Raw genomic sequence first — 144,179 nt, 5'->3', positions numbered from 1 at the left:
CAATTAAGTAATTATACAAAAAATGCTTTTATATATGCGGCGGCACTTACAATACATAGCCAACGAATACAGGCAGACAGAACCAAGTCATACGAATCTTGTCGTGATAGAAGAAGTGCAGAGCCCTTTCTGTTTTAAAAGAAGAAAAAAATAGACATATGCAAACGGCATCTTAGAACACGGAAAGTACGCTCTCAGTTACAATTCCTCCACATATTTTAATGATTATTTAATAAACCAAACGGTTGTGTTATAGGGTAAACCAATTAAATACGTAATAAAAAAAATTGTGTATGAAATCTTATGGGACTTAACTGCTAAGGTGCAGTCCATGACTGCAGCGCCTTAGACTGCTCGGCACGTAATAAAATAATAAATGTTGGTCTATTATATAAATTTTTTAAGAATATTGTTATTTCTTGATAATTGATTGAGTTATCAATATTTATAGTTCAGGTATTTTCAAAGAAGTGTAGAAATATTGTTATGTCTAAAATAATTAGTGTTGATATGATAAAGACTCGTATTGTTAAAGTGATAATTATATTTACTGACTTAGGTTGAAATATTTCGCTTGAAGTAATTCTTGTAATATAAATAAATAGAACTAATATACCAGCAAGAAACTTCGACAATTGGAAGAGAGGAGAGAAGACAGCTAGAGGCCCTGATGAAGATCAGCTGGAGAGACAAAGTAACAAATGAAGAGGTGCTCAGACGAGTAAAGGAAACCAGATCTCTGTGGAGGCACATCCAGACACTAAGAGACAAACTTGTAGGGCACATCCTACGACACAACAACATCATTGGAACAACAGCAGAAGGAACTATTGAGGGAAGGAATCGGCGGGGGCGACCAAGGATATCATACATGCAACAAATCATTAGTGACGTGGGATGTAACACATACGTGGAAATAAAGAGGAAGACAGACAGAAGAGAGGAATGGCGCTCTGTTGCCAATCAACCTGAGTGTTGAACACTAAAAGAAGAATTAAATACGCCTCTTTAAAGGATTCACTATACTGACTGTTGGGATGTAAATATTGTAATATAAAAGAGGCTGAGTGCAGTCGGGGCATAAACGGCCTCGTAACGGTGTCCTTATGCAATCATCCACGGGTTACATTTCCAGGCGAAACTTCAAACTGAGATACGCAGTAGTTTTTTGCAAAGACTTCAGTACTCTATACACGAAGCATCTGATTTTGAAATAACGATTAAGTTTACCTGCTAGCCGAAAACCTTCCTGGAAGTTTGCTAAGGAATAGCGAAGACCCATGTGGTAACTGAGGCAACAGTAAGCTGAAGTTTGGTTACAGCACCCTATTATCTACTTTGCAGCTTGTAGTGTATCGGAGGTTTGAGTAAAAGATCATCCTGTCTCCACACTTCCTCACGAGATTAGCCCCTTCCCCGCCCTTCTGCCTAATCCACAATGGACCAGCAGTGTCCGTAACAGCATCACGTTAATGGTGTTCAATGTAATCCTGTTTACTTCTGTGACATGTCCCACAGCATCAAACTAATCTAAAGAAAGTCTTTTTCTTAGTCCGTATCCAGTAACCGACAATAACTGAATGTCTCACCAGTATTGTATTCTTAAATGTTTACTGTGAATAGGGAAAGTTTGTCCAAACACCTGTACGTGAATGCTCAACCTTCCCAAAATCTCCGCAAGGACATAGCTACTGAGTAAGCAGCGAAACTACGATTGTGATAAACAGCAGAATTATATTCAATGTATGCCTTTTGTTAAAACGTCCTTTTAGGGATGACTGTTAAAAAATTGAATTTTTTTTTTAGTAGAGCTGCTGACAGGAATTGTCTTTAATTAAATACGTATACTACCAAGAAAGTTTCTGAACTGTGACAACAAGCAGGAATAATGAGAAAAATGCAAGCTACACTGTAAACGACGCAGACAACTTCGTGATAACAGACGATAGCTTTCCGTTCGTGCGGCATGGCCCGTTGCAATTGTGTTTCTAGCTGACCTGCAGATATTGCCAGTTGCCTCCATATCTGAAGAACAATTTCGGAGAATTCCAGGTCAGCGTAATTACCTCTTCGAAGTTATGAGTCGTGAACAGATATTCCTGAACTTGAACGAAATCATAAATACGGAAACAACGGAGTAGAGAGAAACGGTCATAACAGGAAATAGCAGTCTTATGTCCTAGTAAAGTCGTAGGTTATTTTTCTTGTGATTCATCATCCTGAATTTATTACATGTTTATTTCAGACTCTGTCTCTTCTGTGCTTTATTTCTCTTTTACTTCATTCATTTACAGTAAACTTGCTACTTAGAAATCAAAATGTGTCACACGTACTGCTCATTAAATATTGTTATTCATAGTGACTACTACAGTATCATAGCGGTTTATAGATGTTTCAGTAATCACAGTCAGTACCGTAAAATGGCGTGGATAGACAGATTTCTACTAAAAAGCTGATAACTTTAAAAATATATATGAAAATCGAAGTTATGTGGCACTATGGATCTTACGAAGAACCGTAGTTTCTAATTACTTTTTGGATCTAGCTCATGATTTTATGAGAAAAAACATATAAACCTTGTGTTTCTATTCACCCAGCAGAGAGAAGTGAATAGAAATAGCAGTGTTAAATTTTTATTGCTTTTATTTATTTGTATTTTCGGTGAACTTCTTTGGTTTTATCAGCACAAGAATCCAACATTTTCTAGTTCAAAAAACCATGGGTAACAGAAGAAATACTTCAATTGAACGATGAAAGGAGAAAGTAAAAAAAAATGTTCCAGGAGACTCAGGAATACAGAAACACAAGTCGCTGAGCAACGAAATAAATAGGAAGTGGAGGGAATCTAAGCCGAAATGGCTGCATGAAAAATGTGGAGAAATCGAAAAAGAAATGACTGTCAGCTGGACCGACTCAGCATACATGAAAGTCAAAATAACCTTCGGTGACATTAAAAGCAAGGGTGATAACATGAAGAGTACAAGGGGATTTCCACTGTTAAATGCAGATGAGAGAGCGGATTGGTGGATAGAATACATAGAAAGCCTCTATGAGGGGGAAGACTTGTGTGATGTGACAGAAGAAGAAACAGGAGTCGATTCAGAAGAGATAGGGGATCCATCATTAGACTCTGAATTTAAAAGAGCTTTCGAGGGGTTAAGATCAGATAAGGCCGAAGGGACGGATAACATTCCATCTGAGTTCCTAAAATCGGCAGGGGAAGTGGCAACAAAACGACTATTCAAGTTGGTGTGTAGAATGTATGAGTCTGGCGACGTACCATCTGACGTTCGGAAAAACATCGTCCACACAATTTCGAAGACGGAAAGAGCTGACACGTGCATTAATTATCACTCAATCAGCTTAACATCTCATTCACCCAAGTTGCTGACAAGAGTAATATACAGAAGAATAGAAAAGAAAACATAGGATGCGCTAGATGACGAGCAGTTTGGCTTTACGAAAGGTAAAGGGACGAGAGAGGCAAATCTGACGTTGCGATTAATGACGGAAGCAAGACTAAAGAAATTTCAAACCATAGGATTTGTTGACCTGGCAAAAGCGTTCGACAATGTAAAATGGTGCAAAATTTTCTAAAGTCTGAGAAAAGTAAGGGTAAGCTATAGGAAGAGACTGATCATATACAATATGTACAAGAGCCAAGACGGAATAACAAGAGTGGACGACCAAGAACGAAATGCCCAGTTTAAAAAGGGTGTAAGACAAGGACGTAGTCTCTTGCCCTTACGATTCATGGAGGAAGAGATGATGGAAATAAAGGAAAGGTGCAGGAGTGGAATTAAAATTCAAGGTGAAAGAATATCAATGATAGGATTCGCTGGTGACGTTGCTATACTGAGAGAAAGTTAAGAGGAATTATGTGCTCTGCTGAATGCAATGAACATTCTAATGAGTACAGAGTATGGACTGAGAGTAAATCATAGAAAGACGAAGGAAATGAGAAGTAGTAGAAATGAGGACAGCGAGAAACTTAACATCGGTATTGATGGTCACGAAGTCCATGAATTTGATGATTTCTGCTATCTAGGCAGTAAAATAACGAATGACGGGCGGAGCAAGGAGGACATCAAAAGCAGACTAGCTATAGCAAAAAGGGCGTTCCTGGCCAAGGGAAGTCTACTAATATCTAATATCGTCCTAAATTTGAGGAAAAATGTCTGAGAATGTACGTCTGGAGTACAGCATTGTATGGTAGTAGCACGGACTGTGGGAAAACCAGAATCGAAGAATTTCAGATGTGGTGCTACAGACAAATGTTGAAAATTAGGCGGACTGATAAGGTAAGGAATGAGAAGGTTCTATGCAGAATCGGAGAGGAAAGGAATATGTGGAAAACACTGATAAGAAGAAGGGACAGGACGATAGGACTGAGGGAATGACTTCCATGGTACTACAGGGAGCTGTAGAAGGCAGAAACTTTAGAGGAAGACGGAGATTAGAATACATCCAGCAAATAATAGAGGACTCAGTTTGCAAGTGTTACTCTTAGATGAAGAGGTTTTGCTCAGGAGAGGAATTCGTGGCGGGCCTCATCAATCCAGTCAGAAGACTGAGACCCAAAAACAAGAAACGGCCTGCAACAAACAGATCATAGGTTTTCAAATGATAGAGCACAGCAATCACTCCCCCAATCCCTCATCCCAGACTGCCCTCCGCAAAAGATCTCCCATGTCACATTTGGCAGCCATGCCACCTTTACACCCTTCATTACCCCATCCTCTCCCCTCCAAGAGCATCCCCCTCGCCATCTTCCAACCCTCAGCACAGTGATCTGCAGGTCAGCCCATGGTAATGGAGATGGAGGTGTTAGCAGAACTGAACGCCCACCCTGCCTAGAAACACGTTCCGCCCGCCACATCCACAATGACTCGTTCCTTATACGTGTCTTCCTCGAATCCGCTCTTCTGTTGACCACCTACTCACCGAGGGAGCCCTTATTTATAACCGCTGCCACCTTGTTGATCCTTCCCGTTCTGCTCCCCTGTCCTACCAGAGCTAAAAGTGCCTGGCCTATAACAACCACCTTACCTCTGCCTGTAAACATCCTGTCACCTGCTCCCACCACAAAGCCTCTCAATTCTTCAGTCTCCCACTCTTACCTCCCATCCTCTCTGCAATACAAGTAATGAAGACCACTGCACATATTCCTCTAAGTTTAAGGCAACCCCCCCCCCCAACGAAACCAAAGCACACCATCCCCATTCGTCCCATTGATCAACCCCTCCACTCCAACAAAGCCCCAAGCCCACCCCCAACAGCTGCCCATCCCTCACTGCCCATTCCATTTTCTGTCTGAATACATACGCCACCTACTCCCATAACAAAGCCCACTTTGTCTTTACCCGCACTAATAACACTATCTAAGCCTTGGTCGACCGCCGGCCGCGGTGGTCTAGCGGTTCTAGGCGCTCAGTCCGGAACCGCACGACTGCTACAGTCGCAGGTTCGAATCCTGCCTCGGGCATGGATGTGTGTGATGTCCTTAGGTTAGTTAGGTTTAAGTAGTTCTAAGTTCTAGGGGACTGATGACCACAGATGTTAAGTCCCATAGTGCTCAGAGTCATTTGAACCATTTTGAACCTTGGTCGACCCACCTCCTTCCCCTTCCTCTCTCAGCCCCCTGCCACAATGACAGTATCACCTCCTGTATCCAAACATTGTCTCCTTCCCAGCCAAAAAGCCCTATTCAATCATACCCTATTCCAGCACCATGTTGACACATGTATCCTCAATAAAACCTTCATCCAACCTTACCACATGGTCCTCAAATCTCCCTATGACCTTCACTGTACTGGTAATCCCCTGCCTTTAGCACCTTAAGTATATCCCCATTTGGCCACAATGCCTGCTCAGTGACCTTACTTAACATCTGATCCTCAGCGTCTTTCTCCTCACCCTCAACTTCACCTGTCCCACCATATATGTTGTCCCGCTGTTCCCATCTGCTATGACTTCCTCTCCCACAATGACAGCACCTTCCCCACCTACGAGATGACCACAGACAGTAACATTCATAACTGTGACACTGTCACACTCTGGTGGTCGCATCAGTTCATTCCACCCTACAAGTTAATCTTGTCCATCCCCCTCGGCATACCAATCCTAAAGTAACACAACCCCCAATGTCATCCTCGCTTCTCTGAACCTGGTGTATCATCGAAGAAGTCTATGATCCCATTGGCAGTGACCACCTCCCAGGCCTCACCCTCTCCTTTACCCCTCGCCATCCCCTGGCACCCCTTTGTGTCACACCTATGAACTACTTTCACGAATACAGCCATGCTGACTGGAATGCCTACCAGGAACTCAACAACCTCCCCTTCCACAATCGTGATGACATCGCTCACACCTCGCCCTTCCTCCAGAAGACTGTCTCTGACGCTGTGGCAGCCCACGTGCCCAGAAAACATATCCCCCCCACCACCACCACCACCATCCTACTCTTCCTCCATAGGCAGTACCCCTCCTCCAATAATCCCATCAGCTCTATCGTTCCTTGCTCTGTAATCGTGACTGGGACACACTCCTCCGCCACCAACAATTACAAAGGCCTGTTCAAAACCTCCTGACAGCAAAGAAACGCTGCGACTGGCGTCATACATGCACACAACTCAACGCCAGCCTCCCTATCAGCTCCTCCAAATATTGGCCTGCTTTCCACCATCTTACCGGTAGACATCCCACCTCATATTACCCACTCCCTCATAACAACCACTCCTTCCTCGGGCAACCTCAGTAGCACTAACCATCTTGCTTCCCACCTAAGTTTACCTGATGACCCTCACTTTGATTACTCCCTCTTCCCTGATGCACTCGACCACACCGATACCACTGTCCCACCACTTGATCCCAGCTTCCCGTACTTGGATAACTTACTGCCCTCAAAACAAAATACTCCTATCGCAACAAAAGGCATTAAACTCATTCTCTACTCCAAAGGCCACACCATCCTTGGTGTTGATTCCATCATCTACCACTACCTAAAGAATGGTCCTCTCTCCTTCCTCGCTGCCCTTGCCACTCTGTACAACACTGTCCTGTCTACTGGGTTTTATCCTGACCTGTAAAAGACTTCCTGCATCCTGTTGTTCCTTAAACCTAACGAACTCCCTTCTGACACTTCCTCCTATAGCCCCATATTCCTCACCTCTGTGTTCAGTATGGTCTTCAAGTCGATCCTCTCCCACTGTATCCATCACCACCTAACTCATCACCACATCCTGCCCCTTACCCAGAATGCATTCTAGCCCTCTTTCTCCACTGATGACGAGCTCCTTAACCTTACTTATCTCCTCCCTCTCCAGCTAAACTCACATCACTCCGCTATTTTTGTTTCCCTTGACCTCCAGATCTCCTATGACTATGTATGCCATTCCAAACTCCTGGTCAGGCTCCAGACTTATACCCTTCCTATCAGCTTCATCTATCTCACTGCCTCCTCCATCTCCCACTATCCTCCTACGTCAACATTCGTAATATCAATTCCTGCATCTTCTACCCTACTGCAGATGTGTCCCAGAGCTCAGTTCCTTCTCCTCTCCTATATCTCCTGGTGTCACTGATATGCCTAAACAACGCCTACCTTTACATCCCCTTCAATATGCTCCTTCCGTGCCCTCTACACTTCAATGGTCCCAGTGCTCTCTCCAAATCCACACACAACAGTTTACTGCTTGGTGCAATCAGTGCCTCCTTCAAATCAATTCTTCCAAAATCTGGCAGCCACCACCCCCTCCTTCCAACTCATTGATTCCTATCTCAACATCTGCCCTATCCAAATTACCCCCCCCCCTTGAAATACCTCGGCCAAATCCTTGACCATTATCTCATCTGTACTTCCCATGTCCCTGCCATCCAATGCAAAGCACACGGTAGATGTTTGTAACATCAACGCAGTGTGTGTTCAGTCTCGTCGTCCTGTGTGGGTCTCACTACTGTGAACGCCGTTCTTAATTGTGCTCATCGTGCCACCAGTGTTTATGTGCTGCATCTTCATCGAGTGTCATTTTGATTATATGTGGATTTTACGTAAATGTGCCTTATGAAGCTACTCCTTTTTAGTATATTTTAACTCCCATGTGTAAACTCTTACGTGTAAATTTCATCTTCAACACTATATTTTATGTACGTACCGTTCTCCTGTGTTGTTTCATGTAGTCTCTTGGCTGAAGAGTGGCGAAATGTGCCGCTGCCAGCCCACTCCAGCCTATATGGGGCTAGAATATGAAATCATAAAAAAACGTTGTATACATGGAAGAGGTCTGGACATACTGTAAGGTTTCAGATAGATTATGTAATAATTACTATTAAAAACAGTCCTGATCATGATTTATTCAACAAGGTGACCGGTTTCGACCACTACTGTGGTCATCTTCAGACCATTGAGTTGGGACCTCTTTCTGGTGAGTAGTGATTCTCCACCAGAAAGAGGTTCCTACTCAATGGTCTGAAGATGACCACAGTAGTGGTCGAAACCGGTCACCTTGTTAAATAAATCGTGATAAAGACTGTTTTTAATAGTAATTATTTATAAGACATTGATCACTGCTGTTCCCATAATGCATTCAAAAGATTATGTAATGGTAAGACAAGATTTAGGAACCAGGTATTAAATTGTAAGACATTTCCAGGGGGCAGATGTGGACTCTGACCACAATCTATTTGTTATGAACTGCAGATTAAAACTGAAGAAACTGCAAAAAGGTGGGAACTTAAGGAGATGGGAACTGGATATACTGACAGAACCAGAGGTTGTAGAGAGTTTCAGAGAGAGCGTTAGGGAACGATTGACAGGAATGGGGGGAAGAAATAGTAGAAGAAGAATGGGTAGCTTTGATGGATGAAATAGTGCAGGATCAAGTAGTTAAAAAGACGAGGGCTAATAGAAATCCTTGGGTAACAGAAGATATATTGAATTTAATTGACGAAAGGAGAAAATATAAAAATGCAGTCAATGAAGTAGGCAAAAAGGAATACAAACGTCTGAAGAATGAGAGAGACAGAAAGTGCAAAACTGCTAAGCAGGGATAGCTAGAGGGCAAATGTAAGGATGTAGACGCATATCTCTCTAGGTGTAAGGTAGATACTGCCACAGGAAAAATAAAGAGACTCTTGGAGAAAAGAGAACAACTTCTATGAATATCAAGAGCTGAGATGGAAACAGAGTTGTAATCAAAGAAGAGAATGCAGAAAGGTGGAAGGAGTATATAGAGGGTCTATACAAGGGCGATGTACTTGAGGACAATATTATGGAAATGGAAGAGGATGTAGATGAAGATGAAATGGGAGATACGATACTGCGTGAAGAGTTTGACAGAGCAGTGAAAGATCTGAGTCGAAACAAGGCCCCGGGACTAGACAACATTCCATTAGAAAAACTGACAGCCTTGGGAGAGCCAATCCTGACTAAACTCTACCATCTGGTGAGCAAGATGTATGAGACAGGCGAAATACCCTCAGACTTCCATAAGAATATAATAATTCCTATCACAAAGAAAGCAGGTGTTGACAGTTGTGAAAACTACCGAACTACCAGATTAATAAGTCACGGCTGCAAAATGCCAACGCGAATTCTTTACAGACGAATGGAAAAACCGACAGAGGCCTACCTCAGGTATGATCAGTTGGGATTCCGTAGAAATGTTGGAACACGTGAGGCAATACTGACCCTACGACTTATCTTATAAGATACATTAAGGAAAGGCAAACCTACGTTTCTAGCATATGTAGACTTAGAGAAATATTTTGACAATGTTGATTGGAATACTCTCTTTCATTTTCTAAAGGTGGCAGGGGTAAAATACAGGGATGGAAAGGCTATTTACAATTTGTACAGAAACCATACGGCAGTTACAAGAGTCGAAGGGCAGCAGTGGTTGAGAAAGGAGTGAGACAGGGTTGTAGTCCATCTCCGATGTTATTCAATCTGTGTATTTAGCAAGCAGTAAGGGAAACAAAAAAAAAATTCGAAGTAGGAATTAAACTCCATGGAGAAGAAATAAAAACTTTAAGGTTCGGCGATGACATTGTAATTCTATGAGAGACAGCAAACGACCTGGAAGAGCAGTTGAAAGGAATGGACTGTGTCTGGAACGGAGGATATAAGATGAACATCAACGAAAGCAAATCGAGGATAATGGAATGTAGTCGAATTAACTCGGGAGATGCTGAGGGAATTAGATTAGGAAATGAGACACTTAGGGTAGTAGATGAGTTTTGCTATTTGGGGAGGAATATAACTGGTGAAGGTAGAAGTAGGGAGGATAAAAAATGTAGACAGGCAATGGCAAGGAAAGCGTTTCTGAAGAAGAGAAATTTTTTAACATCGAGTATTGACTTAAGTGTCAGGAAGTCGTTTCTGAAAATATTTGTAAGGAGTGTAGCCATGTATGGAAGTGAAACGGGGACGATAAATAGTTTGGACAAGAAGAGAATAGGAGCTTTCGAAATGAGGTGCTACAGAAGAATGTTGAAGATTAGGTGGGTAGATCGCATAACTAATGAGGAGGTACTGAATAGGATTGGGGAGAAGAGAAGTTTGTGGCACAACTTGACGAGAAGAAGGGATCGGTTGTAGGACATGTTGTGAGGCATCAAGGGATCAGCAATTTGGTATTGGATGGCAGCGGGGAGGGTAAAAATCGTAGAGGGAGACTAAGATATTAGTACACTAAGCAGATTCAGAAGGATGTAGGTTGCAGTAGGTACTGGGACATTAAGAAGCTTGCACAAGAGAGAGTAGCATGGAGAGATTCATCAAACCAGTAGTTTTCCTCTACCAGACCAACAAGTTCCACCGTTAATAATTTTATTTACAGCTTACAAATCTTAAAGCTTCAGCATTTCGTACTAGAGTCGAACAAAGGTAACACTAGCCTAACCAGTTGTAAATATCTCTTCGATTACTACTGACGGGAGCAGTAATATATCTGGAGACAATGGAAATGTTTTCGCTTTTACGGAACATTAACGCCAATTCCTTAGATGGCACAATAAAGTTAACAAAGACTGTAAATATTTGTCAATCTTCTAATTAACATTATAATAGACACTGGTCGAAAGTCCTTTAGTCACTCTCGTTGTCACCGTTCATATGCTTATACGCGAATCGTTTCAAAAGTTTTGCACACTGTAAGACAGGACTGAAGAAAGTTATTTCACCAAATACCTTTACCGGCCTTCCCTTATCGAACATGACTGCTTTGGCAACTACTGAATTCTGACTAGGGCACATTCCTTGTTAAGCTGTCTGGATACTCGGGTCACCTCACTGGATGCTTCATCAACTGAATCAAAACGTTTTCCTCGAAGTTGTTCCTAACACATGAGGACAGTAATGGTGAGTGGGAGAGTATTTCACATCCATAATTCTCGAGTGTTTCTTGCACTGCTAAGGAAACACGCCGTCTTGCATTATCGTGAAAAATGAGAACACCAGCTGCAAGCTTGTCAGACTTTCTGGGACCCAAAACATTTTGCAGAAACAGCTCGAGGTACGCGCCTGTTGCAGACTTTGCCTGGGGAAATCTGTTTATAGCTATGACTCCGTGCATGTCATACGCCAAGATCATAATTAGTTCTGAGCCGGGGAGTTGCTGGCGTCGCCTTTCGAATTCCTGACCCAACTAGCTCGATCTGTCGTGTTATTTCCCTTTGGTTTTAGACCACTAACAAGGGAACCTCCCCATCGCACCCCCCTCAGATTTAGTTATAAGTTGGCACAGTGGATAGGCCTTGAAAAACTGAACACAGATAAATTGATAAAACAGGAAGAAGTTGTGTGGAACTATGAAAAAAATTAGAAAATATGCAAACTGAGTAGTCCATGCCAAGATAGGCAACAACAAGGAGAATGATACTGAAGGAGCGCCGTGGTCCCGTGGTTAGCGAGACCATCTGCGGAACGAGAGGTCCTAGGTTAAAGTCTTCCCTCGAGTGAAAATTTTAATTTTTTATTTTCAGTTTATGTGACAAACTCTTACGTTTTCATCACTTTTTGGGGGGTGATTATCACATCCACAGGAAAATCTAAATCGGGCAAGGTAGAAGAATCTTTTTACGCATTCGCTAAGTGTATAAGTTAGGTGGCTCGACAACATACTCCTGCCATGTGACGCACATGCCGTCACCAGTGTCGTGTAGAATATATCAGATGTGTTTTCCTGTGGAGGAATCGGTTGATCTAGGACCTTGCGATCAAATGTTTTCGGTTCCCATTGGAGAAGCACGTCCTTTCGTCTACTAATCGCACGGTTTTGCGGTGTGGTCGCAAAGCACAGACACTAAACTTATTACAGTGAACAGAGACGTCAATGAACGAACGGACAGATCATAACTTTGCGAAAATAAAGAAAGTAAAATTTTCAGTCGAGGGAAGACTTGAACCAAGGACCTCTCGTTCCGCAGCTGCTCACGCTAACTACAGGACCACGGCGCTCCTGAGCCCAGAGTTTCCTTGACGTTACCTATATTGCTCATGGACTACTCTGTTTGTATATTTTGCTTATTTTTTTCATAGTTCCACACTACTTCTTCCTGTTTTCTCGATTGATCTGTGTTCAGTTTTTCAAGGCCTATCTACTGTGCCAACTTATAACTAAATCTGAGGGGGGGTGCGATGGGAAGGTTCCCTTGTAAGATGTTTGTCGAGGTTGTTTATCGCGTGACGAGTTGGGGAGTAGTACCGGAGCGAGGAGGACGGCGTGAGAGGTGTATATGGCTAGAAAGGCGAGCACTTTGTACAAGCGTCTTCGGCACGGAGTCTGGTGAGTGGTTGCTGGGCATATCTGTGAGTCGATTTGAATCCGTGGCTGACATCCAATGCCGTCTTCGTGCGGAACCCTGCCAGCCAGCTCTGAGATGTGGCAGACCGATGAGAGAGTGGATGCCAGTTTTGCTGATTTGGAACCAGCAACCTTCAGGTTCGATTCGTGAACTTCAGTTAAGTTCATGATTTTCAGGTCTTCACTGTCATTTTTTTATTGGTGTCTATAGGTCTGCTGCGATTAACGCGATTTCTTTGCCATTTAATTTCATTCAAGTTGGTGCCTTGAATTGTGACTGTCGTTTTCTGTTCTTGAGTGGCTTTGGTTGTTTGCCAACAGGATGTCTTAAACTGTGTGAGCCAATGGTGTTTCATGAGCTGGAGCGACGTGTTTCTTCTAGACTGTGGGCGGAAGCAACCCCCTCACTCCACCCCCCGTCTTAACGCAGTATCTAGACGTATGGGGTTTAGTCAGCCTCCTTCCCAAACGTCATCGATCACGAAATGAGTACCGAGGGGAATGGTGGTGGCGGGGGGGAAGGGGGTGTCTCCAGCCACACAGTATCGAAGAAACACATTATCGCTCCGGCTCAGGAAACACTATCAGCTCTCACAATGTAAGATATCGTGTTAACAACCAAACAAGGCTAGTATTGACTCAGGAAAGCAAACAACAGTCATAATTCAAGGAGCCAACTGGTGGTGAACTAGATCAGTGAAGAAATCGCAATGGTAGCAACAGACCTATAGGTATCAAGAAGAAAAGACCTTGAAATCCAAAACTGGAGTTCACGAATCGAAGCTCAATCTTGGCGGTTCCAAAGGGTGCCCAGAATTCAGCACAACGGAATTGGCTGAAACTCTGTCATCGGTGTGCCACATCTCGGAGCTTGTTGGCCTGGCTACGCACGAAGACAGCACTCGAAGTCAGCCACGGATTCAAATCGGTCCACAAATATGCCCAGCGACCATTTGTCGGACTCCGTATGCAAGATGATTGCACAAGTGTTCGCCTTAGTCACTGGGTGGATCTCTCACACCTTGCACCTCGCTGCCATACGAGTCCTTCTCCTGCCACGCCCTGTTTCCCATCAACAACCTCGAGCAAATATCTTAGTGGCCTCAAACTAGATGGACATCTCACAACAGATTGAGCTAATGGCGCCAGGAATTTTAAAGGCGACGCCAGCAACCCCGCCAGGGCTCAAGTTTCACCTTTGATTGTAGTGGGTGGATTTTGTTCGCTCGTGGAGAGTCGAAAGTTTACCGCTCTGACGACGGCAACTTCACTTCTGAGTCAAAATGTTGTATCCAGGTTTCATCTAGTGCAGGAATATTTTTCAGAAACTGATTCTCGTTCTGTTCGATAACGTAGAATCAATTCTTTTGCCACCTGCCTTCTGTTTTTCACTCAGATCATGCGGCACACATTTGGCAGAGTCTTTTCTAATCTAACTTTTCAGTCATGATTCTGTAAGGCGAGCCGCGAGGGATTAGCCGAGCGGTCTAAGGCGCTGCAGTCATGGACTGTACAGCTGATCCCGGCGGAGGTTCGAGTGCTCCCTCGGACATGGGTGTGTATGTTTGTCCTTAGGATAATTTAGGTTAAGTAGTGTGTAAGCTTAGGGACTGATGAGCTTAGCAGCTAAGTCCCATAAGATTTCACACACATTTGAACATTTTGAACTGTAAGTTGAAGCCGGCCGCGGTGGTCTAGCGGTTCAGGCGCTGCAGTCCGGAACCGCGGGACTGCTACGGTCGCAGGTTCGAATCCTGCCTCGGGCATGTGTGTGTGTGATGTCCTTAGGTTAGTTAGGTTTAAGTAGTTCTAAGTTCTAGGGGACTTATGACCTAAGATGTTGAGTCCCATAGTGCTCAGAGCCATTTTTTTGTAAGTTGAAGCGGCAGATATTCTAGCATCGTGTGCAATTTCCTCACGTGATTTGCGCCGACCTTCTCTCAAAATGTAATTAGTAATAACATGAGATATGTAGGCTCTTGCAGTTGATGTCATTCTACATCTTAGGTTGTCCTCAGTACTTAGCCAACCTTCACGGAAACGAGCAGACTACCTTGATAATGTGCTACGATCCACTACACTATCCCCACACACCGCTCTAAGGTCTTGTAAATATCCGTTGGATTCATTCCGTGTAAGGGTTCGAGTCTGGTGTACGAACACTAGTCACCACATATAGTCCGATCCGACTCGGTTTCACATTCCATGACTGAATCACTGACGACACAACAAGCGAGCAGGTAAACACATAATACGGCCGTCACGCCTAAAGTCCCGTCCGGAAGTGACACGACTTTCAACATGAACAGGCCACCGTCTGTCGTGCGTGCGCAATGTAACGGATGTTTGAAATGACCCTCGTAAGACCTTAGCTCCGGTTAATGTCAGAATCGCGATACCATTAAGCAATTTGGCCGTATTTTCGCTTTATTCTCATTCACGATAACGGTAGTTACGACTCAACAGCACGAGTTGCATGAAACAGGAGAGTAAAGACAATGCATGGGTAGAGTGGTCCTCAAATCCGTCGGTCATAATCAGGACATGTAAATGAGACACTCTCTACAAAAGACATGGTCAGAGAACGCTAGTATCTAGGATAGCTCGCGACCTAGAGATAAAATTAATGCCGTCGTTACGCCGAAGAAACACTGTATCGTCCACAAGATGCTGTACACAGCTTCCACAAAGATGTCGCCAAACGCCAGAGAGGAGCAACATAATTAGGGTCAGACGCCGTGGAGGCTGCACAGAACTCACATTGTACTATGCTTCTGTCTAGTCACACAAGTAGTTCTGAGTTGGAAATCGCGGATATAAGCTGACCCAGTTAGTCGACAGCATCAACACTTTACATCAAGACAGAATAAGGACTTATCTATCTTTGCGTCCCAGAAGAGCTTAACCGTATGTTCCGCTAGACATATTAGTCACCGTTCACTGGTTTCAGGACTAGACAAGTGTTCAAACACTGCTCGGTGTAAGTGAACTGCGAGTTGCGTTTAGTGAGTAATGCGACAGTTTTTTTCAATTTTTTTATGAGAGAAGGCTGATTTTATTCAGAATTACAATACACCGTATAATTACCCACTATTATCGCTACAAAACCTTCTTTTTCTACGTAATCTCCGCGCAATGCTAGGTACCTTACCCCACCTTACTGGTGGGCCTGGGTGACTACACGACGCCACCTTACTGCTCTATGTCAAAGCCAATGTGTTGCAACATCAGTACCCTCCCTATCACCAAGCGCTGCTCCCCGCGAAGTGCATCCTTCAGGGAGCCAAATGGATGGAAGTCGGAAGATGCGCGATCCGGGCTGTAGAGTGGATGAAGTAGAAAAGTCCAGTCAAGTTCTGTGAGCTCCTCGAAGGTGAGCAGACTGTGCCAGGTTTCGTTTTGTCATGGAGAAGGACATGTTCATTTGCATCTGTGTGGCGACCAACACGCTAATGTCGTTTCTTCAATTTCCCTAGGGTGGCACGATACTCTTGAGGGATGATCGTTGCACCATGAACGAGGGCATCGAACCCCTTCAGAGTCCCAGAAGGCCATCGCCATGAATTTCCACCTGCGGGTGCGATTTTGCACTTTTCCTTCAGGAATGATGCTGTGTGGCTTCACTCCACGGAATAACGTTTTCTCTCCTGTCCTAAGTGATGAGACCATGTTTCATCACCTGTGAAAATGTTACACAAAATATTCTCACGACAGTCTCGTTAAGTGCAAGATGTTCGACACGCATGATTCTTCGTTGTTGTTTGTGGTCCTCTGTTAAGCGGCTAGGAACCAAGCGTCACCCTCCATTGTGTACCCCAACTTTTCGACGAGTGTGTCAGCACTACAACAGAGACGTCTAGTTGAGCAGCGAAGTGTTAGTGATGTGTCGATCACATCCCAATGAGAGTGTCTGCTTTCCAACATTGTAGAAGTCACAGCTGTCTGTGGCTGCAAGGCTCATAGGAGATGGGACACGTTTGGGTGAACCTTTTGCTGTGATGACAGACGCCTCGCCCAACGATTAGCTGTGCCTTTGCTCACTGCCGTGGCTCTGTAGATATTCTGCAAGTGTTTATGAATATGTCCGAAATCCTCGTTTTCCGCCGAAAGAAACTCTGTGATAAATCTCTGCTTGGAACACTCCTCCTTTACTGACGACATTCATAATACACGTATAGCGCCACCACCTATCGGAACTTCATGAAACCAAAACACCGGAAACCGCACAACATACTCCGCATTTTTTCAGCCGAAATTAGTAGCAGAAAAAATTGTGTTTCAAAGTTTACAGAACATCCTCCGTACATTCTCAAGCTTAAACTTCTTGCCCAAGTCCTGTAATTTCTATAGATAAATGAATACAAGTTTTTGGTAATATACGATACTTAATTTAAACTCTCAGCTGCAGACTAGTGTTGTTGATATGCCTCGATGGGGACACCCCCATTCGGACGCACATTTTCACCTGTCCCCATCGAGGTATGTCAACAACACTTGTCGGCAGCTGATGGTTTCCATTATTTATCATTTATTCTAGGAAAGCTACATGGTCATCAGTGGCATGTGCTCTTTCGAGAACAGTTACTATCTTCATATATTTTGTTAATATTTTGCCATAATTTTTGTCGTAATTTGCCTAACCTAACCTTTAGCAATGTTATGTAGCGGTGGCGGACAATTGAACATAAAATAAAAACAGTTGAACATGTCACTTGAATGGCATACTTTACTGGCTGCCGAGTAGACAACCCAATACATGGACGGGTAAGACGCACAATTTAAGCGAATATTACCACTGCCATATCTTGAGCAATAGACACATCAACTAATTTACCTTTTAGGTGACACCGTATTAACAACGTTCATTGCGTTTCTCGATTCGGAGAAAAGGTCTTCACGCGCCAGTTACTTACGGCAAAAATGTTTAGATGTCAGTGGTCGCCGGATGCTACAGGAGATTGTTATAGTGAAGTATTAAATAACTGACTTCAGAGCTCGACAATAACAACAGTTGAGTACCCATATCATCCAGTGCTTCCTCCTAACTGCTAGGCACAGATGCCATTGCTCAGCATGTCAAAAGAAGTTCAGCACCGTTCAAAGAATACAAAAATTTGCGTGAGTTAAGAATATAAATAATAAGATTCACTAATGACTTTGGAATCCTCAGTGGAAGTGAGGAAAAGTTACAGGACCTGCTGAATGTCATAAACACTTAAATCAGCACGGATTGTTGACTGAGACCGAACCAAAGAATGATGAACGTAACGAGGAGCACCACAAGTGAACTTACAAAATTTGGGGCTGAAGGAATATTGCTGTCTTAGAAGCAAAATACTGCGTGTCGGACGAAGCGAAAAGGACATAAAAAGCCGAGTAGCACAGAAAATAAGGGCGTTTTCCGTGAAATATGTCCGGTATGAAACATAGGCTTTAATTTTAGGAACACATTTCTGGAAATGTATTTTTCAAGCACAGCGTTGTGTGGAAAGGAATAGTGGACTCCCGCGGAGTGCTTTAACATTTATGTTATACAGGACGTTCAGAAACTATTTGTTCAAACTAATACAGGACGCAGAGAACATCAAAACAAATATATTTCGATAAGTGACAGATGGTCTTTGAAGTCAACTAATAATGTCGGGAAATATTTCGTTAGTGGTGCTGACCTATGCTGTTGTGTCCGTGTCGCTGGGTGGGATCGTGTAGTGACATTCGAATCTGCTCAGTGAACAGATGGTTGGCTTTGAGGTCGGCTGGGAAACACACCGTTCAGTTCAAAAGCATCACCGCCTTGTGATAACAACGGTGATAGCTTGATTGGACGATACATGCTTAACGGACGAGATATCGTATTTTCGTGGAACATGCTTTGCCAGAACTTCTTGAGGATACACCTCTGAACATTCGAAAAAGGATGTACTTCCAGCCCATTTCTGCATTGAGAGCCACCTTCGAGAATCGATGGATCACCCTGGATTTTTTCCTTTGGGAGCATATAAGGCTACAAGCGTATAAAAACATTTTGGGAGCAAAAGAAGACCTCATCGCTAGAACTGCCGTCGATGCAGGTACCATTGCGGACTTCCCAGAACTGTAGGAACGGACGCGGCAGTCAACGGTGCAACGACGTATTTTGTGCGAACACGCCTCTGGTCGCGCAATTACAGCAGTTCCTGAGAATGCCATTGCTGTAATTAGCAAGCCAAACAATCTTCGGTGTAAATCGCCCATATCATACTAAATTGCCACCCGGAACCATTTGTACCATAGCTAAACATACGAGTATATTCTGAGACGGAAAAACTGACCACCACGAAGGAACTACTCGAATGGGACGAAAATCATTAGTTGTGATATACATATACAGACAAACAAATGATTACAATTTCAGAGAAATTGGATGATTTATTCAAGGACAGAGTTTCACAGACTGAGAAAGATAATAACGCGTTGTTCCAGCTCTGGCCCTCATGCAGCAGCTATTCGGCTAGGCATTGATTGATGGATTTATTGGATGGCGTCTTGGAGAGATATTATGCTACATTTTGTCAAACTGAGGTGTTAGATGTTGACAATACCGAACTGGATGAGGGACCTCTTTGTAATGTTCCAAACTTTCTCTGGTGATAAGAGATTTGGGGTCTTTGCTGGCCAAGTTAGGGCGTGACAAGCACGAAGACAAGCAGAAGAAACTCTCGCCGTGAGTGGGTGAGCATTGTCTTGCTGAAATGTAAAACACAGAATGATTTACCACGAAGGTGTAGAATATCGTTGACATATTGCTGTACTGTGAGGGTGCTACGGATGACAAAGGGGTTCTGCTACGAGGTAAAGTAGCACCCCAGGCTACTGGTTGTCGGGTCGTATGGCGGGCTACTGTCAGGATGCTACCCCACGCCGTCCGAAGCATTTCTGGACACGTCGTCGCTGGTCATCGGCCCGCACTTAGAACCGTGGGTTATCACTGAAGACAGTTTTACTCTAGTCAACGAGATCCAAGGCCGAAGAGGTGTCTGGAGACACCCTACAGCCGTGGATGTTGATGCGCCGTGCCATTTGTTTTTATACCGAGATCCCTTTGGTTTTCACCCGCGTCACCCTTATAGCACAGTGGTTCGTCGAATATACTCTACATTCGGTTTTTTTTTTGCCCGTCGTGGCAAGCCATCCATGGCCTACATTTCAGTGGATAATGCCGCGTTGCATACGGCCAAGGTCTCTACTGCTTGCTTTCATACTTGCCTAAACCTCCCTTAGGCTAGTCCCTTGAAAACGTTCGGTGTATTTTGAGCAGCAAGCATCTCGGGTATTTTAACAACGTAACAAGCCAAATGGACAGATTTTGGAGCGGCATCCTTCAGGAGGACATTCAACAGCTCTATCAGTCAATGCCAAGCCGAATCACTGCTTGCGTTAGGGCCAGAGGCGGACCAACGTGTTGTTGACTTGCTCAATTTGTGAAGCTCTTTCTCTTGAACAAATCACCGAATTTTTGGAAATTGTAATAATTTGTTCGCATGTGCATGAAGATCACATCTACCGATTACCGTATCATTACCATAATTCTTTCGTAGTGCATCGTTTTTTCTTCTTGTCTTATAGTGTATTTGTTTTGGTATTATCTACCTCCTGCATTAACCGGAACGAATAGTTTCGGGTCACGGTTTATACTGCCTGAATGCTGCCACTGAGTTAACTGGTTTTTGTGGAACACTCTCGTTATCTTCGTGTCAATAAATTTCTCAATTCTAAAGAAAAAATGATTGTTGTGATTATACAACGTTGCCTTTTGGACAATACACTCAAAGGAGTGTAATGACTAGACTTATATTAAAAAAAGAGGTATTTTGATAATTTGTATCTGTATCGGCGGTTTTATTGACCACCAAGGGTGTGGGCGATGGAAGAGCTAATGTGATTCTTCCTGGCAGATTAAAACTAACGGGGGACCTAATTTGTTGGCTTGCAAAATTATTATGATATCATGATGGCCACTCATGCACGAGTTCATTAAAATCCATGCAAGTATTACAGAATTGTAAGTAAGTAGCCAAGCTGGTGAATAATATATGAACAAGTGAAATGACTGGTAAATCCCGTAGGCTAATGCTAACGATAAAACGTCCCCTTTGAACTATTGTACAAGACTGTGCTTAACCTGACACACAATATTTTTAGCGCAACGCAATCTGACTTTCAAAAATCCCTACAAAAGAATGCCCCTGACTAACATTAACCTATACCTCTCACAAATCACTTACCTCACCAAAAATCTTCGTTACTCGAACTACTGCAAAACAGCGAGCGCCACTACTGCCAGCTAAATAAAAGACTCAAACTACGGAAGGCACTAACTACTGATAGGCACAGTTAGGAAATGAAAGATTTTAGTAGAGAACAAACAATGTATTTACATTAATAGTGTTGAAAAATCATAATATACATAACAGATCATGACATCCAGTCTTACAAATTTCCAAACTCCGCCATCTCTCTCCCCACATCCACCACTGCTGGCGGCTCACCTCCAACTGCGCAACGCTACGCGCTGTTCGCATCCAGCTGCCCAACACTACAATGGCAGACAATAATGCAAACTAGCCACAGACTGCACACAGCACAGCCAGTGATTTCCATACAGAGCGCTACGTAACGTTGCCAATAAGAAAACATAAACAGCCTACTTACAACGAGTACAGAGGATTATCATTTAAACCAAATCAACATTTACTGAATAGTAATCACATATGTATGATCGTGGCCTCACATACATCTGGATTCAAATGCAAAACGATTAAATAATAGTTAATTTATCTAGTGTGAACAGCTCGTCGAAATCAGAAACATGTGCCAGTAATGTTTGTTTATTCATTAATTCAGGAAAATCGCCAGCAAACACAATCCGAAAGCGCGTACTCCCACCATCACCCACTGAGAAAAGATGTGGGAGGTTCATGAACAACGTTGTTAGTCTTAAAATTGTGCTAAAAGCAATCAACGAAGACGACGCAAATAATCTAAGTGCAGAGAAATGTTCAAGTGCGTGGCAGCTCCGATTGACAGCCCTCTCGACGGCCACACCAACAACGACTGTCAAAATCAAGGTGACCAACGCCCAGCAAAATGCCCCGCACGTCCTACAGCTTATCCTTCAATACTTTCTATGGCGTCACACAGTACTGAACCGGTATTAGGTACGTAATGACTTCTATTCGTATCTAAAGCTAACTGCACCTGTAAGTGGCATTCAAATGAAAACCGAACACCCATCACGGGACCATGGAGTTTTCCATTCAAAAGCAATCATCCCAGACCTAAACACGATCAATTTCTATTTCGTAGAAGGTGATCGGCCAACTGACGGATCCACAGCCTCACCTACTCTTTCACTTCCTCGTCCAACTGATATCGACGTCCACATTCTTTCTTCAGGTCGCCAGCGATTGGAAAATCAGATGTTGATATACCCGGGCTGTACGTAGGATGTTGTAGCATTCCCCTAACAAATCGCTCAAGCATCACCTTTATCTGAATGCCAGTGTGGGGCGCGCGTCATCATGCAACAGGACGAGTCCGCCCGACAGCATTTCGACAGCCTGAGGACAAACAGCAAAGCCAAAAATGGAAACATTCCACGTTCCCGCACATAGGACCTCTAATGCTGTCCATAGAAGTTCAGGTATGCTCACGATGACATTCTTCGACTATAGATTCCCTCTGCTTGTCGAGTTCGTCGAGCGTGGAACCACAATGGATGCGCAACGCAGTGAAGACATTTTTCAGAAACTACAACGCGCCTTAAACGAAAACACCCAGTGTAGTGTAACGACGTAAGTTTCTTATAAGTGATTTTCTTTCGACATATGACCATGTGTAGACTTCGTCACCTACGTCAGTTACAACCCACTTCAAAATTATTTATATTCTTTTTAAATTGACTCAGAATGGTTCTTGAACGAAACTGTAAAACATCATTTGAGTCGTATGCGCAGAATTACGTCACTCGGGCCAATTGGTTTGCGTAAACTTATTCAATTTAGATGTCGTTTGTTTCTCCTCAGAAATTATATTGATACACGTTATCTGATTTAATCGATATTAGAACCACATTGAATAAACTTTTGAGATTCAAAGTCGCGATGAACGCTGTCAAAATTCAATAATCTTGTCAAATATATTATTAATTCATTCACATAATTCTTCATAAATAAATCCTCGGAACACGTATTTCAACTTTAGTAGCATCCACTAATTTACTATCTTCCTACATACGGACGTGAACCTGAGCCTTGACGAGACAAAACTAACATTTTCAATAAGATTAAACTTCCTATGATATCATGGTTGTACAAAACATTACAAATTCTCATTTATTTGATTTTTAGAAGCACGACGCAACAACTCGGTTTCAGGATCCTCTGTTGCTCTTTGGCTGTCGACCCGCGACGTATAGTGGCCAGCAATTTTCTCTCTGGTCCCGGCAGCGAAGATGCTGTCTCCGTTCGTTGCGCCGTCCTCTCCGTGCATGAAACATAAAAAAATACAAAAATTTTAAACAATTCACAACCATTACAAATATTACAAAAAATACATAAACAAAACTAAATTAAACTTATATTCACCTGTCAAGTGGGCTGACACTGGTGGATGGGTGACGCTTCAATTTCGTCCCACTACATACCCCACCCACAAGCTCAGTTTGTCAGGTTTTAACCGAAAATAAAACTTTTTCTATATACAATATTTAACTGTTAATACATTTTCCTCACATTTTACGTAATCTAGAGTCCTTGCTCTTAGATAGTTAATCCTTTTACCACGATATTGTTGTGACTATTTGTCATTTATTCTTAATTGTGCTATTATGGTAATTCATAACCGAATATATGGAGATTACTCCTTTTCATTTAATAGTTGCTAGTAAATACTAATTTAGTACGTTCTTTAACGTTGTTACATTAGGACAGAGCGTTCAAATTGTGATAGATTAGTTTCAGTTTTATTCATTTACTAGAGTTATTCTCCCCAAAAATGTATATTACTAATAAGTTTCTCACAATAACTAATAGTGCTATTTACTTTACGTCATTCTTTTCCCTAGTGCCCTATTTATGCCTGAGGTCAAGAAGAAATCAAGCAAACTTTCTTTAGAATCTCGGCACGGCTTTCTTTACCTTCGGACACTCTGTTGGGCAATGGCAATTTATTTAGGAGAAACAAGCGAGAGAGCCCCGTTTGGAGTGTTCTATATTAACACTATTACAAATCTCCATTAAAGGCACTCTGCTATGTTCTCGTGAGCCATATAGCTCTGGACGCCCATGGTCCCTAAAATTATTAACCATCCCCTTTGGTTCCTACTATCCGAGTAAATATATAAATATACAAAATTCCTTCTGACCTAATAACAAAATTTCTTCCATATAAATCCCCTTTTAGTTATCTTTCACTTTTTGAAGTACCGGTAGATTATTGTAGAACACTTGTTTAAGCTTCTTGTCATTTCTTTAAAATAACACGTAACTATCACGAAAAACTTCACATGAATAAACCATGAATGCTCTTCCGTATGTAACATCTACTAAATATTAACTTATTTAGGAATGAAGGGTTTCATTTCATCAACACTATATAATCCCTTAATTACACCTGATGAAGGTTCCATAACAAGTAACGCTTTGGGATGTACAATCTTATGTACAACATATGGACCTTCAAAGATAAAGAAGAATTTTCTACATTCCTTATTGATCTTCGAACTTTTAGGATGAGATCGTACTAACACAAGATCTCCTACCTGAAATGAGCGTTCTATAGCATGTTGATTACAACTTTTAATTCTCTGTTCAGGATTTTTAACAATCTGTTCGCAAACTTTTTCGTCTGGGATGCATTGTTGGATCTCATTTACTGGTGGCCAAGGTAGAGCAGCTAGTAAAGGCTCACCTATAATCCGTTTGCCTAAAATTTCTATAGGTGATAATCCCGTCGTTAGGTGAGTCAATTCATTTAATATCTTTTCGAATTCAGGCATTAGTTTGGCCCACCGAGTATGTTTATGTGCACAATGAGTTCTACATAATCGTCCTAATTCTTTCATTACTCTTTCTACTAAATTACTTTGAGGGTGATATTTCGAAATTAAGACATGTTTGATTCCATATTGTTTTATCATATCTTGAAACTTTTGGCTAATAAAGGCACTATCGTTGTCAGACATAAGTCGTTTAGGAATGCCCCAGTTAACAAAGTAATTTCGGGTGAGGCAGCGTATAACGCTTACTGTATTCGCTCGTTTCAAAGTATATACAGGGTGTTTCAAAAATGACCGGTATATTTGAAACGGCAATAAAAACTAAACGAGCAGCGATAGAAATACACCGTTTGTTGCAATATGCTTGGGACAACAGTACGTTTTCAGGCAGACAAACTTTCGAAATTACAGTAGTTACAATTTTCAACAACAGATGGCACTGCGGTCTGGGAAACTCTATAGTACGATATTTTCCACATATCCACCATGCGTAGCAATAATATGGCGTAGTCTCTGAATGAAATTACCCGAAACCTTTGACAACGTGTCTGGCGGAATGGCTTCACATGCAGATGAGATGTACTGCTTCAGCTGTTCATTTGTTTCTGGATTCTGGCGGTACACCTGGTCTTTCAAGTGTCCCCACAGAAAGAAGTCACAGGGGTTCATGTCTGGCGAATAGGGAGACCAATCCACGCCGCCTCCTGTATGTTTCGGATAGCCCAAAGCAATCACACGATCATCGAAATATTCATTCAGGAAATTAAAGACGTCGGCCGTGCGATGTGGCCGGGCACCATCTTGCATAAACCACGAGGTGTTCGCAGTGTCGTCTAAGGCAGTTTGTACCGCCACAAATTCACGAAGAATGTCCAGATAGCGTGATGCAGTAATCGTTTCGGATCTGAAAAATGGGCCAATGATTCCTTTGGCGATGGGACTGCAACATGGGGCTTTTCGGTTCCCCATATGCGCCAGTTCTGTTTATTGACGAAGCCGTCCAGGTAAAAATAAGCTTCGTCAGTAAACCAAATGCTGCCCACATGCATATCGCCGTCATCAATCCTGTGCACTATATCGTTAGCGAATGTCTCTCGTGCAGCAATGGTAGCGGCGCTGAGGGGTTGCCGCGTTTGAATTTTGTATGGATAGAGGTGTAAACTCTGGCGCATGAGACGATACGTGGACGTTGGCGTCATTTGGACCGCAGCTGCAACACGGCGAACTGAAACCCGAGGCCGCTGTTGGATCACCTGCTGCACTAGCTGCGCCTTGCCCTCTGTGGTTGCCGTACGCAGTCGCCCTACCTTTCCAGCACGTTCATCCGTCACGTTCCCAGTCCGTTGAAATTTTTCAAACAGATCCTTTATTGTATCGCTTTTCGGTCCTTTGGTTACATTAAACCTCCGTTGAAAACTTTGTCTTGTTGCAACAACACTGTGTTCTAGGCGGTGGAATTCCAACACCAGAAAAATCCTCTGTTCTAAGGAATAAACCATGTTGTCTACAGCACACTTGCACGTTGTGAACAGCACACGCTTACAGCAGAAAGACGACGTACAGAATGGCGCACCCACAGACTGCGTTGTCTTCTATATCTTTCACATCACTTGCAGCGCCATCTGTTGTAGAAAATTGTAACTACTGTAATTTCGAAAGTTTTTCCGCCTGAAAATGTACTGTTGTCCCAAGCATATTGCAACAAACGGTGTATTTCTATCGCTGCTCGTTTAGTTTTTATTGCCGTTTCAAATATACCGGTCATTTTTGAAACACCCTGTAGCTTCACATGTTTGGACCAACATTCCATTACAACAAAAACATAAGTAAATCCTCCTGAACTACGAGGCAGAGGGCCGAAAAAATCTAATGACAGTAGCTCCCACAGACCTCGAGGAATTACAGCATATAATTTATAACGCTTAGATTTGTTATTAACTTTAACGTTTGGCAGGTTTCACAAGCCCTAATAATACTTCTCACAATACGGGACATATTTTTGAAATAATAATACTTCATTAGATGTTTAATACATTTACGAATTCCAAAATGCCCGTAACCTTCATGAATATAAGTAATTAACTCGTACACAACAGTTTCCGGAATGCAGATTTTCCATCTCTGGTGTTCCCTCTGTGCTTTCCAATACAACAAGTCGTTGAAATATAACCACACACCCCGGGTGTTAACTGTTTCGTCCCCATTATTAAGGTTTTGTATAAGGTCCCTATATTGATCATCATTTCTTTGATTGCATCTAATAGCAGTTACTATCCGTTTAAACTTACGTTCGTTCTCCTGAGTTAAAAGGAAATAAACATGGTAATTTGTTCCTGGTTCTTCTGCAATGTTAATATTCTCCGTTCCTACTGGAAGTCTCGACAAAGCATCCGAAACTACATTTTTAGATCCTTTTATATACCTAATTTCGTACTGAAATTCTTGCAAGCATAATACCCAACGTAATAGTCTACGGTGAAGTAACCGACAATTGTTCAAAAAGATTAAAACCTGATGATCGGTATATACAATTGTTTTTCTTCCCATTAATAATCCTCTAAATCGTTGAAAACCCCATACCACTGCGAGAGCTTCCTGCTCGGTTACAAAATAATTTCTTTCATGTTTATTTAAAGTTCAACTAGCGAATCCAATAGGCCGATATAATCCCTTTTCATTGGTCAGATCACCTTGGAATATTACGCAAGACACACCATAATCAGAGGCATCCGTACACATACAAAAGTCCTGATTGAAATCTGGATGGTATAAGATTTTGGCTTCTGTTAACGCTCCTTTTATCTTATTAAAAACTTCCTCTTCCTCTTTTCCCCAGAGCCATACTGACTTCTCTTTTAATAAATCCAGTAATTTAGGATTAACAATATCCTGCCCTGGAAGAAACCTTCTCAGAAATCCTACCATTCCTAAGAATGATTTCAGTTGTTTCCGATTTCTAGGACTCGGGCATCGAGCATTAGCTTCAATACGTGCTAGGTCTGGCCTAATACCTTTACTGTCCACTATATGCCCCAAAAATCTCACTTCCCCCTTTCCGAAGTAAGACTTAGATAACTTTAACGTAATTCCTCTGTCAATTAAACGGTCAAACAATTCCCGTGATATCATTACGTGTTCTTCCCACGTTTTAGTGGCTACCAAAATATCATCTACATGTAAAATAATCTTTTGTAACAATTGCGGACCCAAAGCAGAATCTAATGCCCTAATGAAAGTTGACACTGTTATATTAAGTCCAAAAGGTGAACTCGGAACTGATATGATCTGCCTTCAAAAAGAGAAGCCGTATATTGCCGTGAATCCGGGTGTAATATTACTTGATGGTAACCAGCAGTTAAATCCATTGCACTCATATAACGAGAACCAGCAATCTTAAGAAGTACGTCCTCCATAAGAATAGGTCTATCTCTTTCCATCTCTATAATTTTATTTAATTCACGGGCATCCAGAACCAGTCGTACCCCACCAGTAGCTTTCTTAACTACCCACAAAGGACTGTTAAAAGCGCTACATGATCGTTCGATAATGCTTTGTTCCAGCATCTTACTTATTTCTCTACTAGCCGGTTCCTTGAATTGTACTGGAATAGGATAAGGTTTCTTAAAGAATGGTTTTTGATCTTTAATCTTAAGTTTACAAACGTAATCTTTAATTCTCCCCGGTTCATCTGAGAAGGCGGCTCTAAATTCTAACAACAAAGATTCCAATTCTTCCTTTTCTTGTTCAGATAGACAATTCGTAGAATAACATTTTTCTTTTTCGGTTTTGATACTATTACCAGCCTCACATCGGTATACTTCATATTCAAGATCACTAGAATCTATTAATAGGTTCATGGTCTGTGTGTACTTAATCTGTAAGGATTCTTAGAAATTTTCAGGTACTCGATTATCAGAAAACCTCACTTTAAAAGCACATGCCTCCTTATGGATGGTTTAGGAAGAGTCTTTAAAATCTAATATAGCTTTATATTTACACAGCCGATCTATACCTAAAATTATGGCCACATTTAAGTTGGCTACGACAAGTACAGAGTGAGCAATTAATAGTTTAGCAATTTCAAAAGTTAAATAAACTTCCTCAGTAATATTTTGACTTCTTTTACCAGTGACTCCGATAATTTTCACTCCAGTTACAGGTAAGGTTGGGAAATTCCAATATTTTCTTTTAAGCTGAAATAATTCTTTAGATAAAATACTTACTTCACCACCCGAATAGATTATAATATTTACTTCGGTATCTTTAATATAACCTTTAATAACGGGTTTATAAGTTATATTCTCCCTTATCTGATTGTCTTCCTGAAGTAAATCTTGTTGCCAATCACCTTCCTTTTGGCAGCTTAATGATAAATTGCAATTGGGTCTTGTATAATCTTGACTAACAGTTCCCTTTAGTTGACCCGTACTAAATGACTTTACTAGTTTTCCGAACTTTCTATGATAACGTCACCTACAACTTGACTTTCATTAATTACTTGAGGATGATTTATCTCATTATCGTTATTGCGTAATTTCCGCATTTTAGAGTTATTACCATGATTTTGTTGGCTCTCTTTATCTTTAGACTGACGTTTTATATAACAAAACCGGCTATGATTGTTGTTGTTAAATTTTCGTGGTTCTGAATTATTATTATTTCGAGGATTGCATGTCCACCAAATCTAAATTTCTCGTCTTCCCTTTCTCTGTTAAGTATATCTAACTGTTCCACATATCCTAGTAATTCGCAAGGTTGTGACCATTCTCTTTCTATCATTCTTTCCTTTACATAATACGGTAACCTACTAATTAGGACTCGTATTAGGTGACTTTCAATAATTGGTTCTTCAATTAATTTAGCACGGTTTAAATGACATTCGAAATAATTCCTATAACCTCCCCACCGTTTAGAATATGGAGGAGGGTCTAACAACTCTAAAGTTAAGTGTTGTTGTTTTCCTCTTGACCAATAATTTTGTTTAAACAGCTTAACAAAATCATCCCAGTCCCTAAATTCAGTTCTATGCAGTACTGCGCATTCCGCAGCTTCTGCTTCTAAATGTCGTATTACAAATTGAATCCGTTTTTCATTACTCCATTTAGGAGATAAAGAAGTTTCAAAAGCTTTTATAAAGATTATAGGGTGAAGTTCGCCTCCTGGTTTGAATACAGGAAATCGACTTGCTACATTTGAATTTGTCGTTATATCATCCCAACATTCTGCGATAGACATAGTTGGATTTTGTTTAGATTGCAGAGACGGAGTTGCATCGGATTTGCTTGCCGTGATTTCTTTATTTATATTGTTGTCGTCCGAGCTAGCAAACACGGAGCGACTGTTGTCTCTGATTACGTTATTACTTCTACTACTTGAAATGTTTTAATTATTATCTAATTCCGATAACCGTTTAGTAATTTCCTGTATTCGCATTTCTTTATTGGATACACGATTAGCTAATATCGATTCTTCACTGTGTTCACGATGTGAACGCTCCGTCAGATGCCCACACCCGCGAAGTCGCCACTGGCTGGTGAAGGCTCCACGAAGAATCTCGTTGACTTCCGAAGGACTCTTGATGTTTTAATTGTTTCGTACCTGTGTGCCTTAGTTACACACAAGTCCTGTTTATAAGGTCGCCACGGTGTAGTGTAACGACGTAAGTTTCTTATAAATGATTTTCTTTCGACATATGACCATGTGTAGACTTCGTCACCTACGTCAGTTACAACCCACTTCAAAAATATTTATATTCTTTTTAAATTGTCGCCCGCATCTCGTGGTCGTGCGGTAGCGTTCTCGCTTCCCACGCCCGGGTTCCCGGGTTCGATTCCCGGCGGGGTCAGGGATTTTCTCTGCCTCGTGATGGCTGGGTGTTGTGTGCCGTCCTTAGGTTAGTTAGGTTTAAGTAGTTCTCAGTTCTAGGGGACTTATGACCACAGCAGTTGAGTCCCATAGTGCTCAGAGCCATTTGAACCATTTTTTTTTTAATTGTCTCAGAATGGTTCTTGAACGAAACTGTAAAACATCATTCGAGTCGTATGCGCAGAATTACGTCACTCGGGCCAATTGGTTTGCGTAAACTTTTTCAATTTAGATGCCGTTTGTTTCTCCTCAGAAATTATATTGATACACGTTATCTGATTTAATCGATATTAGAACCACATTGAATAAACTTTTGAGATTCAAAGTCGCGATGAACGCTGTCAAAATTCAATAATCTTGTCAAATATATTATTAATTCATTCACATAATTCTTCATAAATAAATCCTCGGAACACGTATTTCAACTTTAGTAGCATCCACTAATTTATTATCTTCCTACATACAGACGTGAACCTGAGCCTTGACGAGACAAAACTAACATTTTCAATAAGATTAAACTTCCTATGACATCATGGTTGTACAAAACATTACAAATTCTCATTTATTTGATTTTTAGAAGCACGACGCAACAACTCGGTTTCAGGATCCTCTGTTGCTCTTTGGCTGTAGACCTGGTCCCGGCAGCGAAGATGCTGTCTCCGTTCGTTGCGCCGCCCTCTCCGTACATGAAACATAAAAAAAATACAAAAACTTTAGACAATTCACAACCATTACAAATATTACAAAAAATACATAAACAAAACTAAATTAAACTTATATTCACCTGCAAAGTGGGCTGACACTGGTGGATGGGTGACGCTTCAATTTCGTCCCACTACACCAGGAATGCTGTTGTACAGAATCATCCTGATATGCTTCAGCGATTTGATTCTCAAACACTGGTAAATACTCAATACAGAGGGAACCTTTCACCATGTGATTTTCACGTATTTGGCGAGCTGAAGAAAGAAATGAGTGGACGTCGTTTTCCGGCGGACGAGGAAGTGGAAGACACAAAGGAATTAAGACATTGGCTGCGTGCGATCATTGGGGTTAGGTTGATTTGCGCGAAGTGACCAAACAGCGAGGATATCGCTCTTATCGGATTAGGGAAAGAAGTCGGCCGCGCCCCGTCCAAGTAAACATACCAGAATTTTCCTGAAGCGATTTAGGGAAGTCACGGAAAGCCTAAATCAGATGGCCAGACGCGGGATTGAATCGTCGTCCTCCTGGATGCGATTCCAGTGTGCTAGCCACTGTGCCACCTCGCTCGCTCGTGTGATCATTGGTTGAAATCGGTGAGAAAAGTAGAAAATCAAAAACACACACACACACACACACACACACACACACATACACATGTTTGTGTGGTTTCGATCATATATATATAAAAGAGAAAGTGCAAGTGTAGGTGGATCCGTCAGCTGCCGATCGCTTTCTACGAAATAGGAACTGATCGTCTCGTTTCCCGGTGGCATAAATGTATTAATGGGTTTGGTGACTACATTTGAGTGGAGCCATCCAACGATGACTGCCCCTCATAACCCCTCATACACATGAGATCGAATACTGTTAAAACCATTATGGTAATTTTGCGAACGTTCATTGGGAAAACAACAGAATATTAAACTAGTTATCAACAAAATTCGCAAGGCATACCCACATCCCTTTATAATGAACCCAGTCATGATCGCTTTTAAGTTGTTAATTTTTATGTTTTATATGAGCATTTTCGAGTTTTCACAGAGATCATCATCATACTTGCATATCTTGATGACAATAGGAAGCATGTCCGTCCGTGCTGGCGTGGAGAACACATTAAATAGCGCTCCCGACTCCAGCACGGAAGGACCTGCTGCTTCACGCCAGAGATTACTACTGTCATCAAGGAATGTAGATCTGATGATGTTCTCTGTGAAACATCGAATTGGTCTTACAAAAATAAAAATTAACTTTGTAAATGCGATGATGACTGTGTTTATTAAATAACTTATAATATCAATGGGTCGCTGTTTTTCCTAGAAAAACGTTCTAAAAAATTTTAAATGCCTACATTGTATTTGAAAATGTGACTAGAAATTACATAAAATTACTATGTTCTGGAAAACTTAAGGACGAGATGGATAAAGTAACATAAAATATTAACAATTCGATCGAACTGAATGAAAGTTCAGGAGCACGTTTCCAACGGTCTACCAAAGTTATACTGCTCAGCAGAACAGAATTCGAATTATAGAGTAACGTAATATGTTAATAATTCGATCGAAATTAAGGAAAATGCCAAAGCATGTTACCAGAGGTCTACCAAAATTACACTGCCCTGCTAAATGTAAGAACGAGTTAGATAAAGTAACGTATCGTGTTGAGATCTCGATGGATGTGAATGAAAGCGCAGGAGAATGTTGACAGAGCTCTACCGGTCGCGCACAGAACGTTGTACGACACATGGCGTGACATAAGCATGACCATAGCGCCAAATGTAGCTGGCCCCGCAACACAACGCAGTTGAAGGAACGTGAAAATACACTGCTGGCCACCGTAAATGCAACAACCTGAAGGAAGCATCCGAATCAAGTGAAATTTACACCATGAGTTTGCAGCGATGAGATATGCAACTGATTAGAATTTCAGCGCAGACGCACATCACGCGCGCCTGTGGCGCCACCTCATAGCGCTATTTAAGGCTTGGCGATTTCGACGAGTGTACGTTCGGCACGTGTGTTTACCTTGTGGTTGTTTCACAAGACGATCAGTTATGCCTCGTAGACAACAGCGAACATCTTTTGATCAAGTATCCGAGTTCGACAGAGGAAGGATAGTGGCCTACCGAGATTGTGGATTATCATACAGAGAAATCGCTAGTCGTGTTGGACGAAACCAAACAACTGTAATGCGGATATGTGACCGTTGGATGCAGGAGGGTACGACGGACCGACGTGGTCGATCGCATTCACCTCGGTGCACCACTGCACGTGCTGACAGGCAAATTGTGCGCATGGCAGTGACGGGTCGCTCAGTGACATCCCGAACCATAGCATAGCACATTGCGTCTGTAACGCATCATCCAGTGTCTGCGCGTACCATTCGACGCCGTTTACAGCAGAGTGGTCTGTCCGCAAGACGTCCATTGCTTCGTCTACCATTGACGCAGAACCACAGACGTCTCCGTCGCCAATGGTGTGATGACAGACGGATGTGGACGGCAGAATGGAATGACGTTGTCTTTACTGACGAGGCACGCTTCTGCCTGCAGCACCACGATGGTCGGATTCGAGTGTGGATACACCGGGGGGAGAGGATGCTGGACAGCTGCCTTATGCACCGCCACACTGGTCTTGCACCGGGTATTATGGTATGGGGCGGTATTGGATATTACTCTCGCACGCCTCTAGTACGCATTGCCGGTACTTTAAATAGCCGGCGCTACATATCCGAGGTGCTGGAGCCAGTTGTCCTTCCTTACCTTCAGGGCTCGGCCACAGCCATATTTCAACAGGATAATGCGCGACCACACGTGGCACGCATTGTCCAAAGGTTCTTCGTCAATAACCAGATTGAATTGCTTGCCTGGCCGGCTCGCTCTCCGGATCTTTCGCCGATAGAAAACATGTGGTCCATGGTTGCTCAACGAATGACCCAGATTACATCCCCAGCTGCCACACCAGATGATCTTTGGCAAGGTGTGGAAGCTGCTTGGGCTCCTGTACCCCAGGAACACATCCAACGTCTCTTTGACTCAATGCCGAGACGTGTGGCAGCGGTGATCTCCAACAATGGCGGCTACTCTGGCTACTGATTCTGGCAGGAACCACATGTCACAGACGTCTGTAAACGTAATCATTTGATACTTGGTCAACATGTTATCTACAAAATAAATCTTGTTGTGCTACCTCTTGTCTTTTCTTGGTGTTGCATTTACGGTGGCCAGCAGTGTACATTGCGTGTCAATCAAGGAGCAGTTACGGCGCGCAGTTACGGTTTAGCATGATAGCTTTCCTCATTATAACAAGCGAGGACATGACATTTAGCTGACTTTATACAGAAAGAATCATTGGGAAACCAGAAGAAGGACGAAGTGTGACGAGTGTAGCCCCGGAGTTTGATATTGCTCATAGTATTGTTTCCCGTGCATGAGATGCTTTCCGAACGACAAACGTCGCTGCCCAAAGATGCGGAGGTGTTCGAACCCCCTCAACCACAGCAACAGATGACCGTTACATTGTTTAACAGATAAAAAGGATCTCTTGTCAGATACATGGTACTTCACTTCTCATTGGGGCAGTCCACCAGCATAACTGACTTTGACAAAGGGTGCCTGGATCGAGCATCTCGGAAACTGTGACGTTGGTTGGCTGTTAGAGTCTGTCATGAGCATCTATGAAAACCAGTTGAAGAAAAGGGAAAGCAAGCTTAGGCAAAAAAGTGATGGAAGTCTACACTTCATCACAGAAACACGGAGCTCGGAGGCCTTCCCTCTCCATAAAACAGGATAGGATGTATCCGGCACTTACCTGACGGTAGTGTAGGCACAGGGCTTTCGAAGCAAACCATTCAATTATAGAGTACGAGGCTCCGAACCAGACGACGCTTCTGTGCTCCCACGATAGCACAACGACCTCAGAATTACAGTGAGCATGGGATCAGGTCTGTGCCGTGGATCAATGGAAACGTGTATCCTAGTCAGATGAATCATGTTTCTCGCTACACCAAGTCAATGAATAGCCTGGAGAACAGTTTTGCAGCTGGCAGCATATTTGCACTCCAATCAGTCATCTCTTCAAGCCGAACGCAAGCACTGATCAACGACTGAATAATATATACTGCCATGAATTATTAAAAACAGTGTCAATAACTCTACTATTGTGAAAATTTGCTTAACATTTCGTAACACTGATATTAAGTAACAGCTGGAGTTTCACCTTTTCTGCTAACTTTCGATATAAAATAACTAAATAAAACTGAGGACCCTTGAATTTCACGTTAAACATCTTCCTTACACGTTAAGATGTTTGATGCAGTAATGAGTGAAGAACTTTAAGTACAAATAAATAAGTAATTCTTCAATAAAGCTGTAACTAATTAAAAAAAATAATAAAACTTGCCCTTCAGTCCCGAACCACGCTGCTTCTACGGTCGCATGTTCTAATCCTGCCTCGGGCATGGATGTGTGTGATGTCTTTAGGTTAGTTAGGTTTAAGTAGTTCTAAGTCTAGGGGACTGATGAACTCAGACGTTAACTCCCATAGTGCTTAAAGCCACTTGAACCAAGTTTCTTGAAAACTTGCGTAATAATTTCAAGTTCCGAATGCTACTATTATGTCACTTCCTTGATGATGTTATTTTAATTTGTTTTGTTGTCTGAGAGAATGAGGGAACGAATACGGCATGTAAGTGAAGTATAAATTCTTGAAATTGTCACTTACTAAGTGTGAGTGAGAATGAGAAACAGACTTTGCAGCCTATTTGTGAGTAACATACATGAGGGAATTAATAATTGTAAAGAAGACAAGAAGTTTAAGACTTACGTTAGTACTTTAGACGATTCTGGATGTGGCTAATTTGCTTCTGTTTGCTTTTAGGGAATGTGTTCCTTTACAATGTCATGTAAACTCATTTCGGAAAATGAAGTGTATCAGGTTAAGTGAATCAGAATAGGGACCTAAATGACTAGAGTGTTATAAGACCAATCAATGAAGAGATTTTTGGTGCACTTTGGTGGTGGGAGAGGAATTCTGCTCGCGAACTGAGAGAATCCCGTGGTCAGTTCGTGTGACGAGAAGTGGCGTAGATATGAACTCCAGACAACTTTTTTTTTTAATTAAGTAACAACACGTTTTTGGAGAATACTTGTTGATTAAATTTCACCGTCATTTGTGGGAAGTATTTTTGAAATGTATATATTTTTTAATTAGGACTGAAACTTTACTTCGGTGCGTATAAATGCTAAGTGTGGTGCTCTGCAGTCATTACCGCGAAGTCCATACTCCAAGAGTGATGATCTGCATAATATCTGAGCGAGCATTCAACTTTGCAACATACTGCACAATTTTTTACAAATTGCTTCCTAATTGATAAAAGATGCAGTTATTTCAGTAACAGGTCTGTGTTAAAATGTTAAACTGGCTACTAGCAGCCCGTACTTCTGAAGAACTCACTAAGGTGATTACTTTCAATGTTAGTTGAAAGACTATTAACCGCACATCAAAGCACTGTAAAATAGGATTTTCCTAATTTTGAACCTACTCTAGTTTATTTCTTTTGGCTTTACAGAAAAAGTTCATGTTTATATCCATGAGCGGAAAAACTCGCTCGGTAGGCCCTAAGGTTAGTAGACCACTTCTGGGATTCAGGGAGGCGAGGACAGCCCGGTTCGAATTCGCGAGGAGGCTGCCGATAGAATGTGTTCGGCGGAGTAAAGCTCGCGAGTCTTGATGTCGTTTTTAGCCGGTTTCCCGCATGCAACTATGCGAACCCCAGTCTGGTACCCACGTCCTGTATTAGTTACACGATTCTCAAACATTTCGAACGCCTTCTCACAGTCTATGGAATAACGCTAGTTGCAGGCGGATGAGGTGCACAGATTCCGTCCTGAGGGGGGGGGGGGGGGGGGAGACAGGCAGGCGACAGGAAGTGCACCCGACAATCCTCTACCACTACCATTGCGAATTCACAAAAATAAGCCGAACCACTGTAGGTACGGAAATGGAAGACTATCATATGAGCGTGATTTTGTTACCACTGACGTGTATCTAACAGTAAAGTACAAATAAGGCACTGTTGTCTTGCGCATAATTGAGTTCATTGATGTGAGTTTTCAATTCTCGATCCGGCTTCCCAATGTATTGCTTCAGGCAGTGATGGCATTTCATATAATAAGCTGCTCACAACAGCTGAAGCACTACCATCATGAACTGCATTTTCAGAACGGAAAGGTCTTTCTCAATTCTCTTGTCACCATAGGAAAGAGGTACTTACTAAACACGCCTAGTGGTGCTACATGTAAACATGTCTTAGGAGGGAAGCCGGAACGATCCATCTCCTCTATGTTAATTGTAGCAAATAGAAGGAATATTTTTTCTAAAACCATTAAACATATCGCTCTGAAATTTGGACTACATATTTAGTGAATATTTCTGTACAAAGTTATAATGCAATGTTAAGAATTTTTTTTACAATTTTTTTAAACAGATACTTATTTTTTTACTCTAAACTTTTGCATTTTTCTTCTATAACTCTTAAATTACACAATTTTTTTGCTATTTGCTATGAAAATGAAGGAAAAGAAGTAAACAATATTGTGTATAAATTTCATTGATATACTGTTAACAGTTTTTGAGAAAATGTTCCTCAAAGACGAAAATTTTTAAGTTACGGGAAATGGCTTCCGAAGTTTTTTAATACATTCCTGCCCCATATGATGGATTATCAGCATCCTCTTCTTTTTCCAATGTTAGTTTCCTTTTCACTGGCCTTTTCTTCCCTTTTTCTGCATGATGTAAGCTTATGTCTCTTCTTCCTCCACCTCTCAGTCTTTCTTCATCAATTAGGCGCATTGTGGAATTGGTGTTGTGTCGTGGTTGGAAACCTAAACGTTTCAGCACATCACATTTGATAATGTTTCCTTCATTGTATGTTGCCACTGCATCATAAACTACAAAATGCAATGTTTTTATCTGTACAAACACTCTTTTGGGAACCCTAATCGAAATTAAATTATTTACACTTGTAAGTAGGATGTTTAGATTTTTGTGTTGGTAACGTCACGTAGCGCTCTGTATGAAAATCACTGGCTGTGCTGTGTGCAGTCTGTGGCTGGTTGGCATTGTTGGAATATTCGCTGTTGTAGTGTTGGGCAGTTGGACGTAAATAGCGCGTAGCGTTGCGCTGTTGGAGGTGAGCCGCCAGCAGTGGTGGATGTGGGGAATTTTGAGAGTGGACGTTCTGGACGTGTGTCCATCAGAAAGAGAAAATTTGTAATACTGGATATCATGAACTGATATATATGATGACTTTTGAATATTATTAAGGTAAATACATTGTTTGTTCTCTATCAAAATCTTTCATTTGCTAACTATGCCAATCAGTAGTTAGTCTCTCTTAGCTGGCAGTATTGGCGCTCGCTGTATTGCAGTAGTTCGAGTAACGAAGATTTTTGTGAGGTAAGTGATTCATGAAAGGTATAGGTTATTGTTAGTCAGGATCATTCTTTTGTAGGGATTATTGAAAGTCAGATTGCGTTGCGCTGAAAATATTGTGTGTCAGTTTAGTGTTGATCAGAATAAGTAAAGAGAGAAATGTCTGAGTACGTTCAGTTCTGCTCAGCTGTTTGAAAATCAAAGAACGTAAGAGGTTTCCCAGCACAGTAAAATATAAATTTTCCTAAGAGGCCGTTCCACACTTTCATTTGGATTTTGTGATTCCACATGTAAACACTTTACCAATAAACTTGGCTGTGATAAATCTCTGAACATGGGCTTAATTACATCAATTACAGCATTTGGGAAACTGTTTTTATGGGCATATTCCTTTCCTGATTGGTACTTACACCATGAGTCATCACCTGTGGGGCACAGTGCATTTTGTGGGTGCTCACTTGTTGATGCAGTATGAAAAAATTATGCCCATACTGCTCTCCTCATATGCTCAATGCTTCTTGTATTTTGTCTAATTGCACACCCATAATGCCTCTGCAATCTATGAATTGCTTCATCTGTCTATCTTCCTCTTCCTTCAAGGGTCTTACCATCGCTAAGCTTGTGGGATCCTAATGTCTGCTATAGTTTGCACAAGCGAGCCCCCATGCGCTTCTGCACATGTCCAATGCACTCCTGTTTTTTAATGTGAATTTCATTGCCATAAGGTTTGAGTTCCTCTACAGCCTTATATCCCTTAGAATCACCATCTCCTAGACAGTTAGTGCATCGTACATTATACCACTCCTGTGATCGGGAACAAATTGCTTTCACTCCCTCTACTTCCATTGCTCCACTCATACCGTGAAAATTTGCTTCACAACTTTCACTATGTTCGTCCTTGGTACTGCCCTTACATCTAACATGTTTTGAGAGGATAGCAACATAAATTACTTTGCAACTGTCTCCACTGGCAGATGTCACAACTCCATTTATAGATTTATGACCTCTACGTTGCCGTGATCCATCTAAAGCAACAATTAAATCTCTAAAATTCCCATTATCTGTCACAGCTTCTTCAACTGCTTTCTTCACTGTTGCTTGAGCAATATCTTCAGCAGAAGATCCCACCAATTCATTATAAAATCCAAGCTTGGTTGGTGGTTTTGGCAAGTTCATAATTCCACATAACATTGTCCTTGCAGCACTTCCCTTGCCAATGCAACGCAAACCATACACTATAACATTTATAACATGCACCCTCTTTCCACTATTATCACTACGAGTAATACAGTTAGAATTAGAAAACGAAACTTCTGAATCACTTCAATTACACTTCACTTTGTTACACTTCAATAACATTTTACATGCCAATCAAATGTGTGAAGTTATTTTCAATTACAGTCCTCTTTCTTTGTAAACTTGGCTTAATACGTTATGTTTCAAGATACTAGAGAGCAAGGAAATGTTAAAACAACACAAAGCAAACTACACAAGTCAGCACACACGGTAAAGCTTTTATGTTTACGGATATGAACAGTCACATGTCACAGAAATAAAGCCTTACAATGTTGGGAAACGAAACACTAATTCCGAAAAGGTACCTTGCTTGCAGCCAGGGACCGGCGTCATCAGAGGTGACTCACCAAGTCGCTACAACCGTTTACGCGGCGCGTCAAATTTGCAGCGATAAAAAACACACTTAGAATTCACTTAGAAGGGTGAAACTTGATTTGTTTTATTCAGAAACTACAAATAATTTTATAATGAAACTACCAAAAAACGTTAATTTTGTTATTTTCATCGTTCCGGCTCCCCTTAAGGGTTTGGTATTTCCATTAATAAATAAGTCAATGAACTGCTGTATATGGCAAAAAAAAAACGATGCGTCTTCTCAAGTTTTGATCTTCGCTCATTCTCAATTTACGACAAAATATGCTATCACAGGAAGCTACCAGCCTGCCAGCTGAAACACCGATAGCCCTAACGGTTGTAAACCACCATCTTCAGACAAATTATTACAGATTAGTCCGTGGGCCACAACACCAGTTGCAGCAGCGTACATGCGGAATAGTGCCGCTGCTGCATGGTAACGCATGTCCCCATATCGGAAATGCCGTAGATCAGAAGCCACTCCATCTCAAGTGGAAGACATTCGAGCACCCGCCTCTTAGTTCTGACCTCTCCCCATGCAATTATTACGCCTTCGGTCACTTAAGCCTTTCGGTGTAGGATGTGCACCAGACAGCTACAAACGTCTTCACGCAGCAGACACAATGTTTTACTAAACAAGTATCTTCAACGTGGTGCTTCGGAGGAATGATTGCCTCAACGCTCAAAGCGAATTTATCCTGATTGGCATACCGATTCTGGGCTGTATGGTCTTCGAACGGAAACCTCTTGATCACATCATCGTAGTGCGCAGAGAAGGTGGAATGAGAAACGTGGAAAGGTACCTGGTTCATTAACTTTAGGATCTCTTAGCAAAATGGTTCAAATGGCTCTGAGCACTATGGGACTTAACATCTGAAGTCATCAGTCCCCTAGACGTAGTACTTAAACCTAACTAACATAAGGACAACACACACATTCATGCCCGAGGCAGGATTCGAATCTGGTACCGTAGCGGTCGCGCGGTTCCACACTGAAGCGCCTAGAACCGCTCGGCCACACTGGCCGGCGATCTCTTAGCAGGCAAGATTTGTCGCACACCAGCAAAATCACGGCAGAAAGGATGGAGGGGGGAAGGGGGTGCTAAGTAATGTTTCCAGTTCGCAATCTCACGAATTCAGAAGGGACGGGGGCAGTCATACGTTGGGCTGATGTGATGTAATGTTGGAAACCTTTCGTCAGTACCAAGGGCAATTTAAGGGCTGCGAAGTATCGGGGCACCATATTCATACTGTCTAGCGGGATAGTCAGCATGTAGAGTGGTGTGTAGATCTTGTAAGACATACAAGACCATAGCGCACATATCTCGAGAAGACCTCCATCCAGAAGACAGATATCAATAGTATGGAGCATATCTGAGACACACACGCGATGTGACCTCAGGATACCGTTGAAGCTTGCGACCGACGTCTCAGCCACCACGTGGTCATCATCTCAAGGAGGATCGGAGTTTCTTTAAAATGCAGGAGGTGGTGAAGCACGAAATCTAATGTTTTCCAGTAGCAGTTACCTGTTACACGTACATGCACTTTCGAGCAGACTGTCTCCCTTTTGGTTACTGTTTTTGTTTTATGTGACTTATTCTTTTACTCCCTTCGTCATTTCTGTCCAGTCCAATACAAATTTATGTATACACAGTTCCGCGAAACTATTTTCTATAATATCTTATATACATAAATGTAGATACCAATGTTTTCGTGATGTGCTGTTCTGTTGAACTCCCTCACTCTCCTGTTGTTGTTTCTTAAACGAAGAAATTTCCGTGCTAAGGTTGTTCTTTTATTTTTAAGTAAACAAGTTACTTTGTTAGTTATCAACAAGCCTTTATCCCGCTTGGGCACTGTCAAGCTACAACAGAGGAAAATACGTAGCTGCAACCCGTTCTAATCCACACACTAATTTCGCACAACATAATAGTTTCGCACGACCATAGCAGGTATGGTGGCAACTGTTGTACATGTGAAGTTCATATGTAAAGTGAAAAAAAGGGAAGATTGCTAATCTTATTAGTGCTTTGTCACTATACTAACATAAACGCTCGATTATTTAAAGGATTGACTTCCCAAGTATAAAACATCTTTAAACGTCCGACTATTATACGAATGAGTTAAAGCATGAAATATTTTTTATTAAGCTCGTTAACCAGAACAAGTTTAGAAAAGGTTTGAAAATATGTTTAAAGCTTTATAATTTGCGTTCTATTCCAAGCAAAAGTTAGCTTTTCACGGATTTCGTAGGGTTGTATAATGTTGCAAGTACATTCAGCAGTATATTTTAATACTTTCTGCAAAATGTGTTGCAAATATAATACGTAGTGAGATGTGGGACTTAGGGAAAGCAGGAAAAGGTGTGGACGAGGCCTAATCAATTACCGTTGGTTGCACAATAAACACACAATTTATTTAAGGAAATACGTTTTTACAAACAATCATTTTAAAAAAACTGACTGTAACACAAGCTAGACTGACGTGTGAAGGCCTTATTAAGAAAGAATTCAAAATTATTTGTCGGGTGAAGGCCACACGCAATACTTCAGAACAATTAACGGCTGTAGGCCTGAATCACAAATGAGGAAGACAACTGCACGTTAAAAATACCAAAAAAATATTTCTTAACCCTCATTTTAAAAAAAAATTACTGTTACACAAGTTACACTGACGGCTAAAAGGCCTTATTAGGAAAGAATTCAAAATTATTTGTCGGCTGAAGGCCACAAGCAATACTTCAGAACACTTAGCAGCTGAAGCCCTGGATACAAGTGAGGAAGACAGCTACATGTTGGAAATACCAAAATAATTTTTGAAACAATCATTAAAAAATTAACTGTAACACAAGCTACAATGGTGGCTGAATGCCTTATTAACAAAGAATTCAAATTATTTGTCGGCTGAAGGCCACAAGCAATAGTAATAATTTTAACAAAATATTATTTTTTAACAATTGACACAATCAGTCCAAATAAAAAGGAAGTGATCCACAGACAGTGCTCCAAGGATCGACCTGAGAAAAGTCCCTACAGTTGCGCAAGCTACAGCTTAAACGTCGACCAGCACTCACGCAAACTCCACCTAAGATGCGATAACCAATACCACGTCAGAATAACAGTTAACGTCGTCAAATGACAATCATTTAATTACGCTAATTGGGTCCACCAAATCTTAGTACGCAGACAGTGTTAAGACCAAACTGCCTATTCAAAATCTGAATAGATGCACATGGAACCGCAAAGGACAATTACACAAACAACTGAAACAATCCTTAAACAGTCACTATACAGCAACAAGACGAATTGCACGTAGACATGAACGTTAAGAACACCGAGACTGTCGAAAGGCCAGATACACGTCGTTGTCTATTGCTGATGTTTGCAGGATTAGACACTTTAGTGACAAGTGATGGCACATAACTTGGCGACACACATAGGTGTTATAGACTTCCACGACGTCTATGAAAGTATATTTTTTGATGTGGAACCCAATGAGAAACCATAACATACACAAATGCTACTTGGAATTATTTACAAGTCGTTACAAAGCTGTATTCTGATGATAGATGTTGCGTTGAAGCTGAGAAGTTACTATCACAGAAACTGATTGGGAATTGGAAATTTGCGGTTAAGTACTATGGGACCAAACTGCTGAGGTCATCGGTCCCTAGGCTTACACACTACTTAATCTAACTTAAACTAACTTACACTAAGGACAACAACTCCCATGCCCAAGGGAGGACTCGAATCATCGACGGGGGGAGCCGCGCGAAAGAAACTGATTAGCAAACGACAAAGATAGGGATGCTGCTAACCGGCAAGCCTCTTTCAAATGTTTTTGACCGAAGCACTGAAGAATCAAAAACGGAAGTGCGAAAATATGTGACACTGTTCTCCCTGAATTTCGCCGATAATCTGGTCAGTTTTGCAGTGGAAGATAGGGATGTATGCTGTGTGTTATGAAGAACATGAGCCGTGGGGCCTGAAAATAAACTTCTTAATCTCCACAAGGCTCAAAACGTGGTTGCTGGAGGTACGGGAAGGAACCTCTTTAGGGGACGGTGTGGATTTATAGTAATGAATAGACGACAAAACAGTCATTCCGGACATTAGTGGAACAACATGGAAATGAAACACCGAACAGGAAAGTGAAAGGTGGAAATAAAGCAGCATTCGGACTAAAAAAATCACTAAAAGAATTTGAAAAATCTGTACGGCAGTTGAGAGCATTGCCCCTTATGGTCTTGAACTGTCGGAAGCCTCAAGGGTCAATGAGAAGAAATTAAAAGACATGGAAATGGAGTGCAGTTCTGCAAAGCCACTGTGTTAGGGCTACTAATTGTTAACTTACCTGTCTAGTAACAAACAGACACAGGTTAGAATATTAGCCCTGGCACAAATTTTCATTTGTCGCTCCATTCTGCATGTATATATCACAGATGTCGGAAACTTGAAAAGATCCCTGGAACCAGATGGGTTTATTTGCTTAAAGCACCAATCACTGCTTGTCAGGGAGGCTCCCCTGTTTACTTCGATGTTGGGGTGCTATTTGCAATACAGCTGGAGAGCCTCTGTAACTCTGTTTAAATTTAGGGGGAGTAGCAAGCGGAAATTTGGACTGAGGCGGAAGGCATACTATGTAGCCCGTGCAGTTGTGCAAAAGCACAGTTCTAGGGTGGCTTGGTGGTCAGCGCATCTGTCAAGTCAGCAGGAGACCCGAGTTCGAATCATGACCTTGCTAACAATTTTCATTCGTCGCGTCACTCTGCATGTATACATCATGGAAAGGGAGATTTGGAGACGAAGTAGTGAAGTAACAGCAAGAGACAAAATAAGAAATGGATTGCTAAAAGGAATGATTGGGGTTGCTAAAGATAATGTAGAACCATCTGCCTCATATAGTATGGGCATCTCGGATTGAGAAATATGGCGCAGTGATATACGGCATTTGAAACGTACAAATAACAGAAAAAAGAGGTAGACCCTGGCTATATCGGAACAACGCAGGCAGCCATGTGATGCTTAACTCAGCCATGGGAGAAGAGTACTGGCAAGATGGAGGTAGAAACTTGGATGCGAGAGACACTGTATCTTCGTTTAAGATATTTACGACAGTTGTGGTCACAAACATAGAGAAGGCTATTGATTGCTGTTTTTGTCAGATTTTCCTATCATGTATATCAGACTAACACCACTGATTTCCTTTTCTTTCCTATACACACTACTGGCCATTATAATTGGTACACCAAGAAGAAATGCAGGTGATAAACGGGTATTCATTGTACAAATATATTATACTAAAACTGACATGTGATTACATTTTCACGAAATTTGGGTGCATAGATCCTGAGAAATCAGTTCCCAGAACAACAACCTCTGGCCGTAATAACGGCCTTGATACGCCTCGGCACTGAGTCAAACAGAGCTTGGATGGCGTGTACAGGTACAGCTGCTCATGCAGCTTCAACACGATACCACAGTTCATCCAGAGTAGTGACTCCCGTATTGTGACGAGCTGGGCCACCATTGACCAGACGTTTTCAATTGGTGAGAGATCTGGAGAATGTGCTGGCCACGGCAGCAGTCGAACAATTTTTGTATCCAGAAAGGCCCGTACAGGACCTGCAACATGCGGTCGTAAATTATCCAGCTGAAATGTAGGGTTTCGCAGGGATCGAATGAAGGGTACAGCCACTGGTCGTATCACATCTGAAATGTAACGTCCACTGTTCAAAGTTCCGTCAATGCGAACAAGAGGTAACCGAGACGTGTAACCAATGGCACCCCATACCATCACGCCTGGTGATACGTCAGTATGACGATGACGAATACACGCTTCCAATGTGCGTTCACCGCGATGGCGCCAAACACGGATGCGACAATCATGATACTGTAAACAGAATCAGGATTCATCTGAAAAAATGTTTTGCCATTCGTGCACTCAGTTTCGTCGTTGAGTACACCATCGCAGGCGCTCCTGTCTGTGATGCAGCGTCAAGGGTCCAGGGTAACCGCAGCCATGGTCTCCGAGCTGATACTCCATGCTGCCGCAAACGTCGTCAAACTGTTCGTGCAGATGGTTGTCGGTTGGAAACTTCCCTTATGTCAACACGTTGTAGGTGTCACCACCGGCGCCAACCTTGTGTGACTGCTCTGAAAAGCTAATCATTTGCACATCACAGCATCTTCTTCCTGTCGGTCAAATTTCGCGTCTGTAGCGCCTTATCTTCCTGGTGCTGCAATTTTAATGGCCATCAGTAACTTACGAATGTGCAGGGTGGTATAGGACCGGCGCTAAGCGAGTGTATGTATTAACATACAAGCCTGCTATATTTTATCTGCATGACAACTTGGCCTGAGGTTTAACTCAAAATGAACAAAATGTTAACATAAATTTTTGAAGACCTGAAGATGACAGCAAAGTTTGTTGAAACCGATTGTTTGTAACTGAACAAATATTTATGCGAACTTGGATTTTATTACGACAGATCTCTCCTCCTAATTTCTCAACAGAAGAAAATTCGATCATGTAATAATTGTCCATAACCCCGAGATCACGCCGGCCTCAGCGAATTCACTGTCAGTCGAGACGTTTACACAGCAGAGTATCCTGCGTGCGATCTGGCAGCCGTAAACAGAGGGCCCGGCCGGGCTGATTAGAGCGCCTGCACCTAGCGGTCACCAGGCCGCTGTCTGCACAGAGCGGGCGCCGCTGAGGGCAGGTCGGCCTGCCGGCCGCTGTTGTGCCCACAGAGCGGCCCGCGTGGAGTGGCGCGGCGTGGGGCCGTGGAGTGGCCGAGTGTTATCAGCGCGGCCCGCGCGCCGTCCGCGCCGCTCCGCTCGTCGATCAATAGACGCCGACGCCGACGCCGAGGCCGAGCCGACGCGCACGCCGACGCCGGCGCCGCCGCGACCGCGGCGCCCCTGGCGGCGGGCGCCGCAGCGCGCCTAACCCGCCGGCGCCAGCGCCACTCGCCCCCTCGCCGCCTTTGCCTCTCGGCCAGCTCCTGCCTTTGACAGGGGCCACTTGTGCCCAGACTGCTCCCCGCAAGGAGCCGCAACAGACACGGCATGGCGCCGGCGCCCTCATACAGATTTCACGGAGGGATTGGCTCCGCGTGGCGGCTCTCAGTCTAGCCCGTTTATCTTCCCCAGATTTTGTCGAGTACGTAATTAGCAGTCAACAAGGGATTTCCAACGACTATTAGACTCCTCAGAGCACTTGTTGCTCAAGTGGTCCAACCTCTTTGCATCATCACTCCAGAGATTCGATGGATTCTGCCGGACGCCACTAACTGTCAATTTGAGATTAAATTTGATGGCGGTGGGGCACACTCTTATAGGTTTTGTTTTTCCTCTATTATGCATTCGCCTGTCCACCTCCATTCTTTCTTGCATCCACCACGGATGTACAATACCAAAACAGTGGATGGCTGTTCATATCCCAGTCCGATCATTCAGATTAAAGTTTTATGTGGTGAAACTCAGTTAACCCTGTAGCTGCTCAGGACGAATTAACTCGTCATGCTCTGCCGCTTCCCTGATCCTGAGGCCGAGTTTAAATGCTGTCCCTGGGTTTTCATGAAGAGCTTGACATGTTTACTCATCCCGTTCCGCCAACCTCTTTCTGCAGCGGACGAGTTACTTCCACACCTCAACGAATAAAAAATTTCATGCAAGGAACCTCGTTTCGATATCTTGAACCTATCATTAAATGAGACGATTGGTGAGACCGCATGATTCCCAGTTAGAGGGACGGAAATGGGACTGATACACACGACATTCTGTCGGCTATAAAAGACTCTGGGGTCCCTTCAAAACGAAAATCTGCTATAATAGACAGTAACTGGAGAACGATGTGGGATACCATTCTGCCCTCAATTTTAAATACAATTTCGATATCTTATCAACATTACCTTCACTGAAATGTATAAGCGAAAGTCAACCGTTGCCTTCTCTGGTGGCCGAGCGGTTCTAGGCGCTTCAGTCTGGAACGGTGTGACCGCTACGGTCGCAGGTTCGAATCCTGCCTCGGGCATGGATGTGTGTGATGTCCTTGGGTTAGGTTTAAGTAGTTTTAAGTTCTAGGGGACTGATGACCTCAGATGTTAAGTCCCATAGTGTTCAGAGCCATTTGAACCATTTTTGAAAGTAACCTTATGTCAAGTTCACTCAGTGCGTTCTTACCTGGGCAAACTTTTTTTCAGCGAATAGTTTTCTTAAAATAGGATGATAAGCATGCCACAGTGGTCGGAACCCTGCCACCCTGCACACATCTGTGGCGGCAAAAACGGTTAATACTACTTGTGCACTAATTATGAAGAGCATGTTCGATTCTATGGGAATGACTGTGAGCCACTACTGTGATACATTTCAGGACAGAAACAAGGTCAGCATCGGCGTAATGCCATATGCTTGTTTACTGCATTGTACATCTAGATTTCATTGCAGCCGTCATCATTTCGTTATAAGTACTCATTTAGACTGAACGTAACTATAACGGTACATAGTCCATTCTAACTCAGGCTTGTACAAGCTTGTGTTAGATTGGAATGTGTGTCTCTATGGTCACGTTCTGTCTGCATGGCTAATAACGCACTGACGATGCACTCCCAGTTGAAATTTAGATCTGCGATGCAATAAAAAAAGATAGATTGCATTTCGGCTGATTCTAACCTTCTTTCTGTGCACAATTAGGTTGAGTCAGTGATCACAAGCCCACTTCATTAAGCTAGCTCCTTTCTGTGTTGGCCGTCTTCAGATCTACTACAGAAAATAAAAGAATAAATACACTTATCGTTTGCATGATAACAAACATAATATCCTACACTCAACATCTTTACAGCATACAGATGCAACGTGCTAACATACCAATTTCTCTATTGCTCAATATAAATGCTTAAGTTACTGTAGTAGATTTTTCTGCGCTGCATGTAAAATTTAAAAATGCTGAAGATTCGTGGTACTCGTATCTTTATATAATCTTGTGCAGATTAGGCAGCTGGAGTCCATACAATGTCTGCTCTGTTCCATGTTAAACTTTTAAAATAAGCAACTGTTTGAAAGCACATGAGATGACATCTAAAACTGACCTACATATTCATTTTGGCTTTATTATAATACATATAAAACAAGTAAAATAAAAGAAGCAAATTTTTATCCTCGTTTCTTCTTATTAAAATAACAGAGACACCACAGGTGACATACTCTATCGATCAAAATTTATATTTTATCATATTATTAACTAATTAATTTCTTCGTTCATCTCTAACATAGTCGTCGTCATTAGAAGCTCGAAAACCTCTTTTTCCTTAAATAATAATGTGCATATACGGTTAGTGATTGAAAATAATTGTAACGTCAGAGCGACCATGATCGAGGGCTGTTAATGTGACATGGAATCTGTCTTTGAAAAAAGTAAGTTACTTGAGTTACTGACTTAGTATGGCCCCACGCACGGCACCATTGGTATAAGGAGATTGGTCTTAATTAGGTACCATGTTGGGCGTCTTTAGAAGCGTATGATGAAACCAGTTGGCTACTCTCCATTGTTCAGTGCCACAGAAATTTTAGATTGAGCCTACTTTGTATTGCCCCACACAGGGTGCCATTGACCTATACTTACAGACACATGTTGTTGTGGATTGGCAAGACAGCCAATCCACTAGGAGGAAGCCGAAAGGCACGCGTTTAAGCTCACGCAGGCTGGCGTGAGGTCTGGAACAGGACACGGAAATGAGAATAGCCAAAAACGTACGTAGCTGCTGGAATACTTAACTTTAATCCATAATTGGTGAACATCGCTCTTGACGGTACATGTTTTACAGCATCAATAGTAACTAGTAATGGCGCCTTGCTAGGTCGTAGCAAATGACGTAGCTGAAGGCTATGCTAACTATCGTCTCGGCAAATGAGAGCGTAATTTGTCAGTGAACCATCGCTAGCAAAGTCGGCTGTACAACTGGGCGAGTGCTAGAAAGTCTCTCTAGACCTCCCGTGTGGCGGCGCTCGGTCTGCAATCACTCATAGTGGCGACACGCGGGTCCGACATATGCTAACAGACCGCGGCCGATTTAAAGGCTACCACATAGCAAGTGTGGTGTCTGGCGTTGACACCACACATGTACTTTGAAAGAGTTCTCAGTTATGTGATGTTTAAGTGCTGCGTGACAGATACGTTGAAATAGCATGAGTAGGTTGATAATTCCCCGAAACAACTATAGCCGGCCGGAGTGGCCGTGCGGTTCTAGGCGCTACCTTCTGGAACCGAGCGACCGCTACGGTCGCAGATTCGAATCCTGCCTCGGGCATGGATGTGTGTGATGTCCTTAGGTTAGTTAGGTTTAATTAGTTCTAAGTTCTAGGCGACTGATGACCTCAGAAGTTGAGTCGCATAGTGCTCAGAACCATTTGAACCATTTTTGAAACAACTATACGAAAGTTCAAATTGTAACGGATGAGAAATGGCGGTGGTGGCAGTAATATGCTTATTCTAGGTAAATGGGAAGGAAATTGGTGCGCTGATTTTCTGAGTAACACCGTGCGAGGCGGCTCAGTTGTTAGCACACTGGACTCATATTCGGGACGGCTGAAATTCGTGTCCACTCTCTCAGATTTAACTTTTCCGTGACTTACCTAAATCGCTCCATACAAATGTGGTTGGTCCCTTTGAAAGCGCACGGCCGATTTCCGTCTTCATATGTAAATCAATTTGATCTTGGGTTCTATCTTTAATGACCTCGACGTCGATGGAAATTTAAACCCTAAGTTTCTTTCTTTCTTTTTTAAGAGTAACGTCTCCAGACGACGAATACGTTTCTATTAATAAAGCCAAGTTATGAGTGGAGCCACCTTCAGCTGCGACTTTCACATTTTGCAACTACACTCCTGGAAATGGAAAAAAGAACACATTGACACCGGTGTGTCAGACCCACCATACTTGCTCCGGACACTGCGAGAGGGCTGTACAAGCAATGATCACACGCACGGCACAGCGGACACACCAGAAACCGCGGTGTTGGCCGTCGAATGGCGCTAGCTGCGCAGCATTTGTGCACCGCCGCCGTCAGTGTCAGCCAGTTTGCCGTGGCATACGGAGCTCCATCGCAGTCTTTAACACTGGTAGCATGCCGCGACAGCGTGGACGTGAACCGTATGTGCAGTTGACGGACTTTGAGCGAGGGCGTATAGTGGGCATGCGGGAGGCCGGGTGGACGTACCGCCGAATTGCTCAACACGTGGGGCGTGAGGTCTCCACAGTACATCGATGTTGTCGCCAGTGGTCGGCGGAAGGTGCACGTGCCCGTCAACCTGGGACCGGACCGCAGCGACGCACGGATGCACGCCAAGACCGTAGGATCCTACGCGGTGCCGTAGGGGACCGCACCGCCACTTCCCAGCAAATTAGGGACACTGTTGCTCCTGGGGTATCGGCGAGAACCATTCGCAACCGTCTCCATGAAGCTGGGCTACGGTCCCGCACACCGTTAGGCCGTCTTCCGCTCACGCCCCAACATCGTGCAGCCCGCCTCCAGTGGTGTCGCGACAGGCGTGAATGGAGGGACGAATGGAGACGTGTCGTCTTCAGCGATGAGAGTCGCTTCTGCCTTGGTGCCAATGATGGTCGTATGCGTGTTTGGCGCCGTGCAGGTGAGCGCCACAATCAGGACTGCATACGACCGAGGCACACAGGGCCGACACCCGGCATCATGGTGTGGGGAGCGATCTCCTACACTGGCCGTACACCACTGGTGATCGTCGAGGGGACACTGAATAGTGCACGGTACATCCAAACCGTCATCGAACCCATCGTTCTACCATTCCTAGACCGGCAAGGGAACTTGCTGTTCCAACAGGACAATGCACGTCCGCATGTATCCCGTGCCACCCAACGTGCTCTAGAAGGTGTAAGTCAACTACCCTGGCCAGCAAGATCTCCGGATCTGTCCCCCATTGAGCATGTTTGGGACTGGATGAAGCGTCGTCTCACGCGGTCTGCACGTCCAGCACGAACGCTGGTCCAACTGAGGCGCCAGGTGGAAATGGCATGGCAAGCCTTTCCACAGGACTACATCCAGCATCTCTACGATCGTCTCCATGGGAGAATAGCAGCCTGCATTGCTGCGAAAGGTGGATATACACTGTACTAGTGCCGACATTGTGCATGCTCTGTTGCCTGTGTCTATGTGCCTGTGGTTCTGTCAGTGTGATCATGTGATGTATCTGACCCCAGGAATGTGTCAATAAAGTTTCCCCTTCCTGGGACAATGAATTCACGGTGTTCTTATTTCAATTTCCAGGAGTGTATGTTTAACTAACTTGTTCTGTATATAAACTAAGATGATTACGGATTGTTATATCTCTCTTTAGCATTCAGGATGTTGTAGTACAGGGATGTCTCTGTCTAATACTCGTGAAAAAGCAGTTATGTCCTTCAGATAACAGTCTCGAAGTCTTGACATAAGATGTTTCTTACTAAGAAGAAAGCGACAAGAGACAAGAGGTAATACTTTAATCAATTACCACCGAAGTCCGAATATCTCCATGAACAATCCCGAGCGCACAGGTGCTGAAATCACAGGATAACGGAAGAACAACTGACTCTGAAGGAGTTGACACGTACCACACGAGCCACACATAATCTAACAGTTGCCATGAAAGTAAGTAACTAAATTCAAATAACTGCATGCCCAAGATGACTTGACACTCAGGGTTCTTTATAGACGCCACTATTATAGTGTCCATTACCGAGGTCAGGGGAAAGAATTAACTGGTTCGCTGCAATTTTTTTGTCAGCCACACCGTCTCACATGCACAACGTTCCGAAGCGCTCTGCCCGCTGCTTGATATGGAGGAACTCACACCTCGAAAGATAATATCCGCTTCCCACATCCACGTCTCACTACGAATACCATAGTCTCTCTCGCTGGACTACAGGAACATCTCGTCTCCCTAAAAATATGTCTATCTTCCCTGTTTCCTCTTCTGATTGGCACTAACGGCGTTTCACATCGCCAGGAAATGATCATACAATGTGGCATTGCCAGTGAATGTGTTTGCTCCCGTTTTCTATCTCGAATGAAATTCAGTGATGGTTCACACCACTTTCATGCCGTTTTCCACCTGCACACAGACATTTACAATGACCGCATTTGTCTGCTAGTGACAGCAGCTGAAAGATCTTTGATGAATCAACCGCTTGAGTTCTCAAACGAATGCCCGCCCTGAAGAAAGTTTTGTAGCTGGTCTGCAGCCTCGAGATTGCACAGAATAGAAGATGCGTAGAAGATTCAAATGGCTCTGAGCACTATGGGACTTAACATCTATGGTCATCAGTCCCCTAGAACTTAGAACTACTTAAACCTAAGGACAGCACACAACACCCAGCCATCACGAGGCAGAGAAAATCCCTGACCCCGCCGGGAATCGAACCCGGGAACCCGGGCGTGGGAAGCGAGAACGCTACCGCACGACCACGAGATGCGGGCGCGTGAAAGATTCGTAAAGCACAGTCGTGTTCCAGTGTGCCCCGTGTCACGAAAAAAGTTATAAAATGTGAACTTTCACGGCCGGCAATGTCAAAATTAATAAAATGCTCCGGGCTTTTATGGGGTGGTCAGATGAATTTCACATTAAAAATCAACGTTTCGTCCGCATCGGCGGAGGACATTTCCATGGGGGATCATAGCTTCTTTGAATGTCAGATTCATACTCTGGCTCGCTACTGACTGTAACAAAATTCCATTTCAGCTTGCTTCCGCGTAATGGCTTGACGTCACAAGTTTTGAATAGCCCAACGCAATTGACCGTTGTCGACTGCCGTCGCCTGCTGTTGTTATCATCCTAACGTGGAAGACTGGTACACCTCTTCAGTATCGGAATCCAGATGTTATTCAGCTTCACGCCCTCCTCCTTCTTACCGAAATTCCTGGGGTGTTTTACAGTCTCTACGGCCTCCTATATAGTCTTTCATGATATCCGCTTGTGGCTGTCAGTACTCGATTCCTATCAAAATGAATGTGGTGGTCTCCTGGTTCCAAAGCATGTTCCACAACAGCTGATCTGTTAATCTCCCCTCTTATGCAATTGCCCTTGTGTACTTCTAGCAGTTTTTTGACCGTTGTTTTTGCAGTACCCACGATACCTCTCCACAGCTACGCGGAAACCTATAAATTCCTGCATTTTGTAGCAGTTGGCGAGCACCCTTTGCCGACTTAAAGTGACCTTGTATCGCATTGTGGGTTTGTAGATTACTACGATGTTCCACTTTTTGAAGACTTTTCTTAACCAGTCAGTAAGTTCCTTAATGAAAGTCAGGACCACTTTCGATTTTACTGACGCTTGAGTATCGCTATGATTTCTAAGCGATGGTCTTAATAATTTTCGTTTACCGTAGAGAACGAATAACCATTCTTGATCAATACATTGGTGAGATGCTTTAATTCTGTGTCAAGCGGCTCAGGTTCGCAGGTGTGTGTTTCTCTATCCGCTAACGTTTTTCTGACACAACGCTTTTGTTGTGGATGGTGGTCCGAATCTCGGTAAAGGCAACAGTCTGTATGTGTGGGTTTTCGGTAAAGCATCTTCTTTCTTGAAAACAAGCACATCAGTAACATTTGATCTTCTGTCTGCCCCCTCCTGCCGGGTAAACTGAATCTTCGTGTTGATCGCGTTGACGTGTTTGTGAAAACGACTCTCTGCCATGCCGCTACAAAACAAACGTGTCATTCACGCTCGTACTTGTAACATATGGCTGCGAACTCTTTTTAAAGGAAGTGTAACGGACACTGGTAAAATCTGCTCTGTTGGTCTTTAAAATTGCAGCATCCTGAAGGTGGCATGGAAAAAATATCAAATGGGCATGATGTTTGGAAATGCTAGAGATTACAACATCACCGCAACCACACAAAATGGGCAAGATTGACGTCACTTTCGTTGTGTGGGTGAAGAAAGATTACGCAGCCGATTTCTGTATCAGAAATCACTCTTGACTGTCAGTTGTTTCTGAGATCGTGTTTCGTCTCGTATAACAAGGAGAAAAAACTGCATCAAAATTCGAACCTGGAGAAGGCATTGCCTATTGAGACTGTGATTTATAGTTTAACAGTTTTATTGATCGCAATTATTGAGAACCCACGACTCTTATGTGAACGACGAATCGACTCAGGAGGGTCATATCCATCTCCGTGCACAATGTGAACGAACCAAAGCGACTAGCGCCAGAAAGGACACAAATTTCGCTCGCTCATTTGCCCGTAGAACAACATTTTGTAATTTGTGTCAGGAAATACAACTGATTGCAGCAAGTAGCTACTTGGAGAGACTGACGTCATCAGGAACAAAAAGGACTGTCAGAATGGCGACTATTAAGCTGCTTTCCTTCACACGCCAGTTGATACAGGCAATTAGTCTGTTGTGCCTTCAAGGGATCCAATGCACAGAGGGATCCCAGTTTACCGTAAATCATCACTTTCAGGATATTCGAATGCGGATGGTTTTATGATTATGAGCGTTTCTAGTTCCCCCTCAGTACCGTCATACAGGTCCAGCAACTGACTTGATATAACGGTGTGCCACTTGTCAAGTAAATCGAGCGAAGCCGGCCGATGTGGCCGAGTGGTTCTAGGCGCTTCAGTCCAAAACCGCGCCGCTGCTATGGTCGCAGGTTCGAATCCTGCCTCGGGCATGGATGTGTGTGTGTGATGTCCTTAGGTTAGTTAGGTTTAAGTACTTCTAAGTTTAGGGGGCTGATGACGTCACATGTAAGTCCCATAGTGCTTAGAGCCATTTGAAACCGAGCGACGTGGCGCTGTGGTTGTCACACTGGACTCGAATTCTGGAGAAAAAGGGTTAAGGGCAATTTAGATTTAGGTTTCCCGTGATTTTCCTAAAGCGCTCAAAGTAGATGCTAGGATGTTTTCTTTCAAAATGCTACGTTCAATTTCCTTCCCAATTCGTCCCCAATTAGAGCTAGAGCTCCATCTGTAATGATCTAGTTGCCGAAGGGACGTTAAACACCTTTTTTCCTATCTTCCTTCGTTCCTTGGTCAGCAAAACATTCACAGGCGATCCGTATAGTTGGTAATATGGCAGCAACCGTTACGTGCTTGACGTGCTGTGGCCGGTGACTGTCTCAGCTTCGTGCCCTCCGTCACTGTCAACGAGGTAACGCAACGCTGTATGTTACTCAAGCTGGTCTACAATGATACAGAGGGTGTGGGACTGTTCATCTGTTCAGCACTTGTTCCAGATATCTCAGTCTCCGAAAACAACTGACCACGTGTTGCTGTAGGACTAGCACCCGACCATTCATTTCCAGTTCTTAGCCACTTTATAATGTTGAATACTGCTGAGAGAGAAAACGTATAACATTAACAGCCGTATATGCTGCACTATAATTGCTCTTTTACAGTTTCACTGAAAGCAGTTTTTATGTGAATATAACAACACGTGTTTCATTGGCTGTTACCGGCTGTGTTTCAGTTTGTGACAGACATACATTAATATTAAGCATTTTACAAATTTATATACTTTTAATCCAACCAGCGAGTAGTGGTGAATAAAAGATTTTAACCCGTTTTAGGTACCACGTGTGGCCTCGCGATCCATATTAAACGTAGCACCGAGCACAAATTTAGAAGACTAACGCCGTTTGACTGACTGTTCGTTACTGTACACACGCTTCAAAATATTTTTCTCTTCATCATGTATGTAAGCAAATGATCGTATAGTAAGTCTGATGTGTTATTACTAGACCTAGGATTTTATGTAAGAACCTGTAGCGTTACTCATTAAATAAAGGCAATAAGAGTTGTACATACACAAATTACGCCAATTTATGATCGAAAACGCTAGCACCTAAAAATACGTAATTTCAGGTTAGTACCTGATTGTACCTAAATTTCAAAAATCCAATTAAATAAATTTTTTATGACTAACATCCTTTCGTGGTCTTTTCATCTAAGAATTACGCAAATATTTCATCGAAAATTGTAATTTTCCAGTATGTAAATTACATGTTAGAACCTGATTGTACTTCATTTTTAAAAACCCTAAAGCACCTAATTTCATGTTACGGCCTGACTATATCTAATTTTTAAAAATCCAGTCAAATATTACTATGAAGTCTTTCGCGACGGAGTCCTTGCATAAAAAGTTCTCGGTTTACTTGCCGCGTCAAATTTGGATAAAATCCCGAGCTTTCGATGACTACCTCCGCCATCTTCGTCAGGGGTAAAACAGTTTTACCCCTGACGAAGATGGCGGAGGTAGTCATCGAAAGCTTGGGATTTTATCCAAATTTGACGCGGCAAGTAAACCGAGAACTTTTTATGCCAGTCAAATATTGTCTGTATGACTGAAACTATTCTTCTGGTCTTCTCGGCTACTTAGGGAACAGTAATTGAATGTTTGTTTGCATATGTGAACGCATCTTTCTAAACACTTAACGTAGGTTAATTTTGCTATGTAGAACTCATACATAAATTATTCCACAAAGTATTTCTCATTTCTTTTTGCTTTTAGGTGCGTTATGAACAGAGGTCTCATTTAAGTCAGCATGTTGCAGGGATTAAACACCAGGCAAATTAAAAAAATAAATCAAAATTGAAACAAACGTTTGTAACTAAACCAAATGCAACAAACAAAAAGGAATTTCATCTTGCCTTGCGTCGAGCCATTGTTGCAGCAAATTTACTAGTCATGCAGTTGAAAAAGCCAGTTCAAAAGTTTTCTAGAGGGATACTGTCACCGCAGCATTCCATGACAATCCACATAGAGAAAGAACTATTAAGATACCTTATATGAAAATACTTTGAGTGGGACAAGGGAAGATATAGGCGATTCATACATGTGGGTCCCTGTCGATAAGAAGGTCGATATGTGGCTAATTTGATAGTTGGAAAGTTATATCCTGATACTCGCTCTGTACCTCATCTGATCTGCACCAAGGAGCTAAAAAGGACTAACCAGGAAACAGTTGCTCACTTGGTTAATAAAGCTCCCAAATTACTTTTCCCCGACAGTCTAGATAAAAATGGCTCTGAGCACTATGGGACTTAACTTCTGAGGTCATAGTCCCCTAGAAATTAGAACCACTTAAACCTAACTAACTTAAGGACCTCACACATATCCATTCCCGAGGCAGGATGCGAACCTGCGACCATAGCGGCCGCGCGGTTCCAGACTGTAGCGCCTAGAACCGTTCGGCCACAACGGCCGACAGTCTAGATGAAAATAAAGTACTTGTAATCTACACTGATGCAGCCGCATGCATGATTACTGCTGTTAAATAGTTGAAAGTATTCTACCCAGCCTTGCTCCATATCACATTTCTTGCCGATGCCATGCATCATGTAGCTGAGACGATTTGTCTCCAGTTTCCACATGTAAATAAACTAGTTTCAACGATCAAAAAGGTTTTTATTGAAGCACATACAAGAATCCAGTTATTTCGAGAGGAGCTTCCCTACGTACGACTTCCATCAGAATCCATACTTAATCGCTGGGGAACGTGCCTAGAGCCCGTGGAATTATACAGCACGATCAGGGAGCTTTACTTCAGCTAAAGATCCTCTAAAGGGCCCAATAATTTCCAACTACACTGCATACATAAAATGTATTTTTGGTCCCTATTATTAAAGCTTTAAAGTGTTCAGGGAAACCAGTCGACACGCAACTGCGATAGATAGAAGGGGTGACAGAAAAAAATCAGCTTGCTCCCAAGTTCTATTGGTGGGCAGAACATGAGTGGGCGTTACCATTGTGCCTAATATCGTCATTTAAACATGCTTCGGTGACATCTGTTGACGTGGAACACTTATTCTCGGCATACAGGATGCTATTAACAGACAAGAGATGCAATTTCTCAACGGAAAACCTGGAGAAAGTGTTAGTTATTTACTGTTCCTGTAATTATGGACATTGACAATAATATAATGTAAATTTTTGTCAAATCTATTTACCTTTCTAGACAATAAAATATCAGATTCTGGTCAACTGATTCTGATTTTTGTAACCTATTTTTGTAAGTGATTGAACCCGTCTTAGACACCTAATTTAAGGTTTTTAGAACCTAAAAGTCGGAGGTCTAGTTATTATCCACTTCCAGGAAACGTGCTCAAGTTATGTCCCCATTTTTATGATGGAAAACAAACGAAAAAAGTTTTCGATGCTGCTGAGCCACAGTCATACAGTATTTTTTGAAACGATGCACCGTCATTTGACTGTAGATTTATTTAGATTTCTCGTGTACAACCTAAATTTCGGATCTCACGCCAGTAACGAGTGCGTTAATGTGCTGTAAGTCTTTAATTTTGTACCATTTGTATCATGTTAAGAAAATGTGGTGAAGTGTGTATTTGTGATCTTGCAGAGCACACAGAAAATTTACATTAATGGTCTTGGAACATTGTACTCGATAATGGGGTGAAACCTAAAACCTAGATTGTACACAACAAATGCAAGGTGGCCAGAGATTCCTGTGACAGACTTCTAGGAATTGCAGAGGGGAATGCGTTATAATATTTCGAATAGAAACCAAAGTCCAGAAACATACCGTTTCCGTTATACGACGGTTTCAGTTCATATGTGTAACGTGTCCAGGTCTGCTGAATGAAAGAGAAAAGTCTTAGGGTTGCCTGTCCTGTTACGCAACAGGGTAGACTGGATGTCATGTAATACGTCAAACAGGCAATGATGTCACTTAACGTCTGTCTTGGCAGTTGCAAAAAGACATAAGATTTGATAATGCTGGACACATGACTGATGAGCAGAACACTCAAAGAAGATGACGACAGTGTGGTAAATGCACCAAATTTCACTGTGTAAAATGCAATGTGGGACTCCATCCAAAGCGATGTTTCATTTTACATCACCGGCGCTAAGAAGACTAAGTTGTCTAATAAACAATTATCTTTGTCATTTGCCCTTCATTATTGCAATGTCTTACTTTATTGATGTAATGCAGTACAGTTACTTTGTTGGTTCTACTACATGAATTTGCCGTGTATTCTGAATGCATAAATAAATAATTTAATCTTAAAATATAAATAAAATGAACATTACAATACCTGGAAATTATTATTCTACTTTTTCATTTATTCCTGTAATGTATATAACCATGAAAAATTCAACATATTACTTCTGCTAAAATTGTGTAAGGAATTCTAACCCTTACTGCCCATCGAATACCTCAATCGTTTTAACCCTTACTGCCCACCGTATGATATATCATACCCCAAAAAATTTATAAATTTAAGTCTACCATCATAAATTAACATTCATAAAGTGATTATTGACCCTTGTGGCTAGTGGACCTAAAATTTTATCAAAAACTAAAAAAAAATTTATTCTGGGATATAATGGGTTAAAACTCTGACAGTATGTTACTGTTGTTCCGCTCCACTTAGGACATCACCATAAAGCGATCCATCTCGGTCTGCACACCACCAGGCTATGTGATTTGACCCGAACACCATTTACCCTTTGTACGAGCAGTACAACACATCTTCCACGGGTACGTGGGCATGAAACACGTGATCAGGTATCATGATACGCATATATATCTACATGTATCCTCTGTAAACCACTGTGAAGTGCACGGCAGAGGGTGCGTTCCATTGTACCAATTAGTGAAAGTTTCTCTGGTTTCATTTACGTACGGTTCGCTGACAGACTGATTGCTTAAATGGCCCTGTGCGCGCCGTAATTAATCTAGTTTCTTTCACTTAAAACTTCCAGGCTGATAGGCCGTGGTCGAAGTATAAAACTCTCGATCTATATCCTTGCTAGAATAGCCATTCTTCACGAAATATCGATACCACAAAGATAACTCTGAACACCCGTCTTGTTGAACATAAAAGGAATTGCCGCCTGGGTCACGCGGATAAATCGGCCGTAACGGAACATGTTTACCAGGAAGGGGATCATGAAATAAAATTCAGCGAGACGAGCGTCATATGTAAAGCCTCGCTTTATTATGTACGCATGTAAAGAGAGGCTATCGAGATTGTTAAACACCGTAATAATTTTAACAGGAAAGACGAAGGTGTTAAACTGGATAAAATTTGGATGCCAACGTTGCACCGCAATCGTGACGATCGATTACTTTCAATCGTGAATGTAGGCATTACCAGAGACAATCTCATAGACGACGTCGCGTGATCGACAGTGGGCGCCATCTGTACTGCATATATAATCAGCGCTTAGTCGAGTTCTCTTCACAGTTCGCCGCTGTACCTCCGAGGATGTCTCCCGCAGTCGAAGACGAAACGTCAGGGGAGAGTTTTATACTTCGACCACGGCATACCAGCCCGGAAGTTTGAAGTGAAGACAATATTGACTAAATTGTATAATCTAGTTTCCTCTTTGTGATATCTGGGGAAACTACACGTAGTGGACTGTAATCGTCACTTGGTTCTAGAAGCTTTCTACGTAGGTTTTCACGGGAGAGGTCTGTTTTCTAGTGCCTCCCAGTTCAGTTCTTCCGGCATCCTCTTGACACTTTCGAATGGTCGGAAGGAAGTTACGATCATTCTTGCAGCCCTACTTTGAATCACTTCAATATCCCCCTTTAACCCTACGTGGTATGGGTCGGACACATTAGAAAAATATTCTCTGATGGGTCGTACCAGTGTTTTTTATGCAGGCGACAGGGGTCAAATTTACTTGGTTCGATATACTGTACGGGAAGTTTCCTACTAGAGAGAAGTCGCACAACATCAATTTAATACTAGACTCTCTCTGCAGAAAGTGCCACTTACAGGACGTCCTCGCATATATATTCACTTGTTCAAATTAGATGGCTATTTTGTCGTGGACGAGGAAGAAGCCGGCTTTGACTTTTTGAACGAGCTGTACCACTGTAAACTTTAATGTCAGTCTCCAGACAAACTGGCAGATTTTTGCAAGCGCCGAACACCGATCGTATACTTTGTACGTGGCTCATTTCACTCTCTGCTCATTAAAAATAGACACTCCGGGCACTTTGGAACTTCAGTTTTATCTACAACAGCAAACCTGGATCATGAGGCAAAGGTAAGACAGAAAATAAGTTGAGCTACTTGAGAAGTGTTTAATCATCTTTCTTCGTTCGGATAGCTGACGAATGCAATTAAGACTACAACGAGAAACGACAACACTCATAGAGTGCTAATATTCATTACTGGACTGGGAAAAATATATTAACCCCCAAAAAGAGGAACTTTTTTTCCCTTTTTCCGATTTTAAGCACGAAGAACTTTAATTTGTAGAACTTAGAAAAGAAGAAGAGAAAAGGGGAGATGGGAGTTGTAACGTTACGCGTATGTAGACGAGCTATTCGGCCGCCTAGGATCGGCACAACGTAAGGTGGATTTGTTTGCAAAGCTGTGAGAGCCTGGGCAATAGCAGGACGCGGTGGGGCGGACCGCCACGGCAGCTCCAGGCGAGCAACGTGCTTTAGCGAAGGAAAGGAAACGAGTAAATCCCAGAGCTAGGAATTTGGACGGGCTGGTGCTCGTAGAGCAGAATATGCTCCAGAAAATGGCGGAATGTCAGGCAATATTAAAGATGGCTACGTTACAGTCTTTGAGATTCAATAATAGTTCACATCAAATATAAATGCAAATCTAAACACATCGGCGATCTCAGATGAATGAGACGTATCCAGTGACACAGTATTTCAATACCTTTAGAACTACAGTAGATAATATTTCCCGGTAATGAATAAATATTTTCACAATGAACCATTGAATTCACAACTTTTAATCACTTCATGTCATTTCAACATACGGTATCTCAGAAGACAGCACTGCACTATAGCTGTCATCTCAGAAAGCCAATCATCTATGTCTGTTTCATTTATCGACTTATGATGTCTCTTATATCTATTTTATAACGTAAAAATGTTTGTCAGAATGCTGTGCTCTGCACATTTACACAGCAAATAAATGCAGCATGAATATCTCATATTTTGTCGTACTTGTGTTTTTATTTAATGAATGATTTATTGTTGCGTCAGTAACTTTATTAAAGTATTGGTAGCAAGTGTTGTTATAAACTGTGCTAATTAAAAGGTGGTCGGTTGCATACGTTTGCGGACCACAACTGAAAAGAGAGCCGAAAGACGCCTCTGTAAAGAAGGCATAAATAAAAGTTTAAACAATATGTAACGACAGTCTGTTATTTATTGTGAGATCACCTGCACAGGAATACTTCCTTATTTATTTAGGGGCATATCTTCATTTATAATTATTGTAAATTATTTGAATGTGACCGAAAACCTATAACATTTGTTTATTTAAATATTGTTACTCAGCCGGTCGCTGTGGCCGTGCGGTTCTAGGCACTTCAGTCCGGAACTGCGTGACTGCTACGGTCGCAGGTTCGAATCCTGCCTCGGGCATTGATGTGTGTGATGTCCTTAGGTTAGTTAGGTTTAAGTATTTCGAAGTTCTAGGGGACTGATGACCTCAGATGTTGAGTCCCATAGTGCTCAGAGCCATTTTTATTGTTACTCATTAGTTTTGTTCGGGAAGTGGTCATAGTGAATCGAATGATGTCCGTAGAACTTGAGAACGATGTATTTTTAATGGGGATGGCCTTCAGCCTTTGAGAATTGGACGGTGCCGGAACAGTGCTGGAGTCAAACGGAGACTGACTTTTCGAAAGACTAGCTCGAGGGAGCGATTTTAGACACTTTATGTCGAGGGCTGGAAAAAGGGAGACCTGCCTGTGGTAACGTGCATTATTCGAACATGTAGGTGATAGATTCTGGACGGTGGATAGGTGTTGTGAGACTAACTTTTGTAGACACTTTGTGTCGAGATCTGAAAGAAGGGACACCTGCCTATGGTAGCGTGCATGGATTCCATCGTATAGGTGTTTGTTTCTGGGCTGTGAACGGCCAAGACTAACTTTAGAAGAGGTCTGTTTTCTAGAATAGGACTCTATATCCGCTTGAATTACGGAACTGAGAATAGACAGTGTATGTGTGACTAGTCTCTGCATCGCTTGTGTTAATTTTTAAATTGTCACGTTGAATTCTGAACTACTTTGAGTTGGTGAATGTCTGATGTGCAATGATCACGAAGTGGACTTAGTTATCGCTAAACTTTGATTATTTAGCTTGAGGATTTTGCTACCATTCTCGTAATTATTTCAACATAACTTTACTGTGTCTGATAACAGTATTTTCTTTCTGTGTTTTGACTGAATACCGTAGGCCCATTTCCCGTTTATTTGCGATATCTTCTTGAGTAAACATTATTCATAGTAATTATGTGACGTCTATATCAATGACAGACGTTACAATATTACATTACTCTCTTATCTTTTCTATTTCTGTATATTTTATTAATTCGCAATTCTAGCCAATGCATAAACTGCCTGACTGCAGGATCACAACCACAGATTATTATCTACTGTGAATTAGCTGCGGGGCGTGAAACCAGACGTGCGTGGCTCTACCATACCACACTACATCGAGATGTTCATTTTTGAAACAGAGTCATGCATAGACCAAATACCTAAAGTACGTGTAACCACAGGTAAAGATGCAATTGTGTTGCTTGAATGGGAAGCTGCCTATAAGAGCAACTACTCAGCTGTAACCACAAGCTTCAGGCACAGAGGGACCACAACAAGTGGTGTAGGGCGGAATCTTTATGAAAAAAAGAAAAGGAGGTCAATGTCTACGACTAACAAACAAAACTTCATGGGTCTCGGGTCCAGTGCAGGCCGCTGCCTTCATTTTGAAGTAAAACCATCAGCATTGGTGGTAAAATACCTCCGATACAAGAAGCCACCCTCGTTCTCCCCATGACATTGTCAAAGAGGGTGGAAGAAAGAACTGTGTGTCGGGGCGTCTCCTAGCCATTGGAGCGGGAAATTACATTTAAAAAAAGAATTCTCAGCTAGGATTTACTGTAAGAGGATGCCAAAATCAATAAGAACCCTACAGCGTTTTTAATTTTTGCTATATTTTTGTCAATCTTCTGACTAGTTTGATGAGACAGGTAATGAATTCCTCCCCTATGCCAACTTTTGCATCTCATAGTAACACTTGTAACTTAGGTCCTCAATTATTTGCTGGATGTACCTGAATCTCCACCTGCCTCTAAAGGTTTTACACTCTGCAGCTTCCTCTAGTATCATGGAAGTCATTCCCTGATGGCTTTACGGATCTCTTGTTTTGCTGTGCGTTCTACGTGTCAGTGTTTCCCATATATTCGTTTCCTCGCCGATTCTACAGAGAATCTCCTTATTCCTTACCATACCAGTTAACCTCTTCTGTAACAGCGCATACCAAATTCTTCGATTCTCTTTTGTTCCTGTTTTCCAACAACTCATGATTTACTACCATGCAATGCTTTGCTCCAAACGTACATTCTCAGAAATTTCTTCCTCACTTTAAGGCCTATGGATGATACTAACATACCTCTTTTGGCCATAAACGGTCTTTTTGAGTTAGGTAATCTGCCTTTTATGCCCTCCTTTCTTCGTCCGTCAGGGGTTGTTTTGCTTCCAGGCTAACAGTATTCCTAAAATTCTACTACTTTCTGTTCTTGTCATACTTTTCGTACTTTTATTCGGTTTACTCTGAATCCATATCCTGTGCTCGTTAGACTATTCATTGTATTCAACATGTCATCAACTTCACTGATGATACCAATGTCATCAGCGAAACTTATCACTGATATCCTTCCATCCTGAATTTCAATACACCACTTGAGCCTTTCTGCTACTTCCATAATTGCTTCTCCTGGGTATAGACTGAAAAACAGAGGCGAAAAGACTGCGTTTCTGGATTACACCCTTTTTAATCCGTCTACTTCGTACTTGGTCTTCAAAACGTATAGTTCCCTCTTGTTTCCAGTACGTATCATATATTACCTATCGTTTCCAACCACTTGCTCCCATTTCTCTTAGAATTTCGAAAATCTAGCAGCATCGTGTACTGTCGAATGAATTTTCCAGGTCGACAAATCCTGTGAACGGGACACCATGAGCGGGTACGCAGTAGACATCCGGATCAGGATGGTCAAATAAATGAAATAAACGAGATTCGGCCGACTTACAAAACAGAAAAGAGGCACACATCTGAAGCATCTAGGGAGTCTCAAAGTAGCGGTGACGAAGGATAAGGACGGGGATTGCGGATGGGCGGCGCTTCGTGGGAGTGTGGAGGCGGCCTAGAGGCGTGCCAAAATAGGCTTCGCAATTGTAAAAAACACTGTGTCTGTATAGCTCAGTGGTCAGTGTCCAGGACACTGATTTTTTCTGCATTTTTTGATTCTGCATAAAATACCGGTGCAGGTGACATCTATAGTTTCTTTACTATCATTTTCTGTCGGACTCCTCCAACTTCAGTATACATAATACGTATCAAAGTTGCAGTTTCTGTGTGGTATCTGTTCTCCTGGAAATATCCGAAAGAACAGACACCAAACATTGATATAACTGATTCGCCTCTCTAGACAATGAATCCCCCATCTTCGCTGCGGCTACATATTTACGTTCCATCTCCTGCAGGATTCTCAAAGTAGTGAGCATGGAGGACATAGGTGGGGACGGCGGCTTGGTGGTGCCATTTGCCACTCTGAGTCAGACGAAAGATGTGGCAAGGTAGTCCTCGCAAATTGCAGTAAACACTTTGTCTTGGTGGAGCAGGCGTGAACGCAATTGCTTAGAAAGCACGAGATCTGTACTTTGAATCCCGGTCCGGAATAAATTTTTACTGTCGGCACTGATTCCACAAGGAGTCACAATGTAGATGACATCAATAGTTACTTCCCTTTCCTTTCGTTCCTGCCCTTCCATCTTCAAGTTACGTATCACTGCTGCAGACTGCACTAGGTGTCTGTTAATTCGGGCATATCTTAAAGAACAGACACCACATATTCATATATTCATAAAATCAAAAGTCATCTTAAGCATTTGCTTGCAAACAGTAACAGTGTGAAAGTTGCTGCTACATAGATCAAAAACAGAAATCCTTCAGTTTACAATTAATGGGCCTTCAGTGAATCATTATGCAGTGCATCACTTGTAATCCAACATTTTTGGACAGTCTGTGTCCAAGTCACGTCATACAAGAGAGGTTTTTCTAAACTCAAGCTAATAAAAATTATCTTCCTTCTACGAAGAATCAAGAGCGACTAGCCAATCTCTCTATTTAATCAACTAAAGGAAAAGTCCCAAATGAAATCTGTTTCAACGACATTATTGGGAATTTCAGTAAAATAAAGGCACGAAAGCATGTACTACAATAACAAAAATAACTACTATCTCATACTAAGGTTAAACGAATCTATACAACTCTACGAGCTTTGTTTCCAGACGTATAAAGTAAAAGATAATTTTCTCATTCTATGCACCATTACTTCTTCGATTTATGCTTGATGCTTCCTGTGGTAAATGCTGATTCGCTTTCTAAGCTTCTGACAAATAGTTTGAAGTATGTATATTACGGGTGCTAGAGAGTAGGGCACACACATTATAAATACGTGACGCTTTTTGTCAGGTATCTCATTCTTATTACCATATTTTACAAAATATACACTGGAAATACAATTGTTTCTAAGCTGACCGAGGGCCTCATTCTCGTAGTATCTCCCACACATACACCCTTTCTCCCCCAGACCTACGAAGGGCTTCAGTCTTCCCATTATCATTTCCGTTCGGATTTCTTCACACTTTTCCTGCGCCTTCTCATCTATTTAATAACTGATTTATATTTATATATTCCTAACTTTCCCTGAACATTTCTGTATTTTCTTCTATCGTCGATCAAAGAAAGTACACATACGGAAAGTAATCGTAGTACCAAAACATAATTAATATAGCGTAATGAAATTCGGGAATACATTTGTCGAGGTAATATATTACGTGATCAACATTTCAAGATCACAGATTAATGTAAAAAGGACATGTATCACTGAAAATGTGGAATGATGGTATGTGAACACCCGGTGTATCCGTAGAATGTTGAATGAAAGCATACAAATCTGAACGCACTGCCTTGTACAGGTGTCGGTTGTCGGTTTGTGGGATGGAGTTCCACGCCCGTTGCACTTGGCCCGTCAATATAGGGACGGTTAATGCTGGTTGGGGACCACGCTGGAATTCTCCTCCGATGATGTCCGTATACGTGCTCGATTGGATACATATCTGCTGATCTACCGGGCCAAGGCAACATGTGGACACTGTTTAGAGCATTTTGGTTTACAACAGCGCTATGTTGGCGATCGTTGTCCTGTTGGAACGCACCTTCTGAATGCTGCTTATGAATGGCACCACAACAGGTCGAATCACTAGACCGACGTACAAATTTACAGGCATGGTATGTGGAATAACCACCAGAATGCCCCTGCTGTCATGCGAAATCTCACTCCGGACCATAACTCCAAGTGTAGTTCCGGTGTATCTAGGTTGCACGACCTCAACTTGCCTCCCCCTAATCAAAAAACGGCCATCCCTGCCACCGAGGTAGATCCAGCTTTCGTTAGAAAAGGCAACTTATTTCCACTCAGCCCTTAATAAGCTGTCGCTTGACACCACTGAAATGCGGGTGAGACTGCCAGGCGGGAGGTAGCCATGAGAAAGCTTTTGGCTGCCCAGCAAAAGAGCAATTTTCTACCAGAGAATGGAATGTCAGAAGTCTGAACCCTATGCGGAAGACATAACCTGAAAAGGGAAACGCAAAGGATCAGTCTACATATAATAAGAATAAGTAAGTAAAATTAAAGTAACTAAACTTATAGTAAGTCGAATGCAGGATAATATCAACAACAGCAGAAATTATACAACCAGAGTAGGATTCGTTATGAATAGGAAGATGGGTCAGAGAGTGAGTTATTGGGAAACGTTCGGCAATAGGAATGTCCTCATGAAAATCAACAGCAAACCAACTTCGCAAGCAGAAGATGATGAGAGAGGGACAGGATATAAGAATATTGAATGGGTATATGGGTGTGTACAGGGAGAGGAAGCTCTAATAATGGGTGGAGGACTGAAACACCGTTGTAATGGAAAGAAATAGAAGACAGAATTATGGCAGAATATAGGGTTTGTCTTAAGAATGAGAGACGGAGTAAATTTCAGCTAGTTACGAAGAATAAACAGTACAAATATCACATGAGGGAACATGTTCTTGGGAAAAGTCCACAAATGCAGGGAATTTCCAGCTAGATCGTATAATGGTACACAGATGCCACTGGAAGAGGCGTTTATTGGCATGTTTATACTAAAACCAGATATTGATAATCATGAAGGACAGGCGGTGATCAGAATAGTCCCAAAAGAATCAGTGTGGAAAGTTATGGGATACTGAAATATTCAGGAATGTGTTCGAAGTTCTGTAAGGCTGCAGGCACTGTGATAAAGGATACCACAGTCGATAGTTCAGTTTGAGTAGAATGAAAGTCTCTTAAAATGGTAACTATAGATAAATATGTGTACAAACAAGGTAACAGGGGGAAAAATGGAATGGTCGTGTGGCATTCATGGCCGGGAGGACCCGTCTGGGGAAGTCCGGCTGCCAGGTGCAAGTCTTATTTCAGGTGATGCCACATTGAGCGAATTACGCCTCGGTGGCGATGAGATGATGATGAGGACAACACCAGTCCACGGGTGGAGGACATCTCCAACGCGGCCGGCAAACGAACCTGGGTCCGCTGCGTGGTAGACAAGCACGTTACTCCTTTTTTTTTTTTTTGATAATCTCAGTTTTTTCGTTATTGTTCATTACATTTGTTCGTGGTGAGCTTCCCATGACATCCGCTGAAGTTCTTCGTGATCCAGTCACTCTTTTTTATTGCAGAGGGCAGCGTACCCTCTGACCGAACACGCTGAGTACCGCTACAGCTAAGCTGACTGATAATAGCGAAAACACTGGGCAACAGAAGAAATACTTAAACTGAACGATGTACAGAAATGATCACAGCAAGGTAGGCATGCAGGAATATACGTTAATGAGGAATGAAATAAGTGGAGATGCATGATAGCCAATGCGAAATGATTGCAGGGAATTGCGAAGACATCGAAAATGAAATATTCATCAGAAGAACAGATTCAGCATAAAGTCAACACTGCCTTCAGTGAAATTAAAGGGAAGAGTGTCAGCATTAGAAATTCGACTGCTACACGAACCGGAGGGAGAAAATGGATGGGAAAAGCACATCGAAGAGGACTACGTGGGTAGCAACTATGAGATAACGTAACCGAAGGAGAAATGGGGGTAGATACTGAGGACATAAAGGAACAAGCATTATAGTATAAGAGAACTTTTAAAGACTTACGATCATAGGAAGTGGGAGGGATAACATCCATTTGGAATTTCTAAGGTGCCTGGGGGGAGGTGGCAACCAACCAACCAGTTGGGTAAGTAAGTAGAATATATTAGCCCGTATACAAACTATCGACCTTTCGGAAAAATTTCAGATGTGCAATCATAAAGTTAGTATGGGGAAATGTATGCTGAAAAAATGGCATAATCAGCTTAAGAGCTCATGCATTCAAGTTATGAACAAGAATAACCCGCAAAATAACGGACAGAAGCATGAGGATCTGGAAGATGAAGAGTAGTTTGTGTTTCGGTAGCGTAAAACCATCAGAAAGGCAGTTCTGACGTCGCGATTGATAATGGAAGCAAGATTTTAGAACTGTTGGGTTCACTTTCTTAAGATTTTTCAACTCAGAAAAGGTTTTTTTCGACAAAATAAAGTGGAACAAGGTGTTCGAAATTCTGAGAAAAGTACGAGGAAGCTATAGGGAAAGACAGGCAATATACAATAAGTACAGGAACAAGGTGGAAACCATAAGAAAATGTTGTAAGAAAGGTCTGCAGTCCTCCACCCCTACTGTTCAATCTATGTTGAAGAGGCGGATTAAAGTAACAGGGTGAAAGAATATAACTGAAAAGATACTCTGACTGCATTGCTATCCTCAGCTTAAGTGAGGAAGAATTGAATGGAACTAAGCTTGTAATGAGTACACTATGGAATGAGGGTAAAATGAAGAACAACTGTTGAGGAAGGAATAGAAAGATAAATTAGCGATAAAGTTATGAATATCGGTGATGAAGGTAAGCAGTTCTGCTGTCTTGGAAGGAAAATGGCACATGAAGGACGAAGGAATGGTAAGATAAAAGGATGATAGCGTGGGAGAAGAGGTTATCCCTGGTGAAGACGAGACTGCTAGCATTAAACACATTGAGGAACATGTTTATGATAAGGTAACTCTGGAGCTCTGCGTCGTGTGATCGTTAATCTTGGTGTGTGAGGAAACCAGAAAAGAAGAGAATCGAAGCGTTTGTGGTACGATGATATAGAAAGATTTTGAAAATCAGTTTGAAGGATATGACAAGAAATGTGGAAGTTCGCCGGAGAGTCTGCGAGATGTGGTAACTGGAGTAAAATACTGATAGAATAATAGGACGTGTGTTAAGACAATAATTACTTCAACGATACTAGAGGTAGTTGTAGACAGATATTTGTATTATGCAACAGATAGTTCAAGTCGTAGGGTGGAACTCTGAGATGAAGGCGTTGGTACAAGAGAGGAATTCGTGATTGGTCGCAACCAGTTAGCACGCTCCTTAAGTTTTCATTTTCATAATTCAAAGAAAATCGTAGCTAACCTTAACATTCGTTGTAGTTTATCAACCTCGTATTAAAGACATAGTAACGTTGCACAACCCGATGGAGCGTTAATACAAAATAAAATGACGATCGCTATCGTAAAAGATTGAGAATTACCTGGATGACATACGGACGCACTGTAGCCCCCATCAGTGATCGTTTATACATGGCATAGGTGAACGCGGAACACACTATGGTCGCTGCTGGCGGTTCTTCCATAAACTGGCAAGTCACCCGTTGAGGCTAAGAAGTGAGCGCTCGTAATAAACAACAGATTCATAACGCCCGCCCGAAGTTATGTAATGAGGTAGTACAGGAGAGAATCTTAATTTCATAACGCCTCGCCGCAGGAATCTTTAGAATTTCCACCCCATACCCTTGACTGTTATTAAATACCGAAAGCTGAACGCAAGAACTGCTTTATAGCTCTGAAAGCCGTTAAAACTCGGGGAGACTTCTGCCTGTCTCCGGATTTTGTTTAGGGCTGCTATCTTTACAAAGGAACAACCCTGTACAGATGAAGATTATACGTTACGACAGGGAAGATATTTGCTCTCGATAGTGATGAACTGTTATATTCCTCTGTGTAGACGTCCAAACTTACAGAGATGCTCTTCCAGTAAATCTTATACATTGTTGATGTGTATTAACATTAGCAACGAAACACCTAGCAATTTTAATGTCCCCTGAATTCTCCTGAATGATAGTTACTCTGTGCTGCAGAATCTTTTCCCTATCTTGACAATTTTTTATTTTTCTATCCCTATCGAACTATTATTCTGTCCCTGTTATTATGGAGTTATTCCTAAGGCACCGTAATAAGCCTCCAGTTCGTTTTCCTTCTTGTTGTTCATATTGTTTATCACCACCACCATCATCATCATCGTGTTGGGTCGCAAGAAGTTAACACGCTCCATAAGTATACATTTTCAGAAGTCAAACACACAGGCGGGGTCTGTCTCGAACATAAACCCCTTCATCTGTTTTCCCACTATCTTCCTGTGTTCACTCTGGTCCATTACTCGGGGCTTTGTTTAGCACACTCCTCCACACCTTTCAGAAGTCTATACCTGGTCTACCATATATAAATATAAGTCAGTACACCTCAGTACCGACTTTGCATCTGAAACATGGCTAATGAAGAAAAGAAACATCAACGCTTCGACGGACTCTACATGTCAGCATCTGTTGCGATCAGTGGACTTATTAACTCTTTAATTTCCGTTCTTTCTCATTTATAATATAGCTCTGAAAACGATCTTGGAACCTGCAGTTTAAGGAATAAAGGTGACACTTGCTTGTTTCTGTTTTGTTCATATATATATATTGGCAGTATGTAATCAACAAATAAGATGTTGAAACGCGTACGTTTCATATGTATTCATTACCAGCGATGGCGAGGCATGACAGAATCTCTGACCAGAGAGTTATTTATCGCTGCTAGTCTGCGCTTGACTGCGAGAGTGTTCAGTTGCGAGTTGTACTCTGTCTGTAGTAGAAGTCAGTCGGCAGTTGCGAGTTGTACTCTGTCTGTAGTAGTCAGTCGGCAGTTGTGTGTAGCGAGTCGGCATGCGTCCGCGATGTGCTCCGCCCACGAGTCTGGTCAGGAATGTGGTGGACGATATGTATATTATTGTAGAAGGTAATGAAGCAGCATTACGCTCAGCTAATAACGTATGTTAATTGTAATTAATTTGTTCAAAAAAATGCCTCAATAATAATTTTTTATAAAGTAAATCTTTTAAAGAAAAGTAATCGTTTCAATTTAAAGAATTTTTCCACTCTGTTGAAGAAAAAGCATTCATTTCAATTTAAAGAATATTTCCTATGCATTTCCTCCAAGAATCAAAATTAAATATACGCCAGCATTGCACAGAGCTGTGCCGAAAAATAAGAGCAGATATAGACGCAGTTTTACTGAGGTAAGAATTTATCAGGTTTAATTATTTCACAGGGCCGAAGGTCAGCGTTGCTGCCCTTATATGATTTATCAGGTTAAATTATTTGTGTTGAGATGTTACATTCAGTTTGTAACACCATAGCTCTAATGCTCTACTGATTTATTTTGCCTTTGTTTCATTTAATGTTACGTCATTGAGCTTGTGTAAATGTGTTTGTTTCAATCGATAACATAAAATTGTATACTCCTTTCTTTGTACAAACTTTGATATCATGATTTGATTGTATGCTGTGTAACATATCTCTCGTTTAAATGCTTTGACCCATTTGGAGGGAACAAAGCTTACTGTATATGATTGTAATTTTGTGTGAATAATTTTTGGTAGAAATGTCAATATGTGCAAATGTTCTGTTTTGTTTAAAATGATTGTTTACTGTTATGTAAACTGCTGATCCTCACTTAGGAATCTTGGTAATTTTGTGTATAAAAGGTGTAGTGGTTCCCCTCGGGAACGGAACTGTGTAGCGCGCGCAAATTGTGGTTGGCCTAGGTGGAAAAGGTGGAACTGATAGTCAGTCTGGGACGAGCCAGCAGTCGGAGATGAGCTACGAGTCCGTGCACTGCCATGTAAAAGACACATATGGTGCTGGTTCCGAGAGAGGCTTTTCCTGCTACTTTCTAAGGCCTCGGATGGATGGATAAATAGCCGGAACTATTCTGGAATTTGTATCTATCTTCGCCACCAAGAAATGACAAGAGTCCAGCAATTCTGCCTGCAATTCCACCTACCAACATGCAGTTGCCACCACATTGCGCAATCATTGCAACGTAACACTATAATGATGTACAGTGAAGGATCAGCTTAATGGATGTGTTGGTGTGCTCAAATATAAGGTAAATTTTATCTGAATTTATGTACCTACCTTGATTTTTCTCCTCATCATAACACCTCTCAGAGTCCTCTCCGTTTGAACTAAAGTGATTACCGAGTGTCCTTACTGAAGGTACATTAAAACCCAGTTTTCTAATTGATGCCCTTTGAACATAGTAAAGAGAAAGTAAAGTTAATGTGGCAAGAGAGTGAGTTAAAGTTAATGATGCTTGCTGAAATCATTTTCCTAGTAAAACTGCTTATTAATGTGTTGTTGCCAACTTCAAATTAAAATCTCTCAAGACTGAGGCTTATAGAGTTTTCCTTAGTAAATGATCACATTACTGCCTGTTGTTAATCTCAGAAAGTGGGTCAGTATCTTACATTAATGTTAATTTTATGTCTCACGGTAGTAAAAGTAGAAAACTGCATAGTAGGAAATTGTATGTTCATGATTACTAAGTGTTTGTCTCTCTTGTGTGCATATTAACAGTACAAAGACCACTCAGTTTGTGTAAGCCCTGAAAGTGATAGTGTTTTTCTGTACGTGTTATAATTTTGCAAATAGTTTTTGTGCTGCTCCAGTTGTTAGCTTCAATCTTAAAACATATGTGTGTCAGAGTTCATTGCATTCGCGTGTGGCCAAGTCTAGGTTGTGTTTGTCCGTTATAGTTACTTATACCTACTTTCTTAAACGAGAATGTTAATCATTCTCTTGCCTATTTAGGCTGGCGACCGTTTTCTTTATCCGTTGAACAGTGCAGATAGGCAAAATTTTGTTTGGTACTGTTCAAATATTTACGTAATTCTGACTTTCATTTCCGATAAGCCACTTCCGTTAGGTACAACACGGTCAACTTAACAAAATTCCTCCCAGAGGGTAACACCGCTCTGCTGCTTTGTACCATAATTGCTTTTACAAAATAGTTTTATGTCACAACCTGTTTCTAGCATTGAGGTTAGGGTGCAGTAGTAACAGCGGACAGGAGTGTTATACGTTCACGGTTCATTATTTAATTAATATTATTGTGGGTTTAATGAGCAATCATCTTAACGTTAATTTTGTGGGGACTTTACATTTGGGCCATTATTATTCTTTAATTTTGCAAGGAGGTTACACTTGGCTTCGTTTCAATTTAACGATATCTGGCTCCAATTTACATTCTTATTAGACATTATTTTTGTTGGGAGGTTATATTTGGCTTCATTTTCATATTTTTCATTTAACGATTTAGTGCGGGGAGGTTACACTAGGCGACATCCGGTCCAGGATCGTATTTCTTTGTGAATCTTCTGATAAGTAATAAGATATCTGCTCTTATTTACTTAATATAATTAGCATTTGGCGGAACGCTTTTACTAACTTTGTGACTTTCTTCCACAGATCATCGGCAATTTGTTGATCTTTGTTGTAATACTGTTTGTTGGATTTTGTATTGTCTTTGTTTCATTATTGAATAATTGTGATTTGTGTAAAAATGCCGCGAAAAACTGTTAACAGTAAATCGCGATGTACAATGAGTGAAATAGTCGACTCAAATAACTTGAGCGATAGTACTTGCGACACGCAGTGTAATAATGACAGTTCCCCATTTACGGACAATCAGTGCGTGCTGATCACCGGTACTGATTTTATTGCTAATGACGAGCAAATAAATTCAATTGTGTCCTCTGTTAATTTTACGACAATTGATGACGCGGGGCGTTATGTTACAATGAGCGCTGCCCAGCTTAACACAACCGGTTTGCAAAATTCACGTGACGAACAGACAAATTTTTCTAATGAAAATGAACAGTGTACTGAAAGTATGACAGATTTATTTAATTCCGGTGTAGTGACCGATAGTGCACATCCGATTGGGAAACCCTTTCAGAAGTTACAGAATGACCAAATGGTCACACAAAACGTGACAAATGCGGGTACGCCATCGAACAGCACAGAGAACAGAGTAAGTAGTATTGACATGGATCGATTCTTGGCATTAATGATACAACTTAGTGAAAATTTCAAACAACAACTCAATGAAAATTCGAAACAACAGAATGAAAGACAAGACGACAATCACAAACAACTTACTGAAAATCTCAAACAACAACTGAATGAAAATAATGAAAATCTGAAACAACAGCTAAATGAAAAATTAGACAATAATTCCAGACAGTTAAATGAAAAATTAGACAACAATTCCAGACAGTTAAATGAAAAATTAGACAACAATTCCAGACATCTTAGTGAACAGATTAGAGCCGTTGCCGCGCAGTGTCATGATACTAAGAAACAATTATGCGAGGAAATTGTGGCTTGTGCTAGGAAAAGTAGCGAAGAAATTAGATCTGTTGCTCAGGAATTAAGGGATATGCAAACAACTACAACAGAAGCACTTAGAGGCGAAATTAGTGCAGTCGGTAAGCAATGCTCTGAAAAAGCAACACAGTTACGGGACGAGTTTAAATTGATGACAGGAGAACTTTCGCGCACACTGGATAGAAAAATAGACGCGAAGTTCGACCCACAGAACAGCCAAATTGACGAACGCTTTAATCACCACCTACAAAACAGTGATACGCGTTTCCGTAAATTTATACAAGAACAGAATAAAGTAAAGCGACAAGTCATGGAAACAATTACCGCACAGAGACAGGAAGATAAACGCAAATTGTTTGCGAAAGCAAAAACATACGTAGACAACAATATTACTACAGTATCGGACAAAATTAATACCATCAAACAGTTGAACACACACACAGTAGACTTTCAGACAGTCACAGACTGACTCGAACAATTAGAACTAACACAGGATTCTGATGTCATTAAAGCAGACGTTAAAAAATTGAACGAAACCACACGAAAATTACAAAAACAAATTAATGCTTGCGACACTAAAACCAATGATCAGGTAAAAATACTGACTGAAAAATATGATGAATTGGCCAGTCGTATTGACTTTATTGAAAATAATAATGACAGCAAATCAGACGATACTGCACCGATTTTGTTTAACCAAACAACTGAATTCCAAAATTTACAGCAGATGATCAGTGAGATAGATTCGTCTAATAATACATTACGTAGAAAATTGTCAAGTTTACAGCAAGAAGTAACAGAGATGAAAAATATTTCAGTTAATAACACGTCACAGCATACGGCGAATTCCGAACATTTCTCACAGTCACACGGCCAGTATAATTTAGGTAATCTACAGAGAGTACGTGAATTAGATTCCGAACAGTCACAGTCAAACAGATTCTCACACAAACCTGAACGTGTTCTCAAATTCAGAGACGATAACGTTGACTACGAGCAAATTTTATCCCTAAGAAAATCTAAGGAACCTAATAATGACAGAGCACAGTTACACTCTTTGAACTGGATACGACAATTTGCTTTTGTATTTTCAACAGCATTGCGTGTAATGCAGAAACTACAATTAGCATGGATACAACAATTTGCTTCTGAATTTTTACCGCCATTGCCTGTAACGCAAAAGCTAAAATTTATTTGTAGCGCGTAATTGACCTCAGGGGATTCATTACGCTTTAATGAATATGTGCCGTAGCGTGCATAGGGCCCCGAGCCGTAGTAGTGCTGTTTCATCTTTAGTTTCCTGCACTGCTGCCTTCTCTTCTACTATCCTTTATATCTATCAAAACAGCTCTTCAACTATCGCCCTATCTAGGATTAAGAAAGTGTAAAGAAAACCCGAAATGACAAGATATACCGTAAGTGACGATTTTTCATTAGACGCTCCTGAAATGACAACTACGAGAACTTTAATATCAGAGAAAATTTTAATCATCAGTATGTACAAAATTCTCAGCAACAGGAAACACATTTTGGTAACAATAGAGGTTTTTCTCCGCAATAGCATGAAAGCCAGCCGGTTAGCATACCTAACCAACAATGCAGTCTACAAGGTCAACCAAGCTTTAATGTTTCGCCGCGTGCACGAATAGTCTCAGCCCCAACAAATAATAACGCACGGCAGCAAGGAAATAACTACGTACAGAGAACACAGTATGAGGTGCGGCTAGAAAAAACCGGACTGATGCTGGAAAAAACATTTATTTACATTTATTTACAATTTCATGTTATCTCCTTCAATGTACTCTCCTCCTCGGTCTCTACACCGCTCCATACGAATTTTCCACTGTTCATAGCAATGCTGCAGATCATTTTCGGTAAGTCCATACATTACTTCCGTCGCTTTTTCTTTTACTGCTTCAACAGTCTCAAATCTAGTTCCTTTCAAAGCTGACTTGACTTTAGGGAAAAGAAAAACGTCACAGGGGGCCAAATCAGGTGAGTAGGGTGGATGATCTAAGATGGGAATGTTGTGTTTTGCCAAAAACGTCTTCACTGACAACGCACTGTGAGCTGGGGCATTGTCTTGGTGAAGGATCCATGACTTTTTTCTCCACAAATCGTTCCGTTTTCTCCGTATTCGCTCACGTAGGGTAGCCAGGACGCTAATGTAGTAATGCTGATTCACTGTTTGTCCCTCTGGTACCCAATCAATGTGCACAATCCCTTTGATGTCAAAAAAAAAAAAAAAAAAACAATCATCATTGCCTTGAATTTCGATTTTGACATTCGTGCTTCTTTTTTGTCGTGGAGAACCAGGAGTTTTCCAATGCATCGATTGGCGTTTAGTTTCGGGATCGTAAGTAAAATACCACGATTCATCGCAAGTAATAACATTTTGTAAGAAGGTGGGATCACTTTCAATGTTTTCCAGGATGTCAGAACAAATCATTCTTCGGCGTTCCTTCTGTTCAATTGTGAGACACTTTGGAACCATTTTTGAACACGCTTTGTTCATGTTGAAACTTTCATGAGGAATCTGCCTGACACTTTCCTTGTCAACTCCTGTTAACTCAGACACTGCTATGATTGTTAAACGGCGATCTTGTCGAACAAGTTTACCGATTTTTTCAATGTTTGCATCAGTTTTTGCTGACAATGTATAAAATAAATAAAAATAAAATGGAATAAAATATTAATGATTAATTATTCTGTATGTATGATGATTGGTTGTAATTGGTATTTGCTTATCTGGAACGTGGACGTTTAATTATTCGGTATCAGACGCTTGACAATGGCTATTTGGAAAAGGCAATGTAACTCGTAGTTGACCGTGAAAGAAAACTGAAATAATCGGACTTCGTAATTAAATCGTTTCCAAAGACTGCTGCGGTAGGTACGGACTCATGATCTAATCTCAATATTACAATGATTTGCCAGCCATGCCAATACGTCGTACAGAGGTGATTGTCTACTAAACATAAAAAAGTTACACAGTTAGTTAAATCAGATATATTCAATGAAATAGCCTACAGTTCATAATCCTACTTACTTTTATAAATATAAATTCATTACAGAATCGAGTGCCTAGTGTGGTTGCAACTCGCAGTATTCTTCTATAACATGAAAATATGGCGGTGTGCCAGACAACAAAATAAAATACGTGCTTCTCGCACCACTTCTACCTGAGCTCTCCCCTCTCTTAAACAGACATAAGAGTAACGTAATTATTCTTTTGTCTTTATCAGCGACACAGCGCTGCAGTTATGTGCCATAGGCTTTATTTATTAGTCACTGATTATTTATTTAATTAATATTTCGCGTTTCCGCGGAAACTCACGCTCGGCATGCAAATGTGCCTTTATATTGCCCCCTGAATTGCGAGGCGAAAGGACACACCTGCAGGCGAGCAATTCACCTAAAGGCACAAGTAAATCTAAGTTATCTACAACTATTCACATGACTTACATTACACACATTATACACATTATATACAAAATTTGAATGACGCGGGTGCGCCGTAAAAGTTCTTATGTTGGCAGATAGAGTGCGCGCATGCGCAGAAGCGTCTGTGTGACTCCGGCAGTGCCGTTATATCATACAGTTTGATCACGCGGCACAGTAATGCAGTTCATATTGTTCGTGTGCGCGCGTATCTTAGTCGTTGCACAAAGAAAATATTCTACCAAGATTACATATGAAGACTACATTCTATAACAGGTAACTTAGTTTTAAATTTACAATATTTGTTATATCACAATACAACTCAGATTGTTGAATGTTCTTAGTTACATAGTATTGTTTTGAAATACTTCAAAGAAAAATGTCCGTATGTTTCAGGTGCGTCGACCTATTCACATCGTGTCGTTATTACAGTTCATATTCATCTGCTGCACAATAATTTTTTCACAGGTTAGTATCATCGTTGTATAACAACGTGATTAAAACATAAGCGTGTCCATTTCCATTTCCATTATAGTCGTTGTGATGCAGTTCGTTGTGACTAAAAAACATTGTTTATTACAGATTTGACGTGACCCGTTAGTAATTGGTCCACGTGCAGTTCGTTTTTTACGTTCCGTGGAAGCTTGGTTGCAGAACCTCGGACGGCACATCCTTGGACAGTCCAGGTAAGAGTGTCCGTCACATTTCGAGAACATTTCATTCCCTGAAGTTCCAACCAAAATTCTTCCACCCGTCGTGTTGTTTTCTGGACAGGCACTTTGTGTCCGTTTAATCCAGTTAACATCTTGGAGTTAGGTACTGTAGTATTGTCACTAGACGATGCACGAATTATGCACTTCACATTTTCAGTTTTTTGCTGAATATAGCTCACCTAAATGTTTGTAGTTATTAATCAAAGAAATGGTTCATCGCGTTTACATAGGTACAATGCATAATGAATGTCATTAACAGTTTCTTTCACATAGGTTTCTGCGTAGTTGCAGAGTTAGTAATGTTCATTAAGGTCCGTGAACAATGGTTCACTATGCAATGTCCTTTTGGCACTCGTTTTGTTCAAATTTCTTTTACATAGTAACAGTTACATTATACATCATTGAAAGAGAAGAAAAAAAAATATAAGTAATCATACATACACACGTCACATATTTCTTAGCATAAATATAATACAGTTGCACATAAACATGTTTACATCATTATTAAATAGCTATGGGTTATTACATTGTGTCACATTTGATTACATGAATTGCAGATATTTACGTCCTCTTTATCAGTTTTGCTGGGATTTTATCGATGTTTATTTTGTGATGTCATCTGAAATTAAGATAGGTTAGACACAACATTCATTACATCAGTAGGCAAGACCAGGCATTTTCACTACTCAATAAATATTCAAAATAGTAAGAGAGAAAATGTTTGATTCCTCGCGTTTTGTGCGTGTGTGTACAGTGTCTGTGTGGCCTTGACTACTGATAGATGCTTTTCGTGTTGAGAGATGTGCGTCTAATCTATTTCTCAAAGTAAAAGTTCGCTTCACAGATGACGTCTGTCGGTTCGTCAGGTGTCACACCAAGTCAGTGATACCCACAGTCACAAATGTTCCGTGAAAAAATTAATATATCATTCACTGCTACGTAAACATAAATTTTATTTTAATATTCCGTCTTCCAGGTGGTGGCGCGCGCTGAAAGAAGAGTTCTTCTGCCTTCAACTGCGTCACTGGAACCGCTGAAATGAAAATTTCTATACTACTTACTATCTGTGTTGTAGCAACAGAGTTTTTTGGAGTTGCTTAGCAATGTTTTGATGGATGTGACATTGACATTATTCCGCATGAAATGCTCTAAGATCTCGGTGTGCGTATAGGCCAATAATTTTGTTAGTTCTACGATGTTGTAACAAATACGCACCAGGATGCGGTATGTTAACAATTATATAAGGTCCTTCATATAGCAGACGCCACTTAGCGTTGCGTCGTTTGAGTGCTACAGATATATGATGAGTACGAAGTAGTACAAGCATTCCTACCTCGAATTTTTGTTTTCTTTTTATTATTTTTCTGTGATGTTTGTTTCGTATCTGTGCGTGATGTGTCAGCGTAGTCAAAACTTCTTTTATTTTCTGTTCAGGTGTGATTTCCTTGTCTGACAACTTAGGTAATGGTTCTATCCACTGATCGTTCTGTTTGCAATTGAACATGATCTCGTTAGGTGTGTAATTTGTATCGTAAATATTTAAGTTATTGTGTACGTCTTCGAAAAGACTTAGGTAGGACACCCAATTAGTATGTTTTGATGAAATATAGGTCCTCATGAATCGGTTTAATTCTCGGAAAAGTTTCTCAGTCGCGTTGCATTGTGGACTAAACTTTGAAACAGATATACTTTTAATGTTATTGTCCTTCAAGAAATTTCTCCATTTGTACCCAGAGTAGTATGCTGCATTATCTGACAGAATTGCTTTAGGTTTTCCCACGTGCGTCAGGTAATCACTTGAGAATCTTCGTATTATAGCACTTGCAGTGGCGGATTTTAAAGCATAAAGTTTTACATGTTTAGAAAATATATCGTAAAAAGCCAAGATATATTTGACGCCTCCAGAGCTTGCTGGATGCGGTCCACTGATGTCAGTACACAGAATTTCCAGGGGTTTACTGGGTAAAATAGAATGTAAATCTGTCTTTGTGGATAAATTCTGAGGTTTTGATTTTTGACATATGACACATGTTTTCAGTTCCCTGTAAATTTTTCTTCTCATATTGCTAAAATAACAGTATGTGCTGAGCTTTGCTAAACACTTCTTCGTCCCATAATGACCCCAAACTAAGTGTGTGTGCCAAATTAGATTACGTTCAGACTCTTTGGGAATGCATACACACCAGTTAGTAGCATTTGGATGTCGGCGATAAAATAACACATCATTGTGTAACTTGTAATACTTAGTCAAAGGATGATTGTGTTTTTCTACCAGTAATGTTATTATCTTATACCAGTGAGGATCAGATTTTTGTAATTTAGCCATGTTTCTACACATATCAATATAATATTGGTGATACTGCTTGTCTTGCATTAAGAGAATCCTGTAGTCATTTATATTTTCTAAGTCACTGTTGGTTTCATTCATACCTTGTGGAAGTCTAGACAAAGCGTTGGCAATGGTGTTGTCCTTACCTTTTATGTATGTAATTTCAAAAGAGTAGTTCTGAAGTGTAGCTGCCCATCGTGATAGTCTAGGATGTACAAGTTTACAAGTTAACAAAAATGTCAGGGCCTGGTGGTCGGTGTAAATTACTGTATGTTTTCCAAATAAATAATAATTGAATTTCTTGAATGCCCATACTATGGAAAGTGTTTCTAACTCAGTAGTGGAGTATGTACGCTCACATTCAGATAGAGTACGACTCGCAAACCCAATAATTCTTATCTGTTCCTTATCTTTATTCTTTACAACTTGAAATAAGCAACATCCCAAACCAGTACGTGAAGCGTCACAAGTCATACAAAAATCTAAATTGAAATCTGGATGGCTCAATAAGTTTGCATTCACTAAAGCATGTTTAATTGTATTAAAGTCATTCTGGCACTGTTCCGACCAGATCCAAACTTGATTCTTTCTGAGTAGATTTAGCAGATGTTTACTGTTCAAAAGTGGTTGTGGCAAAAAACGTTTGAAAAATGAACATAGCCCAAGGAATGATTTTAACTGCTTTTTAGTTCGAGGACTAGGAAAGTTTCTGATAGCATCTAATTTACTGGGATCAGGACGTATGCCCTGTGAATTAATGATATGTCCTAAATATTTTATCTCACTGCAACCAAACTTTGATTTTCTAAGATTGGCTGTGCAAATTTTTCTAAAATTCTTTGAAGTGTGTCAACGTGTTCATTCCAAGACTGTGTAGCTATCAGTGTATCATCAACGTAGTGTGTGACTGTCCCAACTAAATCATCGCCAAGCACGGTATCCAGGGCTGTAATGAATACCCCAGAACTGACATTCAGTCCGAAAGGTAGAACACAAAACTGATAGGTTCGCCCCCCGAACATAAATGCAGTATATTTCCGAGAATCAGGAGTGATACTCACCTGCCAAAATGAATTAGCGAGATCTATTGTGGAAAAATACTTTGCATTTAGAAATTTCTGTAATTGCTCTTCTAAATTTTCGGGTTTTGTGTGAACTGGTAAAATTATTTCATTAATTGCTCGTGCGTCTAACACTAACCTAATGCTTCCATTTGATTTTTTTGACAACAAGTAGAGGACTACAGTAAGGTGAGGTGGATGGTTCAATGACCTTTCAGTCTAACATTTGTTTTAATTCTTGCCACACAGCAGGTCGTTGAGATAACGGTACGTTATATGTCTTGTGGTAGAAGATCTTGTGAGGCTTAACTTCAATCTTGTACGCATACGTGTTGATAACACCTATTCGTTTGGCAAAAACTTGTAAATATTTGGATAACACTTCCTGTAGTTTTATACGTTCATGTGCACTGAGAGCTGTAGCTTCATTTATCTTATGATCAAGCAATGTTTTCAAGTCCATTAGCTCTGTGTCAAATGAGTGTGTGTGCGTGTCTTGAATGTCATTGTCAAGTACTAACTGAACCTTGTACCCTGTACAGTGTTTGTCATGCTTAAGAGTTCTCCTGTCCAAATCAATAATAATTACACTGCCTCTCTCATTTAAAATACATTTACCTTTGGAGAAGTCTATAATGCAGTCCTTCTCGCTCATAATATCTATTCCTAATATGCAATTTGTCACAAGGTTTTGTACAACCAGGAATGGCCATTGTACGGTTCCATTACCTATTTTAATGTTTACAAAAACTTGCTTCGTAACCCTACATGACTTATTACCTAGTGCAGTAGTTATTTTACAGTTTTGGGCAGGAAACTCAGCCACAGGTTCCAATTCACACATCTTTTTATAGAAATTAAAAGACAAAACGCTCACAGCTGCACCTGTGTCTAGAATAATAGTAGTTGGAATCCCACCCACTACACCAGTGGTAGATGCTAAAACAATTTCATTTGTGTTTGAACGACATTGTGTACTGTCTTGTAAAAGTTCATCTGATATATTGTTATTGTGGTTGTATCTTATAAATAAAACAGGTAATTTTTGTTTAGAATTATTCGGCATATCATTATTCTGATGTTCAACTGTGGTGTCAAATAACTGATTAACATTGAAGTCGCCCCCCAAGAATTCCTCAGCCACGACCTGGGGCATAGAAGTGACTGTTTCTAGTTTGTTGGATTAGCATTTGTACTAGGTACTGACACAGATTGAGGTTGTGTGTCAGGTGTCATTTCTATTATATTCACATTCGGATATTGCCTATTGTGATCTCCAAACTTTTGCGGTTGTTGTTGCTGTTGCGCATTATAACTTACCTGTCGGTCATAAGGTATGCTCCAATTTTGTCCTGGTGGCTGCTGTGGTAAAGCAGTGTTTGAATGAAAGTACTGATCGTTACGAGTCCAGCCTTGACGCTGTCTTGGCTCGTAGTTATTATTATTTCTGTTTCTGTTTGTGTTTTTGTTGTTGCCTATGTATCCGTTGTTACCGTTGTAGTTATTACCGCGGTGCCTTTTGTATGGATTGCCGCATGAAGTGTTATTACTGTTGTAACTATTGTTTGTATTGGAATACGCGTGTTGATTTTGATTTCCGTATTGAGACGGCATGTGAGTTTGCTGTTTTTGTTGTACCGCGTATCCAACTGTGGGCGCGCCAGAATTGAGTTGGCAAGCCTGCATGTTTTGCATTCCACTAGTGTAAACATTGTGGCTGCTGTTTTGCCGCGCGAAGCGCTGATCTTCAAGTAACATGTCAACCGAATCTGAAGCTGTTAAAAAATAATCTGAATCGTCATCCGGGATATGTAGGAGTTTTTCTTTAATGTTGAAAGGCAATTTGGCCTTCAACGCACGGAGTATATCGCGTGTTGCGACTGGTTCGTCTAAAAAGTGTCCCATGTTCAAGTATTTTTCAAAATATCTGCGTAAGTTGCCATTTTTACTGTTAAAAGTTTCAGGTTCTAGAATTTGTCTTCTGAGTCGCTCCTGGACGGATTGCGACCAGAATTTGTTCAGAAAAGCACGCTCAAACTCACTGTACGTGGTACATACGTCAGCTTGACTGTATGCCCAGACAGCTGCATCGCCTTGGATGTATCCGACAATATATGAAATCTTTTTCCGGTCACTCCAAGTGCGTGGAAATGCGTTACTAAAAGATTTAAGAAAAATCACCGGATGAATGGTTCGTTTTTCTGGGATAAAAATCTGAAATTGCCTGTGTTGCATTAAGCTTTCTTCTTCCTTTGCATTGTGATATGGATTTGTTCCACTGTAATTACTGCAATGTTCAGCTGGCGAGTAATTACAATAATGTTGCTGTGGTTTACCATGATAATAGCTTGTATTTGTGTTTGTACATCGTGGTATGTGTTGTAGTCGTGGTGTGTTTTGTTCTTGTGTGTTTGTCGTGTGCGGTATGTGTGTGTCATACTCGAATGTATATTGGTTCCTGAACTGTACATTTTGACTGATATTTTCGTTACATTCAGACTGTGGTCGATCGGTGAATTGTGTCATTGGTCCAGTGACGGATTGTACTGCGTCACTGATCAGCTGTTTGTTATTAGTAATGTATTGCGCTACGGAGTCGTGCACAATTGTTGGTAAATTTTCACGTAGGCATCTATCAAAATGTTTGTCTTTGTTCACTACCCAATCATGAAATTCTTTATTAATGTTTTGAAAATGAGCTGTAGCATCAGATTGTAAGATGTCAGTCAGGTGTTCAACATTGTCAAATTTATTCTGTACGTCAGTAATTCGTTTTTCAAGGTTGTCGTGTACTGAAGGATATGTTTGAATTTGTTCAGTAAGAACTTCACACGTGACATTAAGATTTTTTACTTGTGTCTGTAAAAGTGCTACGTCAGTTGTAGTCTTTTCTTGTGTCGTATTAAGCTGGGAAAATTTAGTACTGAGTTCAGTCATCTGTTTGGTCAGTGTGGCGTCTATAAGTTCCACACGTTTACATAAAGTGTCATTACTCGTCTTCAGTGCTATGAGGTCAGATTTAATTTCGTCATTTTGTGTCTGTAAGGTTGCCATGTTTTCGGCGTTCTGTTTCATTATCATTTGTAACATGTCGGCAATGTTTACCGTTTGCAACGTCTGTGCCCGCGCCGCATTATTAGACGTGACGTCATGCATTAACATGGGCTCTGACTGAGACTTTGAAATTTTTGTGGTGGACGGCCTATTGTCAAAATTTCCGTCAACACTTGCGTCAATGTTTGATAAATCGTCACTACCGGTTGCTGTCGTAAAGTCATTTTCTAACATTTGTCTCTCGTCCGAGTCGGATTGTGTCTGAATAGTACGTCTTTGCTGTTCCATTTTTGCGTATTGATTTCTAGTCATTACCATGCCACACGTGATTTATGTTTCAAGAAAATATTTGACACTGATTTTAAAATGAAATGCAGTTGAGCATGAATCGCTCGTAGCAACAATGGCTGTCCCGTTAATTTAAAAATATAAACTGAATTTGAGATTATTGGTAATGGCTGCTGGCCATGTTACATCATATCGTACAGAAGTCGGCCATATTGTACACTCGTGTATTGGTATTGTTGGATAGGTTATTGTTTAGGGAAAAGTACTAAGAATGAAATTTGTTACTGAAAACTGTTATGCGCGAAAGAAACACTACAGAATTTACTGAAAAGCTAATACACTGAATTATACGTCTGGTCAAGCCTGCTAATGCAAAGATGCTGCGTCTTACCTTATTTTGCTGGAAGCTTCATTGCGTCTTCCGGCAAAACTTTAGAATTGGAAAATATCTTCAGATTTTTATTATCTCTCATACATTCACGTCCAGGTCCAGAAAGTTGATTTTTGACATGAAACAAAAAGAACAATGTAACAAATGACAAAATAACAAGTCCGACACGCAGTCGCCAATATAAAATAAATAAAAATAAAATGGAATAAAATATTAATGATTAATTATTCTGTATTTATGATGATTGGTTGTAATTGGTATTTGCTTATCTGGAACGTGGACGTTTAATTATTCGGTATCAGACGCTTGACAATGGCTATTTGGAAAAGGCAATGTAACTCGTAGTTGACCGTGAAAGAAAACTGAAATAATCGGACTTCGTAATTAAATCGTTTCCAAAGACTGCTGTGGTAGGTACGGACTCATGATCTAATCTCAATATTACAATGATTTGCCAGCCATGCCAATACGTCGTACAGAGGTGATTGTCTACTAAACATAAAAAAGTTACACAGTTAGTTAAATCAGATATATTCAATGAAATAGCCTACAGTTCATAATCCTACTTACTTTTATAAATATAAATTCATTACAGAATCGAGTGCCTAGTGTGGTTGCAACTCGCAGTATTCTTCTATAACATGAAAATATGGCGGTGTGCCAGACAATAAAATAAAATACGTGCTTCTCGCACCACTTCTACCTGAGCTCTCCCCTCTCTTAAACAGACATAAGAGTAACGTAATTATTCTTTTGTCTTTATCAGCGACACAGCGCTGCAGTTGTGTGCCATAGGCTTTATTTATTAGTCACTGATTATTTATTTAATTAATATTTCGCGTTTCCGCGGAAACTCACGCTCGGCATGCAAATGTGCCTTTATAAATGGTCTGCCAGTGCGAGTGTCATCACTGGTGTCTTCGCGGCCATCTTTAAATCGTTTAAACCACTCAAACACTTGTGTTCGCGATAAACAATCATCGCCGTACACTTGTTGTAACATTACAAACGTTTCACTTGCAGATTTTCCTAGTTTGAAACAAAATTTGATGTTAACACGCTGTTCTTTCTGTACACTCCAAATTTTCCGACGCACAGACAAAACGTCAACTACTTAAAACAGACGCCACGGGCAGACTGAGTGCAGGAGGCAGATGAAACTCGAGCAGTAGGCGGAGCGAGAGTCACGTGACAGGCCACGCGACTTTCAGCCTTATTGCATTCGTTTTATTGTTTCACCAGTACTAGTCCGGTTTTTTTCTAGCCACACCTCGTATTTCAATTCCTATCGCAATGCACCGTAAAGGAATGACTATCACGACAGACGTAAAAATAACGAGCACAATTTTCAACGTACATTTAATAACAGTCGATCTTACGAATAGCGAAATCATCCGCAAGAACATATTCTCATGAATGAACCAGATAGTAGATATAATCCAGAACGTAATACGTCTGGAAGAAATAACAGAACAGTTCAAATAGTCGAAATTCCACAGAATTCTCCTGATAATAATAATACGTCAGATAGAATTGGACTAGATACTGTACAGTTCGCATCTTCCAGTGAAACAAGTACTACTTTAGACACGCAGAATGTTGTTCACCAAAATGTAATTACGTACTTTTGACGACATCAGAGACACTCTTTTGCAGGAAAGACCAGTTGTTCAGAAAACCACTTCACATCCTGTCATCGAAATTAAAATTGGTTCATCGAAATTTTCGGCAGTAATCGATTCTGGATCACCTATGTCAGTTATAAATGAACAACCCTTCAACGAGTGTAACAAAGAGAATACCTATCCTACATTACCATTAGGCAAAACGAAAGTGAAAGGAGCAGTATCGAGTAAAGGAGTACACGTTAAATTACAGACACATTTATCATTTTGCATTGCAGGTCACACATTTCACTCAAATTTTTGGATTGTTCCTTTATTGACAACAGACGTTATTTTAGGTACTAATTTTCTGGTACAACACGACGCAGTTACTGATTTTTAAAATTCCTATTTAATGTTGAAGGATGAAAATGTACAATTGGCTTTAGAATTTCAGCACTCTTTAACTGCGGAAGAACAAACAATTAACTGTCCTGAGGTCATTTCCGTATCACGTAGCATAGACTGTAATTCCACATTGTTCACGGATACGTACGTACATAATTATAATACTCCAGACGAAGCTGACTATGACGTAATACAGATGATTTCTGATAAAGTTAAACAAAGCAGTGCAAATACAGACGACGAACGTACGCAACTACACAAAATTCTTTTACAGCAAACTCCAGTTTTCGATAACGTTCCTGGTACTATGTCCGGTTTTATGTATGAATTTCAAGTTAAACAGCACGACACATTTAAAGCCAAACATTATCCTATTCCGTATATTCATAGAGAGCAAGTTAAGAAAGAATTGCAAGATATGCTCGAACAAGGAATTATTGAACCGGCAGTTAGTCCGTACATAAACCCGCTCCATATTGTTAAGAAAAAAGATGGCTCACTTCGCCTCGTGCTTGTTTCACGTCACATCAATGACATAACTATTAATGAAACAGATCGACCACAGACACTAGAGGAACTACTACAGAAATTTCACGGTACTGCTATTTATTCTACATTAGATCTGAAATCGGGATTTTGGCAAATTCAGCTCCATCCTAACTGCAGAAAGTACACGGCTTTTCTCTGTTTTGGTGACTGTTATCAATTTTGTAAATTACCATTCGGTTTAACTATTTCTTCTGCAGCTTTTATTCGCGGTTTGAACACAATACTTCCTACAGAACTTAAAGACAGAATCACAACGTACGTAGACGACATTCTTATTGCAGAAGCTAACTGGTCTGAACACAATCTGATTCTTGAACGACTGTTGCAAACTTTTCGTGCACAAGGACTTACAGTTAATCTCAGTAGATCGCATTTTGGCAAAACTTCTATAAAATTTCTTGGACATGTAATTTCAGCAGAAGGCATTACGCCTGACCCGGAAAAACTTCAACCTCTACGTGACATTACTGTTCCTGCAACGAAGAAACAACTACGCAGTTTTTTGGGCTTAATTAACTTTTTTCGTAAATTTATTCATTACTCTGCTTTAGACACCCTAGATTATGTAAATTGACAGGTAAAAACACTATTTGGTCTTGGGATAGGCAAGCACATTCTGAATTTGTGAACCTGAAAGAAGCTTTGTTGAATGCACCACTTTTATCGCACCCAGACCTTGCTAGAAATTTTTCCATTGCCACCGACAGTTCTAACACCGCTTAAGGCGTACATATTTTTCAGGAAATTGAAGAAGATGGCTCTACAGTAATTAAAAACATCGCATTTGCAAGTCGCACCTGCACCTGCTGAACGAAGTTATTCTTTTACAGAAATGGAAACATTATGTGTTGTTTGGGCTTTTACCAGATTTCGGCATTCTCTTTATGGAAGACATACGACCGTTTACACAGACCACAGAGCGATACAACTTTTACTTTCGGCTACATTTACACACGACAGATTAAGCAAATGGAAACTTTATTTACAGGAATTTAATTTTACAATTGTTCACATTCCCGGCACACAAAATATTGTAGCAGACGCAGTATCCCGTTCTTTCAGCAACAATCAGCAAGACATAGTAACCAACTTCTGCAAAGCAAATTTCAGCGTCATGTAAATTCAACAAGTTGCATTTGAAAATTTTATTTCGTCGTCATTACAGGACATAGCACAAGAGCAAAGTAAAGACAACGTATGGAAAGAGATTAAACACCTTTGGCAATATAAGAATAATGTTACCATTAGAAACCATTACACTGTACGCAATGACATTCTGTTTCGCCGCTCTCATCCTGACAGCAACAATTGGTTATTATGCATTCCTGAGGAACTTGTTAACAAATTAATCTGGTAAACTCATTTAAGTTACGCACATTACGGAGCCAGAAAGTGTTTTCTTATACTGAGACAGAACTGTTATTTTGCCAACATGGAGAAACGTATACGACGAGTTTTAGCGTCATGTAAAATCTGCGAGAAAGCTAAGTCAGACACAACTTCACATATTCCTCCATTATATCCCATTGTACCTGTTAAATTGAGACATATGGCCGCTGTAGACATTTTTGGTCCGATTCCCAGAACTAATAGAGGTTTTTGCTACATCTTTGTCGCTGTTGAACTCACTTCAAAATTTGTTACCTTCACTCCGTTACGCAAAGCTACTGCTAAAACTGTTTCGAAGGCATTTGTAAAACATTTTCTATTTGATGTAGGGCATGTGTTGAAAGTAATTTCCGACAATAGATCACAATTTCGATCTGCTATATGGACACGTATGTTACGAGCTAGAAACATTTCTCCGATCTATATATCCAGGTACCATGCTTCTTCGAACCCTTGTGAACGATTAATGAAAGAAATTGGTAAACTGTGTAGAATATACTGCCATAAAAGACATATTGATTGGGACACACACATACACTCATTCCAGGATGTAATTAATTCCATACCAAATGAATCCACTATGCTATCTCCGTCTGTTATACTGAAAAATGTTGAACCACCTAACAAAATTAAAGAATTAGTAACATTTCCTACATCTCGTCGACTACAGTCTGTACCATGAAGTTACCAGCGTGAGTGAAATGACGTATAGCTTAAACACACACTCTTAAGGCTACCCGTTTCTGCACCAAAAATGCTGTATTTGAAGTATAGTCGTGCGTCATGCAACGCTCTTAATACTGTAATGCAGGATATATCTGTCCAACATCAGACATAGAACCGCCCTGCAAGTTTCCTACCCCAATCACTATGTTGACAAACTTCAAAATGATAAAACTACTTCGTTCTACACTATTGTGGTGTCCTAGAAAGGCGTCGTCAGTGTTTATCCGCCTCTCGAGCCACTTATAAACCAACTGGAACGAAGTCACGCGACTGCTATTCCGTCATTTAGGAAATTAATGGATTTTATACGTCGCTTTAAGTACGTGCCCGCAATCAGACTTCGCACATCAGTCGTGTTTATTATTAGTAGTAGCAGCAGTTCAGACTAATGTAGGTATGTCTCACTAGAAAATACCGCGAGGAAAAGTGGTGTGAATATTTTGGATAACCGATACATTGAGTAACCACCCATGCACTGTTGCACGGAAATGTGCACGAAGAAGAACCAACCTTTTATGAGGGAGTAAGTGTCATGATCAGTAGCCAAATGAGATGTAACAGTGTTATTGCTGTTTATACTAGCATGACCACGGCCTTGCTAGCATCCCTCTTACACAAAGAAGGCCTGATCTGATGTTATTTAGTTTTGCTCATTTGTAGTATACAGCAATTTCGTCCTAACACCACTCTCTCCCGTACATTCTCCTTACGTTATTAGGGGTCATATATGTGGTATTGGTCCACTATCCTACATAATACTCTAGGGAATGGCTTAAGCCTGATAAACGCATTGATTCTTCTCTTTAATACTTAAGAAGTAACATTGCATGTGAGAAGCTACCGAAACATGAAAGCACTCTGTCACTCACAACCAAATATTCTACAGATTCAAAGTTTTTGCTCTATTTTGCATATGTCCCTGTCCATGGATAGATGTAATAAACCCGATCCAATCCTCTCGCTGGCAGATCTACCTTCTAAACCTTTCCCAGACGTAGCGCTTTGTGAGTCATCCTCTATACACTATTCCAGATATAAAGCGTGGTGGATCCACCTTCGAACACTGTCCCGAACGTAACACATTGCGGATCCATATCTAGATACCGTTCCGGATATAACACGGGGCGGATCCACATTCTAACGCTATCTCAAGCCTATTCTTGGTCATGGGATCCATGCGCAAAACATACAGGGGCATGGACATACAGAAAATTGAGCGAATGCATTGCATCTGTAGAATATCTGGTTGTGAGTGACTGGGTGCATTCGAGCATAGTGCTATGCTGTACCGTCCGACTAATGTGCTGCTCTGTCTTAAAACATCTAGCACACAAAACAGTGGAACTGGGATGATCAAATTCCGTTATCGTGGATCTTTAAGGCTATAAAAGGAGGTGTCATAGGCACAGTAGGTGGCCTTGATTTGTTGTTAGTACTGGAGAGACTAGACATTATTTTTACGAAATATCGGTAACATAGCTTTCATGGAAGATGTTACGCTCTTTAGCAGGATAGATTTAAATGTGGTCACATTACGTACAGAATCGCTTTACGAAGAGTTTTTCGCTTTTTTCAGGGCTGTAGCACTGTCGAAAATAGCATACAAGTGGTTGAAATCGAGACTTCACGATTGGTAACCTGCATGCATAGTCTCTACATGTGTGTGTGTGTGTGTGTGTGTGTGTGTGTGTGTGGGTGGGTGGGTGGGTGGGTGGGTGTGGGTGTGTGTATTTGTGTGGCGCGCGCAGAGGTGTAAGCGGCGGACGGTAGCAGTTCAAAAGCGTAATTTGTTAACCGTTAGTCTACAAATTACGTTGCCGTGGGTGGGCACTCTGTAGGTATGGAGAAGGGAAACAGTCACGTTCAAATATACTAAGTTGCAGTCGACACACTGACAACTACCGAATAAGGTATTACTAGGATGAAAAAATACCCGAAATCTACAGTTTTTAGATGTCCTGGCTTGGTTGCGGAGACGTATCAGAGTAGGAATGTGTAAACAAAGTAGTGAAGCTCAACTGATAAGCGAGAATAGCATATACTTTGGGGAAAAAAGATATCAGAGCAGCAGCAGATATCAACTCTGTACACATGTCAGCTCCCCATTACAGATCCCTACACGGTAGGGTGTAAACAAATGAATGTGATGATCTGTGCTAGACTTTGAGTTTCCATCAAGAACATCGCTACTTGAGCCTGCAGACAAGCTCTCTGATATATCGTAGCAGTACACGATTTCTTTCGAGACAGCTAGTTTGCAACCTTCACCACTCGTTGGGTTTCATATTGGTTACTATATATTTCATAATCTCCCTATCCGAAATGCATGCATCTAGATCATCTGGAAGTGGAGAATTCTTATGATTTTTAGTAGGCTAGTGTATAGGACACGCAAATATCCTCGTATATAATCAAACACACCTGGGTATGCCAGCAATATGGCTATATACACACGGAAACTATCGAAAAACATGAAAAAATGACACAAAATCGGTAAAAATCGAGGAAAACCTGCTATGATTACGAAAAATTGATGGGACGTACTTAAAATTTAGGAAACGATGAAATATGTAAAAACGCGAAACAGAACTTGCGAGATACGTAAAGCGACTGAGAATACATGAAATTAGAGAACAAATACTAAGAAGTGCGGGTAATTCAGGTGGGTTGGGGTTACGGGACACTGAAGACCAAGAGAAGCTAAAAAAAATATTCTCTGGCTGCATTAACTTTTAATCCTTATACAGAGGCGAGATATTAAAGCACGCGAAAGAGATGTATCCCAGACCATAACTGTTCTCAGACATGCAGTCGAATATAGATATTACCGATGTACGGTTGGTTCTCACAAGCAATGTTATAAGTATTAAGGGGAAAAATCAATGCGTTTATCAGAGTTAAGCCATTCCCTAGAGTGTTCTGCAGGAGAATAGACCGATGCCACGTATGTCGCCTTTAATAGAGTGAGGTGGGAGTACTCGACAGACACGGTGTTAGGACGAAATTGCTGTTTTATGCAATACTTGAGCAAAACTACCTATCAGACCAGGAGGTCCTTGTGCAAGAGGTATGCTAGTAGAGCCGTGGTCAAGCTACTATAAACAGCAATAAGACTGTTACATCTCCTTTGGCTACTGATCGCGGTACATACTCCCTCGTAAGAAGTTGCTGCATCTTCGTGTGCATTTTTGTGCAGCAGGGCGTGTGTGGTTACTCAACCTATCAGCTATCGAAAATATTCTTGCCACTTTTTCCTCGCTATATTTCCTAGTGGAACTTACCCGCACTTCTTAGAAGTGCTGCCACTAATAATAATAATAATAATAATAATAATAATGACGACTGATTTGGGAAGTGTTATTGAGGGTATATATGTTTCCGACTTAAGACAACGTATAAAATCCAGAGTGACAATAGCAGTCTAATGACTTCGTTCTAGTTGGTTTATAAGCAACTCGAGTGGCTCATACACATTGACGATGCCTTACTAGGACACCATAATAGTGTAGAAGGAAGTGGTTTTATTATTTTAAAGTTTTTCACAGTAGTGATTGGGGTAGGAAACTTGCACGGTGGATCTATAAATAGTGGACAAATGTATCTAGTTTTATAGTATTAAGAGCATTGCTTTACTCAGGGCTAATACTTTGAAAACCACAGTATAGCATTTTAGATGTAGCCATGGGAGTATGTGTTTATAATCTACGATCACTTCTCTCATACCGTTACTTTCCTCGAGGTGACCAGACAAGGGAATAATACTTCATAATTGATAGCACACTTGACTTACGTAAAATATTTCAAAATCAATATCTGGGGCCCTATCATGTATAAGTCACTAATTTCTTCTTAAGCGTCTGTTACATCATCACAACACCCTCATGTCTACTGTACACCGATAAGAGGTGCTACCCTCCTCGACAAGCACGCATCTACAGAGATCTTGTGCATTTGGATGGGTGCCGTGGGTAAGACTGATGCAGAACAGTCTCTGCTGATCAAGTTTTACGGACACACCTCGCATAAGGCGTGGAATGTAGTGGATGCAGGTCCCTCGTACTTCTTGTCAGTTGCAGATTAAATTTGGCGACCGTGTTGTAGGGAGGACTGGTCAAGGATAATGTGGGAGGGTTCTGATTATTTCCAGCTTTTTGGTACGAATGTGAGAGTATTTTGTGACGCCCATTAACACAGGGAAAGATGGCCAGTCGTAATTTTGCATTACGATCGATGTGTTGGAAATGTGTAGGTAACCTAACTGCATCGGTATAGGACGCTGTCTGGTATAGTTTGGTGTATATCACCAAATGGAGGTACTGCAGCGTCACCTATCTGCGTTCTAAATCTAGTATATGGTATTTTCAAAGTAGTGGAGGGGTAATTTTGCGATGTTAGAGAAACTGGGAAGCATTCCGCTGTGGTACTGGCTGACGTTGAATTTAATGAACAACTGGTATGCTATGGTGTATATTACCGAATGGACCTGCTGCACAATCATCTATCTGCATTTGCAATCTGGTAGATGATCCTTGCAAAGTAGTGGGGAGATGGTTTAGCGATGGTACAGATAATGGGAAGCTTTCTGCTGTGTCTTTGGCTGTCGTTGAGATTAATAACAACGGGGACAATTGCTAAAATTGTTCACGACATCAATTGCTGTGCGTATTACAGCACATCGTCCCACATCAATGGTGCCTTTCTCATCTCGTCTGTATACTGGTACGCTGTTGATTACCACATAATGGTTGACTGTCACCATGGGGTTGAGATGTAGAGAGCCTTTGCGGAACACTGAACACCTGCTACTTGTCTTTGATTAAATGTACATCTCATTACCCTCAGACAGTGGTTTGGAAGCGTTCCTCAACGCAGCAGACTCGTCCTATTTCTATATACGGCGATGCCCTCCACATTTTCTTTCTCCGTACAGTACCTCTTATTACCTCTACTACCTCGTGCGTTTTGTGAGCAGCACCTTTCAGCGATGGCCAACACTGGAACAGTAATCATGTAAATGACTACAAAATGAGAAAACATTGTTCTTCGAAGCGTAGTACGAGACATCTGCTACCCCACCACTGTGAAAGATTAGACTAACTGCTTAGTCCATCGCCGGCCGCGGTGGCCGTGCGGTTCTGGCGCTGCAGTCCGGAACCGCGGGACTGCTACGGTCGCAGGTTCGAATCCTGCCTCGGGCATGGGTGTGTGTGATGTCCTTAGGTTAGTTAGGTTTAAGTAGTTCTAAGTTCTAGGGGACTTATGACCTAAGTTGTTGAGTCCCATAGTGCTCAGAGCCATTTGAATCATTTTTTGCTTAGTCCATCACTTTCAGATAGCTTTGGAAACGCTTTGCAATGCCACAGACTCTTCCAGTTTCCAAATGTTGCGATGTCTTCAACATTTTTGTCAATGAGAAACATCGCCTCTGTGTTTTATTTCTACGAACATGTGTGTTGTGGGAGCTGCATAGTTAACACGATGCGATGTTCAGTTTTCTGTGAGAGCCATTGAGTCAAAACACGTTAGTGCCTGATTAGCACCGGACACATACTTTGAAATCATGTTAGGAAAACATGGTGTATGGATGTGTACAAATTTATATTCATACACTGGTTTCATGGGTTGCAGCTGAAAAAACAATGTATTAAGCTGAAACTTCCTGGCAGATTAAAACTGTGTGCTCGACCGAGACACGAACTCGGGACCTTTGCCTTTCGCGGGCAAGTGCTCTACCAACTGAGCTACTGAAGCACGACTCACGCCCGGTACTCACAGCTTTACTTCTGCCAGTACCTCGACTCCTACCTTCCAAACTTTACAGAAGCTCTCCTGCGAACCATGCAGAACTAGCACTCCTGAAAGAAAGGATATTGCGGAGACATGGCTTAGCCACAGCCTGGGGGATGTTTCCAGAATGAGATTTTCACTCTGCAGCGGAGTGTGCGCTGATATGAAACTTCCTGGCAGATTAAAACTGTGTGCCCGACCGAGACTCGAACTCGAGTCTCGGTCGGGCACACAGTTTTAATCTGCCAGGAAGTTTCATATCAGCGCACACTCCGCTGCAGAGTGAAAATCTCATTCTGGAATGTATTAAGCTGCTTACGACAGAACTACACAGGAATCCTCTCTCGTGATTGATAATCTGTTGGATATAGTCTTCCTCCAGTACAGTCGGCCAAAATTTATGCAGGTCTGTGCAAGAGACAACCTGCTCCACGGGAGCGGCACGTGTGTATGTAATGTGTTCGATGTCAACAGACAGACGCTATTTGCTTCTAGATTTATCTGAAGAGAGAGAGAGAGAGAGAGAGAGAGAGAGAGAGAGATCGGTAAAATCTCATCGGAGATTCTATTACAACGAATGACATAACTATTTAAAGTTGGATGCAGATAGTTCTCTTAGAACTACACCGCTTTTGCTCATAAAACTAATAGACATCGGTTCTGTCTATTCTCTTTGAATCATGACGGTGTTTATTATTATAGTCTCGCTTGCTTGATTAAAAATTGGTGTTACTGCAAGACTTCTGTTACTTCATACTTCATATAACCTCTAATTATGAAGTAGACACCACTCAAATTATAGCTCGTTCTGAAACCTAGAAATGATATTGTGTTTCCCAACATTTGAGTAAATTGCAAGAAACAGGGCGTGCTGGTCAAACTGCTTACACAGCTATAGCACAAGAATTTGCTGCTATTGTGAATGAGTGTCTGCTGGATGATAGATACTTTACAGACACATTGGTTGAGGGGAGTTATTGAGCAAAAATGTCAAATGTAAACATGCAGACAGCATTTGGATGTATCGGAAGAGAGAGAGAGACAGTAAAGTCTTATAAACTGAACTCCCCCTGAAGAGGCCATGAAGGCTCAATGGCACCGACCGGTCACCGTGTTACCCTTGTAAGGTTGCATGGTCTCCTGACCTTCACTTCTTACATATTCCGTCCTCATGATCGTATTCTGCACATCAAGACGCTTCATTCGATCCCAAACTCGATAAGGCAGAGTCAATTTTGTATGAATGCGTGTAAGCGATATGCAAATCTAATAAGTAAATCGCAAGTGTTCACCAAGGTTGAAAATGTCGAGGCTGGCGTACACAACATAACTGCCACAGGAACTTTCGTTGTAAAGAGGAAACTAGCCCACTGGGAGGTCTGTCCCTTCAGAGGGGTGGTCAACAGCACACCCACCTCGGCTCGAACTACTGCCCAGAGAGAGGACAGCTTTTGCCATAGCGAAGGGATAACGACCCCCATGTTTGTCGTAAAAGCAAATTCCACTAAATTGTGTAGGAGCGCCCAGAAGACGCATTTTTTCACGCACCGACTGCATAGTTATGGAGTTCTTACAGGAAGACAGTATATGCCCAACGGAGATGCTACATATTTCTGCATTGGCCGACCAAACGAACCGTCATTCTCCTGTTTAAAAGAGCAACGCTGAAAGGCGGATTTCTGACTCAGAGAAGCAGAGGAGTGAGGGAAGACAGTGAATGATATACCCTTATAACTTTTCCAGAAAAGGGGGCCCAATTCCATTGTCGCTCTGGGTGCAGGAACATGTAATGAGAGCGAGTGTGTTCGTATGTGCACACAAAGGGCGAGGAACAAAGTCTCTCCTCAGTACTTCACTGGGAGAGCACCCCTGTCGTTAGCAAATCAGAGTGATAATCTATATTGAGTGGCTCGCGATTAAGCATTGTTCACTGTGTTGGCTGCCAAACTTATTGTGCAGTGTGAACACGGACAGAGTACTAGTTAAACACCTGAGAGCGAGTATTGAGTGGCATCGCGGTGGACTGGTTATCTGACTGGTGTACCAAGCCATTAGTTAGACTAGGGGCAGATAGGAGCCCTTGACTTCATCAAGGCATAGGGAGAGTTTGATTGGCGAAGGTAAATACAGATAGAAAGAGATAGTTGTGTTATTTGTCAGCAGCGAGCGATGCAGGCAGCAGTCGTCACAGCTCACGGCATTGCGCACTACAGTGTATGCGAGCCCCATCTGTCCGCCATAATAGTACACTCCACTACATTTCTCATGCGTCAGCCTTGACCGTACCTATAAAAGTTATTCAAGTTGTGCAAGCGCGGCTCAGCTATTCTGCAGAGTAAATAATATTCTTTAAGAAAAAGAAGAAAATAACCTTTCCATACTTTATAAAATAGTAGCATTCCTATCCGTAAGAGGCAGTCTACTGTTCCGAAAAGAACCCGGAAATTTATTAATTTATAAGAAAAAGTTTCACTTTATTTCTCAGAATTATTTTTTTTTGTTGCAATAAATAATATTTTTCGTTCGTTAATGTTTCTCCTACATTAACTAGCAATACTCCAGTACCCAAGTATTCCTCTAGTTACGTAAGATTATAGAATATTTTTGTGTCTTTTCCTTACAGCTGACGACTTCAGAAGATATTTGTTGCCGAATGTTTCTCAAGCAGTTTTTTGTGGAATATTAGGAGCGTCTGACTGACTTCTGTAGTACTGTGAGGTGGAAATTGTTTCTTGCAGGAGCCGAAGGGTACTCGTTGGATCAATCCATTGCGCAACTTGACAAAATAAAGCCGACACACTCACACCCTTAGCCAAGAAGCGTCAGTGGATGTGTACGTGGAGGACCATTTGGTCAGTGCACTGCCCTCCCGGCCATATGTCACTTATGAGACCGAGTTAATCTTACAGGAAGTTCTTTTACAAGACAGGCCCTCACAGTTTGTTTCATAAACGCCGGTGTGATATACGATAGCATTGGTAAAACCTGTTACAGTGTACAAAACAACAACGTCCTCTTGAATTATAGCTTGTTGGAGTTTAAAGTGCAATTATTGCTTTTTTTTACGACATGTGAAAGAGGGTATTATGTAAAGTTTTTCACGTGTCTGAAATGTTTGTAATACACATGTGTATGACAGTTTATTTACAGACACTGGTTTGAACGCGGGAGACGATCTGAGGCTGTGTAATTTGACCATCAAGCTGAAAGGAATTAATTAACATAAACGTTTTTTCTTCGAAGTTTACATTCCCCCTTTTCATTTACTCCAATGGCGGTTTCGAAATCGAGGAACTTTGTTGTGATTATTAGTTTTCGCAGCCCGATAGTGGGAGTTTTTTCCCCCATTTTCCCACAGTAGACATGTATAGGGGGTGTATTTCGATCATCTGTAAGGAGCAGGATATTGCAAAATAATGAGATGGTAATTGATTCCTGCAGTTGAACATAAAATCTGTAATATCGATTTTGCTCATAAAACGAAAAGAAAATGGACTGCGCCTATTTTCGTGGAAAGGGGACATTTACTATCGTCTCTGTTGTCTTTTTCCTTTTTAATAGATGCTCGACTATAACAGATGCGTTGACGATAAATACAGCGAAATATGATCCTCCAAGAAAAGCTGGCGTACTTTAGGCATTGGGGACGCCCCAAATCTGTGTGCCCACCGATGCAGCTGCACGCCGATCAGGGGACTTCGTGGGGGTCGGTGCAGTGTGGACACATTTTAGGCAAACAAACAAGGTGCGTTTGGAGTTGCCGTCATTCATCTCGTATTGTTTAGTTGGCTTTGTATCCTTTTGTGTTGGCAAAGGCTTCATGCCTATATCGTCGCCTCATGGCGGGCGGGGTATCGCCTGTGGCGCACGGTTCGCCCCCAGCAAGATGGCAACACGCCGCAATTGAGCGAGAACTGCTACGTCTAGATACAGCTGGGCCTGGGACAAGCTGCAGCGGCTGCCTGTTCTCCAAACTACGGAAATTTGGAAAAGTGAGCTGGAGAGTTCTTCGGAATTTCGTTGTCTTTCCGAGAAATACATTTAACCGATTGCAGGAAGCATCCTTTGTCTATATGTGACTGATTTCCGCGGACTCGAAGCAGTACATCAGTGTCACCAGTAGGACCATTAGTGACAAGATGGAACAGACGTCTGTTCATACATATTACGAGGGGGGAATGAGGGTTGGTAGGGGGCGAGGGTAAGACGGCCTCTACGATGATTAGTTCGTAACCATCGAGGACGACACAGCTGTCACCTCTGGGAAGATTTTTGACAGTACAGTTGCTGCAATTTGAACCATTGTTATGAGCGCTGTTTTTTCCACACCATTTTCGATGTGTAATTGGAACAGTGAAGCTTTGCCAATCAGTTGTGTTAGCTTGTATTGACCTCGATTATCTAGGCTTCACGATAATTTTGTCAGCAGCTAACGTTGCTGCCTCTGGATCACGGGGTCCCGTGTTCGATTCTCGGGCGGGTTGGGCATTTTCTCTGCCTGGGGACAGGGTGTTTGTGTTTTCCTCCTCATCACTATCATTTGTGAGAGTGACTAGATTGGATTGTGGAAAAAAATGGACTGTGTAAAAATTTGGACTTCGTACAGACTCTGATAACCGCACAGTTGAGTGCCCCACAAACCAAAAATCATCATCAATCATCATCACCAATGAGTGTAACTTGCGAGCAATGCGAGGGGAGGCGTCTATAGCGGACTCTGACGTCAAACTGCGATGATAGATTCCTCAGCTATATTGTTACAGGTAATACACTCCACTCTATCCATCTCCAGTACCTCGTCTGTTGAACACATCCCCCAAAAAGAAAGAGAAAAGGAGTCGTACCTCCCATTTTTCCTGCCATCTCATATGTAAAGGGTAGAGTTCGTGTACATCTGCCACAAGTTTCGAGGGATATTCTAAAATTCTTTTCAAACAGGGTAACTTCATTTGTATCGCATCGTCAGTTGTTAAGTTGTATTGCGATTTTAGACTCTCCTTGTGTAGCACTATGCATATAGTAGTGTAATTAGGACCAATCTTTATAATTAATTACGTAGATAAGAGAGTTCTTTTAGTTTCCGACCCAAAATAAATAAAGTACTCTAACGTAACCTGCCTCTCTTCCATCTGGATAGGTCCATGAGTTGGGTGGTACATTTTGGCTTTCTGTCCAGAAAGACCAACGTCCGAGTCCCAGTTACGGCGTTACCATTGCCTAGTCCCACCAATTCCCGCGGAAGGGGGGGGGGGGGGGGAGTTGGTTACTATGGCGTCAGTGCAGCCTTAGAATAAAGAAATTTACGCCAAAATTCAAAATTCCCGTCATTAGGGTTGGTGACGAAGTTGAAGAATGGGGGGTTGGGTAGGGATAAGTGACAGGGACCCATGTGCAGGCTGAGGGAAACACATGATATCATTCAGAGGTTCAGGGTTCGTGTGTGAGTGGATGGGGAGTAGGGGTAGGTGTAATTAGTTGGTAAATTTAATTATTTTGCATATTAATTTGATATCGAAAGTGTTCTCATTACGCCCTTACCCCATTACTACACTAAAGTTTGTGGAATACCTGGTTTGGTCTGGTATAATGCATAAAAGGAAGGGATGTTTGTGCCCATGCAATTATGCTGCTGTGGGGTATGTAATTGAAATGCGGTGTGGAGAGTTCCAGATGTCAGCAGGGTGTGGGGAAGGGGGAGTGCGGATTGCGTATTGGGCCATCCGTCTGAGTGGGAGAGACTTAAAGATTGCGCGAAGGTATTTGGCAAAGTAGGTGAAGTAGTGCTGTCACTGCTCGAATTCATAGTGGGTGGTTTGTAAGTACTGCAAAAAGTGAAGGTGTGATTTATCACCAGCAGTATGAAAAGTGTCAGTTCATTCCTTGACCCATACAATAACAAATTTTTGGATCCGGAAAACGGGTGTCCTCAAGATGGATAAAAGACGATGGGTCAAGTAAGTCCAGTGAAGAGCCAATGTAGCAGGCAATTAACAGTCAGTCCAGAGCTCTATCAGCTGAGCTATCCAGGTACGACTCTGGATCCGTCCTCACAACATTACTTCCGCCTGTACCTCGTCTCCTAACTTCTAAACTGCACAAACGTTTCCCCTCAATTTTTGCTGGAATAGCGCTTTGGGATGAAAGGATATTGCGGATACATGGTTTAACAACAGCTTATGAGATGTTTCCAAAATGATTTTCCCTCACCAGCAGTGTGTGGGCTGATATAAATCTTCATGGCAAATTAAAAATGAGTGGCAGACTGAGACCTAAACCTTCGACCCTTGCGCCGTGGAACAAAGGGTTCTACCAAATAAGCTATCCATTCTCTTTGCGTTCCGCAGGCAAGTGATCTATGGGTTAGGAGACAAGGTACTGGAGGTGAGGTACTGGTGGAAGTACAGCTGTGAGGAGGGGTCGTGAATTGTGCTTCGGTAGCTCAGTACAGTCTGGCCTTAGAAGCTGAGCAGTGAAGATGCGCGTAGTGTCTCCACCTGCCATGCTTGCTTGTGAGCAGGAACATGGACAACCACTTCAGGAAAGCAGCACCTTAATAATGAATATACACGACCAAAAACGTTGGAAGCAAAACGCTTCCTATATTAAGAGGTACGGATACCCCCTATAACATACTGGTATTACACTTTTCCATGGAAGATGTTAAGGTCTTTGACAATATGGCACGGGATAGGATCTTGAAATCTGCTCAGAATGGCCTTCGGTTAGCCAACCCAGTTAGCCATGTGGTCTAATTCACTGCTTTCCGGGCCAGAAGGTAAGCCGGTCCCCGTCACATATCCGCCCAGTAGATTAGTGTCGAGGTCTGGTGTACCGGCTAGTCTGTGGGTGGGCTTAAAGGCGGCATTCAATCTGCGTCGGCGAATGCGGGCTGGTTCCACTTATTCAGCCTCGTTTCTACTATGTCAGCGATTGCTGCGCAAACATTTTCTCCACATATGCGTACACCTTAATTAATGTCCCACACAAACATTGGAACTACAATCGTCTGGTGTGAAGGGGGGCACTGGGGGCTGACCCGCACATTCACAATAACTAGGTTCGGTGTGAGGCGGCGGTGGGGTGAGTGGACTGCTGTAGCCTGTTGTGGGGTTGTGACCCAGTGTGGGCTACGGCGAGGACGAAGCCTCTTCGGTGTTCCTAGGTCCCCAGTTCCATACAATACAATACAATGGCCTTCACTTTTGTCAAGCTAACAGATATGGACGCGATCAGGGTGGCCCATGCGACCTTTAAAGCCATTTGCTTTTTGAGCTGCCTCTTGGGCAGCCAGCGGAAGAAGTCACAGTGGCATTCCGGCCCTATTAAGCATCTAACATGTCGTCTGGCGTGTGGAATACCACGCTCTCCAGGATTTGGTGGCACCAAGGCTCACGACGATATTGCAGGAACTGTTAACGACAGCCACCACGATTCCATCACAATTTGTCGAAGGCATTATCATCCAAATTCACAAGCCTCTGCGGGAGAATGTAGTTCCTCGTTATTGCTCTTAACGTCACTTATTGCTGACTATGAGGAACCTGCACGTATTTTTGGCTACATGATACCATCGGATATTTCTGAGTAAAGCAGCTACGGAACAAACGACGCTGGGTGTACCCATCAATACCTACTGGTGAATGTCGAGATGTGATTGGTCTAATGGCTACGTGCAGTCTCTGAAGTATCTGCGCTACCAGAATAGAAATGAGGAAAACACAAGTCCGAAAACAATTTATTTGACTCACCAAAACGAAACAAAAATATAATATCCAAAAGAACATCTGACTCGATTGCAACTGCGGGTCACAAAAAAAAAAAATTTTTTTTAATGGCTCTCAGCACTATGGGACTTAACTTCTGAGGTCATCAGTCCCCTAGAACTACTTAAACCTAACTAACCTAAGGACATAACACACATCCATGCCCGAGGCAGGATTCGAACCTGCAACCATAGCGCTCGCACTGTTCCAGACTGTAGCGTCTAGAACCGCTCGGCCACCCCGACCTTCGGGGTCAACACAAATACAAAATAACAAGTAATATTGATAATAAAAAAAAGACCCGACTCTACACGGAGAACAAACGCAAACAGTTCTACAAAGTCAAGAGTTTCGTTGACCATGCCAAGTCATCGGCCAGCTAGAAGAGGCGCGTGGCCGTGGTTACCGGGGCGGCAGCTCTGTATCCATTCAAGCGATGCATCGAACTGCCTTTCGCCTTTTTACAAGAATTTACAAGAGGTGGAGCCCCTCCACGCCCACACCGGCATGATGGCCAACAAAATAGGTCTACTGCCATCTCTGCATAAGGGTTAGTATTCACAAAAGTGAGGTGTCGCAGTATGTGGGTACTGCGATGTTTGCGTACGTCTGGTTAAGATTAACCATTAATACGAGCTCATCAGGAGATAGATTTGGTTGAAATCGAACGAAGGGTAGCGGTTTGAAGGACAGAGGAAAAAAAGTGCCAAGGCAAGAGCCAAGGGAAAAAAAACCTCTGCGATAGTTTGGTCGGGTGGTAAGAGCAGTAGCGGATGTCTTGCTGCCTGCGGCAGGTCGGGCAAGGATAGGCTTTCTTAGTAGTGGGTATCATGCATGTCGATACCTTGTCGTTGTGCGGTTGTGTTGCTCGGAGGCTGGCTTTGGGTGCCCGTGTAGAGTCCTCGTTCAGCGTCAGAAACCTCCAACAGATAGGTTTATTATCGTTTTTGTGTCCGATAGGGCATATATCGGATGCACAGTGTAAGGTAATTTTGGCGGTTTGTCTATGCGTCAGTGGGCGAGCTCGTCGGTGTCCCTGCTGTGGCCTGTTGGTCGGATTTAATAGCAGCTGGTAGTTACCAGTCAGTATTGCTGATATGCAGGGGCTTGCCGACGTTTGTCGCTTGTTTGCGTATGTTAGTTTACCATAGGTGGCTATGCACTAGCTAGCAGTGTCTTTGGCCGCTTGTGTTTCCACCTATGCTTGTGATCGTAGTTTCCCAGAGTGAGGATGAAAGGATTGTTCGAGTGTCTCGAGTTCCTGTATAGTCGTGTGGCGTGTTTTTTGAATACTTCCTCGAGGGTATCAAGGCGGTATTCGTGGTGAAGATCCACGGTGCATGTGTAGCGTGGAGCGTTACTAATGATACGTAGCACTTTGTTCTGTATGATCTTCAGGCGGCGCAGTCGTGTAGGAGCTGCATATCCCCAAACGGAGCTGCGTACGACATCAGAGGTCTAATCAGTGTCATGTATATGGACCTCGACACCCTCCAACTCATTGTGCTTTCCCTGTTGAGCATTGTGTAGAGCTGTCTGAGTCTCGCGTGCGCTCGGTTGGCTACGTACTCGATGTGGTCCCCCCATGTAAGTTTCCGGTCCAGCCAGACACCTAGGTATCTGACTTTCTCCCGGAAACGTATTGGGCGTGTATGTAGTGTTATCGGTCTACAGTGTTGGTGTTTGTGCAGTAGTTTCGATCTACGTGTGAACACAACTGCTTCGCACTTGTCGACGTTTACTTTAATACGCCATCGCTCCAACCAAGGTTCAGATGTTCTGAGTGCTGTCTGTATTGATGTTCGACCGTTTCCAATCTTGCTCAAGGATGGCGGTGTCATCCGAGAAGATGGCTAACGTCGTGTTTTGTGTTCCTGGGAAGTCATTAATGTACAGGTTATATAAGATGGGCCCTAGGATGCTTCCTTGGAGTACTCCAGCTTGGATACATTGTTGTGTTGATTGTTTATCCTGCACGTTAGTGTTGAAACACTTGTTCGTCAGATATAAGACGTACGAGTCCATCCGGGAAACCAGCTTCGCTTAGAGACGGCCGAAAGGCTTTGCGATGTCCAGGAACACGGCCGTGTGTTGCATTTTGCCGGAAGTGCGCCTCCTTACAAAGCCCGTTGGTGGATGTATCTGCCGGAACTATTTGCGATCACGTGCCTGGCGCAGCAGAGTAGTTCCTAGGTTATCTGCGACCTCTGGTGAAGCTGTTCTGCAGGCTCCGCGAACAGGTAGTGGTCCCTGGCAGCCGTTGGTGGAGACCTGGTGGTGTGTTGTGTTGTGGCCGCCGGTAAGTATTTGTTTTGAGAACACAGACGACATAGGTTTTTCTGGTGAATATACACCCTATGATGCAGTCATCCCGTGATGGTAGGAAACAAACTGCGATGCTGATACAGTAGGCGCTACGATGTCGAAGTGTGCGCCACACTAGTCTCCTCGCAGCATTGGTGGCTGTCAACTTCGACAGCAGTTATAATCGAGTACAAGATTACCTCTTCGCTGACACGGTGTGGATGGGCTTTCTGGTACCGATCCGCCATTTCTTACTTCAGGGATGTCCGCTATCCATGCTCCTTTACCCTCTAGCTAAGGAGCCACTTATTGGAAGTCTCATAATGTACTTGTCAGGATTCTCACTGTGTCAATACACGTTCTCACCGTCGTCCTTATGCATATGACCTGTTGCTGCCGGTATGGTCACAGGAAGAGACCACACACATACTTGATCTAATCTCCACACATGGAGATGCCCCTCAAGTAACCCAAGCAATTTTTCAGTAGTATCATCTCCATTGCCTTGATGCACTGGAACGTGTGTGGGATATCTGAAGTTCCAAAATGTTTCCAATTTGTGGACGTATCATAGGTCCTTCCGATGTCGCTAGCGATTGGTCGCAGCCTACAGTCGCGTTGCGCTATTTCCTGATGGCTGGTAACATATTTAAGGCCATAATGCCACATTCACACTCATCAGAAAGCTATGGGACTCTGACACACCAGCGTCCACTGTCTTATATCTAAACAACATGAACAGACAGTGGTTGGGCACAGAAGAATCACTCATATGAACAACTCTTGGACATTTACATGTCCATCTCCCTGCTGATGTCAGCAAAACGTGCTGCACCTCTATTTGTGTATGTCTACCTTTTTTGTGGACATTAGCACTGGCCTCCCGTGTACGCGCTCACAAAGTTCAAGGGATTTCTACATTCAGTCACCGTGTGGCGTACCTGGCAAAAAGCGTTGAGATCAAGTACCCATTAACGAGGTGGACTGCTGCGTTGCGCAATCTTCATCTGCCATACCTCCCGACATTAATGCTAGCAACCTGACATCATGCCCCCTGTGGCAAATGCATCACTAACGGGCGTTTACAAGCAATTGGTTTGATGGACACTCCCTTATGCTCCATCTGTCAGTAGGTGGATGGCAACCCCGTCGCCTGGTCTGTAACGGTGTCATGATGTTTGGACAATGGGGCGACAAACAGTCAGCTGTTTCCTTCGTGTCGTTCCATCCAATCCAGGGCCGAACTGTATACTTTTTTTTCACCCAGAGTAGATGTGTTTCGCCGCAGCCAAGACTCATATGATTGTCTTGTTCAAAGGATGGACAGTCGCCTACCTTAACGGAGATCAAACTTCGGCTTGTTCTTTGGACCCTCCAGCAATTTCAGCATGCGGTGATTGAACGACATCCGCTCTACCACGCGTATTTCGCCATTTACTTCGGTGGGGTTTTGCACGATCCCCAGCTCAGCTGGAATTGGCCAGGCGCGGTAGGCTCGATACCCCCTCATGTTACTTTAAGCCCCCAGGCGGGCTTAGCGCCTAATACTGCACTGTCATTGTTTCCCATTCCCTCTCCCCTACCTAACAATGTTGTGTCGACCGCGAAATTGCATGGTTATAATTACCTCCTTCCTTGATTGTTCCTTCCTGTCGACTTCCTATTGGTAGGTGATGTTGGGACGCCTCGACCAGGCCTTGTGTGGTCAATCCCTGCCCTCTCCAACCAATTCCAACCCCCCTCCCCCTCCCTGCCATCGAGCCGGATGCAAGCTACACGTACTCATCTCCAATTATCCTAACGGAATTGAAATGTAATCGTCACTGCGTTTGGTGCGTAGCAAAAGACGGAAGATTACTGATGGCTGGCCCTTGAACTCTTCCTGGCTGCAGGTAACTGAGGCAGTTTTTACTGGTGTACTGCAATTCAGTCTTAGCAACTGGACTATGTTGAATGTGGTGAGCCTTCATTTGTTAATGCTAATGTTTTTTTCATTGGAGGTACAGTCAATTCTGATGTTCCTGTCTGCACTTTGATGAAATAAAATAAGAGTGCAGAGGTTATCATCGTGTTTTATTTGTGGTTTTTCATGTGGTGAGGCCAACATGCATTTCGTTACTTCTCCAGAAATTTTGTACTTTTAACGCCACGCGCCAAGTCTTGTCTGTAGTCTTACTTAAAGTTTTCTTTGCATGTGTAGTTGTGTGCTGGGTATTGCTTAGTCTGTAGTTATTTTCGGCACGGATCTCATGTTCCATGGCCCGTGGATTGGGATAATCCCTTTACGTAATTGCATAAATGATACATCCGTAATTCCGTTTTTTGTACTGTAGTAAAGTAACTGATTAATGCCTGTCGCTTTTGTAATTAGTGACTCGCCTGTAAGAAGCCAACATTGATCGATGAATAGAATCATCGTCTTACTTAAAGAGAGACAGATTGTAATTCTGTTATTGCTATTAATCATCGAAGTTTCGTTGTATCTGTTAACCTTGCTGATGGTAAAGTAAGTCTTTAAATTGCTTTAAATTCCATCACGACTGTGTTTGTAGCTGTAATATGATGAAGATTGTTTGTCTCAGCTCCTTCAAATATTATTACTTGATAAAGCTGTAGAACAATTGAGGTAAAGCATTTTAAAGCAGCAGCTATACTCATTCGCCAATGGCCTTGCCGTAGTGGTAACATCGATTCCCGTCAGATAACCGAAGTTAAGCGCTGTCAGGCTGCGGGGTGCACTCAGCTCTTGGGAGCAAAACTGAGGAGCTACTTGGGTGAGAAGTAGCGGCTCCGGTCTCGGATACTGACATACGGCTGGGAGAGCGGTGTGCTGACCACATGCCCCTTCATTTCCGCATCCAGTCACGCCATTGGGCTGAGGATGGCACGGCCTCCGGTCGGTACCTTTGGGCCTCCATGGTCAACTTTATTCTTTACTGATTTCCGTCTTTACAACCATCATCACTGGAAAGCTAAGCAACAGGGACAGGAAAACAAATGTGGTATGCAAAGAGCAAAATAACGAAAAATACGAAAGTACCATTATTACATGTTTTGTTCTTTTCGTCTCTATTTACTATACACATTTGTTCTGGTTTTGCTGTATAGTCTTCCAGTGATGGCTGAAAACGAACTAAACTGGTAAAGAACAGCATCAAATGTGGACAGCTGACGGCTTTGTAAAGCATTTCCTTCAAATCCTTTAACTGTGGTAGACCTGACAAATTGTCAATCTGCGGCTGTCTCTGGTTCTTGTGAACAAACGTTAAAATCTGCTAAGATCTCATCGAGGATCCCCACCACTCTTCCAGCCTACGCTACTCACACCACCCCGACTTGACCTCTCTGTTGCACCCCACGGCTCACCCCAACCTCACAGCTCGCTCACGACGGGAGACTGGAAATAGTACCAGCACTTGCGTTTTAGAGCCCGCGTGCTGTTGTTCGTAGTGGTTTCTTTATTCGCAGTAATTGCTTTGTGAGTGTGAAGGAGTGAGGAGTGCCACGGGTACTTCCGTTTTGTACATCGTTTCTTCCTTCTTTTAGTTCATTTATTTTATTTCATACTGATTGTGCTCACAGCGTTCGTTTGTGGGCAAGAGTATAATTACAGAAAGAATCTCAGTCAGCATGTTTGCAAAAACCATCAACGGCAACCGCCTGTTATCACTAAATCGCCTATAGCTTCGTATCAGTGCTACGTGTGTGACAAAAGCTTTTCTCTTAAAAATAATTTATATCGCCCCCAACGAAATATTCCTGGTTTGCAGGAAGGAACGTTGTTCTTAAACTGTACGACATGCCCATTTGAAAGTCGTTCAAAAGGGTGTTGGATAGAACATTTACAAACTGCTCATGAAAGTTAAGTGAATTCCGAAGGTCTGCAATTCTCAACTGAAGATGAATTCTTACAGAGGAAAGAAGACAGTCAACATACGACACATTCAAAGTTTGTTAAAATGCATGGGTCTTCTAGCTCTACACATTATTATGGTTGCCATCTGTCAGGTAACTTTATCTCCAAAGGTAAAGGCACAAGACATCTTATCTGACAGGCAGCAACAAAATGAATGGTAAGTGTCCTGCAGAAATGAAAATAACCGCACACGAAGGCGGAACATAACGAGTACATTTTGTGTCTACCCACGTGTGTCACAAACAAGATTCAAGCCACCTGCCCCTGAGTCAAAAAGAGCGGGAAAACTTAGCAACATATATTGCAATGGGACTTCCGTATGACAAAGTTCTGGATAACGTACGAACCAGTTTGCAGGATTCAAATTTGCAGGGAATCCATATGACTACCAAGCGAGACTTATATAACATTGCAGCAAGTTACAAACTCTCCTCCAATCAATCAGACATCAAAATAATGCAATCAGTGTCGAATCTTGGGTAAAAGAAATGAAAAAGTGAGAACCCATGTGTGTTATTCCATAAACAACGACAATCGACTAGTTAACATCAAGAATTGAGGATTGAAGATTTCGTGATAATGAACACAGCACAACGCGAAATGTTATCAAAATATGGGGAAAACTATATGTATTGATGGAACCCATGGGTACAATTTCGAAGCGACCACTCTGTTAGTACTGGATGATCTCAGGCAAGGTTCTCTATGTGCTTTTCTAATTTCGAACAGGAAGGAAACACACGAACGCCACAATGTCCGCAGTGAAAAACCAGATTTTGCAGAGGCATTAAGAGTAATGTGCGACTGCCTTGAAAAAGTCCTGCTTTTGTAAGGGTGCAATAATATTCATAAATACTGTATGACACCGTAAAGAAAACTCATCGTATGGATATATCTTGGTAATCGGCTTATCCACCAACAGATTCCGCAAATTTTCCAGCTCCCACTTCCAGCTCGTATATTTTCTTGTGAAACGTCTCATGTTTGCATTTAGACATACAGCAGTTCTTCCGATCACTTTGTTAACAGAGAGTAACGGGTCACTATTAAGTTTTCCTTTGTCGAAGTTGGCACGTAACACGCAAACCATTCCTCTGGACTGACCTCGTACGGCAATACCTCAGACAATAGAGAGACGTCTACGTTTCCCACTACTAACAGTTGAGAAAAAATGCTTCTGATGCTGTTATTTACTCTCCTACCGCTATTTATTTACTCTTGGTGTAATTAAATCCATCCCTGATCGTCAGTGACTTAGCTCCACTTTCTTGCCTAATGCACAGGGTGTTTATACTTAAGGTTCCTGACGGTGTAAATAACGAACTGCTCATCAGAATGATGTCAAGTTTGAACAGATTATTATCGATGAAGGGGTATACGTTATGGAATTAACGATACAAAAACGAAAAAGTTACCGCTAGATGGCGTTGTAAGCAACAGAATACGCAAAATAAACGACGTGGGGTAGACGGATGTTCTTTAATTCGCGTCTGAGATGCTGGCCGTGACTGAACGCAATAACGCGCGCTGCTGCATACCTGTTTCACAAGAACGGTGACGGTGCACCAGTTTCTATGCAGAATGTTATGAAAAAGGGCGTTGGTCCGATGTCTGCAAAGCATATGGAATAAATTCGAAAAGATAGTTTCTTTTTAAGTTTAGTGTGTCAGAGGAAGGAAAACTGTTGGTCCGATGTCACAAGAAGATGCGGACAGAGCATTTGAGAACCGGTGTGTGATGGTGTGCAATCATGCAGTTCACCGGGAATTTCCCGAACGTCGGACAGGCTCGTGAGGACACCGCATTCTACGAAATATCCTGAATTGCAATCCATACAAAATTACTCATATTCAGTAGCTGCTTCATGTTGACCTGCCAGTAAATAAAAAAAAATCGTTTGCACTAGAACTTTTTGCTAGCACTGAACTGGGTAAGGAATGGCCGTGGAATATTCTGTTGATAGACGAAGCCTATTTCCATCCCAAGGTACATGACAATAGACAGAAACTTCATTCTGCAAAGCTAACTAAAGCTAACTGTGTAGTGCGAGCTGACTGCATCGTTTATCGTGGGGCTATATTTATTGTGGGAGATGGGTCCTGCGAGTCCTGTTGCCTGTACCGTCATTAGCAAGCGCTATAGAGCCTGTTGCGCACCAACGCTATTCCAAGATTTTAACAGCGTGTGTGTGTGTGTGTGTGTGTAAAATGATGCTCCTCCAAACATTGCACACCCAGTGAAGCTGCTGCTGCAGAGTTGTTTTGAAAATGCTAGAATTATCATTCGTCACTTCCCTAGAACTTATTCGGTATGACTTCTAGCTGTGGGATTACCTGAAAGATGTTGCCTTCGGTGCTCCAATTACAAACGTAGCTCAACCGAAGGCACGCACTGGGCACCGCATTCTGGAAGTTACTACTGAGTCACTCCTGTCTGTGGTGTAACATGCAGTTTCTCAGTTTGAACTTGCGGTAGAAAGCGTAGACAGCTTATTGAACATGTCGTGCGCCAGTATCACGACAGTTGAAAACTGATTTAATTGTTGCTTTGTTTGCTGTTTTTGGCCTCAGGACAGGTAAAACCGATGTCATTGTTCCTTTTTAAACTGTTTTTTTGTCTCAGCGTAGCTAAAAGCCGATATTTCTAATCGCCGGCCGCGGTGGTCTCGCGGTTCTAGGCGCGCAGTCCGGAACCGTGCGACTGCTACGGTCGCAGGTTCGAATCCTGCCTCGGGCATGGATGTGTGTGATGTCCTTAGGTTAGTTAGGTTTAAGTAGTTCTAAGTTCTAGGGGACTGATGACCACAGCAGTTGAGTCCCATAGTGCTCAGAGCCATTTTGATATTTCTAATCCAATGTGCCGCGTTGCCGTGTGCCGTGTTGGATGGGTTTACCTAACTGTGTGCCAACTGTCATATGCCAAACTTGTGTGACCATACGCACTGCACAGTACGGTTGGTTTAATGTGCGACTCACATCAGAGCGTCTCACTGTGATTCATCTGTTATTCGTAGTCGAAACCATTTAAGTTATGACACTTACTGTGCCATTTAGTGGGTAAAGTTTCGTAGAATTTTTTTGTTTCCATAACGTTTCCCACTTCGTCAGGATATTCCGTCCAAATTTGACGTCATTCTGAGCAGCGATTCCTTTTTCTACAGATTTTGGAAACTGTAACTTTAATTTTAATCACCCTGTATACCTCACACAATCGATATGACTTCAAGGCCAGGTTCTAATTAAAACGAACAAAAAATAGGCGAAGTCTGTAAGTTCGGTTGAGACAATGAAAAGACTTGCAGAGAATCCTTATGGGGCTTATGATTGCTCGTACTTTGAACTCAAATTGTAGGTTATCAATACAAAAAACAAACAAAATGGTTTGATCAAGAGTCTGCGACTTTGAAGGACGCAGACTGCTTGCGGTGAAGCCCCACAGGAGTTATATGAAATCAAAAATTATAACATCAGTCGACAGTATATTAGATTTGTGGGAGCTTATACCTAACCGCAATGAAATAAACATAAATTTAGTAGGATGGTGGTAACTCAAGCTTTGAGTTAGATATTTGGGGATTGGTTTCACTTTCCATGGCTTTACAAAAAGTACATTACTGTTTGTGGAAATTGCAGCACCAAGAAAGAAACACATGAAGTCAATTAATTTAATATCACAAATTAGGTACAAGTAACAAATGCTTACCTTTTCAAATCGGTACATATCCTTTGAACCCTACTGTTCTGTACGTCGTGTGGACACAGTGCGCGGCAATTAGAGCTCCTACTTGCCGTGGCATTGAATCAACATGGTTCTGAATGTGTTTCTGAGGGATTTCCCTCCACGCAGTTTGTATCCGAGCCCACAAATCCGTGCCACCAGTTACTGGAGGACCCCGACGCACCAGGTGCCGACAAATCAATCCCAAACATGTTCTATGGGCGACAGGTCTGGCGAAAGTGCAGGACAGGGAAACAATGGTACCCGTCGCTCTTCGAAGACGGCCTGTACATTTCTCTCAATATGAGGCTGGTCATTGTCCTGTTGAAATGTGGCCTGTGGAGATGTCAGAAGCAGTGGAAGTACTTCAGACTCCACAACCTCTTTAAGGTACCGTTTGCTGTTCAAAGTGCCAGCAATACGGATGAGGCGAGATCGGTTGTTGTAACCAATGGCGCTCCAAACCATCACGACTGGTGTTTGTCCGCTGTGCCGCTCCACAAAGTAGTCCTCCAGGTTGCGCTCACCACGGTACCACCGGACACGTATGCAGCCATCACTGTCGCACACGCTGAAGCGGGAATCGTCCGGAAAGATTACATGTTGCCACTCAGCACCTCAGTGGCGGTGTTCACGTGTCCATTGCAGTCGGAGGAGCATTTGATTTCTGGACAATGGAAGCCGACGTAATGACATGCCTGCAACCAGTCCAATCTGCAGCAAACGTCGACAGACCGTCGATGCAGACCAGGTCACACCAGTTCCAGTGCTCCAGCAACGGGCCAACACTGTGGATGACGCTGTACGGTTCGTAATGGCCATGCGGACAAGATGACGGTCATCCTGTGTTGTGGTCATGTTCCGTGCTCCAGCTCTTGTTCGTCTATTGCTTCTACACAAGCATCACGGTCGCAGCAGCATGCCCAGTGAGAGCCGAAATTTCACGGTATGACAATTCCGTTTCCCGGAGGCCGATCATTCTGCCCCGTTCGAACTCGCTCACATGCCGACATGGCTCCCTTTGAAGTCGACGAGGAATACTGACACTCTGTATTGTTTCCACCTTGTGTGACAGCTCTGCACCGACTACAGTAGTCACTACACCGACCCTATCCGACCGACACGAGAGGGCTCTGCACGGCCTACTTGTACCCCATCTCGTTGCAAAACGTGGCACGTATTGCTTGCACACCCATCGCCTCTTCCACCAAGTGTAGTGCTATTCGGGTAACTAGAATTATATATTAATACCTTCAGCTGCTGACGGGCGTTGATATATATCAACGGGGACAGGTGAAAATGTGTGCCCCGACCTGGACTCGAACCCGGGATCCCCTGCCTACATGACAGACGCTCTATTCATCTGAGCCACCGAGGGCACAGAGGATAGTGCGACTGCAGGGGACTATCTCACGCACGCCTCCCGCGAGACCCACTTTCTAACTTTATATGTCCACACACTACATTCGTAGTGTTCCTAACCAATTCAGTCATTATTCTTGAAGGACATTCTTACCAAGTTCCGTAAGAGTTCGTTGAATATGTGTGCATCCGCACAGAAGAAGAAGATCATGGCCGGTATTGCGAGAACTATATACATGTATGGATATAGTGTCTGTTCTATCGGACATGTCCATATAAAAAATATACTATTCGGGTAATTCCTTCTCGGTGTTGCACTTTTCACAAACGGCAGTGTAGTTAACATTAACAAATTTAATTTATCATAGGAATAAGCTTCCAAGAGAATTATTTCCTTTTCGAGGGTCTAAGGTAGAAGTTAATAAATTGAACCGTTTTTATTTTAAGCTGCACGCAGTTTCGAAAAATTGTTTCTCGAGAAAAACCAGTTTAATATTTACGTAAAATTTTTATATGCATTTTAGTTAAATTTGCATAAAAACTACATGTTATTATATGATATTTCACTGTAAAAATACAGCAACCAGCCACATTTTAATGCGTTTTATTTATGCCAATATGCATTTCGGGTTTGCACCCATCTTCAGCTGGCAAATTACATGGATCTTCAGTTACTACAGTAGCACAATCTAGACAGCAGTTTGGATGCTGCAGCAGGCCTGTGCAAAAGCAACGATTCCAATCATTTACTTCAATTTCGCGAGTTTAAAGTTATGAACTATCAGTTGTTCATTTTACTTACATTCTCCTCTCCTTGTTTTTTCTTGGCTTTTCTTCTTTTTTGCAACAACACAAACATTTTTTTAATCACGTATTTTACACAGGCGCACTGCGTTATCCGCCATGTTGTCGACTGACAGTTTTGTTCACATACAAACGGTTTATCCATGGACAGAGTTATATTTTACGAAAGTTTTGAGGTTCTAAGATAAGCTACTGTTTTCTAAACATTGACTTGGGTGATAGAAGTATTCTAAGTACGATGTATACATTTTTTTTGGCAGTATTGAAGATAATAAACTAACATAACACATTTATACAAAGCAGTAATTCATACATTTACAATGTAACAAAGATAGAATTAAGATTTTAGAATTAAGATTTGTATGTTTTATATTATTACATGCATTTGTTGGGTTTATATTAGATTATGTTATTTCTTGATTGTGCTTAGTAAGTGGTTTGATAAGTAGAGTGTGGAAGTTTTTCAGAAATATTCGGTTTGGCAGCTCTGTTTGGTCGTTAAGTATGTCAGAAGGGGATGCATGTTTATGAGAATAAATTTCGATTTCTTCTAGGAGGTTCATTCTAATTCCTTTGTTGGCTAGGTGGAGAAATTGTGGGTTATGGGATATGTCTGTTACTTGATGTTCTTCTTCTGCTACATGTTGGGCGACTGTGGATTTATTTAAGTTTTTTGAACGAAGAGCATCAATGTGTTCTCGAAACCATGGTTGGCCTATGTATGTCTTTGGACATGAGTTGCAGTTAAGTTAGTATATTCCTGATTGATTGTACGGTTTGGTATTATTTTTAATGTTATGGATAGCTTTGTCCTTTATTTTCTTGTTTGTATAGTAGCTGATTTTGATATCTGTTCCTCGGAACAGGTTTGCTATTTTATATGACAGCTTTCCTACAAATGGCAAGCTTACATATTTTTCCTTTGGCTGTGTTGTGGTATTCTTTAATGTTGTTTTGTTATTGTATTTGTTTATGTGGGGATTTATCTTAGAGTTTAGTTCATCTATTAATTTTGGATTGTAACCATTATTGTAAGCATTTGCTTTGATGGTGTTTAGTTCTTCTATTTGGTCAGCTGTTTCTTGTGGTATTTTGTGCATTCTGTTTATCATTGCTCTGTATGAAGCCGTCTTATGTTTATCCGGGTGGCAGGATGATTTATTAATTGTGTTGCCTGTGTATATGGGTTTCCTGTATACCTGAAATTTGTGTTTGTTGTTGGAGCTACTTATGCAGAGATCCAGAAAATTTCAATCTACTTCTGTTTGGTGTTCTACAGTGAAGATGATCTTCTGATACATTTTATTCGCTTCTTTTGCGAGGTTATCAATTTCTTCTGCTGTGCCATCAAATAAGATTATTATATCTTCAACATACCTTTTGTAATAAATTATTTTATTTACTATCTGGGGGTTTTCTTTAAAAAATTTACATTCTAAGTTATTGATGAAAATATCTGCAAGCAAACTGGCAAGGCAGCTCCCTATAGCCAGGCCCTCTTTCTGCTGGTACATTTTGTTATTAAAAGAAAAGTACTTGTGTGATAGTACTAGTGTTAATAGATCAATGAATTTATATATTTCTGATAATGCCAAATTTTTATGTTTAAGTAAATTGTTTTTAATTATTTCTATTGTTTCTTTGACCGGTATGTTTGTGTAGAGGCTTGTGATGTCAACAATAACAAAACAACATTAAAGAATACCACAACACAGCCAAAGGAAAAATATGTAAGCTTGCCATTTGTAGGAAAGCTGCCATATAAAATACCAAACCTGTTCCGAGAAACAGATATCAAAATCAGCTACTATACAAACAACAAAATAAAGGACAAAGCTATCCATAACATTAAAAATAATACCAAACCGTACAATCAATCAGGAATATACAAACTTTACTGCAACTCATGTCGAAAAACATACATAGGCCAACCAGGGAGAAACTTCAGCGTACGGTTTCGAGAACACATGGATGCTCTTCGTTTAAAAAACTGAAATAAATCCACAGTCACCCAACATGTAGCAGAAGAAGAACATCAAGTAACAGGCATATCCCATAACCTACAAGTTCTCCACCTAGCCAACAAAGGAAAAAGAATGAACCTCCTAGAAGAAATAGAAATTTGTTCACATAAACATGCATCCCCTTCTGACATACTTAACGACCAAACAGAGCTGCCAAACCGAATATTTCTGAAAGACTTCCTCACTCTACTTATCAAACCACTTACTAAGCACAATCAAGAAATAACATAATCTACTATAAACCCAACAAATGCATGTAATAATATAAAAAATACAAATCTTAATTCTAAAATCTTAATTCTATCTTTGTTATATTGTAAATGTATGAATTACTGCTTTGTATAAATGTGTTATGTTTGTTTGTTATATTCAATACTGCAAAAAAAATTGTATACATCGTACTTAGAATACTTCTATCACCCAAGTCAATGTTTAGAAAACAGTAGCTTATCTTAGAACCTCAAAACTTTCGTAAAATATAACTCTGTCCATAGATAAACCGTTTGTATGTTAACAAAAACTGTCAGTCGACAACAAGGCGGATAACGCAGTGCGCCTGTGTAAAATACGTGATAAAAAGTGTTTGTGTTGTTGCAAAAAAGAAGAAAAGCCAAGAAAAAACAAGGAGAGGAGAATGTAAGTAAAATGAACAACTGATAGTTCATAACTTTAAACTCGCGAGAGTGAAGTAAATGATTGGAATCGTTGCTTTTGCACAGGACTGCTGCAGCATCCAAACTGCTGTCGAGATTGTACTGCTGTAGTAACTGAAGATCCACGTAATTTGCCAGCTGAAGATGGGTGCAAACCCGAAATGCATATTGGCATAAAAAAAACGCATTAAAATGTGGCTGGTTGATGTATTTTTACAGTGAAATATCATTATCCACGGCCACGGAGCTCAACAGTCCAAATAAAATGGGCAAATTGTTATGTTATTATATATTTTTCATATCGCAGAAGACAAACTTCAACATAGAGTTTCAAAATTCAAAATGGGTAATCCTCTTTGGCGGATCAAAAATTGTGGTTTGACTAATATTGACTAAAATTTGATAATAAAAGTGATCTCGTTACTGAAGTCTAGTCTGCAGTTTCAGGACCGTATATCGATACTTCCTCTAACTTGAACTGTTCCTGGAGAACAATTACCTCGTTCCGCTTGGTGAGAAATGCTGATCTGCCCGAACTGAAAATGCTGCGTTCAGCAGCCTGCACACGTTGCCCGCTAGCTTTTTCTGCTAATAAGTTTGCATACATACTTCAATATAAATCATTTTGTGAGTGTGCGTCAACGCACGAAAAGTTTTCAATATGAGCCGGGTGTCTCCGGCTGATGGCGTCCATCTGCGGCTGACACTGCTTAGAACAATGGGCCGTAGGAACTTTTGTGAAGCATAGACTAAAAACGTTTTCGTCCCAACATTCTAGACACATATACTTCTCAAAAAATGCAGTTAAAAAGTCGAGTTTTCTACTATTTTGAATGAGAACCTGGCCTTAAGCTCCTATAACAGAGTATGGAACGTAAGAACTTCAGCTATTAGTAATTCAATGTTCAGCCTAGTTTTGTTACCAGAGGTTTGGGCCATATATATAACAAGTAATGGTATTAACTACTGTATATTTTTGTTTACATATCCTAGCATCATGCTTTAACACACAACTGAAACATTATTTGTATTAGCGTCGGTTGCTATCTACTGATTAACAAAGGTTCCTGTGGATTAGTTACTATTATCTGTAGATGATTCTCAACAAGAACGTGCAGAAAAACTGCCATTTATAGCTCAGATGACATACAATGCCGTTAAATTTTAGGTATCCTTGCCTCGTACATACATTAGGATCCTTTTGGTTTGGATTACTCTTACACGCTACACAGTTGCCACAACACAAACTTTTCCAGACATTCACGCAGCGAAATAGATCTGCACTGTCCAGCTACGTCGTATATCGTACGTAACACACCGAAGAAAATCACAAGTTTTATGTGTCCTTATTGCATTCAGGTCCATGTGAATGTTAACAGTGGAAGTTGGCTATTGTCTACAGGATGAACTATCCGTAACGATAGTTAAATCTCGCCGAGGAAGCTGAGCTATTACTTTCTCATAATTTAAAATAAACAGTGCTATTAGATTATACAGAAACGTTCGAGAACAGAGAGATATTACGTATGTTACATACACTGCTGGAAATTGAAATAAGAACACCGTGAATTCATTGTCCCAGGAAGGGGAAACTTTATTGACACATTCCTGGGGTCAGATACATCACATGATCACACTGACAGAACCACAGGCACATAGACACAGGCAACAGAGCATGCACAATGTCGGCACTAGTACAGTGTATATCCACCTTTCGCAGCAATGCAGGCTGCTATTCTCCCATGGAGACGATCGTAGAGATGCTGGTTGTAGTCCTGTGGAACGGCTTGCCATGCCATTTCCACCTGGCGCCTCAGTTGGACCAGCGTTCGTGCTGGACGTGCAGACCGCGTGAGACGACGCTTCATCCAGTCCCAAACATGCTCAATGGGGGAGAGATCCGGAGATCTTGCTGGCCAGGGTAGTTGACTTACACCTTCTAGAGCACGTTGGGTGGCACGGGATACATGCGGACGTGCATTGTCCTGTTGGAACAGCAGGTTCCCTTGCCGGTCTAGGAATGGTAGAACGATGGGTTCGAAGACGGTTTGGATGTACCGTGCACTATTCAGTGTCCCCTCGACGATCACCAGTGGTGTACGGCCAGTGTAGGAGATCGCTCCCCACACCATGATGCCGGGTGTTGGCCCTGTGTGCCTCGGTCGTATGCAGTCCTGATTGTGGCGCTCACCTGCACGGCGCCAAACACGCATACGACCATCATTGGCACCAAGGCAGAAGCGACTCTCATCGCTGAAGACGACACGTCTCCATTCGTCCCTCCATTCACGCCTGTCGCGACACCACTGGAGGCGGGCTGCACGATGTTGGGGCGTGAGCGGAAGACGGCCTAACGGTGTGCGGGACCGTAGCCCAGCTTCATGGAGACGGTTGCGAATGGTCCTCGCCGATACCCCAGGAGCAACAGTGTCCCTAATTTGCTGGGAAGTGGCGGTGCGGTCCCCTACGGCACTGCGTAGGATCCTACGGTCTTGGCGTGCATCCGTACGTCGCTGCGGTCCGGTCCCAGGTCGACGGGCACGTGCACCTTCCGCCGACCACTGGCGACAACATCGATGTACTGTGGAGACCTCACGCCCCACGTGTTGAGCAATTCGGCGGTACGTCCACCCGGCCTCCCGCATGCCCACTATACGCCCTCGCTCAAAGTCCGTCAACTGCACATACGGTTCACGTCCACGCTGTCCGTGCATGCTACCAGTGTTAAAGACTGCGATGGAGCTCCGTATGCCACGGCAAACTGGCTGACACTGACGGCGGCGGTGCACAAATGCCATTCGACGGCCAACACCGCGGTTCCTGGTGTGTCCGCTGTGCCGTGCGTGTGATCATTGCTTGTACAGCCCTCTCGCAGTGTCCGGAGCAAGTATGGTGGGTCTAACACACCGGTGTCAATGTGTTCTTTTTTCCATTTCCAGGAGTGTATAATAATCTGCAGTTGTACGACATGATCAAAAAACAAAGACTGACTCTGCAGTGTGGAAACGGCCGTTGCATGCTCCCATTTTTATAATTATTTATTTTTTTCACGAGTGCGGCGCAAGAATGTAATGTTTCGCCAGTGTATACTACATGCACTTGATAACGGTGTTAACTTCAGTTTCGTACTGCATTATATATGAGCAGTTCTAACCCTGAAAAATATGGGTGAATCAAAAAGAATCATCCGATTCTGCACGTCTATATTTATGAAACTAACAAACATACGCGATGAGTTCTGTTTTTTGATGAACGGGAACTCAAAAAGTTTTTTTTTATATATATGCCTTCTCATAGGTGTCCAATATGCCCCACTTGAGATACGCGGCATATGTCGATGCGGTATTCAAATTTTTCCCACACTACAGCCAGCATGTCTTGAGTTACAGCGTCCACAGCTGCTGTTATGCGATGTCTCGTTTCATTCATTGTTATTGATAACGGGGGCAGATGAACAGAGTCTTTTGTAGACCCCCACAAGAAATAATCACATAGTAAGATTCGGTGACCTTGGAGACCAGAAATATAAGGCCGAGTTATTCGGTCCAGTGCGACCGAACCATCGTTCAGTCATCCTTTGATTTAAAACTTCCTGCACTTCCAGATGCTAGTGTGGCGGTGCCCCATCCTGTTAATACATGAAGTCGTTGGAATCAGTCTCCAATTGTGGGAAAAGAAAGTTCTCAAGTAAATAGAGATATATGTCTCCTGTAACAGTGTTCTCGACGAAGAAAAGTGGACCATACACCTTTTCCCATGATACTGCACAAAACACATTCAATTTTGGAGAACGTAGGGGGACCATGTAAAAATCGGTAGTTTGCTCTTTCCAACAGTACGTTGTTCACGCATATATCACAAATAACATGATAGTTATGATTTTTTTTTAAATCGCGTGATTCTTTTTGTACACCCCGTATTTTATTTCAAAATATTTTGTACTTCGTGTAACACAGCTTTGGTAACACTGATAATAACTGAATTCCGTACACAGTACGAAACACTTCATACACGGCCGTAAATCGGAGATATCTGTTACAGAGGGGTGTATTTTGCTTGCAACATCTGAAATTGATTCGTATTTTAGAAGTTCATATGCTGTTAGCGAATGTCGGCTCATAAAGTCAGAAACAAAAGGCCATATGTATTTTTATTTCAGAGTTACCAGAATATTTGCAAGCCGTAAAGAAAAACAGTTCATCACAGCACATTACTGTTATTTTGTTGTGTTCAAAAGAAATTTCTATAAAACAGCAAAATATTCTGTAAACATATTTGAATAAACATAAACCAAAACTTTAATTCCGGCACAGCCTCTCATTGGATTCGCATGAGAAGTAAATGTCTATTGTTTATTGTTTCGGAATGTGGGCAGCGTTTGTTGCGCTTTCCGGCACAGTTGCTGTATCGCTGTGTTGTGGCTTATATCCTGATGTTACCTCCATTTTCATATTCACTGCCGTTTGCGTGAATTCAGTGGAGTTTCTATGCTTCTGTATTTTACGGAACTTCTGCAACGTTTCAGGATCTCGAAGGGAACAATATCACTTTGTGTCAATATGCTACAAATATCGTTCTAAAGTTAGAATTAACGCTAATGAATAGATTCTCATAAATTTTGGCTTGATACCAGTTACGATGGGCAAGAAATTTGTATTGTGCATCGAGCCAGTTACATCTTGTATATACTGACATGGATATGCATATTTTGGCTTGTGTAAAATATGCGACCCAATTACCCTTTTTTGTAACCATCTCCTAGATCTATATGGGTGTACTGGCCCTCTAATAAAGCTACTGTATTCTCAAAAACGGAATCAGGTACTTAATATTCGTAATTTAGGACTGCTATTGCGTGTTGAAAACTTTTCAAAAATATCCCAAGGTCCCTGAAAAAGGCTGCGGTTGACTCATTCATCCATATCAAACAGAGAGAGTGCTTCTTCTATGATAAAAAGATTTAGAGCAGGCGTCTACTTTTACGATTTCACTATAGGCACTGACATTACTAGCATTTTTGAACATTACGAATCATTACGATCCACAGGCGATTACCGTGTCATCTGAAAGTAACCGTACAGTGACTTAATTGCTTTCGGCACTTCCTTTCACAATATACAACAAAGCACTCTTGAAGCAGCAGCAGTGCTGGTAGAAGTCTTCTTACGCATCTCATTAGGAGAACATGAAGTAGGGTGAGGACCAGGTTGGACCAAAAGTGATGAAGGTCTATACATCTACATCTACATATGCATGGATACTCTGCAAATCACATTTAAGTGCATGGCAGAGGGTTCATCGAACCACTTCACAATTCTCTATTATTCCAATCTCGTACAGTGCGCGGAAAGAACGAACACCTATATCTATCCGTACGAGCTCTGATTCCCCTAACTTTATCGTGGTGATTGTTTCTCCCTATGTAGGTCAGTGTCAACAAAATACACTCCTGGAAATTGAAATAAGAACACCGTGAATTCATTGTCCCAGGAAGGGGAAACTTTATTGACACATTCCTTGGGTCAGATACATCACATGATCACACTGACAGAACCACAGGCACATAGACACAGGCAACAGAGCATGCACAATGTCGGCACTAGTACAGTGTATATCCACCTTTCGCAGCAATGCAGGCTGCTATTCTCCCATGGAGACGATCGTAGAGATGCTGGATGTAGTCCTGTGGAACGGCTTGCCATGCCATTTCCACCTGGCGCCTCAGTTGGACCAGCGTTCGTGCTGGACGTGCAGACCGCGTGAGACGACGCTTCATCCAGTCCCAAACATGCTCAATGGGGGACAGATTCGGAGATCTTGCTGGCCAGGGTAGTTGACTTACACCTTCTAGAGCACGTTGGGTGGCACGGGATACATGCGGACGTGCATTGTCCTGTTGGAACAGCAAGTTCCCTTGCCGGTCTAGGAATGGTAGAACGATGGGTTCGAAGACGGTTTGGATGTACCGTGCACTATTCAGTGTCCCCTCGACGATCACCAGTGGTGTACGGCCAGTGTAGGAGATCGCTCCCCACACCATGATGCCGGGTGTTGGCCCTGTGTGCCTCGGTCGTATGCAGTCCTGATTGTGGCGCTCACCTGCACGGCGCCAAACACGCATACGACCATCATTGGCACCAAGGCAGAAGCGACTCTCATCGCTGAAGACGACACGTCTCCATTCGTCCCTCCATTCACGCCTGTCGCGACACCACTGGAGGCGGGCTGCACGATGGTGGGGCGTGAGCGGAAGACGGCCTAACGGTGTGCGGGCCCGTAGCCCAGCTTCATGGAGGCGGTTGCGAATGGTCCTCGCCGATACCCCAGGAGCAACAGTGTCCCTAATTAGCTGGGAAGTGGCGGTGCGGTCCCCTACCTCACTGTGTAGGATCCTACGGTCTTGGCGTGCATCCGTGCGTCGCTGCGGTCCGGTCCCAGGTCGACGGGCACGTGCACCTTCCGCCGACCACTGGCGACAACATCGATGTACTGTGGAGACCTCACGCCCCACGTGTTGAGCAATTCGGCGGTACGTCCACCCGGCCTCCCGCATGCCCACTATACGCCCTCGCTCAAAGTCCGTCAACTGCACATACGGTTCACGTCCACGCTGTCGCGGCATGCTACCAGTGTTAAAGACTGCGATGGAGCTCCGTATGCCACGGCAAACTGGCTGACACTAACGGCGGCGGTGCACAAATGCTGCGCAGCTAGCGCTATTCGACGGCCAACACCGCGGTTCCTGGTGTGTCCGCTGTGCCGTGCGTGTGATCATTGCTTGTACAGCCCTCTCGCAGTGTCCGGAGCAAGTATGGTGGGTCTGACACACCGGTGTCAATGTGTTCTTTTTTCCATTTCCAGGAGTGTATATTCGCTTTCGAAGGAGAAAGTTGGTGATTGGAATTTGGTGAGAAGATTCCATCGCAACGAAAAACGCTTTTCTTTTAATGACGTCCAGCCCAAATCCTGTATCATTTCAGTGACACCCTCTCCCATATTTCGCGATAATACAAAACGTGCTGCCCTTCTTTGAACATTTTCGATATACTCCATCAGTCCCATCTTGTATGGATCCCACACCGATCAGAACTATTCTAAAATAGGACGGACAAGTGTAGTGTAGGCAGTCGCCTTAGTAGATTCGTTACATTTTCTAGGTGTCCTGCCAATATAACGCATTCTTTGGTTAACTTTCCCCACAACATTTTCTATGTGTTTCTTCGAAATTAAGTTGTTGATAATTGTAATACCTGGGTATTTTGTTGAATTTAGATTTAGTTGAATTTATATTACACTGATTTATCGTGTAATAACCCCACACTTTTCGTTATTTAGGGACAATTGCCAATTTCCGCACAATTCAGATATACTTTTCAAATCGTTTTGCAATTTATTTTCATTATCTGATGATTTTATTAGACGATAAACGACAGCGTCATCTGCAAACAACCTAAGACGGCTGCTCAGATTCTCTCCCTAATCGCTTATATAGATAAGGAACCGTAAGGGCTTATTAGAGATAATATTTCAATACCCAAAGCAACGCTGATTGTACAAAAGAAGTACACAAATGTAGCATTTGTAAGACGCTTCATACGTTTTTTACTCTAACACTACCATGGGGAACGCCAGAAATCATCCCAGTTTTACTCGATGACTTTCCGTCAGTTACTACGAACTGTGACCTCCCTGACCGGAAATCACAAATCCATTCACATAACTGAGACGATAATCCATAAGCTCGCAATTTCACTACAAGCCGCTTGGATTATTCAGTGTCAAAAGCCTCCCAGATATACGGAATCGATCTGAAAGCCCTTGTCAATAGCACTCAACACAACATGTGAATAAAGAGCTAGGTGTTTCACAGGTACGATATTTTCTAAACACATGTTGATTGTGTGTCAGTAGGCCGTTTTCTTTGAGGTAATTCATAATATTTGAACACAATATATGTTGCAAAATCCTGCCGCATATCGATTTTAACAATATGGGCCTGTAATTTAGTTGATTACTCCTACTACCTTCCTTGAATATTGGTGTGACCTGTGCAACTTTACGGTCTTTGAGTACGGATCTTCCGTGAGCGAACGGTTGTATATGATTGTTAAGTATGGAGCTAATGCATCAGCATATTCTGAAAGGAACCTAATTCGTATACTGTCTGGAACAGAAGACTTGCTTTTGTTAAGTGATTAAGTTGCTTCACTACTCCGAGGGTATTTACTTCTACGTTACTCATGTTGGCAGCAGTTCAGAGTTCTAATTCTGGAATATTTACTTCGTCTTCTTTTGTGAAGGCATTTAGGATGGCCATGTTTAGTAACTTTGCTTTGGCAGCACTGTCTTTGATAGTATCTCCATTGCTGTTGCGCAGAGAATGCATTGATTGTTTCTTGCCGCTAAGATACTTGATATTTGACCAGAATCTCTTTGGATTTTCTGCCAGGTTTCGACACAAAGTTTAGTTGTGGAAACTGTTATAAGCACCCCGTTGAAGTCCGAGCTAAATTTCCAGCTTCTGTAAAAGATCGCCAATCTTCGGGATTTTGCGTCTGTTTAAATTTGGCATGTTTGTTTCGTTGTTTCTGCAGCCTTGTTCTAACCCATTTTGTGTACCAAGGAGGATCAGATCCCTCGTTTGTTAATTTGTTTGGTATAAATCTCTCAGTTGCTTCCGATACTATTTCTTTGAATTCAAGCCACATTTTATTTATCATTAACATCCATTAATATTTAACAGATTTAAATATCAATAATGGAAGACCGTCTACAACACGTGGAATGTAGAAAAGAATGGAAAAAATAATAAATAAAGAAGTTATAAAGCCTTCGTGAATTTTTGCTTTATGGCCCACCCTGTATAATGCTGGATAGAGCCTTGGGAAAAGGGTAACGAGCAGCTGAGCAGCAAATGGTAGCGCTATTGATTCTTGTATGATGAACAGCTCTGGACACAACCAGTCCTTCATGAAATGTTACATGCTTAATCCATTCATTGTACACGTCCAGCAAAAGATACTTACACCAGCCTCAACGGTAGTCTCTCGGCACCGCGATGTTGATGTGGCTATCCATGAATTCGTATCCTGCCACTTGTGCTACGACTCATCGGCCGTCCAATGTCTTTCTTACACCCATGCTAATCTCGGTTTCTCCGCTGGAGCAAAAATACGCCTATGAGACTGGGGGTAGCCGATGACAAGGAGACTGTTCCAGACGCTGCGCTGATCACCAGTTTTTGTTGTTCTGCGATCAGCTGACGAGTGATATGCTTGTAAGAATCCCCGACTTGTACTAAACCTCCAGAAATGTCTCAGTTTAGCCGGTGAGTCTGTAGAAGATGGTATAACTGGCCACACTTTTTTGCGATAATTAAGCCAGTCCGTCTTTGAACTGACTTAGTGAGCCGCCGCATAGGAATGCCTCCTACCTCTTTTGTGGAGACGCTCTCGTAGTTTTGTGTCCTCTTGCAGAGCCGTAGCAGCGCTGTCGGATTCGTAAAGTGCAATACTTCTGTTTTATGTAATGAAGCGGGAAGAAGTTTTTATGTGCACGTATTTTTTACAGGGGATAGCACTTTATGCGTTGATATAAGAAACACTGTAAAATGAACTTGTTCACACTGATTATAACCTAAATATTAACAATCTGTTAACTATTAGCAGTACGAGAGCATGATCTACCTCATGACTAGATCGAAATGCATCTTATTGACGACTACCGACTATGGCGGAATTTGGCGTACAGTCTGCCACTCGGTGCAGTTCGTATAACATCGTACATCTTGAGTTATGCCTGGCATTTTAAAATTAGTGAAAGATAGTATTTACGACCCGTAGTCTCCTATTGTCTGAGTGGCAAAAGGAACTTTTGTCAGCAAGTATGTATTAATAATAATTACTTCATTCGGACCAGAATAAATGTACTTTCCCGACGTGTCTGTTTGCTGAAATCACGAGCGATTTAAGCATCGGCACCTCGTCCCACTGAAAGCGCCAGATGGCCAACCGCCTTTTCTAGCCAGTGAGGGAACCTACTGCTTGCTCCTTGTCGCGTACGTACTGCAGCGCTGATATGTTCACTTCGCGTAAGGGAAATGGCAGAACTGGAAATAAAGTAGAATGCACTCTTATCTGCAAATAAGGGTACCTTGAACATAACTGTGATTCTTTTCGTTCAGACAAATTCTCAATTTTGGAAACCTTATAAACGCGGTATCTCAGTTCCTAGGAACAGCCTTTACACTACAGGTCATTTCATTTTATGCCAGGTACTTTAAATATTCATTTTCTCTACAAATAAAATTTCAGTAGTTTGACAGAAATCTTTAAAAGTCAAAATCTGCTGATTTATGAAATCTTATAACATTTTCACCTACTGAAACAATTTTCCTAACTTCGATTATTAGTGTTTGCATAATCTTTGAGTTTTCACTACCATGCTCTCCTGAATTTTAACTACCAAAATTCTTTCAAAATATCACATTAATAAATATCAACAAAACATATTATATCACGACAAGTCTCTATTTACGTTAGGCAGCGACATAACACAACCACCTGTCTCGGGTATTTCAGCAGCCAGATGTGCTCGGCACATGTCATTAGCGTTTCTCTGCCTGTGCAAACCCTTTAATTTCCTTGCTGATGTCACCTCAGGCCAGCACACCACGTCGTTTCGAGATTTATTCAACCCCTGCCTTTTGTTTACAAACACATAAACTGGATATATGTTATTCCAAAAAAACCGTGTTTCTCTCAGCAGTTTAACAAAACAACTATTTAAAATCCTTTTTATGATCATGTCTGCGTCTTTTACAATGTATATACTTTAAAATCTTACTAGAGAAATATTCTATGTTGTGAATGATATACAGGCACACCATAGTTTGGAGACTTCACTTTAATTACCACGATCTCCAAACATCTCTCTCTCTATAATCTGTAAAGACATCATCCTCTCTATTTCTCTATTTATAGTCTCCTTTTTTGATACTGGTCATACTTGTGGTCTCAAGTTAAAAGGCTGAATTGGCTTGATTTTAAATTCTTAAGATTTTCCCTTTATTAATGATGGTCTATCAGAAAATACTTCTTTCTATAGTAACAACACATTTTCTAGCTCTCTTTTCCCATCTGTATCAATAATATCAATATTCTTTGCCGGAACTTAATTCTTTATTTCATTTATTATTCCTGAACAAACCTCATTCTGATTCAGATTTCCTTTTCTCTGTGGAATAGCTCCCTCTTTATCTACTTGCCACTGGAAACATTCTCGCATTATGTATAGGCAATACTTAACCTACACTTTTCCTGTCGGGGTAATCAAGTTGTCAAATTTAATTTCTCTTCGAGTACCGTTTACTGTTAGCGTCATGCTACCATTTCCTAAATTCATAATTGCTCTGTGGTCCAATAACAAATCTGTCTCTGCTATCAATCCCATACAAATATTTGGGACCACCATAGCACTAACCTCCAATAAAATTCCTTGAACATTTATCTCTAATAACACTCGATTCTTTATTTTCTGACTTCTTCCTTATACAGCTCCTATTACTGTAACATATTGTAACGGCAATACTGGTACCTCACTTCTACTTCTTATTTGGTCATAGAGCCCCTCTGCTAACCCATGTAACTCTCTACCTGTGTCAGTAACAGCAATAGGTCATATTCTCTAAATTTGCACATCTACAACTTGTTGATATTCCTCTTTGCAGTCTATTTCACCTTCGTCAAACAGAACATTCCTAATCTTCCCGAGACATTCCCTTCTCAACCTCTACATAGTCAGTGGTCTGTCATTTATCTAAGCTTGTGTTCGGACCTCACTCAAACTCGTTTCCAGTTTTCTCTTTCCTGGAGCCCCCTTTTGAGGTTTCTTTCTATCCTGTCATCATTACGTCTCTTTCTGGTCTCAATATCATATATTATTTTTATTTCTGTTATGTTCCCTCTGCTCATTATGGTTTCTGTTTCCTTACCTACGATTACCACTTTCTCTCGATCTTCAGCTTACTCCTCTCCAGCCATTCCTGGATGTTTTCTCCAATGAAATTGCATCCTCCTCATATAAAGCTTGTAAAATATCTTCTATTATCTTTTTCGATATCGCATTTAATTTCTTTTAACACTCACTGGTAGTTTGACCAATACTACAGCAATAAGGTCTTCGTTACTAAGCGGCATATCTAAATACGAGTTCTTCTCCCAGAAATTTTGAAAATAATCTTTAATGCTATCATACCCACTGCCTAAGAAATCTCTCTCTTGGAAGATGCTGTCTCTAACATTGCATTCACTACTGTTAGACCAGTACTTCTCTAAGAATTTTTTATAAATTCGTCATACGTTTGACATGATTCATTAGCTCTCATTCCCCATGAAAGAGCATCTACTTTAATTCTACTTGTAAACACATCCTATCTTCTCCCTCTCGTCTTATTTTTCTGGTAACAGACGTTTGATCTATTTGACAAAAGTTTAGGATGAAGCTTCGCTTTTGCAGAAAAATTGTGTAAAGTTCAAACTTTTAAAGAGTGATCTTCATCTGAGTTGTTTCCATTATTGTCTGTTGTTGTTGTTGTGGTCTTCAGTCCTGAGACTGGTTTTATGCAGCTCTCCATGCTACTCTATCCTGTGCAAGCTTCTTCATCTCCCAGTACCTACTGCAGCCTACATCCTTCTGAATCTGCTTAGTGTGCTCATCTCTTGGTCCCCCTCTATGAGTTTTACCCTCCACGCTGCCCTCCAGTACTAAATTGGTGACCCCTTGATGCCTCAGAACACGTCCTACTAACCGATCCCTTCTTCTAATCAAGTTGTGCTACAAACTCCTCTTCTCCCCAATTCTATTCAATACTTCCTCATTAGTTATGTGATCTACCCATCTAATCTTCAGCATTCTTCTGTAGCACCACATTTCGAAAGCTTGTATTGTCTTCTTGTCTAAACTATTGATCGTCCACTTTTCACTTCCATACAGGGCTACACTCTATACAAATACTTTCAGAAACGACTTCCTGACCTTTAAATCAATACTCGATGTTAACAAATTTCTCTTCTTCAGACACGCTTTCTCTGCCATTGCCTGTCTACATTTTATATCCTCTCTACTTCGACCATCATCAGTTATTTATCTCCCCAATTGCAAAACTCCGTTACTACTTTAAGTGTCTCATTTCCTAATCTAATTCCCTCAGCATCACCCAACTTAATTCGACTACATTCCATTATCCCTGTTTTGCTTTTGTTGATGTTCATCTTATACCCTCCTTTAAAGACACTGTCCATTCCGTTCAACTGCTCTTCCAAGTCCTTTGTGTCTCTGACAGAATTACAATATCATCGGCGAACCTAAAAAGTTTTTATCTCTTCTCCATGGATTTTAATGCCTTCTCCGAACTTTTCATTTGTTTCCTTTACTGCTTGTTCAATATACAGATTGAATAGCATCGGGGAGAGGCTACAACCCTGTCTCACTCCCTTCCCAACCACTGCTTCCCTTTCATGTCCTTCGACTCTTATAACTGCCATCTGCTTTCTGTACAAATTGTAAATCGCCTTTCGCTCCCTGTATTTTACCCCTGCCACCTTCAGAATTTGAATTATGAATCCTGTCGTCATACTTTCCTCAACCACTGTCTGCGTGTCCAACTCAGCAGCATTTTCTGTGGTATCTAAAGTATTCAATGGGACTTCCTGCCGCTCATTACCTGTAATATCATTCATCCTGACTACAGAGATGAAATACATCATGCGTCTCTGACAAGTCAATGTCTCCTGAGTGTTATTTTCGCTAATATTTAGTTAGCTCATTTTACTTTTAGTTGTCCTGCAGCTTCTAAGGAACAGTAACTATATACAACAATATTCTTTCACTTCAGCTTAGTTGGAAAACTGTATATTTTACAGGCTGCAGTAACGCTCCGCTACCTTGCCGTTTGTCGAACTCCGGACCTCAGCTAGAACGCACCCCTTCCCTGGTGATGTGCTGCGCTGACTTGCTATCCACGCTATGCCGTCACTTGGAGGCGTTTCCTCCTGTTAAGCGGTTGGCCTTGCCACGTTGGACGTCGATATCTTCTTTCTTCTGCTACGATCTCTTCTCGACGGTCGTTCGCTATTCTTCACTCGCGAAATGTCCGTTCTCCAGGGACGGGAATGGTATTTTTCGCTATGGGAAATTTATCGTTTTGTATGACACACTTCAAGCATTAGCTGAATCACAGTTTTAATATTACACATTGCAATCATATCTGACAGTTATTGTTCACTTCCCACTTCTTTTCTCGTCAAGTTTTTCATCGATATTACAATTCCTATTTTGCCCAAAAATTTGATAATACAGCTTTTTCCGTGGCAAGTTATTTCCCTACAGTCGTATTTCAGTCACAAGATGCCAAGTGCAAGATGCATCCACTGCAAACTATGCACGTGCCAGAAGCTTCGACTGTAACCCGTTAAAATTTGCAAGGAATTCATCTCCCCACAGGGGATGCGAAATGCAAGAGCCCCCACTCTCACTAAATCTTCAGAATCTCAGTATCTTAGTTCAGCCGTCGAGTCCGTCGATGGTGGATGTAAAGGGCGTACAGTATAACTGGCCACGCTTTGGCGATTATTAAGCTAGTCCGTCCTTGAACTGACTTAGTGAGACGCCGCATAGGAAATCTTCCTACCTGTTATGTGGAAATGTTCTCGTAGTTTTAAGCATTCTTGCAGAGCCGCAACAGCGCCGTCGGATTTTGAAAGTGCAATACTACTGTCTATGTTTTACGTAATGAAGCAGAAAAAAAATTTCTGCAAATAATTTATACACTGGATGGCGTTTTGTGCGTTGATTTAAGAAACACCGTCAAATGGACTTTTTCACACTGACTACAACCTAAATATCAACAGTGCGAGAGCATTGTCTACCTCATGACTGTTACATCCTATCGACGATTTTGACTATGGCCCACAGTCTGTAATTTGAGGGCGCAGTCTATGTAGTTCGTACAGGCTCGTACGTCTTCGGCTATGCAATAGTTATTCATTTATTTATGAACATCAACGTTTCCTGTGATTTTAAAATTACTGAAGGTACGACGGGGCATAGTTGTGTGATATGGGCGTAAGACGACACTGCAAGTGAACGCGCACGTGCAAGACGCCGATACACCACTGGGTAGAGGTCGACCGCGATCAAGCAGATGGCGCTGTCGCAGTGCCTGCGCAAAGAGGAGGCCAGCCGCTCCGTCTTTTCCTGGATCTATGGAGAGAAGGTGCGTTAGGGAGTCATGGTCAAAGGCGGAAGTGAGAGCTGCTATCCGCTATGGATGAGCACGCGGAATATCAGGCACAGAAAGTCATAACCCCCTTGTTGAGGTGTATGGGTCAGGTGTGATGTCGAGGCAAACGGTGCGGAGATGGTGCCAGCAATTCAGCGATGGACGTCAACAAGTGCAGGACATACCGAGACCTGGACGGACGCGCAATGCCACTACAGACGCAAATGTCAGGAAGGTGGATGACATGATTAAAACTAACCGGCGTATCGCCATCGATGGAGTAGCGGCAGAACTTGGAATCGGACATGAGCGAGCTCACAAGATCATCCACGACATTCTTCGATACAGGAAGGTGTCAGCACGATGGGTGCCCCGCCTACCGACCCCGACACACATGGAACAACGCATGGCGTTCAGCCCGGAACAGCTCGTGCGTTACTATGAATCTGGCAATAATCTTCTGTTCCGGATTGTAACGGGGGATGAAACGTGGGTCCACTATTACACGGACGAATCGAAGGCCGCATCCATGGAGTGGGAACATCCGTCATCACCGGTCCGAAAGAAGTTCAAAAGCACTCCGTCTGCACGTAAAGTGCTACTCACCGTTTTCTGGGACGCCAAAGGAGTTTTGCTGTTGGACTCTCTGGAGGATGCAACCATCAATGCTGCGTGGTACTGTGCCACTCTGTCGAAATTGAAAGAGGTGATTCGGAAAATGGGGCCTGGCCTTCTCAGATATGGCGTTCTGCTGTTGGATGACAATGCGAAACAACATGCGCCGACGGCAACGCAAAACCATATTGCAACTCTTGGTTGGGAGCGCCTACACCATCCGCCTTAAACTCCGGTTCTCGCACGAAGAGTCTGCTTTGAAGAAGACTCTCGGCGGAAGGCGCTTTTGCAGCCATTATGACGTCAAAATAAGTCTTTCAACGGTTCTTCCGTATGCAACGCCCTGATTTTTTCCTGGAAGGCTTTCTGAAGCTTATAATGCGGTATGACGAATGTCTCAATGTACTTGGAAATTATGTAGAAAAATAAATATATGCCTTATCCTTTTTTTCCTTTCGCACACAACTCTGACCACAGTCGACAGGGGAAACTTATTTTCCAAATCCCCCAGTATTTATGACCCGTAGACTCCTCTTATTGTCCGAGTGGCAAAACACAACTATTGTTCAGGAGCACATATTGCCGAAAAAAATATTGAGAGTTATCTAATTTATTCAAAATTTTTGAACTACATTTATGTATTAAATGTATATGTAAAAATCCCAAACTATTGTGATGTACCATGTTGAAGTACCCTCGACGGGCGGATATTGGGGCAGTGGTTCTGACGTTCAGTCGATTGTAAAGTTGGCAAATGCTGTCTACTCGATCCGTTATAGTAGCTTTGTTGGGTCGTGGGTAGACCAATAGCACGAGTCACCTGTAGTCCTATCGTGTCCCACACGCGCTCGACTGCAGACATGTCGGGTGATCGTGCAGGCAAGGAAAGCTGCTGCACGTCTTGAGCAGCACGGTGGGATTCACTGGCAGCATTGGGCGAAAATTATGCTCTAGGAAAATCGCGTCACCTTTCAGCAGAAAGGCATTTTTTTTGGGTCATCAGTCTACTGACTGGTTTGATGCGGCCCGCCACGAATTCCTTTCCTGTGCTAACCTCTTCATCTCAGAGTAGCACTTGCAACCTACGTCCTTAGTTATTTGCTTGACGTATTCCAATCTCTGTCTTCCTCTACAGTTTTTGCCCTCTACAGCTCCCTCTAGTACCATGGAAGTCATTCGCTCATGTCTTAGCAGATGTCCTATCATCCTGTCCCTTCTCCTTATCAGTGTTTTCCACATATTCCTTTCCTCTGCTATTCTGCATAGAACCTCCTCATTCCTTACCTTATCAGTCCACCTAATTTTCAACATTCGTCTATAACACCACATCTCAAATGCTTCGATTCTCTTCTGTTCCGGTTTTCCCACAGTCCATGTTTCACTAGTATACAATGCTGTTCCCCAGACGTACATCCTCAGAAATTTCTTCCTCAAAATAAGGCCGGTATTTGATATTAGTAAACTTCTCTTGGCCAGAAATGCCTTTTTTGCCATAGCGAGTCTGCTTTTGATGTCCTCCTTGCTCCGTCCGTCATTGGTTATATTACTGCCTAGGTAGCAGAATTCCTTAACTTCATTGACTTCGTGACCATCAATCCTGATGTTACGTTTCTCGCTGTTCTCATTTCTACTACTTCTCATTACATCCGTCATTCTCCGATTTACTCTCAAACCATACTGTGTACTCATTAGACTGTTCATTCCGTTCAGCAGATCATTTAATTCTTTTTCACTTTCACTCAGGATAGCAGAAAGGCATATAGAACAATATTGTGCAGGTATGACGATCACAGGAGATGAACGAGGGTTGTAATTTACAGCACGTCTTCTATAAGATCACGGTTCGGACCAATGGGGCCCGGGGGAAAAGAACCGTTCGTAATAGAGCTTACCAAATCTGTGTTGTACATTTGAAAGACTATCACTTGTATGCAGGGAGATACTGATTCTTTGTTGAAAGCAACGTAGAGCCGTTCCATCCATCAGGTTCCTCTGACGTCAACTGCAGTGCCGTGCTCATCGATGGTGTGACATGAGTGAAAGACGAGCAGAAGGTGTGTCCTCGTAATTACATTGACAATAAAAGATTAAGAACACAGCATGTTAACAACTGCGGCGTCAAATTAGTTTTTGTCTGTTCATGGGAATCAATACGATCTACTACCGCTCTCCTGTCGATGGGATGTGCTTGGGGGGCTTCTGTGCAGCGTGGGCGTTCATGTCCTCGTCCACGAATGTGAGAATGCTCACATATTCACTGTTGTCATCATTGTTGCATGATTATCGAGGCACGCTCATCTTAAATTGTACTTCTCTGAAACCATCATCCCGCGACTCGAGAAGCCAGAATCTGACTCGTGTCAAAGCCCCCACGTTGGTGTACGTAGCACGAATGCGTGTCCGTGTTCCGTAGCGCGCTGAGTATTTTGGCAAAGGGCATTCCCTTCCATCTACATCTACATCAGTTTAGATACTCTGCAAGCCACCGTACGGCCCATGGCGGAGACTACCCTGTACAACTAACAGCCATTTCCTTTCCTGTTTCACTCGTAAACAGAATGTGAGAGAAATGATTATCTACACGCTTCCGTATGAGATCTAATTTCTGGTATCTTGATGGTCCTTACGCGCAATGTATGTTGGTGGCAGTAGAATCGTCCTCCAGTCAGCTTCCAATGTTGTTTCTCTAAATTTTCTCAGAAGCGTCCCTCAAGAAAAAAGTCTCCTTCCCTCCAAGGATTCCCATTTGACTTCCCAAAGTATCTCCGTAACGCTTACGTGCTGTCTAAACCTACCGGTAACAAATATAGCAGCCCTCCTCTGATTTGCTTCGTTTTCTTCCTTTAATACAATATGATAAGAATCCCAGACACTACAGCAGTACTCAAAAAAAGGTTACACTAGCATCCTATAAGAGGTCTCCTTTACGGATGAATCACACATTCGTAAAATTCTCCTAATAAACCGAAGTCGACCATTCGTCTTCCCTATCACAGTCGTCACATGTTCGTTCCATTTCATACCGCTCTGGAACGTTACGCCCAGATAAACGACGTTACTGTGTCAAGCGGGTCACTATTAATACTGTATCCGAACATTACGGGTTTGTTTACCCTACTCATTCGCATTAACTCACTTTTTCCTGGCATTCATCACACCTAATAGAAATTTTATCTATGTCATCTTGTATCCTCCTTCAGTCACTAAGCTCCTGTAACTTGCCCCACACCACAATATCATCAGCAAACAGCAATATCAGCATAAAAATATTCATAAGGGGACATGCATATCACCTGATGACCAAACCGTGAACCAGATAGATCATGTATGTATCCAAAAACGTTTTACAAATTGGGTCAAGGACACCAGGTCGTACAGAGGAGCAGACTGTGACACTGATAATTTCCTAGTAATAGCTAAAACGGCGGTAAAATTTAAGAAAGTCACAAAGACAAAGACCAAAATGGTAATCTATAAGGTAAATATGTTAAAGGAGCCAGAAAGAAAGGGACAGTTTGTGACAGAACTAGCTGGGCAGATAAGAAATGTGGAGCAAATGGAGTCTGGTCACATTAACATAAATGAAGACTAGACAAAAATCAAAACCACCCTGAATGAAGCAGCCGCACAAGTTTTGGGGAAACGGAAAAAACCTAACAGGGTATGGTTCAACCAGATATGCGAAAGACAGACTGAGAAAAGAAGGAGAGCTATAAAGGAGTGGTTAGGAAACATGAACAATATACAATTAAAAGAGAACTTCACTCGAAAAAGAAAGAAACATCAACAGTTCTTAGACAGGAAAAAAGAAAGTTTTACAGTGTCATACTTAACGAGGCGGAGAAGGATCTCACTCACCCTAGGACTAGACATATGTATCAAAACGTGAAGAAGTGTACCAAAAAGTACGTAAAGAAAGAACAGTTGATTCAAGATGAAAAGGGAAGAATACCAGTGAATGGCAAAGAGATAGGACAAAGATGGGCAGAACTATTTCTCCCAGCTCCTAAATTTCGAAGACTCAAAAGAACTTATTCCTTTTGAGTCCCCACAAACTGTGGACACAGAAGTGACTACTCCCACTGTATAGGAAATTACACAAATACTGAAAAAATTTAAAAACAACAGAGTGGCCAGGGAAGACCGAATTGTTGCAGAGCTCATAGAAAGTGGAGGACCTGACCTTGTAAGAATCATGAAAACCCTCTTATGGAAGGTCTGGGAGCAAGGAAGTCTCACAGAAGATTGGAAAATGGTCATCATCTGTCCATTACTGAAAAAGAATGACCCCCTGGTATCTGACAGCTATAGGGGAATATCTCTGCTAGATATCAGCTATAAAGTACTCTCTCTAGGCCTCCTAAATAATTTACTACCACTTGCTGAAGAAGCTGTAAGAGACTACGAATGTGGTACAAAAATGGCTCTGAGCACTATGGGACTTAACTTCTGAGGTCATCAGTCCCCTAGAACTTAGAACTACTTAAACCTAACTAACCTAAGGACTTCATACACATCCATGCCTGAGGCAGGATTCGAACCTGCGTGCGACCGTAGCGGTCGCGCGGTTCCAGACTGTAGCGCCGAGAACCACTCGGCCACCTCGGCTGGCTACGAATGTGGGTTTAGACGCAGCAGATGAACAGTGGACAACCTATTTAGCCTACGTCAAACAACGGAGAAATGCTGCGAATGTAACACAGACATGCACATGCTCTTCATTGACTTCAAAAATGCGTATGACAGCGTACAGAAGGGTACTACAATCAGAATACTAAAGGAATTTAAGTTTCCATCTAAAATAATCCGCTTGGTGACAATGTGTCTCGAACAAACACTTTGTAAAGGGCATACAAGTACCGGTCTATCAGAACAGTTCGAAGACCGAACCGTCCTCAGACAGGGAGACGCCCTCTCCGCTATATTATTCAACCTTGTACCAGAAAAAATAGAACTGCAATTTATGAAAACCGACCCCACTGGAATACCCCTAGACAACATGTCAATTACTGGACTGGCATATGCGGGTGATATAATCCTAATCCGTGATAGTAGGGAAGAGCTCAGAAGAATGGCAGGCTCGTACTGCAAGATTGCCAGTAGGGCAGGCCTGCAAGTCAGTGAAGATAAGACAGAATACATGGTCCTGAGCAAGTCAGCGAGAGATGGGGAACCGCCCACGGTGGACAGTCTCCGATTCAAAAGGTCAATACTTTCAAATAAGTTGGTAGTCCCCGCAGTGATCAGAACCACTGTGAAACTGAAATAAATGCTAGAATTGTCGGAGGCAACAGAGCATACTTTAGCCTTCAGGATTTGCTGAAGAAAAGATGCCTGTCAAGACGTTTTAAGATCAGGCTGCACCAAAGTATGATTATGCCAGTGGTTATGTACGGTTGTGAAAGCCTCGCCTTTAGCAGAACAGATGAATAGAAACTACTTGTTTTCGAAAGAGAAATCCCTGCGAAAAATATATGGTCCTGTGTTAGATTCTCAAACAGGGGAATGGAGAATTTGAAAAAAAAAATCAAAAGCGCTTTACTCACAGCCTAACATTATAAAAAGAACACTATAAAGAGAATAAGAAGAAGAAGGTTGACCTGTGGTGGACATGTAGCAAGAATGAACGAAGGGAGGATACCCCATGATGCGTTTCTGGGAGCTGTAGCTTGAATCAGGTACCGGGGACAATCGCGGACAAGATGTAAGGACAATATTGACAAGGACACCGAGGACATGGGAATAGGAGCAGGCGAGTGGTGGCAGGAGGCTCGCCTCGGGAACGATGGAGGAGGAGTGTGGAGCAGGCATGTGGTCACTAGGGCCCAAGCCACGGATAAGTAAAGTAAAATGTAGAGAACAGCAGCTGTCCTACCACACACGCCTGTGGCATCCCTGACGATACCGTCGTCTCGCCGTCGAGGCCAACATACTACGTTCTAAAACTTAAGAAGTCTTCAAGCCACTCACAGATCTGTGGACCTATTTTACGTGTTCGTATCTTCGCTGACAGGGTGGACATGGATGTAGCTACTTAATTGCACCATCTGCTGGCGGATGACGTTAGAACCACTGTCAGCATATCTACCATCCACGGGTGTCATAACCTGTCGTCGGGTAGAAATCGACATCTTGTTCATAGGTGTTCTAATTTACCCTCTGGCAATGTATTTCAAAAGCTGCTACTGGTGATCCTGTGATGTTGGGATACTACATCAAGTTCTTAAAATCAAACTGATCCTCCACTCCACGGAAAATATGAATATCTACCAGTCGGGTGAGTGCAATAAAAGGAAAGCTGTACGTCACTCGAAGTTGCGGTGGTAACACTAGTTTCGGTAGTATTGATGTTATGCATTTTCAAACAGAACAACTGCAGTAAAATATTTTAGAAATTTTGTTAGTCTCATCGGTTTTATCTTAGCCTTTAATGGAGAGGTTCCAAATATAACAGAACCTGAGGTCACAAAAGTCACGGGATCCCTTCTAAGATCTTGCCGGACCTCCTTTTGCCTGGTGTAGTGCAGCAATTCGACGTGGCTTCTACTCAACAAGTCGTTGTAAATCTTCTGCAGAAACAATGAGCCATGCTGCCCCTACGGCCATCCATAACTGAGAAAGCGGTGCCGGTGCAGGATTTTCTGCACTAATTGACCTCTGATTACGTACCAAAATGTTTTATGGGATTTACGATCTGGGCGGGCAAATCATTTGCTCGAATCGTCCAGAGTGTTCTTCAAGCTAATCGCGAACAATTGTGGCCTGGCGACATGGCGCATTGTCATCCACAGAACCTCCATTGTTGTTCATAG

Source organism: Schistocerca nitens, chromosome 8, assembly GCF_023898315.1.
Source record: "Schistocerca nitens isolate TAMUIC-IGC-003100 chromosome 8, iqSchNite1.1, whole genome shotgun sequence".
In the NCBI taxonomy this organism is placed as follows: Eukaryota; Metazoa; Arthropoda; class Insecta; order Orthoptera; family Acrididae; genus Schistocerca; species Schistocerca nitens.
The sequence above is the reverse complement of the archived record's forward strand: the minus strand, read 5'-3'. Positions refer to the sequence as shown.